Genomic DNA, 144179 nt, shown 5'->3' on the forward strand with positions numbered 1-144179 from the left:
GATTCCATGCATGCCAAATAACCTTAGTCACAACCAATGGCAGGTGCATGGCCTGCTATTTACAGTAGTTTGATTGTTTTTCTGATTTGGCTTTTGATTGGCCAGTTCTTGATGCCTTCTTCACAGAATATGGACAAAAATAACAGCCGGAGCCAGCTCAGTCAATGGCTGGCTGAATGTTGATATGAAACACTGACTAACAATAACATTTTAAAATGGCACTTCATATCAAAAGGGTTGCTGACCCCTGGTCTACAGTGATAAATGACATGGTTGTGTGAAACATATTCTGACCATCAGTACTGTATACACAGTAATGTATGAATGCATTATATATCATTTGTCACTCTTCAATAGGTCGCCGTGGTAGCCCTGGTATCCCCGGGTTACCTGGTATGCCAGGCCGCAGCGTCAGTGTGGGTTATCTGCTGGTGAAACACAGTCAATCCGAGCAGACGCCCATGTGTCCTGTGGGCATGTCTAAACTTTGGGAGGGCTACAGTCTGCTGTACCTCGAGGGCCAGGAGAAGGCCCACAACCAGGACCTTGGTAAGTCAGGGTGAAGTATAAAATTGTATGTTAATCCGGTCCATCTCAAGTTCTGAAGGGTACAAATATGTTCTAGGAATTTATCCAATACATCAGGCTGGTCCTCAAAATACACATTTTTCTCATACTGTCTGTCTGAAGAAACCTGTATATACCATTTGTCACCCCCTACCAAAAAAGCTAAGTCTGCTCTGATTGGTCAGCGTTTCTGTCTTCCACATCTGCGCTCTTGACATCTCATTGCAGTCGGGGAATGACTTCTTTATATATATATATATATATATATATATATATATATATATATATATATATATATATTAGTATATTTGTGACATTACAACTCTGCAGAAGTCCTGGCCTTGCTTAAAGGCACAGTTTCTGAATACGAACTGTTTTTTGTTTTTTTTTTGCGAATTGAGTGTTTTGATACTTTCACTCAACCTGCTTTGTAAAACATGATATGAAAATCTGGCTTTTGATATATGGGACCTTTTATTAGGGCCCAAGCACCGACCAAGTCATCGTCGAGGGACCTATTGTAACCCAAGTGATTATTATTGTTATTATTATTATTATTATTATTATTATTATTATTATTATTATTTTACCAAATGAATTGCCTTTTTGAGGCCCTCATCATATGCAATATGCAATATGCCAGTTCCCCAGACGTGCACCGGATGCGAGGGCCCGTCCATTGCTGCTAGCAGCTTTAATTTGAGTTTGTATCTGAAATGTGTGCCTTTTTTAAAGCGTATTTTGGTTGTTGGTTCTTTTCAGGTTTGGCTGGTTCCTGCCTCCCACGGTTCAACAGCATGCCCTTCCTGTACTGCAACCCTGGAGACATTTGTTACTATGCCAGCAGAAATGATAAGTCCTACTGGTTGTCGACAACTGCTCCTCTTCCCATGATGCCCGTAGAAGAGGGAGAAATCAAACCCTATATCAGCCGCTGCTCAGTATGTGAAGCTCCATCAGTTGCCATTGCAGTCCACAGTCAGGACATCACCATCCCTCAGTGTCCTGCAGGCTGGCGCAGCCTGTGGATCGGCTACTCCTTCCTCATGGTGAGTTCTTCTATAAATATATTGATCTTTCCCAGACTGGATGTTATAGGCGAGACTTGTTTTACTTTTTTTCAACACTTTACTATGACTTTTATAACTCTTCTCAACATACTATACTATGATTATTTCGACATACTATACTATGACTTTTTTTTGACATACTATGACTTTTTTCTACATACTATACAGTGACTTTTTATGACTTGTTTTGATATACCATACTTTGACTTTTTCTAACTTTTTTGACGAACTTCCTTTGACATTTTATGATTTTTTAGATACTATACTATAACTTTTTTTGTGACTTTTATGACATATTTAATGATTTTTTATGATTTTTTACATACTATACTATGACTTTTTTATGACTTTTTCAACATACTATACTATGATTTTTCAGAATTTTTTTCAACATACTATGACTTTTTCCCCCCTTTTTTTCAACATACTGATGTTTGACTTTTTATGACATTTTCCAATTACTATACTATGAATTTTTATGATTTTTTTACATACTATACTATGACTTTTTTGACATATTATACAATGACTGCTTATGACATTTTTCGACATACTATACTATGACTTTTTCTTATTTTGTTTTCATACTATACTATGACTTTCTTTTCTTCTTTTTTTTAATGAGGTCTGCGTTACACACTGGGAATGTGCAGACTGAGAGATGTGAGTGTTTACTGGACAGGGAGGGTCTCATGAAAAGGCCCAGTCAAGCTGCAGTGTAAGAAGTGCAAGATGCAGCCAGCAGGATTACATAATAACTACAGGCCCAAATTTGAATGAAATCTGATGGAAGGTTGTAGCATGAGCCATCGAAGAACTCATTACATTTGGAAGTGAAAATAGATCACAGGGTGAAAGATGCATACATTTTTTTTCAATTTCATTAACATTGTGAGATGAGGACATTTGCGCTGCGTTCATGTGGTGTCGGAACATTATAAGAAAAATTAGTTCCCAAGTGGGAAAATTCACACTGCATTGCCATTGTGAGATGCCTTGGGGATGCTTTGGCAGAGGTCTGTGCTGTCCGAGTGCCCTTCTAGTTAGATGATTAGTATTAATTATTGATTTTGGTCTTTACATGGGATTTGTGTGTAACCACATACTTTAGTGTACATTGAACTTCACACCAGCCTCTTTTCATCCTCTCGCCTTTGTCTCCACAGCACACAGCAGCAGGAAATGAAGGCGGAGGTCAGTCCTTGTCATCACCTGGCTCCTGCCTGGAGGACTTCCGCACAACACCATTCATTGAGTGCAACGGAGCCAAAGGCACATGCCACTACTTCGCTAACAAGCAGAGCTTCTGGTTAACCTCCGTAGATCAGTCGTTCCACACTGAGCCGTCGTCAGAGACACTAAAAGCAGGCCAGCTCCTGTCACGCATCAGCCGCTGCCAGGTCTGCATGAAGAACTTGTGAGAGACTCTGCAGTAACGCTGACACAAGGAAGTTATTGCATTGAAAGTGTTGCCTCTGTGTCCATGTACTAAACCAAACAAAGGAGGTTCTGAAATTAGATTTAGATCAATATAAAACTTTCTCCCCGAGCCAAAGCTCAGATACGCAACGACTGTGATGCATGAGCTTTAGGTTAAATGTCCCACTGTAGATAAAAACCTGAGAAGCCCCACAATGAAGTCAACAGCAATATGGGGACAAGTATTTTTGTATTAAATGTGGATTGGTGCTTACTGTTTAACTTATTACCTCAGCTACGATGACACATTGTTAACGACCAAGAGGCCGTTCACTACAGCTGAACCAAAGACGCCCATGTGTATGCACTGCTTCAGTTAATCTAGATGTTTTTATTGTTTATGGGCGAACAGCCCGCCATAAAGCCACTAACACTGCTTCTCAGCCAACTGAAGAGTGTGTCTGGAACAATCGTTGGTTGATAATATTCACAGTATTATTCTGCTTTTATTCAATTGCTCTTACAAAACCTTTTTTTATGATACGTCTTTTTTAAGCTGTTCATCCGTTTCAATTGCAAAATCCTCTTAACTCTTAATTTTTTTCATACACCTGTGTTCACTCAATGCACTGATTATCTTTGTATTTATACCAGCTGAATGAACTTGACCCCCTCCCTAAGAGTTTAAACATATATCTTTTCTAATACTACTCATGTCACACTCATTTTCCTTTACAAATCTACTTATTATTGAACTGCCAACAGGACAGAATGTAAACCGCTCGGATCAAAGGTCTGACTGCAGCAAACCCACGCTGTGGACACTGATCCGGGGTCTGATTCAAGTATTTTACACAGTTTAGAAAGTAGGTCAAAAGTTTGACTTCACATACATTCTCTCATTTGGAAATAAACTGTTTGATTAAACCAGGAATATACTGACAATTAACTTTATTGTAACATTGGTATTTTTCATAACAAGATTATTTCATCTGATTGTAAAGATTAAATGTTGTTTGTTATATACTTCTGATTGCGTCCTTTTACTCTCACAAACTTAACCTGCAAAATAAAAAATCTTTATTTCCACAGCATAATTTGACAGGTTTATTAACTTATTGAAAAGTTCCAAATGTGCCAATAAAAATCTAAAGATCAGTTATCAATACTTTAAACAGAACACAAAAGAGGTGATTCGTGGAAACCTTATAATAAACACAGTGCAGTGTGCCACCCAACCAAATATTTATATTTATAATTTTTGTCAGAAACATTCAAACAGAACAGCACAATCTTTACCAGGCAATATGACATTCACAGTATCCAGATAGCAGACATCCTGTACACGTCATAATAAGTATAATTTCAAACAAACAAATATACTACCCATTTTTAACATAATTTTTCTATCTCAGTGGGAAAGCCAATTTCTCCACCTCATGAATCTCTTTGATAATTGCAAGGCAATTTTCTCTGTAGTTGGGTCAGCTTGTAACCACTCACAAATAATTGCTTTTTTTTGCTGCTACTGTAAATATTTTCAGGACGGATCTGTCATTTCCTGTTATTCCTTCTGGCAGATCAAACCAAAATATACTGTTATGTGTCTTATATGTCATGTCAGTGGGATTTGTAGGCCAAGAATCTGCAGCACAAATATTTCCCAGGTTTTGTCATTAATAAACTTCCATTTAAATGTATATATGTATATACATATAGGCCTACTCTGATTTTCCCAATGGCATGTAATAGCACATACTATAACCTATAACCTACTATAACCCTTTTAAGGCATTTCATATGATATACTGTGAATACTACACTAGGACTATTTTAGGATTTCTTATTGTCTTTATTATAGCAGCTGGATATTGACAGGAAAGGTGGTAGAGAGAAGGGATGATATGCAGCAAAATTGTTATTGAAGAAGTCAAAGTATATAGTGTGTCAAACAAAAGGCCCAAAAAAGTCAGTCGATAAAACTGTGAACATCAATCATAGGCTAGGGTGTTTAAAACAGTCACAGCATAGTATGTTGAAAAAAGTCATAGTATAGGGAACCTCCAGCTCACTGACTAGAGGTTTGCGATGGGATACCACCAGCCACAATGCCAAATCAGGCCAGGGGCATGAAGAGGTAGGGCAATGGGCGTTGCTGTTGTGGCTGGTAATGAGGATCCTCTAGGAGTCAAGAACCCTCTTTTGTAGATCTCTAGGCTAAATTAAATATTATTCTGCGTACTTTAAAAAGCACACAGTCTATTATTGCTCGGGCTTATTGGTGGAAATCACTTGTATGTTATCCTGTTCGGCCATTTTGTTTATTATTGGTGGGAATGCCTTAAGCTTTAAACGATTCAAAAGACTTTTATCTATAAGAATTATCAGGGGTTTTTTTTTAATATCTTTTATAGTTTTTAAATAACTGTTTATGTTTTATGGTTTGCTCGCAGTACTTTTAAGCAGAAAACAGATTAAAGGTTTAAATGGGTCAAAAGCTTTGCTACTTCTTCGGTCTGAATGGGCAGTTTTAAATCAAGCACAGTTTTCACAAAATCAGAGTATTGGTTTCGTTAAATTTTCAGGATGTTTAAGATTTTATAATGGTTGTGTATGCGGTCGAATGTTCAGACCTAGAGTGCATGACATCCCAGCTAGAGTGTGGAGGAGCTGTAAAATATTCTGAGAAAATTCTTAACAACTTGCTCTAACTCCCACACTTTTCACCCTTCTTACATCAATTTAAGTCAAAACAGGCAAAGTTGACCTGCTCTGGTTCTCACATATTTGACCCCAACATCAAAATGATATCGATGTGTTCAGCAGAGTCACTTCTCTCTGGTAAGAATCATAATTTGGACATTGGACTCTAATAAAAAGATGTTCTTTGAGAGGGGTAATCTCCATTAAATTAACTTTCTGACCTGTGTACATAAGTGGCTGTCTACCGGTCATCATGGAAACCAGGGCTGCAACAGGTGACTTTGATTGATGGACACAGTGAACCAATGACTTAACAATTGCTGGGAAAACAGAAGACAGTACAAATCTAATTTGACATTTCCAATTGATCTCCAGGTCATTCATCTGATCCGTTTCCAGCGGAGTAAAGCCCTGATCACTTATCATTTAGCTTTGATACATCATCTGCAGGAGCAGATGATGTATCAGCCTGTTAAAGCTGCATCACACAGTCCATGGTAATAGCCAAGGTGTGTCCTTGTTGTTACAGTTCTCTCTTAAAAATATTGTAACGGACTGTGGAACCTGTTCATTTCAATGTTCAAATGTTTAGAGAGTCACTGTTCAGAGTTGAACATTGAGATTTGCTACAGGCCAGAGAAGTAAACATGTTGTAGTTTGAGAGGCTCTTGCGACAGTCCTACCGTTACTGTAGTAGTTAAAATAACAAAGTGGTCCTGAATCAGCAGATTAGCTGTCATCACTAATTGAGCAGCGTTTGTCCCGACCGTGTGTTGATGAACTTTACCAACAACAGATCTGGGGTGGCCTCTGAGATTTCAGCCGTAGCCTGAGAAGAGTGTTCGTTTGTGCATCAGTCACGATTAAACCTCCATCTGCCTCAGCTTTGAGCTGCCAACAGTCAGGATGTCACATCTCTACAGGGTGTGTGTGTCCAATGAAACACCTCAGCAGTAATGTGCTTTATCTTCTTTATCTGACAAGAATTACCTCTTGGATGAAGAAGTTCTGCTGTTCTTGGGCCAAACCTCATTTACAGAAGGAAATCCGCCTGTTACAGCAAAAATAACACAGGTAACAATATTTGTCATTTTATTCTTATATATTTGGCTGAAAAAAATATATTGAACAACAGAAAATATATATATCTTGTAAAACTGCCACTGAAATATGGGCTGCAGAAGCTTCTGTACCTTCAATGTCCACACGATGGCAGTATTGGGCTTCATGCTTTGTCATATGTTTAACATCCTTAGTGAGACTGTGAGAGATATCAAGAAAAAAAAGAAGCACAGCATCATTTAATTTGGTTACCAGAGAATTCAATTTCCTGAAGGACAGCTAGGATTTGTTATTTTAAATACAAACTTGCAAATTTAATTTTAGTGTGACTTGAATTTGCACGTTTTACAATTGAAAGTTTTTATTCATAACAGGATTTTGTGAAGTTGTGAACACACGAGTAGTAACTTTACTGGATTGTTTCGTGCTATTAAAAGAAAAACACTTACTGAAAACAAACTAAAGTTACAAAACCCAATAGAGTGGTGGCCGAGAGAGAGAGAGAGAGAGAAAGAAAGACAGAGAGAGAGAGAGAGAGAGAAAGAGAGAGAAAGAGAGAAAGACAGAGAGAGAAAGAGAGAGAGAGAACATAAGCTGCTCTACATCCAGTTATTTTATTATGCTTTATATTATTATTATTACTTAAGATTAATAAATTAAATCAAATCCAAAGGAGTATATGTTTTTGCCTTGCGCTATGTACCCCACAAACAGAGGACACATCCGATGGATAACCATAAAAAACCTAAAAATAACAGGAGCTGACCCATGGTGCTTTCCCTTCGAGGCATGTGGGTAAGGATCGGCCTCCATACACAATTAAAGAAATAGCAGCTGCATAAAAACCAAGACCTTGACAATCCGATTCTACAATACTTTTAAACCTGTGAATGTTCTCATTTGTCCAGGTCATCATTGTACCCGAAGCCATTTCAGTCAAAAGAGAGCTGGACTTTGTTATTTGTCTAGGCAACTATGTCTAGACATAAACCAAGTCCAGTTGCTTTTGACTGAAATTGCTTTAGGGAATACTTTTAAATTGTGTATTGCAAAAAAAGTCAGAGGAAAAATAAATGCAGAAAATTAACATTACCAAAACAAAACACTCCACACAAACAAACTAGAATCGAAGCCAACTAATTAAACTCAACCCACACACTTTTGGCACACGCTGATGTTGATTCACTGGAAACTTTGTGGCTCTGCAGAGCACCAGTTACAATATGTAGTTCCCTCCAGTGAGCTGTGATGGATGGGATTCCAAGCCAACAGCTCGAAGGACTTCACTGCCATTTATACATTTTACCATCAACAACAAAAGTCCAGCAGCCAAAGTCAGCATATAATGTATGGATGAGTGACAGTGTGGTGTAACAAGACATAGAAGGCAGTTTGAGGAGATTGCCAGGAGAAAAAATAAAGAGACAGACCAGAAATCAGAAACACAAATGATGGACAGATTACACTAAGTGGATGTAGAATGTAATAGGAAGCGCAATACAGCAAAATGACTGCAAACAGGTTGTTAGAAAACATTGCATTGAAAAGATAATGGCTTCTCCGCCTCGCTCTGTACAGTTCGTCTCTTCATGTTATTCATTCCCTATTTCCTTCTCATCTTACTGGGCCTTTAGCTGCAACAACACATTCACATGAGGTGCTCCTCCTGTCTACACTTTACACTAATGGAAAAGCTTTTATCTTGACTTTACATTTATATACTAAATCTTCTCTCGAGACCAAGGCTGCTTCTTTCTTGTGGGATAAGCCTGAAGATGTTCTGGGTTTTTAAGTAAATCTCAAAATAACCCCACCAAAACCATCAACTAATTTATCACAAAAACTGTATATAAAAGATGGAGGACGTGGTTCACACACACCCCTGCAGGCATCATATACACTTTAGGTAGGTATACGCTGCCTGCAGGCATCATGATCATGTCATCCATCAACATGAATTAAGCAGCCATGTGAAACTTGCAATCTCTTCACTATATGATTCCATCAGACCACACCTATAGCTACACTGTTTAAACTAAGTCGGCACCTATGCACAGTCCCATTATGTTTTACAGATATTAGTCGTTAACTAATAAGGGAAAACATTTTGTTTATGCTGCATTTTGTATCGTGCTACAGGCACTTTATTCAGCACGCTTTCTTGCCCTCAAAACAGCAGCTCCTAAATAGGATATATGTTTACTAGATAGTAGGAGATAAACTTAGGTTTTGGCCAACAATGCCTGCAAAAAAAATTCACCTTGCCTTTAAGGGCTTCCGTTTGAACATACGTATATTCTGCAGAACATCTCTTAACATCTCTTTACATTCCTTTAGTACTCCCTTTTATAAATATATAAATATATATATTATATATTATATATTCCCAACAGTTCTGTACTGGACTATGTCATATAACATGTATGTATGCTGCTTCCTATGCATGCAACCTTCAACCTACAGATCTATTCTAATCTAAATTACAAAGTACTGTCTCTCTGCGTGAATTCAGATTGATGCTGTGGGAAGTGTGTGTTCTCTCTTCTGGCTGTAGCCTATTTTGTAATTCATCAAACTAATGTTTATGAAGTGTCAGGAATCGTATGTTTGTAACATACTGCCAATCATACTCAGCACTACATTAAAAAAAGGAGAGTTTTAGATTTAATTGAGACTTTCCTGGTTGAATAAAGGTGAAGTAAACTGTATTAATATGAATGCGCAGTATACTCCTAACCAGCTGTTTTCGGAATGTATCTACATTTTTTCGGAGACATTTTTAATCATTTATTTCTTCAGTAAGTTAACAATAAGAAAATATGGAATAATACCAACTTACATCAAAAAATGGCTTCTTAACTGGTCAAATTCACAAGAACGCCCCCCTCACTTGGCGTCATATTACACAAAAACACGTTAAGGGAAAGCAAATGTTGGGTTGATGGAGAAACTTTATCATAATTCATGTACAGTACTGCATTTTCTCATAGGTAATTTGTAATATGGTATTGCGTTGAAACTTTTGACTGAAGAGTAACCTAGATTAAAGGTTAAAAAAAAGTTATTTATAAGCCCTGATAGCAAGTCAGGTAAAGCAGGGAATGTATCAATGTAAAAAGCCGCTAAAAGGGTCAGCGTGCTCTTAACTGCGACACGGTCGTAGAAATACATTCTGGACTCCAGTTACGCTTTAAAGTGTTTATTGAAGAAATTGATAGAACATGTAATGACCAAGCCCCACCATAGCGACTTCCTGGTTGCTTCAATAAGAAAGTGCCAAAAATTGCAGTTCGCCAAATGTCCACTAGGGCAGGTTTCATAATAGAGCAATTTCTTATTGACAACCATGTTAAATAGGGTGTTTTCACAGCATAGTTAAACCTATTTAAGGCCTGGTACAAAAAAAATCATATCTCCATGACAACACAGAGGGAGGTGAATTTTGTATACCAGCTAGTTTTTATTTTATATGAGGTTAAAGTTTATGAATAATTAGGGGCGCTGCATCATGAGTGACGGCTTCACACTAGAAATACATACTGGAAACATCAGCGTGTTGTTTAAACACTGAGCAATAAAATAAAACACACATTAGTGCCCATGTGGTTTCCACAATATGACTTAAAGCTCATGAACACATTGAAGTCAAAAGGGAAATAGTATCATCCGATGAGAACATGAACGCGCCACAAGTCTGTGAGGTCACCAGAAAGTCGAGACAGCACATGGATTCAGTCCTCACCACTCGTCTTCTGTCCTCAGATAGAAACAAACATCCACGGAACAGAAAAAAAAACAACCTGTCAACTAACTTTATACCCTGTGGCTGAGTGTTGGTACAGTCTGTCTGGATCCTAGGTGTGAAAACTGTCTCACACTGTCTCCTTCTTTTCATCAGCTTTGTCCACGTTTTCACTCTTCCCCTCTGGTTTTCTCTTCTCTTTTCAATTAAAATGATCTAATTTATTCCCAGCAGCCCAAAGCAAAAAAGAGAATATCACACTCAGCTCCTGACGGTTGTGACATAGTTATTTATATATATATCATAAAGGTAATTAGGAGGTTTTAGGGCCAGTGACTGGATCCAGATGTGTCCTCTCATTTCCTCAAGAACAAATTAGGACATTATTACATTTTGTGGCTATACAATGTTATGTTATATTCCTCTATAAGGTCTACAAAGCAAATGGATATGAGAGGTGTGAAAGAGTTTCTCTGGCGTGATTTAGAGACGCGGGAGTGTAAAGACGCAATATGTGAAAAACAAACATGTCTCCCTGTCTACTTATGATCTAGTTGAAGTCGTCATACTGAGATCAGTCTGAGACGGAAGGACGAGAGACAGGACGGCAAGAGTAATCTCCTACTGATCCGGTAAGACAAGACAGAAGATGATATTTGATGAAGCAAAGATGCTCTTGAAACAAGGATTTTCTTCTTTATAGATATGTGCAGTGGTGCTGTTCTCATAAGAATATTTACAGGATGTTTTACACTTCCTGGCAATGCCATGATTTTCTGTATATCTGAATTGTCATATTTCTCTTGCAGACTGCAGAAAAAGTTTTTCGTTTCCCTATTTCCCCCATTTTGTTTTGCTTTTAGTTCTTGAAAGCATGAACACTCTGTATGTGTCTGTGCTGCTCTTTTTTCTTCACTTCTGCCTCCTGCCTCCTACAGGTATGTCAGCTGCTCATACACTCCATTACACATGAATGGACTTGACATTGTGAAGTACAGGAATTCTGACGGACCAGGTGTGAAATAATGTTCACACCTGCTTCTGTCACTGTCTTCTTTGACAGGAGCAGAGGAGAGCGAAACGGTTGGCAGGAGGGGGGAGAGGGAGAAGAGAAGCCTACCCTACTGGGGCCTGTGGTCGTCAGACTTTTTTGGGTGGTTGGAGGAGCTGCGAGCCCAGGCAGCTCACGAAAGGATGCAGGACCTGTCTCGTACCTTCTGGGCACACTTCCCCATCGCCAGCGAGCTAGGCTACGATAATCCTGAGTCTTACCCTCAACCTGAGGAGTGAGGCAGAGCACAGACAGGGAGGACATCCCCTTTAAGTGTTGAGATGGTTCCAGTTAAAATAATCTTATGTACTTATGTGATGTGATATTTTAACCTTTGTGTTTTAATATTGGCTTTTGTAAGTATAAAACTGTTTTCCCTCTGGTCTTATTCAAACCAAATATGGAGAAAAGTACTGAAGGGTTAACCCCTTTACTTTAAAACTTTAAAACTGACACTACATTTGAAATGATAGATGAAAGGAAAGATTTACATGTTTTACATGTTGTGCATAAACAATTATATATTTATTTTGTTTGACAGGTACAATATTAAATTAGTCAAACTCCTTGTCAACCCAGTTATGCTCGCAACAGAACATTTTAATTTCATTTGGTGAAAAACATTTGGCTGAGTCTTTCTTATATTATATTATTTAGTCCTTGGGTAAATGGGACTACTACACTGTTGTAATAATTTTCTGTTCAGACACATTCCAGTTTTAATTTTTTATATGTGTTTTCATTTTCACTGTGATATGTTCAGAAGAGATTGATCCATAAAGTTTTGAGAATATAATTATTATCTTAATCTATAAAGAAACACACACATCACACACGTCACAATAATTTAATGAGAAGATGTAACGCCTATTTTATTCCAACGTTATGGACAACAGTGTATTTCATTATATTTTAGGGGGAAAAGGCCTAAAACTTGTATCTTATTATAAGAACATGGCTGTATCTCAGAAACTACAAGGATCACAAGCAAAGTATTTGGTATCTATGAACTCTTAACAAGTTGAATATCAAAGGTATGCACATGTATGCAGTGTAAAACAAATATTTCATATGGAAGACATTAAATAAACACGGTATTTGAGTTTTCTCTCATATTTCAAATATCCTGACCGAATTTTTCTTGTAATCTCAAAATGTAAAAGTTGCACCGTTAGATACTTGAATGAAGTCCATACGTACCAATACTTGACCAATCAACCAATCTCCTTATCAACAACATCAAAATCCTTTTATTTTGGCCATCCCATTTAAATCTGTGAAGGCAAGCTAAATAACAGAAACACCTGTCTGCATGGACAGAAGTTATTGTTGTAACGGAGTATTTTTACATTGTTGTATTGGCACTTTTCCATAATAAAGAATCTGAATACTTCTTTCACCGCTGGAAGTCTCTGGGACTATAAGCAAAAATATTTTATTATTCTTATGTTCAAAAATTCTGTTTTCTAAGCAATTGGCATACATTTAAAAGGAGTCTCATGTAGAACATTATGAAAATTGGAAAGTGGAAGTTAAAAATGTCATCTGCAAAACTTTTAACTAATAAAATGCTTTCATTGAAGTCTGACTGGGATTTGTGTTTGTGAGTGAGGAGGAGAGTTTGTGTGAACCTTGAGGGGCATCTGGGATGTCTGTGTGCAAAAGTAACATAATCGGGGTAAACACTCAGATTGTCAAGTCAAGTGTGAGAAAAAGGATGAAAGCAGTAGAGTTAGTCACGAGTGAAGGAACAAAAAAAAAAAAAAAGAAACGTGTTTTGGAGCAAAGTTCAATGTGTATCTGGGCTCTTGCAGTGTTTCACTTTCTACTACTCTGGACATAAACACATATGAGAGTTACATTCTGCTTTAACTTTGTCCAAAAATTCTCTCAATGCTCATTTCACGGTTTTGTAGGCAAACGGAAAAAGCTTTGCATCTGATGGGAATGGTTGTACATGACAAGGCTTTGCTCTACTTTCCAGCTCAGTGTGTGTGGAGCTGTACATGTGGATGGATCAAACTGGATGTGGAACGATGCATAATGTTTTTAGGCTTTAAATTAATATTTTTCAACTCCGCTCATGGATCCACAGGTATCTGTTCCCCTTCAGTAGTTTTGTTTTCCATTTGAAATGAAAATGTGAGCCTCTGATGAGACTCACTGTCAGTAGACTGCTCCATCTCATACGCAACGTCTGAGTAAATACACAGGGGAAATCATATCTAATATACAGGCATGCCAGCACTGAGAGCGGAGGCCTTCTTCTAAGCTTGACAGCACACAGGCCATGTCTCAAGACTGTTAAGTTCAATCCACTTAGAATGAGCTGACCTTTAGTTTCCTTTTCTCTTTAGTGGGTGTACAGCTGTATTCTGCTTGCGTGTGAAAGCTGGCAAAATATGCCATAAAGAGGATGTAGCCACTTTTGTCAGGGCCTGATCGATGAAATGAGAAGAGCAAGAGTTCACAAATATATTAGTCTTCATCATAATTCTTTTGCCCTACATCTCTTTCCACATTCTGTCGTTTGACTTGCTGCTCACTTCACCTTTTTTTCCACATCCATCATGAAAGTAGTGCAATCGTCTGCCAGCTTCTGGGTTTCCTGCATTCCAGCTCGGCCTGTGAGAGACAGAGACCGTTTGTAGTTCCAAACCAAACCCTTTCCCCCTCTCTGACACACACACACACACACACACACACACACACACACACACACACACACACACACACACACACACACACACACACACACACACACACACACACACACACACACACACACACACACACACACACACACACACACACACACACACACACACACACACACACACACACACACACACACACACACACACACACACACACACACACACACACACACACACACACACACACACACACACACACACACACACACACACACACACACACACACAGAGAGAGAGATCGTGACACCAGCATCAGAATCCATTTAAACAACTATTTTCTTATAAATAATATAACACAATCTTGAATGAAAGTTGAATTCATAAGAAATAAAAGGCACTCTGTCTGTTATGACAAGTAGTTTAGGTGAAGCACTGGGGGAAGTGGATAACAGTATCTTAACATCAAGGGGGAGGGTTTAGCTGGCAAATTAAATTGTAAAACAATTTGATTTAAATATTTTAAACCAATGCTTAATTCAGCTACTTTCATCTGCAGCATCACATTTTAATCTCAGTGCACTAGTTAACTGGAAAAAAGCCTTTTTAACATGCTTGGTATGGATGCTCACGGTGCTTATACACAGTCGGCTGAATGATTGATGTTTTCCACAGAGCACAGAGCAAAGAGATCCTCATGTCCCTGTTGGTCACTGATTTAATGTTGATATGAATTTTATAGCTCTTGACACTGCAACATGCATTAAATTCTAGAGTTTGAGTTTGAATTTGTCTGCACATTTGGTTGCCAGATATTCACCTCAGGCTGTGCAGTCATTTCTTTTTAGAAACAGAAGCCACATTGCATATTTGTACCGAAGCATTTCACCATTTCTTCAGGAATTGCAATTCTTTGAAATCCTGAAGGTTTACAGTCCAAACCTGTATGTCAAACCACATTCAGGTACACTGGAACTTCGCTTTTCCTCACTGTTGCTAATGTACTGAACTGTATGTACAGGAGATGGAAAAGTACCCGAGACACCCATGAAAATAAATTTAAGAGCGGAAAATCTCCCAGATGCAGTCTTTTTTTTTTCTGTAGGCGAGGAGGTAAACGACATTCCTCCCCCATAGGCCAGTTTCCACTTGGAAAGTCTGGGTTGCCGCCCACTCTTCCCTCTGGTTGTGCAGCATTTTTATGCACAGTTGTTGCTGTAAAGACTCGGGTACAAGATGGCATCCCAGCAGCTCTGTTTGAGGTTAATGGGGTTGGCTGTATTGCTGACACTCTTTGCTCTCAGAGGTGAGCTCAATCTTCTTCTTCTGCTATGCTTTCAAGATGTCTAAGCTTTAAGTCCACACAAATTAAATGCAACAGGACCAAGGACTGAATACCATCAACATCTGGCCTTGTACTATTGTGGTAGTTCTAACAGCAGAGGCCGTTTAGAGTATCAGTATGTGCATGTCAGAGTTTGTGGTGTATTATTTAAAAGTATGTCTGTTCTTACATCATGTCCTAATACTGTAGCACGCAAGAGTCCATGAAAAGAAAAAGGGAGCAACACTTATGTTACCTTGATAAGGAAAAGGAAAATACAGTAAATAGAAAATATGGACTCAGACAAGAAAGAAAGGCCATGGCAATAGTTTTGTCAATGTTACTCTCACTCAGTATCGTTTCAATTACTGCTACCCACTTTTCAAAGCATGACATATATCTTTCTGAATGTACTGCCAAATCGTGGATGTAGACATCCAAATTACTACAATTTGATGGGAAATTCATCCTACAAAGACCTAAAACTTAATTGATATAGAAAAGCCATCACCTCTGATTTTATTATTGGCTTAATTGCATTGTTGTTATGTGATAATGTAGTTAAAATGAAGGGTTTATTTGTTGTTGTTTTTTCCTATGCACCAGAACTAATGTTGGTTTATTCATTTTAAGAATGGCTTGTATCCGTTTTTGGAAATTAACTGATCAAATGTAGATTCATTCACAACACATGCACATTTAGAACCTTGTGTCTACTGTATAGGAAAAATAAAAGCAGGCTGTATGATATTCACAATAATTCAGATTATTAGAACGAGTCTGCATGTTTGAAAACTAAAAGCTACATTACCATGAAGGTACGACAAACACACAGACATCTACAAAAGACATAAATGCTAGGCTTTGAGAAGCAGCTGTCATGTAAAGTACACCGGGTATACATGGGATAAGACATGCAATAACACCAGATTGGACATTTACTGAGAAAATTATTATTGCCATTAGACATGCTTTTATCCTGTCACTCTTTAGACAGCTGAGGTTATACTCCTAAAGGTAGATCATTTGAATCTTTCTCTTCTCAACATTAACTTAATGTCCAATTGTGTGATATTAATTGTGTGTGTCAATACACAGTCTGCCAATCCTCCGATACTGTACCTTCAGCCTCAGTGGTGTGCCACAGGGCTCGACTTTAGGACCACTGCTTTGATCTGAGTAGGCTAAAACTTTACTGTGTCAATACAGTTACATCATTGTATAGAAGATATCCTGTTATTTAACTGCTCTATGTCCTCCAGTGATTATAAACAAATTGTTGCTCTGACCTCTAAATGCACCAAGTCTCTTTCTTTCTAATTTTTTTTTACAAACTGAACAGATAATGGCTTCAGAAGGTGCCGGTACTACATTTTTGGTCATATTTTAATAAGATTAATAGACTACAGCCATGCTACTGTAGCAGTTCTGTAAAGCTACTTTGAGCATGCTAACATGCTTATAAGCACTGAACACAAAGTTCAGTTGAAGCTGATGGGGATGTAGTTACTTCTGAATGCATTTAGTTATAAAGCAATGGACAAACTGGAGCTTTGACCTGATGATGGTGCTACATTAAAAGGTCAATCAAGATACATTTCAATCTAAAGGGGACACAGTCTATACCAAATTTCATGTCCATCAAATACCTGTTGAGGATGTCCTCTACTCAAAACTGCAAATGTCAACTTTGTGGTGGCGCTAGAGGATAAATCAGGGGATTACCAGAGTCAGTAAGAAAAATCATCTGGGGGGCGATAAATCTCTGTACATCATTGATAATCCATTCAACAGTTGGTGAGATTTTTTTTTTCTCTGACTGACTGACCAACAGTACATGCACGCAAATACATATTATATAAGATGATTAATACAGCATTACAGATGTCACTGTTATAGATATGGAGAAATGTAAAAGCTCTGGAAAGAATGCACATGTCGTAGTCTGACTGCTAAATCATTTTGCAGGAATGTTATTATTCATTGCTCATTTTCAACACAAACTGGGGAAAAAAACACATGCAAGCTATTTTCTCCAACTGTGTCCTTCCACTTTTTAAAGCACATTCTTAGGGGTCAAGTTTCAAGTTTTAACTTTCCAGAAAAACATATTGATTAACCCTTCTGTAAACTGAATGAACTGGGTAGCAAGCTACAACTCATTCGTGCACACTTTACCTCTATGAACATTGGCAGTACACAGTGTAGAGAAGAGCAGCAGGAAGAAGGTCACTGATATATTTACATGCAAACTGGCATGTGCAACACTGGATGTGTGTTGGCAACTTTTTTTAAACACATTCAGTGCCATGTATTTGCATTTACATAAGCATTAACTGTAAATGTTTAGAAATAAAGGACAGCTGATTCAGTTATGTATTACTTTACATAGGTAAAAAACGTACTTGCCATAAAGAACGATGTTTAAAACTGCAGCTCAAATAGCTCTCTGTCTCCTTAACAGACGCATCCAGTGACAGCAGCTTGCACAAGATCTTAAGGAAAAGAGACGGTAACATTTTACTTAACAGGATTACCATACTGCTGATACAAAGATCAATTCTAGTGAACGATGCTTTAAATATACCCTTAAATTATTTTGCCCAATTGTGCTTCCATCCAGTGGCAGGAGCTGGTGCTGCTCCCTTAAAGTCCTCCGTTGCTGTCCCCTCTTCAAAGGCTCAAGAGTTCCTGGCAAAACTGAGCAGAACCAAAAGGAACCTTTGGGATCGCAGCAGACCAGACGTACAGCAGTGGATTATGCAGTTTATGTACATGGGATATGATGAGCAGGTGGGTTTTGTCTGTTTCAGGAGAGTTCAAATGTCCTCTGAACTCCTGAAGTCTTTCACACACACACACACACGATAAAAACGAAAATAAATATCTCCAGTGTCTTATATTACATTGTCTTTTGTTGGACTATGTCAAGAATTTGAAATGTGTCTGTGGTCATTTGGTGATGCAAGTGCAACATTGTGTATCATTTTAAAATGAATAATGGCCCAAAAAATATATATATATAGTAAGAGGTGTACTAAGTAACTGTTCCACACTCAACTAAAACTTGAACATAGGTCTAGTTATTTTTTAGTTTTATACTTCTTATACTATCCTAAATGTTTTCAACCATTTTCAAACCCAGAGGAATCCATAATTTTATTCAGGGGAACAGTTCCTCATCATTACATTTGGTCACCACTAAATTCAGTGAATTAATTCAGTTGAATTCACCTGGTCCGTTTGTTATGGAGAAAAGGAGACCTCTGCAGATAATTGCAGTCCCCAGTAAAAACCTACTGATCGATGAACACCGAAGAAATCCTAACGGAGAGACACTAACTGCAATGACGGCAATGGTTGTAGAAAATACAGTATAATATTATGCCTTTAAACTTGAATAAAAGACCATGCAAACAAACGCACAGATAAAACAGACAGAAAAAACTTTAGTAATCTGGATCTTTATATTTCTTAGATATGTGGATGACAAAAACATGGAGTGACAAAGCTGGTGTAAACTGTACATGTAGTCTAAAAGAATCTTTTCAAAAGGCACAGTTATCCTCACAATGTTGCCGTCTGACTGAATAAATAAATACAAACGGAATACATGGCAATACATTAATCCCTCTCTCACACTCAAATTATAATTCCACTTGTAGTTTCTGTTTCCTTTCAGGTCAGTGACTGTCAAGTTGAATTCACCAAGGACACGAAGAACGGACGAAACAGATAACAAGAGTAGAAAAAAGGGAGAGGAGTGCACACAATGACCCCCTTACTGCCACCTTATTTGACAGCTGACAGCATTTGTGCCTGCCGTTTCAGCCAGTGGAGCAGTCATTCTCACACAGCCCCATTCAGAATGCCTTGTGTCATTTTCTTAAAAGGCCAATGCTTTCACAGCTTTGGCCTTTTCAGTGTTTGCCTTTCATCTATATCTACGGTATTTGCCACAGCTGTGCCTGCTGACAGTCTCAGTGGATACCTTATCAGCTGCCTCTGTGTCAATTAGCTTGAGATTTGTTGAGGCTGAGTTTCCTAATGAGTCACGTCTGTCTGTGCTGCTTTTTCCTCTCCAGAGGCTGGAGACTGATCTGTCGTACTGGATGGACCAAGCTCGCTCCAATGACCAAGGGCGTCAGCACCACTACGATGAAAATGCCGCCATCGGCCCGCGTGACCCTGGTTCTTACAGACACGGAGCTAATGTCAACTACGACTACTATTAACTGTAATAGTTGTTTTTACACACTTGACATGTAGTTGCAAACATCCAGAGCTGCCTGGCTTCTTTGTTTAGATTGGTTGTATCAAACAGTATAACCCACTCTTATCTTTCTACCCATCCCCACATATTAGTTATAGTGCGATGTTTATTGACAGCAAAATCACAATTACTGTATGTGTGCCATTTACATTTTTACAAATAACTTTTTGAGGCAGCAGATTTGTATGAAATACTGTTAAAACCTGATGTCTGGCTCTTTTCTCATCCCTAGATTATTGTAAATAAATATGTGGCTTCGTATGGGAGTCGCCTGCTTTTTCACTAAAGAACGACTGTGACACACACACACACACTCACGCGCACAAGCACAAGCGCACACGCACACACACACAAAATATTGGAAATATTTTATTAAAATATCTTCATCTGAAATTTATAATTTCCTGGCATGAGATTTCACAAGGTTGAACATGATGTTCTAATAAACACATACTAAAGCTGTAACAGCCTTTCTAAAAGATTTGCCCAGTCCTGCAGTGCCCTGCATAAACAGACAACAGGGTGTCAACACGTCACTGGTAAAGAGGACAAAACATCCAGTGAAAATAAAAAGTCAGGGAGCTAGTCTCTGGAGACAAAACACCATGAAACTGATAAAATAAACACGAAGCAATGATGCACAGTACGAGTTGTGTGCAAGATTCTCATGTCTGCAATTTAAATACCAAAAAGCACAAAGTTCTCCCGAAACGAAGGCTGGGTTTCCGATTTCTTGCCTCGAATTTCTGTTTTTGATTCAACTTGTCCATCCAACACGCAAAGTCCGGTATAAAAAGCCCTTATCCAGCAGTGCAACTCCAGCTTCAATTCAAGGCAACGCAACACTTTCTTAAAGAGAAAGATATCTCAGCTTCTCTAAAAAATAACTTATCCCAGAGCACTTCACTCAACAGTATATTTCCAAGAGTTGTTCATCAAGTGTCCTCTGAGAAGCCTGAACATCCCTCTGTATTTTGGGAGAGTCTGTGGTGAGAAACCCAACCTCAGTTGTGTCTGGGTCTTCCTTTCTTCATGCGGGCAGCTTTAGGTTTGGGGATGTACTGGTTGTTGGCCTGGTGCTCGAGTTCCCTACTGAAGTACTGGATCGTTTTGTTCAGGCCTTCTTCCAGGGGCACCTATCCACACAAGGCACAACATATACAATATAAAAATACTGAAACTGAGTATAAACAAACCAAAAAAATGACCTTTCCTATAGCAGCGCTGATACATAAATATATACAATATATACAATAAATATTTAAGGCAGTCATGTAGTCCACAGCTAATGAGATACTTGCTAGATACTGGAGGCTGCTCCCCAAACACATCTTTAAAAAATATTTAATATATAATCAGCCAATATAAATTGTGTATTATTTGTCTTTCTAAAGACCTCATGTATGTCAGAGTTTGCCCTGAAATTTAGCTAATAGTCAATCTGTTAACAAGCTGGACTAGCCTTAAAATACATAAAAAGAGTAATTAATATAGATTTCAGTGTATCAGAGTTTTACTGATTACTTGTCATCTTCTGCATAGAAGTTTAAATTCAAAACATTCAATATGTATTCTTATAAATATATATATATAAATATATATACATACATGCATACATATATATACATACACACACATATATATACATACATATGTATATATATATAAATATATATATACATTTATATATATACATACATATGTATGTATATATATATGAATATATATATACATTTATATATATACACATACATACATATGTATATATATATATATATAAATATATATATACATTTATATATATACATACATATGTATATATATAAATATATATATACATTTATATATATATACATACATATGTATATATATATATAAATATATATATACATTTATATATATATATATATATATATATATATATATATATATATATATATATATATATATATAAACACACACACACACACACACACACACACACACAGGGTTTATAATTATGCATTCATTAATATAACAATTTAAATATTTTAACACCATTCATATACAACAAAGCAGCGTAAACAGATGTCAGCTTATCACAGATACATATTGTATATGTCGGGCAGGAGTGTGTGTGTTATGCCTCAAAAAGTTATTTGTAAAAGTGTAAATGGCACACGACAGACACACACACACACACGCACACACACACACACACACACACACACACACGCACAGACGCATGCACGCACGTACCACTGGCTCCCAGCCGAGCATCATCTTGGCTTTCCGGATGTCAGGTCTTCTTCTCTGTGGGTCGTCCTGCGCCTCTGGGAGGAACTGGATCTGACTTCGGCTCACTGTGTGTGTGTGTGTGTGTGTTTGTGGCCATGTAGAAGCGTACAGAAAGAAGGACATTATTGTTATTTCTTTTCCAACATAAGTGCGGTAACTCAGCCGGGAGCTGCACCTCTTCAAAATTGTAACTACATATTCTGGCAGTAGAGATACCACAATATATGATCACAGCATTGATTGATCAGCTTGATTTTGCTCCTTCATGTTTCTGATGGTAGAGATGATTCATTAAAAAAAAATAATAATAAAAAAACATACTGCAAATTGGAAAAATTCTCGTTGTTTAGTGCCACTAGACACATTTATTTTCCTGTTTCCAGTGCACAACGATTGATAGAAAGTAAATATGATTACTTTGTGTATACAGCATAATGACTGCAAGATACGGCTTGATAATATAAGACACATCCTTTGCTAAAAAAATTAGGGGTTGAATGCAAAACTGAGACATAGATCAGTTTCCATGCCAAAACTACTGTGACACAGGAGTGCAGACCTGCACCGTAAAAAGAATGGGTAAAACAGAACAGACAATAGCAAGAGTTAAGTGGGAGAAGAACATAAAGAGATGAGCAGGCAAGTAAACAAAGAGTGACTAGACAGGGACTAAGATAGCGAGGGACCGAGAGAAACACAGCATGACAACCATTTCAAACGAACAGACGCCTTACCGACAAGACTTTTGATGAGACGAGCAAACTCCAATATAGTGTGTTCCTCTGGGTTCCCCTGCAAACAGATTCCATAATCCTTCATCAAAACAGTGTGATCATGAGACTCACCAGTAAATTGTCTTCCTTTGCAGAATTAGTTTTCAATTAAAATTTATAAAACAGGTTTGATGAACTCACCAGATTGACTGGACTGCTGATGTTACTGTTCATCAACAAAACCAGGCCGTTAACCAGATCGCTGAGGGAAAAATCAGACACAAAAGCTTTCATGACCATGGAATGTCCATAGAAACATCTGATTATGATTCATAGTTGCATATAGTATACAATAATACATTATCCATAGTTTCGCCACTGCCCTACACCCACAATTGTTTCAATTGCTTTTCTGTTGAGCAAATCATCAGGGTGGAACAAATCATTCCAAGGCCAGGTGAGACAGGCAACAAAACTTCCACATAATACTAGGGGTGGGCGATATGACAATAAAAGATTGTGAAGGATTAGAATGTGTTGATGATCTGCCAAAGCAGAGGGATCATGGTATTGTCTATAGGGCACATTCTATCCATTGCAGAGGCATCAGGTTTTTTATTCCTCAGCCAAATCCCACTATTTGCTAGTTTGCCTCATGCCCGTCCTAACGCCATGCTGTTCAACCAATCACAGAAAACTACAGGCAGTAACAAGGATGTCTCATCCCCCATGATTCAGAGAGTAGCGGGAAGAAAATTAAAACAAAACTATGGTGCCCTAAAAGCCCACGAGTCAGACTATCGCGTCAAATTGACGCTGTGTGTGTCTGAGAACGTGTGGAACAAGCTGTAAAATATGCACCCAAAATACAGGTATATGTCCAGTGAACCAGCAGACAAATGTGTTTAACAAGGAGGCAGCGCAGTCACTTCACCGAGGCCACCTTCTGCCCAAACATGTCACACACACACAGTCACACAAGGTGCACATGCACACATCGGATGGTAATACAGCGAACATTTTCAACCACCTAAAGAGATAGCATCCTAAACAGTATGCTTAGAGTCAAATGGCAAGGAGACCAGCCACACCGCAGCCAGCAGAGGAAACGGGTAGCTTTAGGTAGCTTTTTGTTAAATGTTGACACACTGATAAAAATCTTTACAGAAAGGTTATTTGGTCTAAATGCTCTGTTAAATATTTTTTCTTTTCATTTTCCTTTGTTTTTACATATAAAATACAAATATACAAATAATTTGGTTGCACGTTTCATTAACTTGCAAATGGTTAAAAATCAATGTAAAACACCTTGACAAAATCGTGATCGTGATTTTACTGTAAAAAAAATCGAAATATGATATTTTTGCCATATCGTCCACTCCTACATAATATTCTCATTTCTTATTTCCTTCATACACAACAAAAATTAGCTTTCAGTGTTGCTTATTAGAAAACATAGTCTGTAAAGAAGTTTTTTTTCTTAAATATAACTATATCCAGTCAGCCTGGGCTTACATGACACAACAAGCAAATATAAACCATAACCAGCCAACCAACTATGGGAATGAATCACAGTAACTCACAAAATGTTGCCAACGATAACGATGGTATCACGATAGATCGATTCTGTGTTTCTTGATACATTGCAACAGTAACCTACGATACATCATGAAATCTGTGTAACTGAAGAATAAATGCCCTAAAAAGGCAAAATGCGGGAATTAGTCATTTATTCACTACATTGTGGTGTCAGTTTCACAAAATTGGACAACAAAAACCAAGTGCATATAGTCTTAGTTTAACTCATTGATGCAAAAAAATAGATATTTATCTCTTGTACTAAATATTTGGCGCCAGAGTAACAAAGTATCGCAAAGGAGATACGATTATATATTGCTATATCAATATTTTGCCCAACCCTTACAACAATGACAAATCCCCAAAGCAATTTCAGTCAAAAGCAACTGGACTTGGGTATTTGTCTAGGAAGACGTTTCACCTCTCATCCAAGAGGCTTCATCAGTTCATGTACGCAACTAACCAGGCTGGGACCGGTCGAACTAACTGGTGTGGAGATCCAGGTATTTAACCTCTCACAAGGCCGATGATGTCACTGGAACCCTTTGTGCTCGAAGTGGCAACGGTTAGTGCTCTATTGAGTCTTAACGACAGTCGTTGGAGTCACAGGAGGCACTGTATGAAACAGTTGTTCTTTGAGGTTAGATTGTTGAATCTCCTGGGAAGGGATGAAAGGGCAGCATTGTAAATTGGAGATATGTGGTGTCTCAGACCTCCTCCTCTGGTTAGCGATGGTTTCTCTACTTTTGCATAGATGGTTTCTTTTACTCCTCTTTCAAACCATCTGTCCTCTCTGTCCAGGATGTGGACATTGTTGTCATCAAATGAGTGGGCTTTCTCCTTGAGATGTAAGTGGACAGCAGGGTCCAGGCCTGAGGAGTTAGCTCCCCTGTGTTAGGCCATGCGTTTATGCAGTGGTTGTTTTGATTCTCCAATGTAGAGATCTTTGCATTCCTTGTTGCATTGAACAGCATGAACCAGATTGCTTATTGCATAAACCCGATACAGAGGGATGCAGTATTTGTTGAAGGTTTCTCTGATACCCAAGCCACATACTTCTTCTCTGGTTACAATGATGTTTCTGTCCACTGAGTTTATATGTTCGGTGCAAACTTTTACGGAACATATAAACACAGTGGACAGAAACATCAAGTTCACCAGAGAAGAAGTCAAGGACAACAGTTTGCCTTTCTAAGACTGTGACGTCCATATGGAACAGGACAGGAGTCTCCACATTGGGGTATACAGAAAACCCACTCACACAGATCAATATCTACTGTTTGACTCTCACCACCCCCTGGAACACAAGCTAGGAGTTATCAGAACACTGCAGCATAGAGCTGATAACGTACCCACCAGCTCACAGGCCCAAGGGGAAGAACGCAAGCACCTGAGAGGTGCCCTCACAACTTGTGGTTACCCCAGCTGGACCTTTGTGAAAACGGCAGCTGCCTCCAGAAGGAAAACCAAAGTGGTTGAGAAAGAAAAAAGCAAACAAGAGAAACAACATAGTCATCCCATATGTTGCTGGGGTATCAGAGAAACTCAGGAGGATCTTCAACAAACACTGCATCCCTGTGTATTTCAAACCCAGTAACACACTCAGACAGAGACTAGTACATCCCAAGGACAGAACACCACACACCCACTAAAGCAATCTGGTTTATGCTGTTCAATGCAACAAGGAATGCAACGATCTCTACACTGGAGAAACAAAACAACCACTGCATAAGCCTCTGAATGTTCTCATTTGTCCAGGTCATCATATCCCCAAAGCAATTTCAGCCAAAAGCAACTGGACATGGTTATTTGTCCAAAGAGACGTCTCACCTCTCTTCCAAGAGGCTTCATCAGTTCATGTACGCAACTGACCAGGCTGGGACTGGTCCAACTAACTGGTGTGGAGATCCAGGTATTTAACCTTTCACAAGGCCGATGATGTCACAGGAACCCTTTGTGCTCCAAGTGTCAACGACCGTCGTTAGAGGGACAGTCATTGGTGGGAAGTAGGTTTCGACTGTCGTTAAGACTCAACAGAGCAGTAACAAAGTTGAAACCTACTTCCCACCAACGACTGTCACTCTTGGATAAGAGGTGAAACGTCTTCCTAGACAAATAACCAAGTCCAGTTGCTTTTGACTGAAATTGCTTTGGGGATAACGATGACCTGGACAAATGAGAACATTCACAGACTTAAATGATCACAAAATTCATAAATTACTGATGATACATTTATGGTCTAATTAAAATCTGGTTGAGAAAAATAAACAAAGAATATTCCTCCTCACCTTTTCCCAGCTTTTGTACCACATATTTTGTACAGATACACAGACACAATTCAGTAGTACAATTCTTCCGACCTGAACTGGACTTTGACATTAAAAGGCAAAATAAAAATATCAATGGCCATCTCACCTACCACAGGTCAGGGAGTAGGTTTTCTATAAAAATTGAATCCCCAACACTGCACCATATCAGTAAGCTCTACTTTCTCTCAAATGTCAAATTTGCATTCTTGCATGTATAAATTATACACAGAGTACTTTTCCCATCCCATTAACATCAGTGAGGTTGTCTAAACATTCTAAACACATCAGTATAATGCAATACACTTCTACAAACTACAGCTTCTGAAATGACCATAACATTGAACCAACAGCTTTCTATAAAACACTTTAATAACGACCTTCATAAAAGGTAGATTTTATTGCAGGACAAGTATTAGACTGGATATATGGAAATGTGTAAAAGTGATTTTAATGAAGTATAAAATGCTTTAAATAAAAATCATACATAGGGGATAGTAAGAAATGGAATTATTTTCATAAAAATTGTCGCACATGATCAGATCTGTAACTTCACATGCATGCCCTCTAGGGATTTCACAATATGAGGTTTTGTTTTGGTCCATGGCTCAGTACATTTGCCAGTAAATGTTTTACCTTGACTTCAGCATAAAGGTGAATTTCTTAAGATATCCTATTTTGTTATAATATTTTCAGTGTGCACAGTGAAACATGTGGGTGAAGCTCTGACAAGATTGACTAAATTAGTGGCACAATGAAAGGCCATATAAGGATGTTCAGTTAAGCCAAGGACCATATAGGGCCTTGAGGGTATTCTCCTCTTAGCCTAGGCTACAGAGTTTAAGGCAGTGTTTCCTACGTAGACTAATGTGTGCCGCCACTGAATCAACACTGAGCACCACACATTGATTCTGTTCTTTCTCATCTCTGCATAGCACTTTTCCTTCCTGTCATTTACTTCACACACAGAGAGAGAGAGAGAGAGAGAGAGAGAGAGAGAGAGAGAGAGAGAGAGAGAGAGAGAGAGAGAGAGAGAGAGAGAGAGAGAGAGAGAGAGAGAGAGAGAGAGAGAGAGAGAGAGAGAGAGAGAGAGAGAGAGAGAGAGAGAGAGAGAGAGAGAGAGAGAGAGAGAGAGAGAGAGAGAGAGAGAGAGAACATATTCTGGTTTGTTTCTGTAAACAGAGCCTCTGCTAAGAGAATGGTATTCATCATGGGCACTCATTTGTGAATGTGCAGAGATCTCAGCTTCTGAAAATATAGATATGCTGATGTGGAACAACGGACCAGCTCTTCACTCTCGCAAAGATCCTGGAGGGGGCCTCGGAGTATGCCCATCCAGTCTACATGTGCTTTGTGGATCTGGAGAAGGCATATGACCGGGTCTTTCGGGAGATACTGTTGGAGGTGCTGCGGGAGTATGGGGTGAGGGGGTCACTTCTGTGGGCCATCCAATCTCCGTACACCCAGAGCAAGAGCTGTGTCCGGATCCTCGGCAGTAAGTCGGATTCGTTCCCGGTAGGGGTTGGCCTCCGCCAGGGGTGCCCTTTGACACCAATCCTGTTCATGATTTTCACGGACAGGATATCGAGGCGTAGTTGTGTGGGGAGGGGTTGCAGTTCGGTGGGCTGAGGATCTTGTCTCTGCTTTTTGCGGATGATGTGGTCCCGATGGCATCGTCGGTCAGTGACCTTCAGCACTCACTCGATCGGTTCACAGCAGAGTGTGAAACGGCTGGGATGAGGATCAGCACCTCTTAATCTGAGGCCATTGCTCTTAGCAGGAAACCGGTGGATTGCTTACTCCAGGTAGGGAATGAGTCCTTACCCCAAGTGAAGGAGTTCAAGTACTCAGGATCATGTTCACGAGTGAGGGGACGATGGAGCGTGAGTTTGGCCGGAGAATCGGAGCAGCGGGGGCGGTGTTGCAGTCGCTCTACCGCACCGTTGTGACGAAAAGAGAGCTGAGCCGGAAGGCAAAGCTCTCGATCTACCGGTCAATCTTCGTTCCTACCCTCACCTATGGTCATGAAAGCTGGGTCATGACAGAAAGAACGAGTGTTCAAGCGGCCGAACTGGGTTTTCTGAGGAGGGTGGCTGGAGTCTCCCTTAGAGATAGGGTGAGAATTTCAGCCATCCTGAGGAACTCGGAGTAGAGCCGCTGCTCCTTTGCGTTGAAAGGAGCCAGTTGAGGTGGTTCGGGCATCTAGTAAGGATGCCCCCTGGGCGCCTCCCTAGGGAGGTGTTCCAGGCACGTTCAGCTTGGAGGAGGCCTCGGGGAAGACCCAGGACCAGTTGGAGAGATTATATCTCCACACTGGCCTGGGAACGCCTCGGGATCCCCCAGTTAGAGCTGGTTAATGCGGCCCGGGAAAGGGAAGTTTGGGGTGCTAGAGCTGCTGCCCCCACGACCCAACCTCAGATAAGCGGTTGAAGATGAGATGAGATGAGATGATATTCTTTAAAAAACATGTAAAAACTACTGTAGGAACACAGGCAAAGCCTGATTCATTGTTTTTAATTAAATTATTGCTTTTGGTATTTGAAAAAAATATACATGTTCACTCTAACTTTTACAAAGAAAAGGAATTGTGCACTGTTTTGCAGTTTATACCTCAGAAATGAAAAGCCTTTATATTTTGTAAATTTCATTTTGTGGGAAACATCGTATTGTGAACTCAGTATCGTGAATCGAATCCGTATTGTGAGTTGAGTCAGCTGTTAATATAATTGACCAATTACAGTAGACCCATCAATAATTAAATTCCTGACAGTGTGCTTCCTGACGCAACAAATATTCTGAATTGGTCAAAGTATGTCACAGAGTTAACAACCATGAGGTTTTAACATGTCCACAACATAAGGTTCATTACGCTTTAAAGAGAGGTATTGGTTGTAGCAGAATAGGAAGCCAAGTGTTTAAGGCTTTACAGAAGAACAATAAAAAGCATCCTGAATGGAAGAATTCAGCAGCTCCTGGTTAGGAAATGTAAGAGCTTACGAGAATGCGCCCTCCATTTCCTTTTATTACTCTGGCCTTCATACGTATCTTTTCAAGCAAGATAAGCTAACGGGGGAAATTAAACCAAGTCAGTTTCTGAACTGAACAGGCAAAATGCACGTCTCAAAGAAGGCCTTGGTTCAGGCCTTCAGAACCTGATTGCCGTTCTTGTAGATTGGTCTACTGCAATTGGTCAACGATATTGAAAGCTGAAGGTTGTTCAGAAAGAGGAGCTCATTCAGACTTTATCTACAAGTCATTGGACGCCTGGATCTTATTTTATCAGAGAAACAAGCTAAACAAACGCTAGCCGCAGCTCGGCCTGCAGACCCATCAGGATGTTCTTTGTCCGCCAAACAGCATTGGAGAAAATGTGTATATTTGACTCACGGTAAAAAAACTACTGTACAATTAACACTGAAAGAATCCTAACCAGCAGAAGCTGACTGCAACAACAGCAATGGTGGTGAAGTCAATAACTCCCATGTTATTAGTTAATTTCTGCTAACAAAAAAGCCATTTAGTTAGTGTAAAATATGTTACACAAACATCCATTTATGTCCTGTTGATCAGTCAGAGGAAAATACAATTTGTGTGTTATGGGCTCTGTATGTGGTCAAATTAAATGTAAGTTAAACAGTAATGTGAAACAGAATGCTTGTGAATTTCATTAAACATCATTACAAATCGATGGATAAAAGGGCAAATATGACTGTGGGAAGAGGATGATTTTGTATCTTTAACAAATTGTTAGTAATAAAGTTATTTCAGCTTTACTGTTGGACCTTGGCTTTTCACTGTTTACACAAATTGAAAGTCATACAGGGTGGCAGGTGAATGCTTCGAAGAGATAGGAGAACATCAAACTGATGAAATTAGACCTATTATCACCTACACACAAACCGTGAATACTAAATTAACCTGCCACATACATATACTGTACTGCTTCCAGGCAAATGGACATTGGTATTTAATGATAACCTTCAAAGTCCAATTTAATTCACTCCTCCACCTTAATCAAAATTTAGAGTCACATAAGCATCAGAATCAATACACATCATTGATATTCTTTGAATGCCAGAAGAAAAATTCACTCAGAGCCGCTAACTTAATTAATAAAAAAAAATAACGACCACTATCTTGTATAGTGGCACAGTACTTTTAATTAATATAATTTATGTAATATAATTGACATTACTGATTAGACTTAGACTTAGAGAAAGACTTAGACATGACATGATCATAAATGTGTGCATATACCATACATTATAAAAGTTATTTATTGATGAGTAGAACACAAGAGTTAAAGAACCTTAGAATCTTACCTTACATACTGAAAGGCTCTTGTTTGCGAACCAGTACCATACACCTAGAAACAACAACAGAAAACTGATTACCATTTCTGCATGATGTACATACTGAAAGATATGAATATGTGTTACCATGCATAAAACAATACATTTCTATTCAGGAGACACAGTAAACATGTTTCTGTCATTTATTATGCGGAAGTCTATTGGGTTGTTTTTGTCATAATCATACTCAAATGATTAGAACTCAATAGTTCACTGCAATTAATTTTTACTTCTATCCCAATCTAAATACAAAAATAGAATATTGTACCCTAACCCTGGAAGCATACGCTTTATAAATGGTAAATAGATTTGTACTTATATTGTGCCTTCTTAGCCTTTCTCATTCAGATCACATTGATACATCACACTGAATGGAGCTGGGGACTGAACCCCCGATCTTAAGCCACAACCGCCGTCGTAAACTGGTAATGTATTAATTAACTGTAACAACAGGATCATGACACCACACATTGATTTAATCTAATTATGTTTTATGTGAAATATAAAAACACCCTCAAGGTTGCTCTGCTGCCTCACATTGTCCGCCCTCTGGTTCAAGGATGGATGCATCTATCATATTCAAACAGAATGTACTCGTTTCTTACACAGTTATATCTAGTTTGTACCTGTAAGAGGGTTGCATTGCTGCATGTTGAAAGAGAAAAATACGAGCCACGTAAAAAATAGTTGAGCATTTGGTGCCTGTACTCAATGGATATAACGGACATGAAGCAGCTGTGTCGAGTAATGTCTTGTATTTTGGCCTTAATTGAGGCTGGTCTCAAGCACCAAATAAATAAATAGAAATCTTAAAATGCGTACAGTGAGAGGTTCTCCTTGTAGAGCCTGCAGGATGAAGTTGCTGACAACTCGTCCATCATTCATGTGCATTCGGGAGCCAAACGTGTTGAAGATTCTCGCCACCCTCACCTCTACTCCTTCCTGTGAGCAAAGAAACAAGAAAGTATATGACTGATTAGTAATTCATGAACTTTGTTTCTTGGTTTTAATGTTCATCTTTATTTTGAGTACTTGTTTTATTATACTTTTTCATTATCCATCTTTGTAGTTCATGTACTCTTTAAGGGAATATAAAGCTTGGCGGGTACTAGTTTAAGTATTAAATATTAAGTATTTCAGTGCAAAAATGACTGCCGTGGAAGAAAACATCTATGAATGAATTTATAATTCATGCGCACAGAAATGGCAGCCAGTAGTGGTATAATGCTAATCTAAGACCAATGAATTAGCTATTGAAAGTAACTTGCACTGTCCCACACAGCATACAGCATGGATTAAATATTAGCAAAATGTATGAAATACCTCTGTTTGCCATCAGAACATACCAGACACATGCTCCATTTGTTTAGATGCATATGTCACATTATATCAGATGCTTATAATGCAAAGCTGCAGAAATGTAATTCAATACAGGATTTATTTATCACCAGCAGGGGAACATAAGAACTAAACTCTGAGCACTTGCCAATGACTTGTCTGCGATATTTTTTAAATTAATTGAACATGTTCAACTTTTTTATATTTTTAGTATGATGTATTATCCAGCCAAAGTCATCAGTCAGCCTCCTCTTTCAAAGTCTGAATAAAAGTAGTAGCAGTCGTCACTCCAAATGGCTGACAAAACATATCTTAAATGGCAAAGCATCTATTATAGTCTGACAAATGTTTGCACAATTCCGTAAGTACTAGGTAACAGAGAGAGCCCCTTAAATCAAATTATTTTTAACCACTTAATTTAAATCTGTTCTAAGACGTGGTCACTAACTTTAAACAGCCGAGGAGCACACACACACACAACATTAACAAAAAAAGATTTTTCATTGTAATACAGTATATAGCTTATCTTTAGCCTAAAAGATGTACGTAGTGATTTACATATGGAGCAGAGAAGTGGAATCTGATCACAAGTGGTCACTGAAGACACATTTGGACAGTCAACTTGCTGCCAGGTGAGAAGAGACAGACTGAGAACTGTCCACTTGTGATCGGATTACCCAGATCGGATGTCCCTACCAAATGGAAACTGGGCCTATAAGTCATTCTGGTTTAATTTCTGCATGTGCATGTCAAAATGGTGTCACTTCAAAATGTTGTCTATGTAACTCTTTGCCACAAATGTTTTTTTACGGTGCCTTTTAAAAATTTGGCGTGCAACAACAGATACAAATAAGCCCTTTAGGCTTACTATGGCCTTTTACAGTTTTGTCACGTTCGATCGATAGAAATTGTCCCTACAGTATCCTATTCTATAGTGTCACATGTAAAAAGTGATACTAATTTGTGTCTGACGCACCCTTATCTATGAGCCAAGGCTCATAATTATATTCTTTATCAGTATTATGAGTGCAAGGTAAGTATGACACTAGGCTCTCCTTGCACACACTCCAACAGGAAGAAGTCTAGTTCGTTTAACCAGTGTGAGTCCAACTGTTCTGCGGTACAGTTCAGCTGTAAGGCACAGCACGCTTGCCGGTCGCGGCACGGTTGAGAGAGGTAGGCTTATGTAAAGCACAGATGCACATGTACAGGCACGGGCATTGACGGCGGTCCTGATGTCTATTTATATACGTCAGTCTGCAACGATGCCGCCGAACGGTTCATGGTGGTCTGATGCGGACTTGGAGTGTTTACTGCAGATTTGATCAGATTAAATATTCAAAAACAGTCAGACAAAACTAAATGTCAGAGGGGTGAGGATTTACATTTCAAGTAATGTGAGTGCAAACAGGCCTGGGCAGTGGGTGAAGAGGGAGAGGGGACAATCACACTAAAGCACTGAACATAGCATCTGGGCAAAGTGTAAGTGTGCCCTAACTGAGGCCAAGTACATCACAGTACATCATGGATACACACACGGATTCCACATATGAAGAAAACTCTACTTTAAAACTGATGGCCTCCAAAAGTGAGACTCATGCATCAATACGTGCTACTTCAAATGGGATGTGGATCCGTTTTAGGTCACAGGACATGAATATAAACATGAAAATTATGTAGATTGTTCTCTTTAAAGTGTGTAACACGAAAACTTGTGGTCACAACCTACAAATATATTCAGTATGATACAGAACAAGGACACAATGGGGACAACATGATGAGCTGGTCTTGGAATGTGTGTGTAAATGTTAAAGATGGTGTGTGCACAGGCAGACTGATATACATACATGAAAAGGTTGTTTAGTCTTAAAACACATCACATTATACAAACCTTCTTTAGCAGGTCAAGACCAATACTCTGATTACCTCATGGAATCAGCTTAAATCAGTACGTCAAAGGTAACAGTTTGAATTTTCATTTTCCAGTATCACGCAATCATATTGGAATAAGCCTATGAATGTTCTCATTTGTCCAGGTCCGTGTTATCCCTAAAAGCAATTTCAGTCAAAAGAACCTGGACTTGGTTGTTTGTCTAGGAAGACGTTTCACCTCTCATCCAAGAGGCTTCATAAGTTCATGTACGCATGTGACCAGGCTGGGAATGGTCCAACTAACTGGTGGGGAGATCCAGGTATTTAACCTCTCACAAGGCCGATGATGTCACTGGAAACCTTTGTGCTCCAAGTGCCAACGACCGTCGTTAGAGTGGCAGTCGTTGGTAGGAAGTAGGTTTTGACCTTGTTAGTGCTCTTGACTGAAATTGCTTTGGGGACATATTGGAATAATCAATAAATAATCTATATTTTCAGTTTGTTGGAGCGACCCCTTGGCTCAAACCAACTGTGAACCACAATTTCCCTGGTGTGAATCTGGAGAGATATATGTTGCACATCTCCCCGTCATTTCCCATTATCTCTCCACTATTGCAATCGAATAAAATGTTGTTTGTATTTCTTTGTATTTTATTCCCTAGTCCTTACAGAGACAGCAAACTGTGTGCTTGAAGTGGTTGCAGTACTTGTATTTCCCTGTGCTGTGAGGCTGTAATGAAATACAAGTGATCACTGACCTGCAAGCCAAAGGTGTGTATTAAGTAGGCAATACTAAATGAGCCTGTAGGAAAGTACATTAGTGCATGATTGAGGAGGTGTCAGCATACAACCAAGGTCATGCTGAGTCAGAGCTCTCCAGTGCAAGAAAAATGATTGTGAGAATGTGAAAGATGATTTGAGCGTACTAGTGGGAGACACTACAGCTCTGTTTCCATCAAACATTTCGGTATAGTACCTTTAGAACTGTATGCAACTCACACAGACATGTACTTAGCCATTAAATCGGTTTTGCATCTCGCCAAAAGACAGTACTTTTAAATGTACACATGTAGCGTGTTGATTCACATGTACTGCATTGCATGGACATGATGGAAGCCGTGGCCAGCCTTGCGCTGAGAAATGAGCTAAAATCCTTTGTAATTCCTCACTATTCCATCCAGCTTCTCACTGTATTTCCCCATTATAGACAATGCAGAGGAATGTCTTCACCAATCCATGTTTGCTGTGTTTCTAGCTCCACCCTTAAGCATCGCAGCAGGGTGCTACCTAGAAACGAGATGAAATGGAACAGATCTGTTGCTACTGTCCACAACATGATAATGGAAATGCAAAAATGACTGTTCTAGTATGCAATAAACTGAACCGAACCAAACCAAACTTGAGTTATGAGTTGTGGAAATATTCAGACAAATTCAAAGATCGGCAAGAGAATTGGTTGTTTATGACCGAGTTACGAATGCTGTTTATAATCTGCGTCATGCCCTGCTTCCTGCATGCTCTACCCGGGCACCACCCCTCACTTAAACTGAAAATTAACATTAATGTATTTGAGATCAAAGGACGAATTCAAAGATGGGTGTGGTTTGAGCAAGGTATAGTGGGGGGTTAGAGGGTAGGAAGTAGTCAGGAAGGGGCCACTGCCTCACCACTTTACACCCCTGGCCCGACTGGTGCGATCCTATTAAAAGATAGTCTGTAGTTTATTTAATAGTACTCAATCAAGACCTTGTGTACAGTATGTGGCTTGTGAAGCTTATGATGCACAGTGTGCAAAATTATGTAAGCTACACCTGCTATTGCAATGTCTCAGATCCATATTTCATGTTTTTTTTTTTTTATGTAAGAGCCTGACTTCCATTCTAACATACAGTATTTGCTAGATACAGTGGTAATTTGCAAGAGAGGGCCAACTAACTTTTCAATACAGAACACATTGGTGAGTATTATATTTATCACTACTGATAAATCTTAGACCTGAATGATAGACTAAATCTAGACATTTCAGAATTGAGGCGGCAGCATGTCTATAGATGATATCACCATAATCCATGACATAAACACTGCTTCAATTATTACTCTTCTTGCGAGCACTGGAAAGCAAGATTTGTTTCTGTACAGAAAGCCAATTTTTTTGTATCAACTTTAAGATAAGTTCATTAATATGATATTTGAATGAGAAAACCTTGTAAACTCGACAACATTGAAAATGAGGGCAACCGCAGTGTCTCTCAAGAATAAATAAAGGTTAGAATAATGTCCAAGCTACATCTAAAGAATGTGGACAATTATTAGCCTGTCACTCAAAGCAGATATGAGTTTCTTCTTTAGCCAGATGATTTTTACAGAACCTTTGACTTTCACTTTTTTATAACAATAGTGACTTTCAAAGGTGAGATTTAACCGAAGCCAATTCAATAAGGGATTTGAATGGTTTCGTAATGATAAGAAGATTTGGCACTGAACTCAGATTTAATAAATTGCTATCAAACATCAACCCTAATTGTAAATCCTAAAAACAATTAACAGATTCTAAGCTGCCTGAGGTAAGAAATCCACAAGTGAAAACAGAATTTACTAAAGCATGATGCAAGCTTGTCCTTCACTGGTTCCCAATGATTAAATACATATTAAAAAAGGTCATCAAACTGTTTGCTCCTGCGCTATGTGGATACTGTAGATTGAATGTAAAGTGGCCCTTTAAAAAAAAAAACATTTTTGTGCTATTAAGTGTTCATCATTTACCACCCTTGTGGAGCAGATTGCCCAGGATCTGTTCACCTGGTGTAGACTGTAGGTATGAGATGCTTGGAAGAGTGGCCTAATTTATGTGGCACAGTGAAAGAATATATGAGCATAACACAAGTACAAGTACCCTAAAGTCCGGGTCGCGGTCCGGGAGGACAGTGTGAGCACGCTCTAACAGTAAGACTGGCAAACGAATGAAAACACGTGTAGCCTGTTTAAGTCCCCTGAACTGATGTTGAATGTAGCGTTGTTGTAGGGTTGTTGATCTGACACAAAACAACATAATGGTTCAAACTCAAGTCTAGGTAATACTTATCATTACATAAAACATTTTGTCACTATTAATGTCAGAATGCAACCAATATAAACATAATGCTTACAATCATAAGTCAACTAATAAAGCTTTACATTTTTATAGTGTTTGCCTTCTCTTTGAGGAGCAGGTAAGACATGCTTTTTCGACTGCATAACCTACACTCATCAGTTTTTAAATGTTAATGAATTTCAATTACATGACTGGGCAATAGATGTAATGACTGATATTCTCATTTTTGTGCAACGACTGACATTTGGATATTGAAAGCTGTCCATTTCCAAGAATGTCCCCAGTAAGTGTGAAAAAAATAATGAGCCGTTGAGGAGAAGCAAGAGACGAGGCAGATAAATAAATATCACCTGCCTGGAGGAAAGGCAAGAGAAGTCAATCATATCTGATCATCAAAGGCTGGCATCAATCAAGTCACATCGGGAAAAAAATAGCAAAAAGTCTCAACATCATCATTATGAGAGACCTTTTATAATTAACACCTAATTAATTGATGTATCTTTACTGATACCTAACTAACTTCTCAGCCTGTTCACGTAATAAGCTTCAAAGCTTTAACATTCTATTTTATTATGCTGATAAAATAAAAAAAGACACATTGTCAATCAGCGATGTTGTGACAGGTACAATTACAAGACATAAAAAAAAATTAAATCATTTTCTTTTCTAGAAGTAAATTATTTAACTGATTAGTTTTTATTGTATTTTAATTATTTTTGAGTTTTAGCTAATGGCTACATTTGCACAATTCAATGTAGAGATGCTCCAAAGTACTGATGAAAGTCAAACAGGGACTAATGTGACCGTCAATCAAATAAAGATATATCATACATCGCTCAAACCTGTTATTTTGTTTAAATGCATACAGTCATGGTACCTGTTTCATGTAGGCATAACACATGGTTTCTGCTACACGTTTCCCCTCATCGTAGCATGCACGAGGACCAATTGGATTCACGTGCCCCCAGTACTCCTCATTTTGTGGATGTACCTCTGGATCTGGAACACAAATATTAAATACAATTATTTCAGACACATTTTGCAGAGCACGTGTTCCCATCTTACAGATTGACACAAGCGTATGAACATATTCACTGAGTGTCTGTGCAGAAATGTATGCTGTGTTTTAGCCTCAACTGATTGGGTCAGAATGAATGACTAACCTACTGTACAATTGGTTTTCATGATAAAGCTAATGACATTGTGATTGCCTACTAAAAATATATCAGTTAGTGTTTCAGATGAGTACGAGCACAGATTCTAATCTGTGGCCATAAATGCTGCTCTAACGGCTGACCATAATCGTTGTGCTGCTGAATTGAGTCCTTTGATCACATCATCAGTTCATACTTGTGCAGCTGTCTTTGGCCAACTACAATAAAACAAATATTAAAAGCGATCACCACCAGAATCATATTTGGCAGACAGATGGCCTTCTACAATTATTAACAAATATAGTGGAAACAAAAACAAAGTCGAAACAAAAAAAGAATCCATGGGGTCGTAATAATAAAAAATATTTTGAGATGTGGTTGTTGCAGTTACTACACATTCAGCAAGCGTGTTGCCTAAAGATGTCCATAAAGTAACTGGAAAGCAAAACCGGCACCAGAATATTGAAATATGTGGGGGAGGCATTGTCTTTACCTCCATAAACCTCAGATGTAGAAGCCAGGAGAAGTCTGGCGCCCACACGTTTGGCCAAACCTTGGAGACAACAACACAAAGAGAACAGCTGAAACAGGGTGCTCCGTACATCTTCCAGGAGCAAGCAGCTGAATCATGTTCCTCTCAGCTTAAGGATAGCTAAGAGAAAAAAGGAACTGGAACACACTGATTGATTTGTAGCGTTTTAAGTCAATGTATTTGCCTTGAACACAGTGAGAACAGTCTTTTAAGTCTAAAAAGTTCATGTTTATATGCATACAGTGCTTTGACAATACTTAATCTGAAGTAAGTGATTCACAGGAGACGTCTAAAATGCCACAAAAATACACCATTGTTAGAGAAAGGAACGATTATCTGCCCTTCTCCCGAATAATCTTCTCATCAGTCTCATTTTATTATTAAACAAAGGATTCTGCTGCCTAGTTTTGAACGGTCTGAGAGCTCCCAGACAACATAATAATAACTAGATGCAAGGCTTTTGACTCTCATTTAAAGTGTTAAGTGTTTTGGTGGCTAGACTGTAAGCAGTGGCCATGGAGTTGAAAATGTAATGAGGGAGAATATTCATATCCGAGTTTTGTTTGCTTCTTTTGCTCCAGACTAAAAGGGGAAGAATAACGATTAACAAAAAAAACACATTTTCGAAGGCCTAAATAAAAAAAATTGAAGGATATCCTCAAGTATGAAGTGAAGATTTTCGGGCCGTACTGAATAGTTTGAGGCTCTGACGCTTCCTTCATAACGTTGACATTCAAATTCTAAATCAAAATTCAAATACTGCACAGCTTTTCATTCTGTTTAAACCCAGTATATCTGCAAAGCTGCAGATAAAGATCAGGCTACATGATATCATTAGTATTCTACTTTTGTAGAAATAGACCTTAGCACTTGCTACCTGGGATTGTTTCCAACTTGTATGATCAAAACATTTTTAAATAACTCCATGGTGGTGTGTTCTTTAGAAGAAGAAGAAGAAGAAGAAGAAGCAAAAGAAGAAGAAGAAGAATTCCTTTATTTGTCCCGCAATGGGGAAATTAAATTTTCACTCTATTACTCATTTTCATGTTACACACACACAGGCCCAAAATACATACACATTCACAGACAGGACCTATATATATGCAATTAATGGAGAGATGTTAGAGCGAGGGGGCTGCCAGTGACCGGCGCCCCGAGCAGTTGGGGGTTCGGTGCCTTGCTCAACAGCACCTCGGCAGTGCCCAGGAGATGAACTGGCACCTCTCCAGCCACCAGTCCACGCTCCATTCATGGTCCTGAGCTACTGCCGCCCCAATATATTATAAGATAGCTAGCTATCTTAAAATTATATTAAAATAAATCAAATCGCCTTGCTTATAGTATGGCAATAAAAAAGTGTAATATATTTAATCATAGCCCCTCTATTGTAATCATAAAAACTCTTGCCCATACACAGCCCTAACTTCAATCAACATTTACTGTGTTTAGGCTTGAAAAAATAACATTTTCGCTGCAGCCAAAAATAGTATTTGCTCTCCCTCTCGCGTGCACAAAAAAGGCACGCACCTGTATAAATGGGACATTCTGTATGTCCCTACAGAAGGTTGCATTATAAATGATAAATGACAAGTGTATTACAGTGCTCTTAAGGGAATGTAACAGGAAGCACATTTAATATGATGGTACAGACTATACAGACTTTGAAGTATTAAGAAAATGTCACTCGAAAAAGTATAGAAGCCTTGTTTTTGACAGGCTTATATGAAGGCATATAAAAGGAAGGGTGCACTTAAGGTACTCACCAAGCATGTTGAGAGTGCCAATGGTGTTGGTCTTAAGTGTTTTGATGGGATTGTACATGTAGTTCGGAGGAGATGCTGGCGACGCCAGGTGATAGATCTGGTCCACTGTAAAGAGTAGGAGAAACATAAAACATCTCACCTTAAAGATGCACGACTGCTTCAGCAAAATGTAAAATCTTTTTTTTTCGGAGCAAAATAAATTGTATCTAAACATGAATGCATTCCATAGAACAGAAATTACAACCATTTCCCCTGGTAGACATGTGACTAACACAGAAAATGTGTACACTTGCTACTTTATAGTTAGTGAGCAAATCCAAATTTCAGACCACATTTCGCTCACATAAAACTAATCATATACAGTATTTGAAAGAATGTTATGTGCAAATGGCTTAGGTCTGGCAATATTGACCAAGGAAATGAATTTTGTGCTCTACAAAGAGGTCCAATTGCCTTATACGTCTTAAATAAGTCTTTCTTACACATTTATCTCTGTCCCATTCTGTGGCACTCTTCATCATCTTCCCATTTTCTAAAACACCCCTTTCCTTTCTTCTCTTTTCAAAGTGAATGTCGTCATTTGTTGATGGCTTAACCTCTTGATCCATAACTCAAAGCATTTTTTCGCTTCCAGTTTGTTCCATTTTCTCTTTCCGCATGTCTGTATTCATTGGAATACTTAATTCCCTTACAATACACATTGGTGCCAGAATTTCACACAATAGCCAGCAGCAGGAAGTCTCCCTTTCGGGTTGTTTTGAAGTGAATTCTATTTTATTTTTAACCAAATCCAAGGACATAACACTGAGGACAGTAATGAAACATCATGCGGTGGCAGAGTTGGCGAGACTTCTTCTACTTCTTCAATTAATCAAACTGAAAACCTCACAAAATATAATCTTTCTGTTCTTTAACATTTACAAAATAACATCAATGACTGCCATATGGCACTCTTTTATGATAGTAGGGAGGAACATTATTAACAACCACAGGGTTTAGCGGTATATTATGCTGTTCTGTTAACTTTATTCATGGACTTTTAGAGCTTTTCTTGTGCTGCCTGAATAACTATGACATAAAGCTGTTCTTGTCTTGCCTTCAGCTAGTCTGTAAGTTGTTATGCTGAATGCAGTATTTCATAACTAATGAATAAAATATAAATAAATGTTTGTATTTATTTATTCTTTTAATTTATTTATTTATTTATTTGCAGTGTTTCCGACAGACCAGGTAGCAATGTGCCGTGCAGGGCTGTTTGGAGACCTTTATGGGGCAAGGGCTCTGACCTCTCCCCTGTGCAGACCGACAACAGACTACGATAGATAGCATGGTGACATTCAGCCAAAAGAAGAAGTAACTTCTTTCACTTTCAAAAGACAAAACTGAGTTGGAATCTCCGATAAAACAGGCCATCTTTGCACCGCTGTCTAATGAGAATGTCAACAGGGTCAAAAGTAGATAGCGGCATTTAATAATTATCGTGCTGAAAATAACAAATACCTCGGAACTAATCTGTGGAGCTCGGTTCTAGTCAACCTCTAGTCTAGTCAGTACAAACTCATGGAAAATAAATTCAGCAGTACTCTGCTCTGACTCTGCATTCTTTGTTTTCAGAATTGTTTTGTAGGGCTGTCATTACAAACACTATACAAATCTACACATGATCATATATTGAGCTATATTCATACAAATGAAGATGTGACCCACTAGTACAGAAAGACAATAAGATACACACATGGGTAATCTATAATGGGAAAGATAGTCTCACCGAATGTACAGTTGGGCTAAACCGCCAGATGTCAGGACCCATTCCACTATCGGTTCAGTTTAGCAGTTTAAAGAAATACAAACAAGCCAGAGCATTTTTCCCCTACCCCAGAATGATCAGCCGATGTACCCAGACCATACTCCTGCAGTGAGACAGCACTGTGGATAAAGGTCTCTGGCTATGCAAGACTATGGGAGAGACATCTACAACATGCTCTCTTCACCAAAGCAATATAAGAAATACTGAAGACTTTGAGGGTATGTCTTCACGATCAAAACCAATTTATAATTCCCCCATCGTTCTTAAAAGATATTTCATTCACACAGCCTGGTCTTAAGAATGAAACTGACTCAAAAAACTGCAGTACACATGCCAGGCTTATACGTGGTGCTGTAAGAAGAAGAGACACTGTATGCAGTGTTGCCAATTAGGCGACTTTCTCACTAAATCTGGAAACTTTCTAAGCGACTAGGGACAAATCTAACAACTGCACGTATCACTCTGCAGTAAGGGCACACTCAAACTTAGCCCAGATGATCCGTGATTTGGCGGGATTGTGCCCCCTTCCTCTTCCCCCGCAGCCCAGGCCCATTTGCACCAACATTACTTGAAATGATCCGAGCCCCGGGCTGATTCCTTCTTGCTTATAGACGTCATCACCCTTTTTTTGTTGTCCAACTGCTTTTGAATATTTTCATCTAATCAAATCTGCAAACCCTTCTGCGGCATCTTTTTAAGTGTCCGTCGCTGGGAACAGTATATAGTATATAAATAGACATCAGGAGCTTGTGCTCGAGCAAGTGCACATGCTTGTGCTCGTAAGAGTGTGTATCCTTGCTTTACTTAACATTAGCAGATTAGCTGTCCAGATGATAACACAAAGGCCGCATTTTGAAACTGAAAAAGACATCTGCAAAAGGGATGAGGATTTCCAAACAAAAGCTCACAAACTCTTTGATCAGTTTCTTAAAAGAGGGTATCCACAAGATGCTTAACTAACGTTGTTTCACACTCTCACTCACCCCGAATATAGAGAGGTTCTACAACATGATGACTGACGTTCAATCAAGCCCTAGATAATTCCCTAGGTGCATCTACAATATAGAGTAATGCACATTTAGGGTGATTCTTCATACATGCCTCATTTTGCACTGAGGAAAGTCAAACATGGTCTGATGCATCTGCACTTTTGCCCAATTTTTCACTCTCAGTACAGTCCAGAAACATTTGAAATCCAGAATCAAGTCTCTCGTCTTTTTTGTTCTGTGTGCAAGTCCTCCATTGCTTCGCTCTTTTCCCTGACTACCACACCAGAAAAGAAGTCAAACAAAACACATTTTAAAGTTTTAAGGTGCTGCTCAACCCTTGCAAACCACAGATATGTGACGTGTGTTTTGTGAAAACACGAACATGCTGATACACATTTGATAGCACTGCCCAGATGTGCCGATAAGTGGGACGGCAACTGGAGCTAAACTCCTTATCACTGCTGCTTTCAAGCAGCCTTTAGATGCAAAAGCAGAATGGGATAAAAACAATCACTGAAGCAATTTACTTTGGCATATAGCACTGTACTGAACTTGCATTGAGCTGTGACTCCTGTGTGCTGTCAGACCACTAAAGTTTTCTGTTGCTCATCTTTATTATGTTAATACAGTAAGCAACACATTTCATGACCTGTGTGACCTGAGCGGCATTTACTGAATTACTTTTAATGACTGCATTAGAAAACATTGTTCAAAAGCAGAGGAGGTGCATTTGCCTGTCAAAGGGAGAGTAAAGGTGAATTTTTTTTTGCTGAAGTAGGATGATGAGGAAACACTATGGAATCAATGGAGAGATAATTGAGATGAAGATAAACGATAGCTGAATGGAGTCTAAGGGTAATCATGGACTTTAATGAGTGGAATACTAAAGGCTTTGTGCAGTAATTTGATTTCTCTAGCATACTGTATGTGAGAAAGGCTACTTAGACCTTGGGGTCTGACAAAAACACTATACTAAACTTGATAATAAGTAGTAGTAGAAGTAGTGTGTAATATAATGAAATCTAATAACACAACTACAAGGCCAAATCAACATCTCTGTGAGACAATCTCAACAAATGCTGAAAATTGTATCTTTTTTAAAATCTTTTTTAAAGTAGGATTTATTGTGGTACCGTTGTATAGTACTGTACAGTGTTGTGCTCCACTAGTGTGCCTACACTATGCTACCTCAATAAACCAAAGTGACGTGAGAGGCACACTGAGGCAAACCTAAAAAAAAGAGCTCTTTGTTTTGATAGGGCACTGTAAGCTTAGCTCAGCCCAAGACTATTGCGATTGGTCTAAAGCAGGGCTGCCCAACCCCGCTCCTGGAGAGCCACTGTCCTGCATGTTTTAGGTTTCTCTTTGCTCCAACACACCTGAATCTAATGATGTGCTCGTTATCAAGCAGCTGAAGTGTGTCACAGGTTTGAAAATCGTTAGACTCAAGTGTGTTAGAGCAGGGAGAAACCTAAAACACGCTGGACGGCAGCCCTCCAGGAGCAGGATTGGGCAGCCTTGGTCTAAAGAAATACAAAAAAGCCAGAGCTTTTTTTTCTTTTTCCTACCATCACATAATGACAAGCCGGTGTAGCCAGACCATACTAGCTTTCACTACTTAATTTCTGAGAAAGGCTGAAATTTCACAAGAGGGTTTTCAGTCCAAATTATAAGATAAATGGATAAATACCACTGTGATAATAAGTAACAAAACTTGAACATCAACATTTTGTGTTATTTGGGTGTTTTGTGGTTAGCAGCAACCATTACTGGCATAGATCTGTAATATTTGGTGCTTAACTAACATTGTTTTACACTCTCACTCACCCTCAATATAGAGAGGTTCCACAACATCATGATTGATGAGCTCAAAGTTTTCGTGGCCAATCCAGTGCTCCACATTCCGTTTCCTTCCTGTGAAGAAGTTGTCTACAACAGTAACCTCATGGCCATCCATCATCAGCTTATCAGTCAGGTGGGAACCCACGAAACCAGCCCCACCAGTGATCTAATGGAAGATACACACACACAATAGTATCAGTAAAGTACAGTAAGTTCTTACATGGGTTAAAAGAGCAATGAAACACTGACTTGTAGCCTATTCCACAGACAATGGAATAAGTGGGGTGGGGACAGGACACTACACTTCACTGGACTAATTCAATTCAATAAATTTGCTCCCCAGCAGGGTTCCAGACTGGAAATTTTAGGGGCACAACCAGAAACTTTAGAAGCTCAACCAGAAATTTTAGGGGCACACAGAGTAAATCAATAATAGATGCAGAAATTACGATGTGCTGTTTCAAATTCAGTGTCTGTATTTTTATTGTGCAATTTTTAAGATGTAACAAAGAAGGTAAAACAACTGCACCAATAATAATAAAAAATCTATAACGAGTCTGGTCATCGGACAGTTTCTAGGTTCTTCTAACTTCTGTTTAGCAATATTGTGTTCACAGATCAGAGCTTAACTTGGTGCGTACATTATCATTATTCCTGATAGGAATGATAGCCAAAACTACAAAAAGGCAAGGAGTCGACAGCGATTGTAGTGGCTCTGTGAGGCTGTACTGAGACACAGTGGTGCTTTGTGCTATAATGCTAATGTCTACATGCTAACATGATTTCAGCAGGTAACGTTTATAATGCTCACCATCTAACACGCTAGTGTGATAACATTTGCTAAATAAAAACGGATTTTAAGATGTAGGACACAAGAACACAGTTTACATTTTCATTTTAAGAAACACCAAACAAATACAATAAACGTTTTTCCAGCAAAATAAATAAACACAAAAACACCCCCTCCCACCCTCAGTCCACAGATTATTGAATAGGACAATAAAGGTTTCCAGTATTTGCTGATTAGCACTAAACACAAAGCACAGCTGAGGTGGATGGGAATATCAATAGCAGCAGTATATTTAGCCATAAATTAAAGGTGAAAATAAAAATAATAACCTGCACTTGGTAGAAGAAGGAAAGTCTGGTGATCACCCTGACTAACTATTAACATGTATCTAAATAGGGAGCATATCCATACCATATTTCCCGGCAATCCATCTAATAGTTATTGATACATTTTTCTCAAACCAAAAAAGGAAAGTCAGGGGTTCACCAAAGTCAGTAGGATTCATCATCCTGGAAGTATGAATGTCTGTGCAAACATTTGTACAGATCCATCGAGTAAATGCCACGATATTTAAATCCGGCATCCATATAGCCACATTGCTAAAACATAAGTTTACCAGATTTACCTTTTAAATTTCCTTTTTAAACAGCTCAAAGACCCCTTGAGGACTTTCTTTCCCGCAAATCAAATTCATATTTAAAAGGTTTAATTTAGAGTTTAGGGGGGATGAGAGCTAAGGTTGGAGTTCCAATCTGCATTTGCCTGGGACCAAATTGCTGCCAATGTGGCTCAACTTACAGATGTCCTTAGTATAATAATTATTTTTGAAAAAATTATAAATAATCATAAACTTTATTTATATAGCACTTTTCTTAAGATAATATGCAGAAACCACAAGAAATCATTGAAAATTACAATAAAAGCATTCAATTGTCGTTTGATAAAAAAATCACATACCAAAATTCTCTTCCGATCCTTTTCTGACAGGAATTTCACAGGTGGATATTTCTGAGAAAAACTAGAGTGAATGCAGAGAAAGAAAACTCCATGAGAAGGAAGCAGAATAATATCTATTAGCTAATAATAATAATTGCATGGGCTTTCAATAGATTTCTCTGAAAGCTCTGCTCTCGGCACGTTCTACATATCCTATAATCCTGTGGTAAATTGCAGGCTTACAACAAGCAGCACACATTAGCGACAAGGGCAATGTAAGCCACCTACACGTGTTGCTTTATACATCATATCTTTCTAATTAGCATTTAAGGCATGAATAGTGACACAAATAGAATGTATGTGCTATCAGTAGCTGGAAAATGCAACAGTCAAAGGCTTCATCTACAGATGTAAAGCAATATGCAATATCTGGTAAGTGTCAATGGACAGCTGTGCAAATCAGCACAGCTTACTGCTCTCCCATGGACTTCAAACTGGAACCTAGCTCTGATGTAGGTTTAAAGACTCATTCCATGGCATTTAGATCTTGTAGGCACACTCAGGGTGTTCTAGTTTAGCTTTGAATGAAAATTATATTTTTGGGATAATAATTATAATTAATAATTGAGCACTGAGTTGTTATGGCAATAAAGAAAATGTGCTTATATTGACAGCGGCTCAGTAGCTCATTCCTTGGGAATCGCAGGGTTGCCAGTTCAACACACCACTTACTTCCTTTGAGTGGGTGTAAGTGTGAAAATGTTTTTTTTTTAATAAGGAAACACACCTTTGTTCCAGATCACGAATCTTCTCTCTCAGCGGAGCAACGGCCTAAAGTGAGTTGAGAAGTGAGAGATATATGAGGTGAGAGTACAAGTCATTGCTTAGTTAAGATTAAATTGATTCTACAGTGTGCCTCAAAGGCCATGTTAGCACAGGCACATGTTAATGTAAATGTAAGGCCGAGTTCATGTCATAGTGGTGTTAATTTATTAATGTGCCCCTTCCTTGTGTCCTTGTGCTTAAACTTCGGGGAATCTATAACAAAGCCCAGTGTGCATCAGGAACCAAAACACACACACACACACATTTCAACATTTTTCTCAGGACTATTGTGTGCAACTTTCAGTTCATCTAATAGTCATTAGCATGCAAACAGACTATCACTGAACTCATAAAGTAAAAATTTCAGGGATAATTCACTAAGAATGTATAACTGAAGGGTGTACTTAATATACCCTGTGTGTGTTCATTTGTATATAAATGAGAATATATGTCTTTTTTATTTCTAACCTTAAATTAAGTTGCAAATCTCTTTTCGATGAAGTGGTGCAGTTTTTTTCAATATTAAGTTGTTCCAAAAATCCCAATTCAGGAGCATTTATTTTGTTCTCACCAAAGATTAAAAAAAAGACAAACTGTGACATTGTGCCTTGTCAATTTTGGGTTAGCAGTGTGAAGATCAAATATCTAAAAAGATGAGATAGTTAGACTACAAAACACACAGGGGCTAGATAGATAGGATAAAATGTCAGAAAATGGTGAAAAATGTCAATCTGCCCAAGATGATGTTATCAAATGTCTTGTTTTGTCCACAAAAACCAGAAAATATAATAGAAACTAGAATAAGAGAATTTTGACTTTTTTGTCGTTAAAAAATAATCAAACCGATGAATCGATTTTCAAAGTGGTTATCACAGCAGAGCTCCCTGGACCTGTAAAGGAAAATGTGACTATGACAAGAAAGGACAAACTCACTTCATCAATTCTCTGCTCAATCTTCATTTCTCCATGTTCTTGTATTGATCTACGATGAGAGAAATTAAAACGACAAGGCGAGGGTGGATAAGATGATGGCAGCAATCATCACAAAATCACTTGGTTATGCATTATTCGCTTGATTCTCTGGACCTTTCTTTTCCATTTCTGTGTGTGGCTGCTGGCACACCGCCCTGATTGGCAGGGTGTTTACCTATGCTAATTGGGATAATCTAGCATGCACTTTGAATTTTACGAGGAAATTGTGATTCATCGTTATAACAGAGGTACGAACAATTCAGCGGTTTAAGAACACGTCATGAATCCGATGTAGACTTGTAGGACTTTTCTTAAGAAAGAATTTAAGAAAACACTTAGGAAATTAATAGGTGAATGACACAACGCAACACATCCATGCATCCATTAACAGTGAGATATATAATGGAAATATACTCACAGGACATATAACATCATCACAATATCTATATATGTATATCTTAATGTAATGATTCTGATCTTAATGATTCATGATCTTAATGATTTTTGGATTCGTTTTTACTGTTGGCAATAAAACACACTGTTTGCAGATAAAACACACCAGGAATGCGTCATTTTTGGCTGATTAAATACCTGGGCACGTGTTTGCATAACGGTGCTGACGTAAGGTATATGTATGGAACAGTTTAATTACTGTAAACTGTAAGTCCACTATGAAAATCAAGCGCTCAGGAGAGGATGGGTTTGGTTCAACTGTAAAATGATGACAACAATGCTCTCAATAGATGAGCATCAAATGGCTCTTTAATGTTGGAGAATATCCATAACTGTAAAATCCTGATTGTCCACAGGAAGCATTTGTCATGAGGAAGAATAATTGTCATGCACCACACGCTCTTGTCAGGAATGATCAATAAAACGGGTCAAACTGCACAACATAAAAGGAGTAGAATGGCTCATGGTGATAAAGATCAAATCACACTCATCATGTTCAGTCAATAATATCATTCGACTGCCAACTCACAAAATATGACTTGAGAGGACAGAGTTGGACACAATTTCAAAATTTCCATAACCTTTCATACCATGCAACACAAACAGAACTTATACTGTAATCTAAATATTATATCGAAATATACAGCAACCATTTTTAATCTCAAATAGTTGGTTATGTTCAAATTCACAAGCATGCACATCTGGTTTCAAGCATGAAGGGAAATAGAATGAAGTAGGACACTTTCCAGGGATACTAACAGGAATCTATGGAAATTAATTGGAATAAAATGGAAATATAGTCCTAATCCACTATATCAAATACACTGACCAATCACATTTTAGGTGGGTTTGGTTGCATGCAGGTAAACAGCCCGTGTGGAGAATGTAATTAAATCAATCAATGTGCATACTACCATAAGATCTTGTTTTGTTTTTTTGACAATATATTCACAATTGAAAAGGCATGCTTGTAATATTGAAATTGTGCAAAAAAACTCTACCTTTTGCAACCCAGATCATTCAGACTGTCACATGATATATAGAGAGAAATTAATGACTGTACCTCATGTTGGTATAGGTTCCCCAGACAGCTGGAAGAGAGAAAGAGGGAAAAAAATGGCAGCATACTGAATGCAAATGGAATATATAATGCAGTGTCACATTCAACAATACCAGTTTGTCTAACAAAGCCAAAGAGCAAGACTGCCAAAGAGAGACATGTGAGGAAAAGAGGAACCAGCAGTTTTCTTTTATTATTTCAGCTTCTGCAAATTATTGATCTGTTAATAATACATTTTTCCAGAATGATCCATTAAAAAAAAATTGAATTACTATTAAAATCCAAATTATTAACAGACATCATGTCCCTCATATCTATTGCCTCTAACCTTCCAAGTTTATTCAATTTGATCTGCACAATAAACATCAGATCAATAAAACTGGAGCATTCATTGGTCTTACCTTCATGTGGTCTTTTTTCTTGATTAATCGATTATCAAAATAGTTGGGGATTAATTTAATAGTATCCATCTTTAGGCTAATCGTTGCAGCTCTAGTTTATGACTTGACAGAATCACTTAGTTCTCCAAGTCTTGCAAGGTACATTGTGTGTATTTCTACTCCACTACATTTGAGAGGAAATAATGAAATGCAACCATTGAGAACAGTTGTGACTCCATGAAATGTACTTGGTAACTTCAGTTACTAACTTACTAGAAAAAAGTCAGGAAATTAAAAACCATATTGTTTAGATTAAGCTACACATGAGTGTAGTAGTAGTAGTAGTAGTGTTTTTCTTCTTTCAGTACATTTTGATGCTAATACTTTTACTTAAGTAACATTCTGAATGCAGGACTCTCACTTGTATTTCTACAGTGTGGTATTACTACTGCTACCTAAGTAAAGCCTCTGAGTACTTCTTCTTTAACCAGTGGTGTACTTACAGGCAATGTAGGCGATCAAAGCGAAGGCAAAAAGCAGCTTCATCATTCTTCTGTTTAATCCTGATATCAGCCAGATGACCCGCTTCATCATCCGCTCAATTCAACGGGACCAGGAACCCAAACACGTTTAGGTCCAGCTATAGCATTTTGTATTACAATTGTGACATTTGTGTCCTCGCAGATTGGTCGCCGGGGTGCTCCTTGTTAACTGGGCAGCCTGTCAATGACTTTGGTGCTCCTAATTAATATGGAAATGGAAATTATAGCTTGACAGGAAAAGGACGCTAGCTGCTCCTGCTACGTCAACACCAAGCAGGAGCAGTTTACGTGGCTAGCGGAGTTAAGTGTTACACACAGGTAGCAAACAGTACCAGGTGGCAAAGCTACTGTGTAGTGTCAACACTCACTGCTACATATGCACTTATTTACCAGCGGCATTTGTCCCTCGGCTAAACAAACTGTTAGAATATCTGCAACAAATCATTTCTTGCGCAAATATACGTTTACAAACAGCGCTAACGATAACAAAACAACACTGTGACGCCAAAGGGTTAGTTAGCCGTTAGCACCGCATTAGCAATTCGAGCTAAACTGACAGCGTATTTTTCTTCCGTTCATAGCCACCGCCACTTAAACAAACAACAGAGCCTGCCTCACATCTGTATATTATAAGTAACGTTACCGGGGAAATGAGAAGCGGCTCATTTTTAACGGCGCACACATGCCGGAGTTTGGTCCTTTCAGTTGGGCCGAAGAGCAGTTCAGCGATTATTCATTGCTCGATTAGGCAGCCTGACTGACCGACTGCGCGTGACGCTTATTTGACTTTCCCTTTAATAAATATAGTTGTTTTATTCAATAAAAACGAATAATAGATGTAGAGAATTAATACAAAGATGCACAATAAGTATACCTGCTTCTATATTTTTCCGGAATAATCAGTACTTTGATATAGTACAGGAACAAACGTGGTTATTACCCAGGAAGTCTTTTTTTTTTAATCTCAAATAAGGTGAGAGAGGTGTCTCTGAAATTATTGCACAGATGTTATACTGTTAATTCTGTTATTGTAAGATGTAAATGTTGGTCCGCTCTGCTCCCTTTGTCACATCACAGATGAAACAACACAACATCTTTTTGGGGAACGCTCAGTCCAAAGGTGACTGGGTTGGGAACCGGAGGGTTGCTGGTTCGAGTCCCTGTGTGGACCATGAATGGAGTGTGGACTGGTGGCTGGAGAGGTGCCAGTTCATCTCCTGGACACTGCCGAGGTGCTGTTGAGCAAGGCACCGAACCCCCAACTGCTCGAGGCACCGGTCACTGGCAGCCCCCTCGCTCTAACATCTCTCCATTGGTTGCATGTATAAAGGTCCTGTATGTGCGTGTGTGTGTATTTCGGGCCTGTGTGTGTGTGTAAAATGAAAAATAATAGAGTTAAAATTGAATTTCCCCATTCGCGGGACTAATAAAGGAATTCTTCTACTTCTTCTTCTCTTTTAGTCAAACACTGTGGCCTGAAATCAACCTCTTTTTAAACAGAAAGTTAGGTATGTATGTTGTTAATATGTTCTAATTATTATCTAAATTCTATGTTTACACCACCAAATTTGCAAAGCAGAAACCTAATTTTATTGTTTTCATTTCTTACTTTAACTCCTACCTGGACACATTAGAGTATTGCACAAACTGCAAAGCCGTGAAAACCACAATCATTTGTAATGAATTTGATCTGTAATGATCTATGTTCTTCAATGTTTTGTTATATGTATGATATATGCACTACCTTGAGCAATATTGTTATTGTTACTATTGTTATATTGTTTCAAGATTGAACAGTAATCACTTTTGCAAGTCTATTTGTGTAAATAGAAAATGAATATGACTAATAAAATAGTCGCATTGTCAGTATACTTTGGAGTTCTGGGTTAAACATTTGAGAACTATTTCAACAGTCTAAGCCATTAATTCAAATTAGAATTCTGTACTATGAAAAACAAAAACAAACCAATACATTTGATTGTAAATGTATTAATTCTACAGGGAAAATGTCACATCCATAAAGCTACATTTTGAAAATCTCGTCCAACCTTTAATCCCTTCAAAATTGAATATTGGAATTATTGTCTATCCAAATAATTAATCATAAGAAAAGTATTTATACAGATGATTACATTTTTTTGTATTATTGTTTTATTTTGTTCTTCATTTTTAATTGTGGATAAAGTACTCTTTCTTCTTAAATTTACTAATGTTATGTCAGCAAAATGTAATATGTTCATTGACATGAAAAATGACTTACCATATTTATATATTTATATATATATATATATATATATATATATTAAGTATGAGCTGAACTGTTATACAAATGTTTGTGTAATATGATGTTTGTGAGAATTTGCCAATAAAGTTGTGAAAAAAATACATAAAAGAATAAATTAAAAATAGTGGGATTGTTTTATTTGTATGAGCTTACTAAGGTTGATGGGATTTATAGGCTATAATAATAATAGATAATAGAACAGTATAATATTGTTTCAAATATTAATCATTCATTTTTTTGAGGCGTAGCCCCCAGGTTGCAGGAGCAATTATTTTTAACACCAACATGATGGCTCATTCATTAATTCACATGAAACTTTCCACTTCATCCTTAAATTTATCTCAAAAATTCAACATCAACACATCCTGAGATACATGGCATTCACTGGACAAGAAGGGGATGAAAAACTAATCTGAAAAGTTTCTATAGCTGTCAGATGTATGAAGTGCAGTAAAAAGTACAATATTTATATCTGAGATGAACTATACTGCTTCATAAAAGGGAAAACAAATACCTTGAATCAGTACCTAATTACAGTACTCAGTACAGTTCAATTCTACCACTTTAAATTAATACACCACATTAATGGTCCTCCACTGTCTATTTGTGCACCTGTCTATATAGTGCAGGAAATGACAAATAAATAAAGACTGACAACAGCCTGTGTAAACATTCTGCCAGTTAACTCCCACTTGGGTACTGATGCATCAGTTGGTGACTTGGCCAAAACAAACAAGTATGTAGCCCTTAGATTTACTGTATTGAGATTGACATGATGTCCAAACATGGCTATAATCTAGCCTACAAAGCACACATGGTGTAAACAGCCAAGTAAATGAACAGATCATTTCATCATTTTCCTCTCTTCAGATCTATTACAGACTCCAGTGCAGGTGAGAATAGTTAAAGATACACCATCCAGAAAAATATGTATGCCCCCTCTTATCTGTAGTTCTGTTTATCAAAGATAACGGATGGCCCTGGGCTTTTGGTGTTTAAAGCAACAAAATAACATTCTGAAAAACTGCAACAGCAACGTGTCTTTCCAGAAATCACGGCCTGGTCATTATAACACCTACAGTAGTTTTAAAGCTCTTTTTCTTTTAGGTTGTCAAAAGAACAGATACTTCAGTACTTTCCAGTACCACATTTCAAAACGATACAAAATCCACATTTATCATTTATCATTGATAGAATCGAAAGTATAGAAGCTGCGTGGCTTTTCTCCGGGTTCTCCGGTTTCCTTCCACAGTCCAAAGACGTGCACGTGTTAGGTTAATTGATGACTCTAAAATTGCCCGTAGGTGTGAATGGTTGTCTGTCTCTGTTCGTCTCTATGTGCCCTGTGATAGACTGGCGTCCTGTCCAGGGTGTATCCCACCTCACGCCCGATGTCAGCTGGGATCGGCTCCAGCCCCCCGCGACACCGACAGGGACAAGCGGTTGAAGATGAATGAATGAATGAATATTCGACCCTGAGGCTGCACAGAGGAAACAAGAGGGAAGAAAATCCACAGTGTTGGTATCAAAGAATGTAGTGTCTCCACTTCTTCTCACTGTACATCCATGGAAAATATACATACACCAGCGTGATAAAACTAGCTAAAATTATGGGATTTTAGATTTTTTTTAAATTTTTGCCCATGTCCTTTCAGCCAAAACATAGGGAGAGGGATTCATGACCTAATACTGTAGCAGCCACCAAGGGGATATCGGGATGATTGCTTCACTTTCAGGGAGCTGTCAAGCTATCCATCTTGGTTTAGGGACTTTTTCTGTACCAGCACTGTGTGCGGTATGTTAATGAAAACCATCCTATTTCGTGTGTCTTGGGCTTTTTTTTCTCTTTTTGATGTGGTATCGAAGGAGGTATCGAGTGTCGCTTAATTGTATTGTATCAAAGTTTAAAATTTGGGTAATGAAACAATATTAATTTGATGTTACCAACACATTTTGCAAAGCACAATAAATCGAGCACCCGGTTGCATCACCTCGGTGCTCAGAGACTAAGATGAGTTTTCTGCTTGCTTAGCCTCTAATTTCTTCACAGCCAATAAGCAGAAAGAGAATGAGAGGCAATTACTCAACCAAGTGACCTATTGCGATGACTGGGTTAAGTATACTGTATATTTATAACATGCAGGCACTTACAGGGGCTATTAGGAGGAGATTTTGATCAACATAGGCTGAAGACAGTCAACAGTTCCACAATCCATTATCTCGCTGTCTCTGAACTACAAGACGTGGCAGATAGTGATATGAGCTCTCACCTGGGGATAATCCATTGATTCATTGAGATGACAGAAAACACAATTATTTTAGTAAACAACTCTGTGATGAAACACAATTTTCCTTTACGTTTTTTAAATTTATTCTAAGACCATGAAACATGCTAGCAAATTGACATCCACTGTAAGACAAAGTCGAATTAAAATTAGACCAAAGCATCAGAGGTTAGATGATCACAGTGTGATTATTACCAGCTGTGACAGCACCACTGGTGTTGTTTTCACATTGGGTGTGCATGTGTGTGCGTGTGTGTGTGTGTGTGTGTGTGTGTGTGTGTGTGTGTGTGTGTGTGTGTGTGTATGTGTGTGTGTGTGTGTGTGTGTGTGTGTGTGTGTGTGTGTGTGTGTGTGTGTGTGTGTGTGTGTATGTGTGTGTGTGTGTGTGTGTGTGTGTGTGTGTGTGTGTGTGTGTGTGTCATCAAGGCAAGATGTGGTTCTGAAGAAACCTACTGTAGTAGAAAGTACCAAAGACGGTTTTAAGTATTTTTCTTGTATGTTTCTGTATGTTTGCCCGTGGACAGATTTTGTAGTAGGTAAAAATATGCAGCTATGCCAGATACAGTCACAAAATGTCACACGTGTGTGATTCGAGCAAGGGGGCTGGAATTAGGGGGTAGGAAATTGAGTTGACGTGTAATGAAATGTGCTATATAAATAAAATTGTCGTTACCATATCAGAACTACAAATTTAAAATTAAATAACACGGGTAAGGGACACATTTAAATTGTTTTATCAAAGATGAGAAAGCATTACATTTTATCTGCCTGTATCTGTTTGTTTTTGACATGCTATGATGGTTGTAATATTGGTTTATAAAATCCTCAGAGATAATTTTACAGAACAACCCATCTGTCAGGGGAGGTGTTTGGTAATGGGCCATCTGACAGCTGTTAATAGTGGGGATTTGCATGAAACAGCCAACACAGAGCGTCTGTTTAGTAATTTGCGTAAGAATGGAAACTGGCAACTAAATACCAGAGCTGTGGGGGACGATGTAGAGGGAAAACACGTTATGACCAAACTAAAAGGCTTTCACGCACCCACTTGGATCTCAGGTACTCAACTGAATGTAATGAAATATCTAAACAATTATTGGATGAATTGCCATGAAGTTTTGCGCCGAAATTTGTTCCCCAGATGACGGATCCTACTAACTTTAGTGATTCTCTCACTTTTCCAGTTATACCACTATGAGGTTGATGTTTTTTGGTTTTAAGTGAAGTGGTTAGCACTGTCGCCTCACAGCGAGAAGGTTCCAGGTTCGCATCCCGGCCCGGGCCTTTCTGTGTGGAGTTTGCATGTTCTCCCCGTGTCTGCGTGGGTTTTCTCCGGGTACTCCGGTTTCCTCCCACAATCCAAAGACGTGCACGTTTGCCCTTAGGTGTGAATGGTTGTCTGTCTCTGTTTGTCTCTATGTGCCCTGCGATAGACTGGCGTCCTGTCCAGGGTGTACCCCGCCTCACGCCCGATGACAGCTGGGATCGGCTCCAACCCCCCCGCGACCCCGACCCCGGGATAAGCGGTTGAAGATGAATGAATGAATGAATGAATGAAATGTCAAAACAACTTTATGATGGATTGTCACTAGATTTTGCAGACATTTATGGTCCCCTCAGGTAAAATTGTAGAAACGTGATCTAGCACCACCATCAGGAAAATGACCAAATATTTACCACAAAATGATCTTTCCATCAGCTCCAGCTGTACTTTTTCATTTATAGTGCTAATTATCAAATCTTAGAATACTGATGCGCCAAACTAAGATGGTGAACGTGGTTTATTTTTATACCTATTAAACATCAACATGTTAGCTTTGTCTTTGTGAGCTTTTTAGCATGCTGATGTTAGCATTTAGCTCAAACCGCTGATGTGTCTACAACAGCTTTACAGAACAGTGTTGCTGAAAAATCTTCGAGTTAAACACATGTAAACATAAATGCAAATGTATTTCACATAAAAACCAAATGTATCTTGTGTATGGAGCTTTGCACAGAGCCTGAATATTAAGAGTATTTTTTTGTTGTTCATGGATCCCAGTGTATATCCTTATTTGTTGCTATTCTATTTATAAAGGCAGATCATTTTTTTCTTAAGGCAGGCGGATGAAAGCTGGCAATTTAACATTTTTCTTTTGATCTTTTGCTCTATATGGCCAAGAGACTGGGTTGCATATGAGACTAAAGTACAGATATACTTTAGTCATATAAGCTCGCTGAAAATCCCCAGTGTATCAGTTGAGTTTTCATGAGGTATGGGTACCTTATTGCATGATATGTTGACATTTACCAACTTTGCATAACCAAGAAAAAAAATCCTATAACTACACCATGCATACTGTATGTCTAAATCATAAATTAGCATAACATAATACAAGATATGTATAATAGGAAAAATCTTGGAAGGTAAAAATAACTTCCTAATCATTTTTGAAACAAAAACGTTTATTTTTTTCAATTTAAATAACCAAATGCATACATAACCTTTACCATAATGGTTTCACTCCTCATCCGTTTGCACAGGAGACATTTTGTCACAGTAGGAGAAGCAGCACAGGTGTACAATAAAATGAATAATGGCTGAATGTATTTAGCCTCTTCAGTTTCAGGGTTCTTTCAGGGTTAAATACACTAATAAACTGTGCTGACCTGCTTAGTATATTATTAATCTTAACAAGGCACCAGCAACACTCATGTTTAGACTCTGCTTTTCAGACCATCACAGATTAAAAACGACCTTACAGTGACACTAAAGAACAACAGCATACGTACCAGAGGTGTGACGTGTAACATGCACAGACAGGCTTAAAGATACAAAGATCCCATTTTGCTAATTTCTACAAATAACCATTACATGCCAAATATGTGTAATAAAATATATGATATTCCCCCATGCAGTACACAATGGAGCCACCTGCTGACTTTGGTGCATTGAGATGAATGTATCAGTAATTTGGAACAATTTTATTTCACCACAACGGCCCTTGTGACAACACAAGGGCGCTAAGAATGAAAGCTCATCATCATGTCAGTTTATCTCAAGGCCTCAGGCTCAGTGATTGCAGCAGCCATTAGTTTAATGGTAGCATTTGGTTTTGCTCTGCTAAACACATTGCACATTTCAAGTCCTCCAAAAAGCGATCAAAGGATACTAACTGTAAGAAAAGCGACACTTGCTACTGCGGATCAATCTACTGCTTTAAATTGCCTTTGAATGCCAAACTTCAAAGTTAGAAAACATTCCTATGCTTAAAGTTATCAGGAAGCTGGACTTATCAGCAGTGGACACATTTTTCAGCATAATCTCTCGAATAAACTTCAGGTTATGGCAGCATTTATTGCACGATAGCCTTATTTATTTGGCAGTTGCAAAGTGCTTGCTGTTCCTCAGAACCAATAAAAAGAGTGAATGGACTGAGAGGATCAGAAGTCAAGTAATTCACCTACAGTATATTGCTTAAAATCTAAAGCTTTAAATATCTTGTAATATTCACACATTACCTTTCCATTTTTGGCCTAATGTGTTTTTGACCCATAATGTCATTATTACAAAACCTAAACTGTAATATTGTCAATGACAAGAAATAATCATTAAATACCACATTGTTGGCTTCTATTATGAATGCCTTGGCAATGTTACCTGTTGTTTGCCTGTGGGTTATTCAATTTTTAATGAAAGAGTCGTGTATATGAGGTTATACTAAAATGTTGAGCTGATATCAAGTGCTCTGATTGGTTAGCCATGATATAAGAAGCACATAGAGTGCTGTGAAAAAGTATTTGCCCCCTGTCACTTTTTCCAAACGTTGCTGCATTATAGACTCAGAATAGATAAAAGCCAACTTATTCCTCATCAGTCTACACACAAAAACAGAGTTTTAGAAATTTCAGTAAATACATAAAAAAATATAAGAAACTGAAATATCACATGTGCAAAACTCTATGCCCCCTTTACTTGGTACGCTGTTGAAGCACCTTTTGAGGTTCCTTTACAAGAGATACTAAAAACCTCTCTGCATTTGAATGGGCGGGACTAGATTCAGATGTAAATGACACTGATACATGCCTCAAAGCATCACTCTGCTGCCATATGTGCAGCAGAGGTGGATGGATCACTGTAAGGGCTGAATGTCTGGATTTATTTTCCTATTGAACTCTATATGTAAGAATTATTCAGGAGAAGAAATCTGTAAAGTAACACATCCAACTCTGCTGCACATCTGGCAGCTACATGGTTAGGTTTAGGAAAGGATCGTGGTTTAAGGTTGACTAGCCTACGTCCAGGGGTGCAGCACCAATTTCTGGGACCTGCAGTCTCTGATGGCCCATTTTTATTTACGTTATGACACTTATTACTTAGAAAATGAATCACAAAAAAATACAACGACAAAAAGTAGCTTGGTGGTGGTGATGTTTTGTATCCTGTAAAAGCGAACACACTTTTCCCCCCTCAGGAGTGGATGTAATCTATTGATCTGTTTGAGGATATATTAATGTCTGTCATCGCGATGTCTCGTGACGTAAGAGTCGCCTTTAAAAGATGCTGGGTAGAGGAGGAGCGCGCGCTTTACGCAACCCTGTTCATCCTGCGGGAGTCTTCACTGTGAACCCGGATTACAATTCATCTAAAAGTGATGACTTGGAGATGACAGACCTCTCCAAGCATACAGCAGCGATAGGAACGGGTTGTGATAGTCTTGTGATGATCTGTGATGAATACCGACAGCTTTGAGCTTTGAAAAAATACTAAAGAAGCTGCTGCGCTCACGGAAATCAATAAGGAGGAGAAGGGGGCGCGCAATGCGTTAAGGTAACAGGTGGCACTTTATGGTTACAATGTGTGTTTTAGACTCTGTGTCCGTTTCAGTGTTATAGTATCGAGTTGCTCTCACACGTAGTGGAGGAATGTGCTTTCTGAAACCATGAAGCGCTCGGGTCTTAGTGTCCCAAAGGAAAAACAGCATGGAGAAAGTCTTAAGAAGGGAGCTGCTATTCATAAACTGTCCACGTGTGCAAAGCGACCATTCCTAACGACCAAAACTGCTTCAGAGTGAAGACAAGCTCTGATGAATGGATGGCAAGATGTTTTCTGGTCAGGCTGGTTTGAATTACAGCTTCAACCTGAGCGATGACCGGGAACTGATGGACGCGCCCGCGGGCAGGGGGAAGCTCTCCCCAACGGGCTTCGTAGTGCTGTCAGTGGTGCTGGGCTTCATCATGACTTTTGGCTTCCTCAACAACTTCATTGTGCTCCTTTTGTTTTGCAAATTCAAGAAGCTGCGAACACCGGTGAACATGATGCTGCTGAACATCAGCGTCAGTGACATGCTGGTGTGTTTGTTCGGCACCACTCTCAGTTTCGCCTCCAGTATTCGGGGGAGGTGGCTGCTGGGGCGCAGCGGCTGCAGCTGGTACGGATTCATCAACTCCTGCTTTGGTAAGTGCCTTATATTTCCTCATGCTTTGCAGATGCCTGAGCAAAAACACCGTTTCAGTTGTTTTGAGAAACTAACTGCGGTTTGGGCCTAGCATTTCTAAAAGTCAGATGCATGAATTCAGAACTTACATTAATAAAGAAGACTTTTGATGTGTGTCTGCATTTATTTTGTATTTATTTATCAGTTGGCTTTAAAGACATCACTTTATATTGTGATATAGTACATCATGAGGGCTAATGGAGATTGAATGCGTTACTGTTTTCACTAGAACATCACAATGCACCTCTTCACCATCTGTTACCTCACTGATGCAATTCAGAAGGATTCAAGTTGTAAATGCTCCTCTGCGGAAACAATGTGATTTCTGATCGATGCTTTTTTTCTTTGTTGGAAGGGTACAAAACGTACTCTGTGGTGACAGAGCAGCAGTGATTACTGTAATTACAGCTCCTTGAAGGGAGCAGGCTCTTATGGCTCTGGTCCTCTGGCTTATTCTTTATTTATTTATTTTCAGGGGGGTTTACAAGGTTTAGCTGCAAAAAAGGAAATCACCATCACAATCATAATGATAGGGTAACATGGATCGGCTTACTATTTAGACATCCCACCAGTATAATTATAATTTCATTTTGCATGGAAAACCTTAATGTAAAAACATTATATTGTGTCTGCCCAAGTCACAGGTGCAACATATACAAGTCCTATAGTGCTTGGCTCCTAATCGTATTAGTCTTGTATTTCTTGAGTGTATTTAACTAAATACCTTATAGGATCATCCTGTTATTCTGGTAGCCGGTCCATCAGAGCATCACACATCACTAGAGCAGTAAAACTAAAGTTTGTATTAGTTTGAGTATGTACAAGATAAATTCTCTTGATTTGGACAATGTTTTATGTTCTGACCCTTGCACGTTATGTTATTTAATCGTCATTAAATGAGAAAATACTCAGTATTTTCTCATTTATCAAGTATTTAATTCACACAGGTGTATACAAAAAATAGGCTTTACCATGTGGTTGTTTCATATAGACTATTAATTTATTGAAGTACCAGAAAACATGCTATTTTGTGATATATACCATTATAAAATCGGATAAAACTGGATTTTAGCCCAGCTGATGGGGCTCACATGCCTCTTTTCAAAAGAAACATTACATTTGCAATAACTGTACATTCTGGGCAAAATTACATTTTACGACTAATAATATTTTACACCTGACATATTTTTAATGTTCGTGACACAAAGAAAAATCTGCCTCCTTTACACAGTCAACTCAGGGTTTTTCAGGGGTGTTTATTGTTCAATCCGTCCACCAGGAGGTGGTGTGATGATGTAAGAAATTGGATGTACTAACCTTTATGCTCGACCTTTGAAGTATAAGATAAGAAAAAAAAGACTGATTGATTCATGTGGATGTGTTTATGTGCTTCCATGGATGTTAATCTTATCTCCAACTCAAATGAGTATATTATAGTAATTGCTACACACTGTACAGAGGTTACATGTCTTCATGGGAGGTGAACATGTTTTTTATCTTGCATTAAACTTCACTTTGATCAAACTATATCTTTATGTGAATGTGGAGTTGGCAGTAACCAAAGTTATTGTAGTTATTGAGAATTTTAACTTAGATTTGTTTGCCAAAGGATAAAGCTAAGGAATATATTTATTTTCTTACTATAAACAAATCCCTGAGAAATTTCTTACTCACTTTGAATTGCCAGTCAAGCCGAAGGTTGATATAGTTTAATTTCGTGTTCCATAGAGCTACATTGTTGTCCATGAAAACACATAACTTGTTTTAAAATATGTACATTTTCAGAAGAAACCAATGGGCAGGGAAATTGGCAAGCGAGAGGGACTAAAACAGGGTTTCAGTGACATCATCGGCCTTGTGAGAGGTTAAATACCTGGATCTCACACCAGTTAGTTGGACCAGTCCCAGCCTGGTTAGATGTGTACATGAACTGATGAAGCCTCTTGGATGAGAGGTGAAACATCTTCCTAGACAAATAACCATGTCCAGTTGCTTTTGACTGAAATTGCTTTGAGGATAACGATGACCTGGATAAATGAGAACATTCACAGGCCTATGTTTACTTTGTCTTTTCATGGGATTTCTTAGAGAGTAATATAAAATAGCCTTATCTTCTATCCCATTTGTAACCAAGACATTTGTAGCAATGCATTTTTTAAGCTTAATCCATGCTGGCCTGGTCTTCAGTTGGATAGCAGCAGTAAACTGGGATTTTTACGGCAGCAGATAGTTCTCAATTTTATCTGTCTCATAAACCTTCACTGATATATTTTGAATACATCTTGCTCAAGGAATGCGAATGCACCACTCTCATGCTTGTTTATGTTTTCGTCCTGTTTTTTTTTTAAATTGTCATTTTTTCCTGTTTCCTCTATCCTCCCAAACATCCTCTGACTTCTTTTCCTCAGTGGTTTGTTAAGTTTGTTTCTGTTTATTCACCTGCTGTGCTTTGTTATGCATATATATTAAACAATTTTGATTCAAATGAAATTCCATTTTATTGGGAAAAAAACAAATATATTTCGTACTGCGTTCTTTTAAATCATTATTTATTTATTTTGACTCTTTCTCCCTCTGGGCTCCTCGGCGCTTAGTGTTTACCTTGAGGCTACTTGACTCAGTATGGTGCTTAATGCTGGAGATACCGCTAATCTTATGTGCTGCTGTTCAGTGATTCAGTCAGCAGACCCCAGTAAACATGCTTGTTTGTCTGCTGACTTCCAGGCCAGGACTCACTTGCATTAGACTTCAGTGTTTATTGTTGTTATAGATAAATTATATTGTTAATAAATGCTGTATTTAAACAGACAGTATTCATCTTGCCAGGTTTTTTTCAGTAGAGTTATCCCTCTAATAAATATTCTACATACCTAATATTTTTTTTCAATATGGATAAGAAGCTGCCCTTTATATAGGGTATCTTTTTCCGAATATACTTTATATACACATTTGTGGCTAGTGAGAGTGCTGAGTGGCTAGTAACTTTTGAAAACCATTAGCCAAAGTGGCTGGTGAGCAAAAAAGTTAGTGTCAAGCCCTGATTGCATCCCCCTGTTCACAGTTCTCCAAGAATGAAAGAAAGGGGTTCCAGATCTCATGAAATCTGACTGATTTCTTTTTCATTGTGTATGTGAATTTTTCCAGGACAAGGGCTGCTGATAGCTCTTTCAGACAACGACTAACTAAATGGCTTTTAATATCCTTCCAGAAAAGACGTATCAAGCGTCTAGCCTGTACTAGACATAAGTCAGTCGGTTTCTTCTCTTTGCTGCTTTATGTACAGTCCTCTGGGTACAAATTAAGAACGCAAAGTTCAGGGTAATCAGGGACTGGGTTCAAGGTCATATGAGAAATACGTTTCATGACTTTATTCCAGAACTTTTGTCTCTCTCAGTTCCACAAGCAGTGAAGTAAGGGGGCTTCTTCTGTAATGCATTTGACACAGGTATCAGGAATATTTGGATTCATCTTATTGAGTCCAACTAGAGTAACATATGTCCTCATAATCCAGTTGTACTTGATACGTTTGAGATGGGTATTTATTGTTGGTGTAAGAGCTTGTAAGCATGTAGCACTCCCATGTTTCTCCAAGATAACTTTTTGAAGGTCTTATCTATCAGGTTCTCTTATGCTCAGTAGAGTCTTTGTGATTTTTGTATTGCAATTCTGTTGAGAATGCCGCTGAACATTGACCAGACAATGATTTTACAAATACACCAGGAATACTTCTGCTGTATACTAGTTCTTCTGCTTCAACTTCTGCAATGACATGAATTCCCTCCCTGGAATAAAAAAAAACTATTTCAAAGCTGACTAAATTAAGAAGATATAAAAGGATTGGACTTCGAAAAACTGGCATTAAGAATGTAAAGAGCATCCATTTTGTGGACGCAAGCAGGTAGGAGTGCAGAGGGGGGGGGAAGTCTTACTGTACTTTGTTCTGGCATTTCTTTATATCTCCTACTTATTTTTCCAACATTGTGAACAAACTGCATCAAGATTCTTCACCATGGCATTCTTACCTGCGTGATTTGTTGTGCACATTTGTCTGTCATGTAAACGTTCTATCTAAACTCTATGTGTCTTTGTTGTATTGAAGTTATATTATATGGTTAGTTGTAAAAATTAAGTGCCCCGAGAGGGATTAGTAAAGTTTACATTATGATTATATAATTATGATGACTAAGACTAGACTCTAATGTTACTCACTCGTTCTCACGCCCCACTCTCTGTGCCACATTTCATTTTGTGAAAACTGAGTTTTCTCACCAGAATTACAATTCTTTGTTCCATAGCTTCACTCCCTTTGGTTACTTATCCGTAACCAAACCTTCAACTATCCTCCCTTCAGCTGGTGCTCCATTTTTATCGATCTATTCTCACTTCATAGAAATCAACCGAACCTCTGTATATACTTGTTGTTTTTTAATAAACCCTCAGAACACTGATGAAGTGAATCCTGGCTTCATGTCACTTTGTGACATCAGATTCAAACCTCACTCCCTCTTGTCCTGCTCCCTCTTATCAGCTGATTAGAGGGCCTTTAAAAAAACTAAAACAAAAAAAAGCAGGAAAAGCCCACTCCTCTGCTCGTCCACTCAGATCTCAGCGTACTGTTGAGCCATCACTGTCATCACCAGTGTCTACACTCCATTCGGAGGGATCCTTCACTACTCTTGGCTTCTCTTACGCCTTTAATAGATGCTGTCACAATGGGGTTTAATCGCCAAAGACTTTTCTCATTATCGTCTTCATTGTGCACGTTTCAATACATAATTTTTCTCCATTGAAGTCACTCCGGACTCACATATTATCATCTTGATTTGATACGTGATGGCTCAGGGTCTATTGTGTACCCAAATGTAAACGCACAAACAAAAGCATTCATGATCAATCCCGCATCGTCAATCACAATAAGCAGCCTATATTTGGGTGAATACAATATATTAATGTGTTTACATGTTCACCAGCGTTCAGCACACTAGGATTGTCTCATCTTGATCTCCCCCAGCTATATCAATGTTAAGAGAACAGTACACCGTCTGTTTTACAAGTCCTTTGATGCATGGCGGCACTTTAGCATGTGTGAAGATGACAGAAGGCTTTGGTTAAACTGCAAACATCCATATTAATGCCTGGCTTGAATTATTCGTACCATCCCCGCCCTGTTGTCTTTCCTTCAGATAAGATCGCAGAGGAGCTGCTTCTATATGGCACTGCCGGAGAACACGTCATATGTAATATCATGATGGATCATCACTTGTTCTTATGCTGTCCAAAGAAAGTTTCAAGCAAACATTGAATTTTTAAAAAGACTTCAAGGATGGCATTCATATTACAAAGAGCGCTGAAGACAATCAATCCCCCCTGTGTCTTCCAAAGGTCTGTTTACCTATGATTTTCTGGAAGAAAGCAGAATGTCAGAAACCAGCATGACACAAGATGATTCACCCCTGTTCATTCAATCGATTTATTACCGAGTGTTACCTTTGACGCACAACTCTTATATTCGCCAAAAGACATTGACAAGGTGAGACATTGTTTTCTTTAAATGTTATCTATAACATGAAGTGGGAGCAATTTTCTAATTTCATCAGTTTTCATGTCATCTTTATACATGCTAACAGCACAGTTCACCGGGAGTGAGCTATCTTGAGCAGCAAAAAACGCCAGTTGCAGATGGTGTCAGTAAAAACGAACACATTTTTTTGTCTCTAAATTGGTTTGGTCTGCTGGGTACATTTGGCCAAAGTGAGAGTGACAGAACATCTATCATGTTTGGGTTTTTCATCAGGAGGTGATGTGGTGGTTTGCCAGAGAAGAACACCTGACCTCGAACATGTCAATCATGTTGCTGCAAATGATAAAGTCTCATCTTTTGCAGACATTTACAGATAACTTAATATGATACATACAAGATGATACAAGAATCAAAAGTTGATCAGTGGAAGTACTTACATTATACTTCCTAGAAACAGATGGTATCCCAATGAGCAAACTGACCACACTTTTTTAGGATAGCAATAAAGAATGAGGAGTGATTTAATCTGCACTGTGTCAAAATATTACCTTTTTCAAATTACATGGTTAGGGACTGGAAGAGAATCTGCAAACTATATTTTTTCAAAGTTAACAGCATTATTTGTATTTGTTTTGTTTTTTTAAAAGGTTAATTAACATCCGAATGGAATCCATACAAACTGATTACATGATTCATTTTGCCTGTCACTGGAGAGGATAATCCCCATTGTGTAACAGCGTTAACAGGTGTGTTAAAGCATGATTTGGCACTGCATCACATAACAAAAAACGTTATCATAGCGCTATAATAATTATATTAAATGAGACTACAGATGTTTCTTCAGTCTGAGAATAATAGCTCTAGGAGGGGAGGGGGCATGTTTTCACAATTTTTCAATTTGGAAATAACAATATGTGTCCTTGCAATCAGAAAGTATTGTGTTTGGCCTTACACACAAGCATTATTTGATCTGCCACTCCTACGTCTTAAGTATAAGTTTGGCTTTATTTTTTTTTCATATTTTCAACAAATCCCCCAAAATGCATTAGTCTGTCTTGTTATACTTTCAAGATCCCCCACTCTGTTTGTTCTATGTGCCCGCTGAAGACATAAGTCATTAAAAACAGATCACAAATACATAGTTTTCATTTTATTAAACGATTAAGTCATTTCCTGCAAGACCTGGACACTGAAGTCTAAGTGAGCTTACAGACAATAAGAATGCTGTAAGACGGAGTAATAGGCTTTACCCCCTCAGACAAGCAATATAGGTTCAAATGTCGTGAAAAAAATTGAAAAATACTACACAGCCTATTTTGCTAATCACTACACAAACAGTGTACATATTCAAGCCTTTGGCCCTTTGACTGCACATTTTTATGGACCTGATGAAGCGCATAGTGAGATGGGCCAAAGAGCCAGTGGGCCCAGACTGAACAGCAGTCCAATTCCTGGCTAAGCTACACCTTTTGTTTCCTAAACTTAACCTTTACGGTGCACTTCTGGTTAGCGTCTAGCGTTAACTAGAACGTTAGGAACATAGGCTATAATGCAAATTTTTGTGCACAACTTTTTGTAAGACATCATACAAACCTGTCGATGAGAATACATGGGCACTACAGCACATGGGATTGTTAAGCTGTTTAAATTAATAAATGTTGTTGTTTTTTTGTCTTTGCCGAAGGGCAGGGACAAAGATCGGATGTCAGATATGATCCGTCATTTAAAAGTTCATCACAGTGGGATACTATCAAATGCATTATCTGCATTAGCACACACACACCCTTATTTTCAGATAGGAACAATTCCACCACAGATAAATAGACTGTCTTGTTAGTGAGCTGCACGTAGAGTACAAACCACTATGAACTACAAAAAGAGATGTGCCTTTTTCTGAACGGAAACACAGCACACAAATTGTGATCGATGAAAAAAAAAACATTTTCCAAGTGCTGATAAAAATCATAGAGGAAACATTGACATGTGAAATGTATTGTGGTTTTAGCTGGCTAATGTTAGCTTGCTTGCTAATGTGGAGGAATATGCTAGCAAGCTGACAGCCAAAAACTATTATTAAAAACTGATTAAACAGTGGATATCATCAGCTAATTCATCCAGACTCCTTGTGATGATCTGGTTGGCTTGTTTTTTGCAAATTACTTTATCAGCTAGCCAGATCCATGCAGCATAGCTAAGTTACAGTTAGCTGGCTAACCTAAGCCTGCTTGAGGGGTCATCCCTATTGTCACCTGGTCCTATGTTACTCGGTCGCATAAGCCTATGCCTCCGCTGATTTAATTTAGCATTTAGTTAGGACCTGGGGAACGTAGGTACGCTCCCCTGCTTGATGTGATAGTTGGCTGTGGCTCTGTATGGCATGAATCCGCTGTTGGTTGTCTGGGTGGCGTTGGCTGATGAAGCAATTTGCAAGCAGCAAGCTAGTGTTATTCCAGATATGATTGTAGTCCAATTTAAAGCATTCTATCAACATGATGCCAGGCATGTCAGTCTTACTGTTTTGATACTTCAAACAACAACATGCTGACTGCAGCCCACTTAACAACAGTCACCGGTGTCCTAATAACAAGAGTTTCTGAATGTTACACGTAGAACCTTTATATTGTATTATTTATTTGACAGAGACATTTAGGCATTGTTACCTTTGGATAAAGTGCATCTGGTGCTGTGTGTATGACTTCTAGCCGTAATGTGCAGACCCTGTCCCTAGTTAGGCTTTTAAGAAATAAATCATATAATACAACAGTCTAATACAAGTATAGAAACTAACAATAAAACAGACTGACAAATGCGACAAACAACCACTAGACCAACAACCAGTAATTGAAACAATAGTGACAAATAAAGAAGGCAATTGAGAACAATGATTGAAAACGTTGATTAAGAAACATACATTATTTTAAAATATCTTTTATGTACCCCACCTCATTAGCCTTGCAAGACCATCCTGATCTCGCAAGCTCTATTGTATTTCACTCGCAGATCAGTCTGGTAACCTGCGGCAGAGAAAATTTGTGTGACTCAACGACGAGTGGCTGTTCAGTGTAAACAATGGCGGCTCCCGTTGATGAGATGAGTGCAGCTATCGAGCAAGCCGCTCGCTAATGCTTTTTTCTCTTGGATCCTTCTGTTGGAATATGGACCGGGCGCCTGAAATTGTGCCTTTTATCCGTAAATTCACATTAAACAAACGGCAAATATCCTTTACCGACATGTTGTTAACTTAACCTCATATCAAACTCAGTATGATATTTGAAGTTATTTTATTTTAAATGCTTCAGGTGTTTCTTTCTGTCTGGTTTCAGTGCTGCATATTTTTCTTCTCAAGACATAGCCTACATAATTGCCTGCCATCTACCTCCCATTCCATAAATGCCACATGGTAATACAGTGTATTTTGAACCATGAGGTATTACAATAAGACTACTGTCTGTGTCCCATACATGTCCTCCTTGTTTCACTGAGCTATAACAACGATTGCTAGTAACATCATTATGCCATGAAATATGAAAAAACGAGAAAGGTCAAGAGCTTTAGAGAGGAAGCCAGAGCAGCAGATGGGTCACAGGGTTGCATTTGAAAAGATCACACAGTGAAATGGCCATTTCATGGAGCATTAGTCCTCTATAAAATTTAATAAAGCAGTTCTAAATAAGCAATTCTATCTTTCCTGACTGATTTATTATGCACAACAACAAAGCAAATCCCACAGAATCAGTGGACACATGCTGGTGTTGGATCCCGCTGTGACTGCTGCTCCATCACAGTGTGTGTGCACCGTGTCAAACCAGTGGCATGTAGCGCATATCAGCTACAAGTAAAGAAGGCAGAGAACCTACAAATAAACTAGAGTAAATATATTTCAAACGCATCACCATCACAAGCAGCCTAAATTGTAAATTAGCTGCACAGTTCTAAATCAATCTCAATCAATCTAAATCAATCTAGGTTAAAACTGGGGTGGGCTTAAAAAGACAGGGGCTTAAACGGAGTGAACGAAGGGTGAATACAGGTATATTCAGTATGAGAGTTTTAGGAAATGATGTTTTTTTTTTTACATCATAGGATAAACGACCATTATATAGGACCTTTAAGAGCTGGAGAGGTTGGCCAGTGTAAGAGATTATTTATTACTTTGCATTTGAGGTGGCACATGTGGCAACACATTTACATGATGAACAAAGGGAAAGGTTTCACTGACTTTTCATCATTTTGCCATAGAACAAACGGCCTCAGGCAGACCATCAGCAGCAAAGCCTGTTTCAAGGGAGCACTAATTTCAGTATGCATCTAAACATATCACAGGTCAGCACATCTTTGGTACTGTACCATGACAACCTATTCTGGCTAATTTATGAGTTTAGTTGTGCACTACATGCATTAGACATGCCAATAAAAGCACATGAAATGATGCAACACACATATTTCACAAAGGTTTGATGACCAGTGCGAATTAATTGCTGGCATTAAATGACCTGACATTGAAATTAGTTTTGCCCTCTAGCAAGCACAGTTGTGAAAGCACTGAATGTGAGTGTAGGGCAGAGAAAGCACTTACATAAAGTATCAGTATACAGTCCTTCCCCAAGGCTATACTTCCATCTTTGGAGCTTCCTTACAAGAAAATTGAAGCTGCAAGTCAGATAGAGTTGCACAGAATTAGAGATTTTAGAAAGAAGGCTTTTCCTTATAGTCAGAATCATACTCCATGGACCTAGTACATGGTCATACTTTGTTATTGTCAGTGAGTTTAAGAATCATTTTGTTATTGTAGTTGTCCTTGATGATTTACACCACTACATGACAGGGACTGTCACCGAAAAATTATTTTTGGCCGCTTGTCCTGCCACCCTGCTTTAAGGGGTTCAAAGCGAATTCAGTACAAAATGGCACATAAGTGATGTTTTCTGAAATAGATATTGTGTGAATGTGTATAAAAAATGAGATAAAGGAAACAGAAAACAAAGGACTTGTTGTATAGTTGTATCTACAGCCCAGGATAGAGTTGAAAAGAATGCTACAGACAATAAGTGTGTGTATTTGACACAAGCATAATTTGATGAATTATTCAATGAGAACAACAACAACATCTGGCTTTTGTCTTAAGGGGGAAACGTTAAAATCAGCATTCATTCCTGGGACAATTGACTCTGCAGGAGTCCCTGATCCAGCTTCAGTTGGCCATGATGGAAACATGACACCCAGATGGACACGCTAATTTGCCATGTTTTTGTGGCGCAAAGCTTAGACTCCGTCATCTCAGCTGCCTTGCGAGCAGTACTTACACATCATACCTAATTAGTCAGCACCAAGACATCAAATAAATAACAGATAAAAAAGAAGTAACCACCCTAAGATTTTCACTGTCCTCCATGCTGCTTTCTTTCTTTCCAACAACAAAAATAACATTTAAAAAACATATATGTGCTAAATTTGGTAGAAGAGACACTTAAGGACACTGATTGACATCCATTGTCACAGATCTCTAACTGTGGATTTAAGTGACCTGGTATGAGGAGCATAATAGTCGGGAAACCTCAAACGAAGCTGAGCAATTTATGAAGCAAAGCAATTCAATTACAGTCAAGAAAAATATGTAAAAAGTATTTCTTCCAAGTGTAATCAGAAAGTTAACCTTTGAAAACAGAGTCACAAGAGCAACTTTAGTATATTTTGAGTAAATTACAGTTTTTCATAATGTTTTTGGTATTTTGTAATGTTCTGTTTCTACTCGTGGTGAGTGGCTTCAGGGACATCCATCAATCCTCTACTTCAGTCCCGACTTTTTTGGTCAACTACTGGATGGATTGCCCAGAAATTGTTGTACAGACATTCATGGCACCCGGAGGATTAACTCTAATGACTTTGGTGATCCCCAGACTTTTCCTCCAGCATGACCAGCAGGTCTAAGGTTTTATTTAGCCAGTGAAATAGCCGAACAACTATTGGATAGATTGATGGATCCCAACAGGATATCAACAAGATCTGCTGTATAATTTTCTTGATGACTTACAGCTGCCCGCTCTCACTCCTCCCCCTCTCTGTCTTCCTCAGGTATTGTGTCACTCATCTCTCTAGTGATCCTCTCCTACGACCGCTACAGCACTCTGACTGTGTACAACAAGCGTGGGCCAGACTATCGCAAGCCCCTGCTGGCTGTCGGTGGCTCTTGGTTGTACGCCTTGTTCTGGACAGTGCCGCCTCTGCTGGGCTGGAGCAGCTATGGCATTGAGGGGGCAGGAACCAGCTGCTCAGTGTCCTGGACGGTTCAGACAGCCCAGTCGCACGCTTACATCATCTGCCTGTTTATTTTCTGCCTGGTGCTACCCATCCTGGTGATGATCTACTGCTATAGCAGGCTGTTATGGGCAGTCAAACAGGTAGAGAGACATCAACAACAGTGTGTGTGTCTGTGTGAATGTTTATGTTATATTGTCCTGTCCAGTGTTGAAGGCTAAACCACAAAATGCTTAAACTGATCCTCAACCAAAATCTACCTGAGTAGATAATTGAATTATCGATTTGTAAGAATGCTATTGATAGTTTGTAGTTTGCATTTTTTCTTTTTTTTTCTTTTACAAAGAATAGCAGGTGGTTGGCCTGAATTCATGTAACTTACAACTGGCTTCAATGGAATCCAGTTTTTTAGTGGAAAAGAGTTTCAGAAATACATGGAAACCATTCAAACCAAAGACACATGCAAAATACATGCTCTATCAGCAGCCCCATAAACACAGGGTGAATTAAAAAAACAACACCATACAGTGGGTCATTTGCACAAGCAGCTTTATATTTTTAAAGGTGGCGACCCCTAGTGGCCATAGTAATTACGAAAGCAGGAGTAGTATAAAGAGTGACAAAGTCTACTTAGGGAGGAGGCTGTGTCCCATGAGAAACAGAAATCCACGTGGACTTTTTCATTACCTATGTAATGTGTAACATCAAATTCTTCTTCACATATGTAACCTTGTCATGTACTTATGTACGTAAATGAAGTTAACTAACAAACATACCTTTTTTAACCCAAACTGCGACCGTTTTCACAACGCTAACTATGTGTTTAAAATTGCGACCCTTATGTTTAGGTATGAGGACGTTTTGATCTCCTGACACCGGGGTTGCTAATTTAGAAAATGCACGTTAATGAGTAGGAACCATGTGTCGTTGTGGCCGTCTCGGTTGGAGGACTTGGGAATTTCAGTGCCTAGGAAAGTGTAGTGGAGGTAGAAGACCTTACTTTTGTTCATCGAAGTAGAAATATTAAACCTAATCTTCACCCTTTAAAAGAGCTCTATGCTTCCTTGTTTCTATCGGTGCAAAGTACAAGTCGAGGAAGAGACATTTTGAGTAATGTTTCTGGTCTTCACAGGGATCCGGGAATATCGAGAAAAAGCTCCCTGTCCTCTGCTGGGACCATAGAAATAGCTCCTTTCTGGACACAATGTATTTTGCCACAGGGAGACTCTACTCTCTAGCGATGGCATGTGTGTCTCAGTCTCACACACCAGTAAACGAAGGTGATATATTCCAAAATAGAAACATACCCCTGGCATACACTAAGGTTTGTTCCATCCTTTCAGCATAACACCAAGGACGGTAAGAGATTCCTTAGAGATAAGTGACTCTAATATATTAGCGTTACTTAGAGTAATGCTAATATATTAGAGTCACTTATGCACATTTTAAGTATATGTAGCAGCGACTGGTGCATTGAGTTTTGGGGAGGGATTTTACTTGCTGTAAGTAAGTTAAATCCATCACACTCTTAGAGATATAGACTGTTTATTTTTGAGAACACAGGGGTCATGTCAGCAGGGCAGGGGATTATCACAGCATTACACCTTATAAAGCTCCGCAGCAGTGACAAATCCTAAAGCCACTCACATATTGTTTCTTTAGTTGATTTAATCGGATACTTTTGTAAAGCACTTTGGAAATCAGTTTTTAAACTGCTATACAAATAATGATTATTAGAAGGGGAATGGAAAGTACACAAACACAGGATGACAACAATCTCTGACCCCTACAGTAAGAAGGAGGACGGACTGTTGCAGGACTCTGTCTGACTCTAGTTCTTTCCTAAATAAAAATCATATTCTCTGTTTGTAACGAACTTCTGGTTATAATAAGCGGCCTTCACCTATAAATACAGTACAGTTGTGTGGGTCACATTAGTTTAACTGGTTTTACTTCTGTTTGTTCAGTCATTCTGTGAACCACCTGTGCAATCCTATTTTTCTTTTTAGGTTGTAGCCCAAAAGACCTACGCAGGTTATAATTAAATTCCAGCATATTTAATACTATTTTTCATTCCCTATACAGTGAACGTTACATACTTGTGAATGGATTACTGAACGTGCTTACCTGGCACAGGCCCGGGTCCCCGAAGGGTCAGGGGTACCGACTCACAAAATATTGCTGAAAGAAACACAAGACAGTCTCAAAGAGATGCTAAATGGCCACAAAGAAACACAAAATGACTAAAGAGAGGCGCTAAATGACTAGCATACACATAATGACCACAAACAACACATTACAACTACAAACGACACAAAATGAACACAAAGAGACGCAAAACAACAACATAGAAAATTCAAAGACTAAAAATAGATGCAAAACGACTACAAGTGGACTGCATATGACCGCAAAGAGACTCAAAATTACTACACAAAGACTCAAATTTACCAAAAAATTGTTAAGTTTAGTGAATAATGACCACAAGAAGATACAAAATGACTAAAAATGATGCAAAATGACTACAAGGAGAGCCAAAAGGACCAAAAATAACTGCAAAATGACTACAAACAGAAACAAAATGACTAAAATAGACTCTTTGAGTTTGGGTTCTTTGTTCCTGTAGACAGTGTTGGGGCCCTTTACATGTCGGTCCCCAGGAGCCCATTATCTCATAATCCGTATACACGGTACATTCCTTTTTAATATTATAAGTATCATAGAGATGTATTTGTTAGTAGGATCCAGTCCAGCCCTGTCTGCTAAAGTTGGCCCTCAGCTTATTGTGTTTTCATAATGGAGGCATACCTGTTCTAATAAAGAGATTTAGATCTTTGTGAAAGATAAATTCACATTATTTCAAGTCCGTCTGAAAATAATACTCACATGCAACTTGTAGACTCACAGCATTCTTTCGCCTGTCTATACTGGCCACAAAGAGAGCTCTTTCTTTGAGCAATGTTATGTGATTATGTAAGTGACGGGCAGCAAAATGTGCTCAGTGCTTAAAGTCTCAGTTTTTTAAGTACAAAGGAAGATATAATTTATTTTACTTTATTAGGTGAAAGTTTATTTCTTCACTCTGTTATCATGCTACAAACACACAGGCCTGAAATACACATATGCACAAACAGGAACTATAATGTATATACAGTCTGTACAGGGACTTAAACTGTAACCCTTCGGTTTCCAAGCAAAGTCTCTATGGACTGAGTTACTAATAGCTAATAGTGTGTGACAGTTTTGCAGCAGCAACAATTAAAGAATGTTGTGCCAGTCTGCTTCATCACCCAACTGTGAAATTTGGCCATAATGTGCTGCAGTCTGTCAAAGAATTTATAACAAAGGTTATACAGTTTGATTTGGCCAAGAAGGCTTGCTTTTTGAAGCTCTCAAGGAATCCAAGCAGAAACAACTGCTGTGAGACCTAATCTCCCCTTTAGCAAGGGTTACATGAACATTAGATTTTAGTAGTCAATGCCTGCAGCTCAGCACATACAGAGGAGTTTGGGGTTGTGAAGGGTGCAGCAAACAGCCTGAGCATATCAGCGGAGTCAAAGTGAGACATGGTTATAAAGGCTGTTCTGTGTATGAATATGATTGAGTGTTATTTACCATCTGGTAGCCAGGCAACTGGTCAATTGGTCACTAATTGTGAAGCTTGAATGTAAAAGCAATCTGGAACCCTGCCTGAACTGACCATGAATGTATTCAGATAGATGTAAAAATGCTTTTGGTTTAAGTATGTGACCTAATCCCAAAGCTTAGTGTATGGGCTGACAGACAGGAGGTGGGGGGAGTGTGCAACGTGAGAAACTTGTTCATGTGCAGTGGGCTGCGCAATTCACAAGGAAACCAAGGCTATTAAATCAAGGCTGGGACACAGCCTCTGACCCCACGGGAGCTAGGACATTATATAACTGAAGTTGTCCAATTGGAGTTTACAGAAGACGGCACTAGACATAAAGGGATGGTGTCTGCTTGGTTCCTCTTTTGGTGCAGACCAGATTTTACTGATCATTGTTCACCAATGACGCTGTGACTTGTGTTCAATTTAGCCTACTTGAAGTTAACCAGGAAGCTAGAAAACTCTTTTGGCTTATGCACTTGGGGAGTAATTATAATTCAAGTGCATGGGTCAGGTATCTAGTTCATATAACGCATCCATTAAGCTGACATAATGCTCCGACCATTTCTGTGCAAAGGCATGCAGCAACAGGCTCCTTAAACTACCGACTCCTCCGAACTCAATGCTGATCATCAGATGTAGAAGTGAACAAGAGTTACAGTTAAATTAACCCTAACATTCATGTTTTAAGGGGACAGGGTGGAATTATGTTCAGCTTCCTGTTTAAAGTAAATTAGATGTCTACTACATGAGTAACTATCTCGTGCTGTTAGAGAAATCCCATCCATGAGCAGCTCCAACTGGCACTGGGCCAAAAAAACTCCCCCAAATTGTTTCCAGCTTGTTCAGCCACATAACTGTAGGCTGAAAGAAGAAAGGGCTCAGAATAAAGAAAAGCCATCTGTGTGTGAAGAGATCCAGAGAGTAATGTAGGGGTCACTTTAATTGGATTAGGATACAGCAAGATGAATAGTCTTAAAACCAAATATCATGGGACATGGTGAAAGTAGATGTGTTCAAATTGTTCACTGATGAATTAGTAGATATAAAGAACATATTTTTTAATCCGCCTTTTTATTGCACACCAAGGGGGTCTTGGGGCCTCAAAAGCTCCAGGGTTCACCGCCTGTGTGTTGGTTAGTTGATTAATTGCAAATTTGTTATGGAATTTGCACAATGGAAGTACAATATCAACACATGTGGCTCCTGCATTATTAGGAAGTCGTTCTCCATAAGATTTTCATCTCTTTAATTGCCTTTTAAGTTAATATCTATCAAAAAGTGAGTTAAAACAATGGTGATTGATCATATGACCCACAAATGAAAACACTTCTACTTGCCAATATGTGTCTATGGTGGCATTCGCGTACTAGATGTATGCCGCAATGTTAGTGACAACGCTGACAGTGGTTTGTCGTCCATGGTTGGCCCAGATCGCCCGTAACGGTTATGCTGCATTCACTTGATATTAGAAATCGGAAATTCCTACTTCTGAGTCAGGCTTGTATTAAGGGTATAAGCATAATATAGTGTGTATAATAATGTGGGGCTGTATGTATTTAAGAGGGTAACATATAGGGGACTGACTGGAAGTAGAGAGGTGAATGTGTTTCAATAAAGTTTACAACAGAGCAAAAAAAAATAATACGTCATATGGTCAACACACATAGTGACCATGAACCTGACAAGATGGAGGCTCTGAAAGAACAGGCTGGTCTGCAATTACATCTTACCGCCACAGGTGTCTTAAATCTTATGGAGTACAAAGCTGCCACGCTTTGAGGGAGCACTGCAAGATCTCAGCTTGATCGTTTTGCTCTTGCTTCATTAACTATCTGACTCTTATACACAGGTGGGTAGGATCCGAAAGACTGCAGCTCGGAGAAGAGAGTACCACATACTGTTTATGGTTCTGATGACAGCGGCCTGCTACATTTTGTGCTGGATGCCCTACGGTGTCGTGGCCATAATGGCAACATTCGGCCCGCCCAACATCATTAGTCCTGTGGCCAGCGTGGTGCCCTCACTACTGGCCAAGAGCAGCACCGTCATCAACCCTCTCATCTACATACTCATGAACAAACAGGTGAGTCAACAATGGCCCAATTTGACACGTACAACCGCTTTATTTACACAGTAAAAAAAGACAAATTACAACAGCTGAAACCATACAAATTGTCTATTTAAATATCAATTCAAGTGTAAGAAGAGAATTCACTGACAAATCAAAGTCAAGAAGAACACCCTAAGGCTGCTGGGAGTGAAACAGGACCTTCACTCTTCTTATGTTCAGTCATGGATGCTTTTCTCTTCCTCTTTTCAGGAGTACTGCAGGAAGCTGCAAGAGGGAAATATACATACATACATATATATATATATATATATATATATATATATATATATATAAAACTTAAATGTTGAACAATCCTTTAGAGGCAGTGTGGTGCAGAAACTCCCACAGTACTGAGTAAAAACATGACATGAAAAATAGGCTTCAAGGCTAAAGAGGGGGAGAGAGAGAGGCTGAGACAAAAAACGTAATAAACAGCAAATATGTTTCTCATCTCACCACTTCCACGTTTCAGCACAATGTCCAGTATTTAATCCTGGTAATAAAATTGTTTTCTTTAAGAGGATTAAAAATTCAATTAAACCCCGACACCTTTAGCATCCCATAGAGAAGCAATAGCACCTAAGAAGTGCTGCTATTACTCCTCGATCCACTTTGCTAAGACATAATTAAAAAATTGAATTTGGCACAATATTAAAATGCAAAGATGAAGTTGCCAGAATGCATTGCACCAAATCAAGTGCTCCCAGGGAACAATTAATAGCTGCATCGCAGCTGGATGTGATTTCCCTCTACACAAGCATGCACTAAAATCTGCAAAACACCACTTAAAAAAAAAGAATGATTAATGGTGTCTACTTGCAGCACGGTACAGCACAGACAGTTTAAGACTGTTAGCCCTGATCCTGATTTGCATGCTCTGTGCATTGGAAAATAATCAGTTATTAGAAATATACACATACAATATGTTCAGGGTTTTTGCACCTTCAGTGTGTTACAATCACAAGCAATAAAACATTTGATCAGTAATCTCAACAGAGAAAGGAAACCTACAGAAGAGCTGAAAATCTGCATGATTCAAAATAAATGATAAATCTCTATAAGCTTCAAACGGTTTCTTCTGTCTGTGGTTTAAACCTGTTACAGTCCTCTGACACTACCTGCTTCCTTGTTCCAAGAATCTTCTAATGACATGCCGGACAATCCACCTGAAACTGGGGCTGGGTATCAAACCTCACTACTTTTTTGCATTCTAAGCAAAATGTGTCAAAAACTTTACAATAGCACTCCCCGGAAGAAGAAATAATGTATCTCAATGGGCCTTTTCATGGTTAAATAGAAAGTAGGAGTAAGGCTGGGCGTCATGACCATATATTTAACTTGAGAATGTTTGTCAACTGTGAGAGATATTTCAACACAATTTCTACTGAGGCAGCCGAAAAAGAGTGAAGACAACTGCTTTGTGGCAATGTTAGATTTACAGATTTTGCATCAATGTGATGAAATACCTTTGTCACGTATTTACAGTAATTCACTGAATTAGTCATTGCATTTGGGTAATTTATCTATTTATCTAGTGTTCACCTAGTAATGTGTTCTAATGCAACAGCACTGCAATAAATCCTAATGTATATTCATGAAGGTTAGAATAATTTTAGAGGCTGTATTGCAGTTTGTGGTGCTTTTGAGTGGGGATCCACCAGCATGGATTTTTTTAGAGCTGATGCTGATACTTTTTTTTCCCCCATCAGCTTTAGCCGATGACCGATACGGACCGCTGATTTTTTTCAGCTGTAGTTGACACCAATAGTACTTTTGCTCCCTCAATTTACATCATAAAAAGTAAACGATAACAAATGTTATGAGTCGAAAGAAGAAATTACTTTTTTTTAGGGAAGTAGGATGCCGAAATGTTCTACAAATGTCTTATAATATTTGTAAAAATATGCAAATGAAGTAAAAAAAAAAAAAAAAAAAAAGTTAAGAGTCTCAAATTTAAAAAAAGGAACATTAATGAAGTTAAAAAGGTGTCGCCAGCAACACAAAGCTGCCTGTGGACGCCAATCTGTAAAGCGGCCGCACCTAAAAAAACACAAATATCGGCCAGCAGATGCATCGGTCTATCACTTCTTTTGAGTTGTACCTCATACTAGTGATATATCTGTGTTTCTTTTTTTTTGTCCACTGACATTTATTTTAATGAATTTACTTATTTACTAGAAATAGTTTTAGCCAGATGTAGCTCATAAACTGGAACCTGAGTGATGATTCTCAACAGAACTTCCAGAAAATTTTATATATCACGATACACAGTATATCAGTTTTGCAACATAAAGTAGCGGAGAGGTTTTATCTATCTTGCCCACCCCGACTGTCAAGCATTGGAAATCGGCACCAAATAGGCAGGTTTACTTTGATCAGGTGCTGCCTAAGATATATATATTTTTTGTAAATAAAAAAGCAATTTTTAATTGGAATCAGCACAGCACGTGTTTGCAGTACTCACACAGTTTGGATGATACCCAGCCCTACTAAACAACAAGTAACGTTAAGCCCCAGAATCATCTACATACGACTACTACAAAGCCATCTAATTCAACATACATCAGACTATTCAAAGCAACATTTCTGAGACACATTTTCACATCTTATATCGAACCACAACCAATGGCACAACAACATTTTGTATAATAGCACACCTACAGTAGTAGTAGAAATCTCTGTTATAGGCAAGTTTTTCTGCCTGTCTGCAGAAAAAGAAATCAAAACCAATCCTCCTGTCCACACTAAACTAATTCCTTTAGAGCTTGAGAGATGTCACACTGACTGACTGGAAAAAATAAAAATCCTCCTAGCTGTGGAAAAAGCAGATCTGCTGATAATACCAGTACAAATTAAAAAAAAAAATACCAGTACTCTTTTATAATTGTCTCCATTCTGAGCTGGGGATGGGTACAGACCAATATCAGAGGATTCAGGAAATATGAGACATTTCTAGCTGTAGGAAATGAGCTTTGTGCCGTTACATGACAAATACATAACTCTGCAGTACGGAGGCCATACTGAACTGCAGTGGATGTGTTCCAGGGAGGGCTTGGCCATTACATGGAGGTGTGGCAAAATTACATTCAGTTAACTGACCATCAAAGACAGGGGCAGACGGAGAATCCCCTGATACGGCTCACTTCAACAAGGTCAACTGCTCCTCTCAGCAACTTAACTCCATGTTACTGCAGTCCTGTCACAGTACAGTATGTACTGCATGTACACGAACAGTCACAAGGCAACCCGGGGAAAGTGTTTAGTCGACCACTAGGCACAGGGTTACGGCTGTCCTAAGCACCGGTTTGTTCTTAAGATCCATTTTGGCCCTATTAACTAAAGATAAAAATACTATACCGTAGATCTGGTGAATCCACAGAAGGACTACCGGTGCCATCCCTCCTGTGGGAGACAGGCTTCTCAATAATGAAAGATGAATCATCCCCCAGTGTGAAAATGGAGCGACAGAGTGGGAGAAGTGAGCTGGCAAGTTGACATGCACAGGAGAGTAATTTAAGTGTGAAATGAACCCCCTAGTGACAACACGAAACACAACTTGTGATTTCACAAAAAGTTATTAGAGGAATGTTGGACAGGAACACTTGCTGAAGCAGAGTGATGAAATGCGCAGTAATATGACTGCTGTGACAGCTTGACTTTGTCTCGCTGGAGACACCAACACTGTCTGTATCACTGCATTCTTCTGCAAGAGTTGCTGAACTATGCAAGTGTGAATGCGTGTGTATTTCTTTTGAGTGTATGTTGCATTTATAACATTCAGCGTGGGTGACTTGTCTGGTTATTCACAACCCTTTGGACCAGTTAAAAAAAACAAAAACAATAATAAATCACAAAGATTCACTGTTATAAACAGGCATAACCATCAAGTGGAGAACCACCCATACGATTGTTAAACAGAGTTTACACCATTGTAACACACCAAGTTATTGAAAATTCTCAATCTAAAAACACTGATCCGTTGCTACCCTAGTCAGCTCCACTGCTAACGTGGCTCAGCTAAAGCAGAGTGAAACGTCTTTTTCAGCTCCTTCTTGGAGACACTTGCTGCCATTTTCTGATCCAGTAAACCATCGTAATGAAGACAAGTTTGTTCAGAAGCCTCCATGTTGATCCCTCCCTCGAGGGCTATGGCTTATGTTCTTCATGGGTCTTATTTAAAACTTGTAAGCTCTAGCCTCTGTGTCTCCAGTGGCTTTATTGCACCTCTCCCTTAGTCAGCCAGAAAAAAGGCCGGAGTGTGGGTATGTTCGGGCTCAGAGGGTCAGATTTCATATCTCAGATATTGTTCAAATCTCACAGTTGATGGCACTGAAACCTGGAAGAGTGACCCGGCCCTTCCTCCTGAGGTCACTCTCAGGGCCCGTGTTGATCCGCTGGATCAGGCTCTTCTCATACAGCAGTGGATGGTAGGCACCCAGTGTACAGGCAGCGTCATAATAGCGCTCATGGTAGTGGCACAGGTCAGTCTGCCTCATGGAGGGAATGTACTCGTACACATGCACCTGCTCGCACAGCGCCATCATCAGGAGGATGCCTGCAATTGCAACAGACAGAGAGAGAGAGAGAAAGTTCAGAGATAAGTTATTTCATGACTTACTTCAAAACCTGTTGAGATGCACAACTTCCAGCGCTGAACCTTTTGTCATCAGTAAATCAAATCTCTCTGTAAACATTCACACCTGAAAGCTGCCCTGTAAAACCATACTCTGATCTGCTGGCCAGTGAATAAGGGTTAAAAGAATAGTTTGGCGTTTGATTAGCATAGCTTAGCATAAAGACCAAATGTACAGGAAAACAGCAAGCTAGTTTCCAGTCCTCATGCAGAATGAAAGGAAACCTGTCATGCTCATTTGCAGGTTCACAATTGTATTAATTGTATTTTAGGTTTCTAGTAGAACAGTTTACATGCTTTAATGTTTAAAAAACACAATATTAATTAGACTGTCTGTCTAAATATACCTGTATTCGCCCTCTGCCTGAGACGCTCAAGCGCTCCGCATCTTTTTACCTTCTGTTGCAGCCACAAAATAACGGAGTAGAACAACACTTTCTAACATGAAAAGTCACCAATAAAGGCTTCTAAACCAAAAGCCACACAATTTAACTGAAATTGGATAGAAATGTACAAAATCTGCAACCCTGTTTACAGCTTTTCCTGATGTTAGCATGTAGCTATATGTAGCAGTGTATTTTATGTAAACACTACAGTCATGTGCTTGGAGCAGGCTAAAGTCACCTCGAGCTGTGGATGGGAAAAAATGGTTGGAAATAGAGCATTCAGGGCGGTCTGCAATCTGTTTTTGCTCACAGGGATTACTTTTCCAAACCGCATCATTTCAAACTGGCCACTTGGCCATTTGTAAAATGAACAGCCATCAGTTTAACACTGTATATATGACATGAAATAAGGAGAAGCCGCTGTATTATTTTATTTACCAGACAGATATAGGTATTGCTGTTTTAATTTATCTCTTGATCTCATCCAACAAAAAATCTAAGCAAAATCAAATAGGCAAAGGCTATGTACACTTTGATATACTGATACATTTGGTACAATATCAATGTACCAAAGTAGTTTTGTTGCCTAAACCTAACCAAAGTGCAAAAATAAGTCAACATAATTTTAAATTGCATCCCAGACTAGGACACCATGATCTGCTGGGTGAAGGTCTACTGCTTAACCCACCCACAGTGAGCTACCACAATACCAGACTTTGTCGATCTGTCAGGTGGTGGGGTCGGGTGTAAATAGCCAAACCATGCAGCAAAGGCTATTTCCCCCCGGGTGTAAATGGACACTCTGCATAAAATATTTCCATATGTAATTTGTTTTCAGCTTACTGTACACGTAGTGTACATACCTTACCAGTCCTCATAGAGGCTAGTATTAATCTGCACTGACGATAAAATGCATCTCTGAAAAGTGCATTAGGCTTATTCAGCATCTGCTACATGCAGTCCCCTGGGGAAAACAATCATCATAAAATCCCCACTAGATCTGCACAGAGCCCATTAGACTGGGCAGTTCATATGTGCAAATGTGAAAATGTGAAAGTCAGTTGTGCTGAAAAAGAGCATGCACGCTCAGCAAAACCCTTCTTGAGATCAAAAAAAAAAATAGAACTGAATACATAATATAGGAAGACAGTGAGTTTGCCTGCCTCAGCAGGCTTCGCATGGTATCTTTCATACACTGTGACATTCTGCCAACACACAGAACAGTCAGATCCCACATTTGTTGTTTTTCATTCCACCTCGCTTTGAAATTTGCTGCAGATTTCTTTTTATCATGCAACTGATTCATGCAACTATTCTCCTCCATTAATGCTTTCCAGCATGATAAGTATCCCTACAAACAGGTCCTTCCTACAGAATGTATAAGCATGTCATGTGCATTGCTCTAGGCTTTTCTTTATAGCCTGTTTGGACCGGTATTTTCTGTAAATAAAATCTCATGATCTGAAATTTGCCTTAGAGACACATTTACAGTAAATCTCATCGGCCTTTACATCGCGGTCCAATGAAAAAACAATGAAAAAAAATGTTTCCAGGAATATCACACACTATTTAGACATGTCGGTACTTTTATCAAGATTGAAGGGTTACGAAAAAAAACTGCTGGCACTATTTTCATGAAACTTGGTGGAAGGGTTCAGCATTGGCCAAGGAAGATGCTCTGCTGAGATGGACAGCACAGTGCTGCATTGTTTCAGTGTTTACTGCCTAGTACTGAGGCTAGTGGACTTTTTTTAGCATTGTTGAAACAGAGCAGCTAATATTGGTGGCGAGAGCAACAAGTTTGCATACTGCTGAGTTGCTCCTCCAGCTCCCTTCTGCGCATCCAACGTGAGGAAAGGAGAGAAACAATGTAAAGACTCTGCCACAAAATTGAAACACTGTGCATCAACACGTCTTTCGGTTAAATCCTAAAAAAAACTAAGTTTATATATACAGTATATATCTGAAACCTAAAAATGAATACATAATACCTACCCACATTTCATAGTTTATATCTATGTGTCACATTTGTCTTCAGCAATGTATCTTATGTATCTTGACTTCTGAAGAAAAGGAATGACGACAATATTCAGGAAACAGAGCAGCAGCTCTCAGACCTTTCTTATACTGTGTTGAAAGACGGTTGAATTAGCGAGACAACATACTCCACCAGTCAAACACGACATTAGGGAATCGTTTTCATCTCTGAAGTGGCCTGTTGACTCTGGGGACAATGAAAGTGCACTAAGACAGAATTTCAACCTACCCAAACTCTGAATAGACCTTGAGTCTCTCTGAGAGCATGAAACTAAGGTGAACTCATCTCTGATGATTCTAAGCACTCTCAGTTTGAGCTGACAGGTTGTGTTCACATTAGTAGTCTTTTCTCCTCTCTTTCTCAGTTCTACAGGTGTTTCCTGACTCTGTTTCGGTGCGCTCACTGGTCAGCGGAGAACAACACCTCGATGCCCTCCAAGACCACGGTGATCCAGCTGAACCGCAGAGTGTACAGCAACACGGTTGCCTGCACCGCCCAGATCTCCACTGAGACCATCAACCACTGTGGGAGCTGGGCCACCAAGCCACCAAGCACGCATACCCCCCCGAGGTCACACCCTGAGCCTGACTATTCTCAACAACTGGAAACACAGTCAAGATCAACACTTATGACGTGAACGGCGCTTTTAACACATGCACATGCATGATGCATTTAGAAAGTACATGTAATTTATGTGTGAGCTTGTGTTTGTCCTTGGTTTTTCATATGTACAAGTCAACAAGAACAACAGAAGTATTAAATGTCTGCTGACATACATGTTTTTATAAAACACTATACGTTAAGGGTATGAACATCTCATTCCTAGACAAGGAACATTAGTATGTTGCAGTAAAAGTCTCCACTTTTCCAGTAAAGCTTTCCACAAGATTCTGCACCAGATCAGCCACAATGCGAGGTCTGACACTGATGTGATAAGGTTACAGTCGGCCTCAAATTCACCCCTAAAAAGACGTTTGAAGTGTTTATGTCATGTTTTTCTGCGCCAAACTCTGAAAACCATTTCTGTATTGGTTTTCTTTTGTGCACAGGGAAATGTTGAAACAAAATAGGATCTTCCTTAAACCGCACAATATTGTCTTAAATATTATTATATATACTATTATAGTAGCTGGATTCTCTTTAATTGTAACTAAAGAGCGTCGCACAAATAACTAAAGGTACATAACAATATGCATCTATATTTGGCCATATAGAGTGCTTAACCCTTGTTTTATATGTCTACAAGTCCTTTCAATATTCATTGTTTGATCAATTCCAAATAGTAACAGTTGATATTAAAAGGCTTAAAAGGAATTCACCTGTCAATGTTATAATCTACGAAGCACATTTTCTCTTAATTACACTGGAATGAGGGTGAAAAGGATTTCTAATGAGTTGAAAATGTTATGTTTCATATGGTTCAACCAAATCCAGAGCAGACCACTGGGACCATCTTTTCTACAAAACAAAAGCCTGTTTCCAACTGTATTCTCTGTTGCTGTAAGGTCAATTTGTCATTGTGCTGCTGTAAATTTCAGTGTCAGAGTTGTGCGTCTTCAATGAATGTCTTTGCTGGATTGCTGTACTTTTTATTTAAGTGTCGTCTTTAACTCGTCTTTAATCCGGCCTCTGCTGTGCTCTGCCTGAAAATGTTCCAGACTCCTAGAAATTCTCACACAAAGCTCCTTAATATACCATTCAACCTGTACATACTTAAGCCTTGGGAAAAGAAAATCCTTATCTCTGCTTTTTCTCAGATCCAAAATGTATTGGATCATAATAATGTTTCTTCCCTGTGGACCTTTAACCATTGTCACTTGACGTGACAGAACCCTTCATTGGAAACTGTTTGCAACAGGGCGGGAACTTTCAAAAACTACTTGGCAGGGGATTGGATGAACCATCTGTCTATCACTGGCTAACTTCAACCAATTAGATCATTTTCTTCACTACCAGCGGAGCCAGTGTGTGAATCAAACGCTTGCCTTCAGTGCAGTTCTTTGCTCTTCTTTATAACTGACATATAACTGATGCTATTGCAGCAACTATGCTAACCTCTTTAACGAAACGCTGAATCTTCTTTTCTCAAGACTCAAGTGATACTTCCCAACACACATGCACCTGGGATAACTGGATGTGTGGCTATCTACTTTGAAACAGCAGGAAACTGTATATATTTTAAATGTTATCATTTTGATCTGTATTGTAGGCATTAATTATGTTTATTTTTATTTCTGTGTTAGTGATCCCTCTTTTGATATTGTCTCTTTGTGTTATTGCATGTTTCTTTGTACATTAAATTATTCAGAAATCATGGAAACCGTTACTTGCACCTGTATTGAATTAAAGAGCTCCACCCTCTCTTGGATTCACTGGTTACAGGTTGAGGCCTTAGGAGGATTCTATCACAGAGCTTACACTTGTGAGATGATGATTACGATTACAGCTGCGACAGGTTAAAGCAATGAGAAGGTCGGTGGGAAGACGGATAAAAGATGCCAAATGGCTCATATTTCATCTGCTTTGGATTTCTCACGCCAGGAGGGGAGAGGACAGTCTGAGACTGTATGACCAGTAAGAGTAATGGTGTGTTGAAAAGACACTCTTTTGGCCGATAGGAACCCATTCCACAACTGGGCACATAGCTGTGATGTAACACACCTCAACCTCAATAGACAGAATGCAACATGGGGGAAGTGGAAAACACTAACTGCTTGAATGAAATGTGAAGCAGATACCAAGCATGCTCGATATGGACTTGAGTTGCTTTGCTCTGGCCTTCTCACTGAGGCCCTACAGCATGAGTATTCTGAGTTAGTTAACGGGTAACCCTAAGTGACACAAAGTGACGGGTAGTCATTTTTGTTGTATTTTATTGTTGGTTTTAATTAATCTAATAAATATCATTGCTGTGAAAGAGTATGAATGTTCAATTCCTTCACGGGTCCTGCTCATGTACTGTATTGTGTAAAGAGCCTACTCCTCTTAGCTGAAATGATGCCTGACAGGAGGTTTCATGCTGTGCAGAAGCAAGTTATTGGCCGGTTAGTTGGAAAGAATAGCTCCCTTCGGTTGGTCCTTCATGATCGGGACTGTCAGGCTTTGGATTAACCACTGTAATTGAAACTCATTCAGCACAACAAACTTGTCACCTCTTAATCAGGAAAAAGATATAGAAAATATATCCTAATGTACATCTTCTAAATTTTTATAAAGTTATAACTGTAATATTTTGTTATTAACTGTTTTTTAATTTATTATCTATTAAAGAGTTATTTAAAACAATGGTGATTGAATATATCACCCACTATAGCACTTCTACTGTGTGGCCACATTCCCTCGCTACAGTCAAATGCGCTGCAAGGTTAGTGACGCTCTTTATGTCAGCCTGCAGCAGTAGTCTGCACAGGTGGAGCACGTCACTGAGGCGTATGCTGCGTTTCGTTGTAAAGGAGACCGGGAACTTCCACCGTCTGAGTCAGGATTGTGGTAAGGGCAGAGGTATAAAATGAACATCTGTGTGTATAGATTTAAGAGGGTATTATATAGGGGACTGGAAGTAGAGAGGTGAATGTGTTTCAATAAAGTTTAAAAAAGAGAAGAAAAAAAAACTTGACAAGATAGAAGGCTCTGAAAGAACAGGCTTGCCTACAATTACATCTTAACGCCAAATAGGCAGCTAGAAACAAAGTATCTCAAATCTTGCGGATTACAAGTAAATCTTGTTTACTCTAATTTAAAAAATGTTTGATTTAGCCTTTGACAATTAAAATTAAATCAAAGCAACCTTGACTCTGGTTCTAGCTATCTCAAACACCTGAGTGACACAATCCTAGATCAGAAAACAGCACAACAAAACGCATAAGTTAACCTAAGACAGCAGATACAGTAACAGTCAAGCAAAGAGGCCTAGTTAGTTAAAATACTTAAATTCAAGCAATTTAGCCGTAAGATACTCAGGGAGTTCAATGCACAGTGGAGTGGATCATATCAAGCCCAGGTGCCTTCCAGCTCTTCATGCGAGACACTTTTTCCCGGACGTCTGAGTCTTGTTCTGCTCTTAGATCCACTAAGCATTGGTGTTGTGTGTTGCCTCCTTCTCCCATATAGGAGGGCGGCAGTGACTAATCTTTTGGGGGCGTCACACTGCTGTGAAATGACTTTCTTCACTATCAAAATTTGATCCATTCAGTATGATAACGTTTTGAAAGTCTAGGTGAGCCGCACATTTAAATCACTTTAAAGAGCAAAATTATAAGCTAGCCGACTCAGACGGCGTCTCTGATGTGCAGGGAAGATAGATAGAAACTAAAACACGATCGCTTACTTTACTCTATTGTTAAACTTGGCAATACATAATCTGTATTATGTTGTTGTGTCTTCAACGTTAAAAATCATAGTAACAACCTTACATTACACTGCATTGCTCCAAGACAATGACAAATCATTTCCTGTCAAATACATTCAATTGTCACTGAAAGTGTCATACAATTCTGAGGATCAACCATATTATTTGAATAATGGACTATTGCTTTTGAGGTAAACAAATGTTCATCGTACACTAAAGTACATGGAAATGTCTGAAAATCATAGGGGAAGAGAACAACACAAAGTGGATATTGACATGCTAGAGAGTTTCTAAGATGAACCTATTTCTGCCAACCCCTGCAAGGATGCGCTGCTTTAGAGTGCATTGCATAGCCACACTGCATGCTGATAATGTCACTGTGCATACTGAAGATTAAAATTTCATCATGTCTCAGCCTGTGTGTGTGTGTGTGTGTGTGTGTGTGTGTGTGTGTGTGTGTGTGTGTGTGTGTGTGTGTGTGTGTGTGTGTGTGTGTGTGTGTGTGTGTGTGTGTGTGTGTGTGTGTGTGTGTGTATGTGTGTGTGTGTGTGTGTGTTTGTTTGTGTGCTTCAGGAGCAGGCACGGAAATGGAGAGATAAGTGTACAGAGGGAACCGAAAGAGATCAGACATACGCAGCATGCTGTATGTATGCAGTGTATGTTTGTGTACTCACCTATGAAGCCAGATGAGGGAGGATTGGGCTGGATATTCTCCTGAGTGTTGCCCTGAATCACATCCCAGAGTCGCCACACGTAGCTGGGGTGAAGGATGTAGAAGGGCTGGCCAGGATGGAGCTTGCGGTGCTCCATGTACGGACCAAACAGGTTGTAGTCCGGACTGGCATACCACTGACGAAGAAAGACAGGAACAAACGCCTCAGTTTAGACTACAGGGAATAGTGATGGAAATAACAGCTCTTTGAAGAGAGCCTGATCTCATTGCTCCATTCCATTCGGAATTTCTTTTTTTATATATATATATATATGGTATCATGAAGTAACAGTTTTCAAGGTTTTCAGTCTCCCTCCATATCACCATTGCCCAGAGCCTCTGAGTCAATGGAGTCACCTTTCACTCAAATGTATGCTTTTCTTATCGTTACTTCACTTGGATGCTTGAACGAATGCTGAATGATAAACTTTGACAAATATTTGCTTAGTTGTAGCTTTGGATTTTTCAAAAGATTACTAAGTAATTCATTTATGGAAAAAACATATCCAAGACAAATTATTATTCATGCAGAGTAGGTTCATGTCTTCAAACATGTCCAGAGGAAATCTGAAAAATGGTGTTTAGTGGTAGTAAATATGTGACGGAAGTATGGAAGTGTGCCTACATATAATAATAATAATAATAATAACAATAACAACAATAATAATAATAATGATAATGCTAATAACTTTACTTTACAATAAAGTAAGAACATTTCCTATAGACATTTTTGTGCTGTACCAGGCTCTGTAGCTAGCTGTAACTCTGCACTACATGTTATTTGTTTATTCTTTCACAGCTAGTGGGCGGATGTTTTATTCACAGTATTCAATTGTGGTTTTTGTTGTTACCCTTGAAAGATGAATAATGTACTGTAAAAACACGTGCATTGTGTGCAATGAACATTGCACTGCACTAGTGGACAATGAAGTCGATCACCAACTATAATGGATCAAGGAAAAAACAAAATCATATAATAACTCCTTCTTATTTATTGCAGGCATTTGACTGTATTTTCAATAAATTGTAAAACCTTGAATCATTGTCTAACATGGGCTGTTTTTCATAAAGGAAAGAGAGCCTGAGAAAATACAGGGCTGTTATGAATGACTTTGACTGCCTTTATATAACGCACCAATCACACTCAATTTTGTTGTATAATACTCAAATCTGTACACTTTGATTATTTGTGTATGTATGCAATGATTATTAAAAAGGGAAAACTTTTCTTTGAAAGTTGTTAGGTCTATAAAATATCAGTAAAAAGTGAAAAATAGCCATTACAATTTCTCATAGCGCAAGTTGATGGTTTACAATTGCTTGTTTTATCTAAACAACAACAGCCCTATATCAAAATATATTCAGATTACTATCATAAAAGCTATCTGCTTGAAAAATGACAAAGTGAATGCCCCTGATATGCACAGAATATATTGTTGTGTATTGTATATTATGCTGTACATTGTCAAAGACAACAACATCATCATTAAATATGCAATTGACACAACCAGCCTTTCCCTCAGAAGGAGAACAAAATCATTGTCTATGTTCTTAACACAAACAAAACCCAATAACCGATTCTGGAAATGCTTTACTACGTCAGGTTACTGAAGAATGATCAATGGCGCATGCCATGTCCTTCAAATCCAATCTCTCTCCAAGTATCCTTACCTTTACCTTTCACTCTCGGCTTTGTTGAGTCAAGTGTTGTTAAGTAACAATAAACGTGTTGCTGTTACATACAATGTGCATAACATGTGTTTGTACTCTTGTATAACCATCTGGGATTACAGTGTCTATAGAAAGTTCTGATACCCTTGTGCAATAGTCACTTGTTTTGTTTTCCAGCCTGAAATGATAATACATAAAAACAAATAAATTCTTCCAGTGTGATTTACACATTTTGCCTTAAAACATTCAAGTTAATTTTTTTTTTTTAATTTTTGAAAATTTTTAAAAAGTGAAAACCTAGAATAGCAGTGTTGGAAAAGTGACGAGTCCCTTTAGAGCAGGGGTGTCAAACTGATCCATGAAAGGGCCGCTGTGGCTGCATTCCAACCAAGCAAGACCACACCTCTGTGTAACCAATCACCTTCCAAATTACATACCAAGTTAATTGGCCTCCACCTGACATCAACTGTGGTGGTTTTGATTTTACTTTAGAATAAAATCAGCTGTTCCTTGAGGATTCCACCCCTAGTAGTGCATGGTAACACAAAGAATTCACCATAGTTGGAAAGATGCTTTAAAAAGAGCTCTGGGATTTAGTTGTGGATTGGCACAAGTTGGGAGAAGGATATAAACAGATTTCAAAAGCTTTAACTTTCCCTCTGAGTACCGTTCAGAGTATTGTCCAGAAGTGGAAGGCATATGGCACCACTCAGACCTCTCCTAGATTGGGCCGCCCCTTCAAACCGGATGACTGAGCCAGGAAAAGATTGATCAGGGAAGCTACAAAGAGGCCCATGGTGACTTTGGCAGAGGTTGGTCGATTTGTGCATGTGACAACAATTTCACAAGACAATTTGGGGAAAACCTGCGGCCCTCTGTTAGACACTTGAAAATGGGCAGGTGGTTCACCTTCCAGCATGACAATGACCCAAAACACACCTCCATAAAAACAACTAAAGGAGCTAAAGGACAGGAAGGTGAATGTCCTAGAGTGGCCCAGTCAGAGCCCTGACCTGAATCGTACAGAACATCTGTGGAAGACTTGAATCTGACTGAACTCAAACAGTTCAGCAGAAAGAATAGGGAAATATTTCCCATCTAGGTGCACAGAGCTGGTAGAGACAGATCCAAATAGACTGATGGCTGTTATTAAAGCAAAAGGTGCCTCCACAATCTATTAAATATTGGGACTCATCACTTTTCCCAGCCTGCTATTCTAGTTTTTCATTTTTTACTCATTTTCACAAATTTTGAAAAAAAACTATATCACTTGAATGTGAAGGTGTAAATCACGCTGGAAAAATATAGTTTTTATGTATTATCATTCCAGGCTGTAACACAAAATAGTGACTATTTCAAAAGGGTATCAGGACTTTCTGTAGGCACATTTTCAAGAATATAAAAACATACATAAAAACGTATCAAGTTTTCTATGATAATCTTTCCTTGAGTTAGTCGTTTCAGTGATGGGTTTTTCAAACAAGACCTTCAACTCCATCTAGCAGCATTGTACTGTGTGATATGCCTGAAATACTAGTGACAGGGTGCATATAACTACTCCTGCAGAGAACTAAAAGATAAAAGCCTGTAAACTCATCGCTGTTCATTAGGAAGGACAAGTTGTTCTATTATAAGCTTGTAAAAAAATAAATAATAATAATGTCAAACAAAAATTAATACAAACAGACAAGCGCATTTTAATATTCCTAGATAACAGAAATTGTTGACATAATGGAAATCATTCAGGGAGAAGGCTACATGTGGCGCAAATCAATTTTTAATTGCAAAGTGTGGTTTTTAGGTTATTAACCTGAATGCTAGTCATGAATCGTATCGATTGTGCCAGCAGAGCATTCCCTGAATAACAATTACAAGAAAGCATGAAGAAAAGGAAGGAGAGGAAAGGGTGAAAAAGAATTACAGAGGGAGTCACGATAAAATCATGCTGTGGGAAACGTGCTAACATGAATCAGAGCCATGTTAAGGGCAGGTTGAAGTCAGGTGTAGGGGCCAGAGATGGATGAAAGCAGGCAACAAGAAAGAGAGGGGGGGGGGGGTATGTTTATGTGGACAGTTGTGGTCCCTGTGGTAGAATGACAAACTACGTATAGTCCTGGCTACATATACTGTACGTTAACATCACCATCATCATCATCACCATCATCATCGCCTTTGCCATAACATTAACACATCTTCTGTTAAAAAGGATTTACTGTGGCCATTGACACAGTAATGAACTGGCGACATGGTTTGTGTGAACAACAAAGAAAACATACCTTGTGTAAGTTGACAGTGTACGGTGCAGGATCCCAGGCCACCAGAGTCACATTCTTATAGATTGAGCTCGTATTGAATCGATGTTTAGGATTGGCCAAAATCTGTAGAGGGAAATAAGCATTTTTGTAAAATTGAAGAATATTTAATTCACTTAATGAACTGTGTGATAACTGTGTATAAGCAATTATTTTACCAGACTTAAATCAGCATCAATTCGCTTAAACCTCCTTAAGCCAATGGTTCAAAATAATATAATATAAATAAATATGCGTATTCGCAGCAGCCGATGACTTAGTTTAGGAAAAAGACTGGAAACAGCTAAGAAGAACTAGAGCTGATTGTTACCTCTGGACAGCGCCAGGCGGTTTCCCCTCGCAAGAGTCGACTGATAATTATTTCTGGGTTTGTCATGACACACATTTTATCCATTGTGAATGTAAAAGCAGTATGTGAACTATACATGACTTTCAAAACCATCTTCCAATCCACAACCACACATCATAAATTAACAAAATTGTGATGGTAATAATATGCATGCCGGTATCTTCATTAAAGTGAATAAATGATGAATCACTCTCATGCATGAATCATTCACCAGTGATAGCATATGCATGATAACCCGAAATAATTATAGCTTGTTAAAGTTAATTTTCAAGCTCTGATTTTAGTACTTGATTTTGTTTGGATTCAAAAAACATAGAAGTTAAAAAAACATTTCATAACAAACATGAACTATCCTCTAATAAAAATATATGTATTCTTAATGATTCAATCATACATTAAGAATGTGAAAAATGTATTATTGATGGGTAATCATTTCATCCACAAATAACTGAATATAAATAACTTGAAATAGAATCACATAAAGCAAATCAGACATCAATAAAACATTAACTGTATGTCAAAATATATAATTGACTGAAGTAATTTATCATTTATATTTTCACATTGGCCACTCCGCATATGTTCCAGTGAGAGACGCATCCTCTGAGTTATACATCTATCAATGATTCATGCAAGGCCAGACGCTCACCTGTGAGTTGATGATGCGGATGGTGGTTTTGTTCCCCACGTCTCTCTCGTATCCCTCCGTAGGTGCAGCGTTGAACCGTAACACTGCATCATGGGTATCTGAAGGAAGAAACACAGACCAGATGGAATACCTGGGGTTATACATGTTGTTGCGTCAATTCACAGGAAAATATGAAAACTGGCTAGCGGGCATCTTTATTTTTTTCTCTTAGGTTCTATTTTTGCCCATTTAAGTTTAAGTACAGCTGAAGGTCGACAGGAAAGGGGGGAGAGAGAGGGGATTACATGCATAAAGGACAAAAAGGAACTCAGTGTCAGTATATGGGGCAGCCGCTCTACTAGGTGAGCTACTGAGGACTCTGGGGCATCTTCTATATACTCGCCGGCCACTTTATTAGGCATACCCGGTGCTTAATAAAGTGTCATTCTGGTTTTCTGCTGCTGTCGCCCATCCACCTCAAGATTTGACGTGTTGTGCATTCAGAGATGCTCACCTGCATTCCTCTGTTGTAGCCAGTGGTTTATTTTGTTATATATAAATGCAGTGATAATAACAATAATATTTGGAATGACAGCGAAGAGTAGAGTAAGCCCTAAAGCTTACTATTGTTATTAATAATAATAACAATAGTAAGCTTTTTATGCACTTATTATGGTACAAGGTGGTTATTACTGCATTTTAATTGGGATTAACTTCACACACAAAAAATAGCAACTTTTTTTTACAGTTATCACAATTCTTTATGCCCTGAAAATTGTGTAAATGCCCCAATTTATAGGACAGTGGGGGCAAAAGTTGAGCTCACCAAAGGTTTTAACGTGAGCAAAAGCAATGTGGCATCTCATGGGAACACGCACACACACACACACACACACACACACACACGCACACACACACACACACACACACACACACGCACACACGCACACACATGCACGCACATGCACGCACGCACACGTTTTGGCAGAAGTCACTATGAAAAACTGTGATGAGAATTTTGATCACACCAACCGTGACATTAACAACGATGCCTGTCACAGACATAACCAAAGTGCTCTCTAGTGGTTAGCTCCTGTAACTGATGATGAGACACACCACTAATATGAAAACAACATTTCAACAGTTTCAGCCCTAATTCTGGTTTGTTTTGTTCATACAGTGTCGTTCACAGTTCACATACCAACATGAAATTCTCTGCTTGATGGATGGTTGTAGTAATAATTAGAAACTTGTAACGTCAGCCTGTCTGTCTGTTGATCGATCAGTCAGTCACACGGATCCTCCTCGTGCGTCGATCCGACACCAGAATGGATGATCCTCCTGTTTTTTATCTAATACTCCTTCATCACTGCCGCCAGTCGACTGTTACAACAGCGATTGGCATTCACAACAACACGACCTACTGCAAACACTCAAAAAACGTGCTCACTTGCTTGACATTATGTTTGCCCTCCTGCTCCAATATAGTACTGTAAACATGTCAATTCCCAAGGGCTACACCACATTTTTGCCCCGAGCATGTGAGGTATTTTTAGTGAAGAGGAAACTCACATTATCAATGTTTCACAAAACCTTCAGACTAAACAAATAGTGATAAAAGAACACTTTATTTTGTATATTTGTCATTTCCATTACTTAAGGTTATTTTCTTATCTCTTTATTTGTTCATTTAAAAATGTTTATTTTTTAATATTTAGTTTAATTTTCACAAATAATATTTATTTTTATTATGTTTGTTTTGATCCAGGGTATTTAGTTTTTTGATTGTCTGGAGACAATTAAAATATTATATATTATATATTATTTATACATTATACACACTAGTGTTGCTTTTATCAGCGTTGTTTCTTTTAAATGCATGTAAAAAGCATGGACTGGTGGCTGGAGAGGTGTCAGTTCATCTCCTGGGCATTGCCGAGGTGCTGTTGAGCAGGGCACCGAACCCCAAACTACTCGGGGCGCTGGTCACTGGCAGCCCCCTCGCTCTGACATCTCTCCATTAATTGCATGTATATAGGTCCTGTCTGTGCATGTGTGTGTATTTCAGGCCTGTGTGTGTAACATGAATAACAATAATAGAGTGAAAAAATCGAATTTCCCCGTTGCGGGACTAATAAAAGGAATTCTTCTTCTTCTCTTGTGCTACATAAATAAATGATTATATACCTATATCTCATCATCTGAGAGTGTGGTCACTATTACATATACTTGAAGCTGTTATTAAAGAGCATAGTGAGTTATGGTACTGCTACTACCTTTACAGAATATAATGAGACAAATAATGGGTCTCTACTGTAAGCTAACTCATAAATGCTACAGTAAATCGAAAGGTCCCTTCATGATGGAAAACCCACTTAAACTGCTTGATTGACATAATTGGGTATTTTCCCCACAGCCAGCATTTCTCTATCTTGTCCAACTGTGACCCCTTAAGATTCACAATGTATATGATTATGTTGACAGTTTGTGCGCTCGTAGGGCTGACCTTTGATCTGATCAGGAGTCTTTCTGTTTCGGACTCTCTGACCAGTGATATTTTTAAACATGACTTCTTACGATCTATAAAAGTTAGTAACATGTAACACTTGCTTTTCGAACATGGTCACAACTCCTAATTGTTTTAATCTCAACCTAACCAGGATCAATATTCAACCTTCCCCTCATTTTCACAATTATCCTCTTCTTATTTCTGTGTCACACTACAGGTTCCCTCTGTTAACACTGAATTTGGAAAGTCCTGTTTTTCTTACTGTGCACCTGGACCTGAAACTCACCACACTCATTCATTAGGACCATTTAAATCCATTACGGCATCTTATTTTGCTTCCTGCTCCTGTTTTTAACTTGATTTCTCTGTTTTCATTATTCTGTTTCACTTTACTTCTATGATATTTCCGATTTGCGTAGGTATTTTCAAACGTTTTGTGTTTTTATCTCGGCTTTATTGCGAATGAGGTTGCGCCTCAATATATTTCCGGGTTTAAATAAAGGTTCTAATAAATAAATAAGGTCTCATTCTTTTGACAACAGTACAATAGTAAACAGAGTATAGTTGACCACACTATGTTAGAAGAAATGCCTCAAGTTTTTATATGGATGGATTTAAATATTGTTTTTTATAGAAGAATAAAGTGAGTAGTGGTGATGTCATCTGGCAATATACTGAAGTACAGGGTTATTATGTATCCAATACATGAGGATCTCAAGACAAGAGTGCACTTCTATCTTTTAGCACTCATGACAAGGACAGGTGGTTCTATATTTCCGGTGACCTTGTGTATACTGCACTGAAGATGAATGCTTAAAAGCTGAGAGTTGTTAATATTAACAGCATAAAGATAACCTCTTTCTCCTCTAACCGTTATCGGACTGGGAAAATCAGAAGGAGTTGGGTCAGACCGCGTTTTACAGAATGGTTTGTGCTTTCTACATCAGCAGCTTTTTCTGCGAAGTATGTGCAGCTTGTGACATATATAGTGATTAAACTCCGGTAACACAACACCATTATTTATCCTCCGTCATAGAGAGTTTGACAAATGCACTCGAGCTTAAAATGAATCAGTGTCTTTGAGCTTAAACTTGAGCCCTCTGCTCCTCTGTTGACGCAGTTTGTTCATGTCTGACATGTTATTTTCTTCTCGTTACATGATGGATGAATGTTACAGTTTGAGATCCACTTACAACTGAGTCAATGATGTCTCTTTGAGACTGTTAGGGGCCTGTTGTTGCTTTGCAAACTCAAATATAGATATGTTAATTGTTAGGCCTCCTGTACAGCTGCGACTGTCGGCTTTCAACTTAATATAACTGACCCTGTGAAGCTGCTTCTGCAATTATGATTTAGTGACTTCAAAATTAGGCATCTTTTTAGGTCTTAACTTTGATGCCTGAAAAAACTCGGGAGAGAGGCTGAGAATGTCATAAGCAGACTGCTGGATGTGCAGCAGTTTATCAAATGTGTTTTACACAAAACAATCATAATGCACTAATCAGGTATCAGTCACTGCTCAAGTTATTACTGTAACATGTTTCCTCTGTGCTGACCACCTTGAATAAGCATCATATTATAGAATGGCATGACTGCTGACATTTCAAAAGGGTATTAAATGGCCTTGTTGCAATTACATTACTAACCTGTTAACCCATTATGTGCCTGAGAGCCCAGCAGGTCCTATGTTGCTCTGTTCTGAGCATGATGAAGAGTTTTAGAGGTCCCATTTTATGCCCATTTGAAGCTTCATATTTGTATTTTGGGTTTCTATCAGAACATGTTGACATGCTTTAATGTTAAAAAATTCCCATACTGTCTTGTCTGAATATACTCTTTTTCAGCCTCTGTCTGAAACTCTCAGTTTTAGCACCTGTCTCTTTAAGCCCCCCTCCTGAAAAAGTCCAGTCTGCTCTGATTGGTCAGCACTGTAGCGACACTTCGTACCTGGGTTATAAATAGTATAATTGTGACATCACAAATGTACAGCAGTTCTGACGGCTTATTTAAAGGCACAGTTACTGAATACAGGTTGTGCATTTCTCTGTGGATTGAACATTTTTTTCAATCAATCAATTTCAAGATTTTTTATTGGCAGTTTTCAAGCCTTATATTAGATATTATAGATAGGAAATGGGGTGAGCGAGAGAGGGGCAGACATGCAGCAAGGGGCCGCAGGTCAGAGTCGAAACCGCGGCTGCTGCCTCGAGGACCTTCAGCCTCTTTACATGGAGTGACTGCTCTAACCACTGTTCCACCGGCCGCCCCTGGAATTGAATTCTTTGATAATTTCACAGCATTTTTATAGCATTTTAAACTGCTTTATAATAATAATAATAATGAAAAGGACATAGAAAATCTCACCTTTTACAAATGGGGCCTTTAAGGCTTTTGACTTCATCATGCTTCAACAAATCTTTTCTTTTTAGAACTCTCTTATGAAAACGTTCTTGTAATATTTGTACATTGCATTTGTCAGTTTTCCACATGTTCTGGTTTCACAGTTTCATCTTTTCTATTTTTTTTAATGATACAATCTTCCTTTTTCTTTGGTTCTGTCTCATTTTTTGATATGACTATTTCTTGAATTTCTTCCCCGTGAGGCCCTATGTTACTTTGTTAAAACCAATGCTGTGTCGATTCTTGGGTTATCACTGGGGCCATTGGTTCTTGGACTAAACACACAGTAAAAACACAGCCGCAATTGGATCCTGCTTTTCATTTCAATAATTGATGTTAAAAGCTTATTTCAGATGATTTTATATTTAAAATCAAAATCATGACACCTCTGGCTGATAAAGATAATGATTAGTTGCAGCATGTATGTATATTTCATCAAGTTCTATAACGATATGACAATATCTCACAAATAGAAAAGTGGTTATTCAGTTTTTACGGTTTGAAATGTATTAGACTTCTTTTGTCTTCATGCAATCAGAGTATGAGGACTACAGGTAGAGCAGCACAATACTGTGGACACATACAGGAAGCGGACAACATAACAGGAAAGCAACACAAAAAGAGAATACATTTGGTCAATGCCTTTTGAAGATGCACCAGATGCATTTCTAAATCAAATGACTGATGGCCTCATTTCGTGTTTGTAGAAGGACAACCGCAGTTTAGTCGTATTTACTTGTCGAGAAAAATCAAAAATCATGAGCTGAAATTTGCAGAAAAAAAAATTAAGAAAGAGTGACATTAGGCTGAAGGTATTTAATCCATCAAATGACCATAAAAACATATACGTGTCAAAAACAACAATCACTAGAAAAGAGAATAATTGTCACAGGGCATTTCACTGAATAAGGCCTTGTTCCTGTTATTTTCTCCAGCCCATATTTCACTGAGGATGCAGTTTATCTTGTTCACCTCATGATGGCAGCCACACATCACAAACACAGCCACACAACACTGAACTAAACCAAGACATCAACTCCAACGCTCTCACAAGATGAACTCTGTGCTGCAGAGAAACCCTTATAACCTTAATGACAGCCAATCGGCAAGCGGCACAGAAAGAGAGTATGATTCATCTATCGGATATTTGTCACAATGCACAGTTGCATAATGTAAGTTTTGATGCAGTGCAGCCTTTCGAGAAGGACAGCAGGGTGAGAAAAAGTAGAGTGGGATCAATACAGTTCGATTTACTGTTGAAGCTGAGCAGGAGAATTAATGTAACAAAGTCAAGCTTTTCCAACACTGTTCAGTAATTATTCAGCTTTCTAACATTTATCTTATCCTTCAAGTCATTCAGTCCCCAGTCACGCAAAATCGCTTTTCTTAAGAACTGATACGATGATGATGACACACTGAACCAATACCCTGAAATAGAGATGTATGTGTTTGCCTTCAGAGAACAAACCGTCATGAATTACAATTTTTTTATTTGAAAAATTTCCTATATTCTCAGAATGGCTCTCAGATGGTATATGCAAGGCTTAGAGTTGCTCTTTAATAGGTATGCATGCTCAAAACAGAGAAAAACAACAATGCAAATGTGTTGCTTAAATACACATTCCCATCCTTTGGTTATGAGCATGTGCATATGGGTCACATTATTGGACAGAAACCAAAAACAAACATGGGTGGATGATGATACATCAACAGAGATTTAGAAGCACCTGCCGAGTTTAAATCCAAGGCCTGGTGCCCAAAACTGAACACTTTGCTTCGCTTCTAAAAATAAGGAACACCACTCAGTCAAACGTTCCTCATCCTCCATCAGGAAAACAGTAAAGCGGAAATACAAAAAACACCTCGATATTCATCAATAATCCAAACAACAACACTCACTTGGATGTATGCCTGAATGTATCTTTAGTTTTTATTTCTGTACCTTCCAGCTAACCTGTTTGCACCTACAGCTTTATAAATAAATCAGACCTTATCATGCTCAGATTTATTTTTCAGAGGAACTGTTCTTGCAGCGAGTGGAAGCATCAGCTTTGAAAGACTGTAGCGCTGATATTTCCACTGACACAGCATCACAAGTTTATCCTACTGTGACCACAAGGTCAAGTGCAGAAGTAGGTTTGCATCTGATTTTCAGTGATAGTTGTCTGCGCTGCTTCTCTTTCTGAGACAATGTTATCTGGGCAGCTAGTGTCTACAGAACACCGTCAGTATATAATATATTATGTAAATATAGAAACATTAATGCATAAAAACAAAGCTCTTAATATTAAAGCTTTTACTTGCCTTGAGCAGCTGAAATCACAAAGAAATGCAAGGAAGCCATACATAATGTGAAGGAGCTTGATTGGTTACCAGAGGGGGTTCTGCTTTTTTCTAGTGAGCCATCTGTCATTGAGTTCACACTCTCCCCACTTACCAAATAGCTGCCAAAGTCTCTAAAACCAAGAACACACACATTCAAACACAACCACATATACGCTTGTAGGCACACATTCAAGCATGTTCACGATCAGCTTGACAAGTTAATCAGCAAATGGCACACACGAAAAAAATGGAGCAAATGCAAACCATTACAGGTGGAAGTAGATATTTGTTGACCTTTAAAATGCAGCATCTTACCAGGCCATTATGCCCAAAGCATTGGAGATCCAGCCACAGTAAATAGGCTTGGGCCAGTGTAAAAAAAAATGTCAAACAGGTTTCATAGTAAGTGTGTTCATAAATCATAAGTTCCCCTGATTAAAAAGTCATAGGAGATTAACCTTTTTGATTTCAACGACCATACTGCATTTCCCTGTAGTGACATCAGTCAAGTTTCCAATACAATTTAGTACAAGATTTAAACTGGTTGTTTTCATTTGATTCTCTTTTATTTTCCATCTCTCTGGTGAAGTAAAACATTAGTGGCCATTTATGTGCATCATGTATCTCATGATTAATTCACCAAGCTACATTTTGCCTATATCGATATTCCAACCTCTCCACCTCAGTAGGCACAAAAAACTGCTATCTTCAACTATTTATTTTTATTTCTAAAAAAGACATTATTCATGACAGAAACACCTGAATTTCACATAATAGAAATATAATTTAATTGTCTGGTAATTTTTAGATTTCCAAGGGGTGTTATAAACGGTAAACAATGGCTGCAGACCTGGACAGTGATGTGTCAGTCGTTGTCTTAAACGCCGCCCCACATGAATTCAAAGGTTGCAATTGGTGCGTCAGATCTAAAGCTACTAGAAATCTGTCTATATGGGAGAGGGGCAGTAGTGCCAGAGCCTGGTTCCCATGTGTAACACATGCCAGTGCCTGAGCACAAACGGCTAAATCAGAAATCCCTCTTTCAGCTTTAATCTTCAGTTATGATGTGTCATACCTTATCTTTTATTTTGTCATTTTGTCAGCTGGGTATGATTTGGTACTGATACATATATTTTCCAATATTTTTGCCATACATGCTTTGACATGTTTTTTCTACAAACACCATTTTTCATTTAACAAAAGATGCTCTGTTGCACTCACTCAAAATCTTTATTTCTCTATACTCACCGATCTCTTTGCCCAGTCCTGAGCGCAGTATGGCACCAGCTGAGGTGACCACCGCACAGGTCTTGAAGCCGCTCTGGTCCTGCCGCCTGTGCAGTCGCTCCAGGGGAAGAGACGGCACGAGACGAGCCCAACCAAGCGAGGAGAAGGGCTGTTCCGACCCGTCCACTGTCCTGAGCCGGGCCTGGGCTTTCATTTGACACAGCAGCTCTTTAGCACTCTGGGCGGCCTTGCGATGCCCCTCGTAGGAAACATGATGCTTGTTGGCACTAACATAGTCCTTCATGGCGCGCTGCAGCCGAGGACTAAGCATACCTGCGGACACGCGACCCCGCCACAACCGCTGCACCACAGAGGCTGACTTAGAGAAGTAATATTCCTCCAAATCAGAGGAGTCACCACCACCCCTCCTGCCCGCTGTAATCCTCATTCTGTTTCCAACTTCTTCTTCTTCATTGTCTCTCTCATCTTCTTCTTCTTCCTCCCCACCTTGGTAGCGTGTGGTGCTAATGTGGTTCTGGTATTCTGCCTTGAAGGTTCTCTCACGACTGTGGACTGAAGGGTCAGAGTGAGAACCCACATTTTCCGTACCAAAGGAGGACCAGGCAGCCAGGCTCTGTGGGTCCAGGTAGTCTTGGTGGCTGGTCTCCCGGCTACCATAGATGCCGTAGGGAGCACTGTTGGGACTGTGGCTCACCTCTAGGCTGAGCTCTGGGGTCGTGGAGCTGGCAGAAGGCTCTGGCTCATCTCTGGGATAAGTTGTAGTTAAGGTGGAAGCCAGCTCAGGTCGGGAGCCCAGGTTGGTATGCTGATGATGAGAGGCCTGTATAGAGGCTAAGCGACGGGTGTCAGGGTGCTGGGAGAGTAAAGAGCCAACAGAGGTCAGAGGCTCATTCACACGAGCATCCAGGAAATAAGAGAGGAGTGCGAGGAAGAGGAGAACCCAGGCCAGCATTAGCACCAGCACAAGCCTTCGCCACTGCCTCATACTGGACTTCATTACCTCTCACTCACATACAAGTCTGTTCAGCTGGCCCACCAACAACAAAGCCCCACAGCCGGGACTTAGCCCAGAGGTCAGCTGGAGGGCCTGTAAAAGGAGAAAGCTCAGAATGAAACTGCTCAGGGGAGAAAGGATATATGGGGACGAGAAAAGCAGAAGTTTGAGACACTCACCTCGACCGATGCTTCTATTTCTTCATGACCATTTGTCCTCCAGGATATAACAGGACCCTAAGAAAAGGGGTGGTATAAATTAGTCGAGTCAAGAGTGCACATGCATACTTGAGACACTTGTGTGTTCATGAAAAACACATCGCTCACACAGACACACCACAGGAAAACACCTCCTGCAGGGCAAACTTGGTCGCTTTCCACTCTTAACAAAAAAGTAGAGTTTCATTTAGGACACCTAGAATCCAATTTAGAACTTCCCTCATTAAATCTTCAGCACTTGTGTCCCAACAACTTGTCAGACAACAAAGATCACACCAAACAGGAATCATTTAAACAACTATTGATAAACAAATATACTCCAGGGTTTCCCCAAGGGAAATGTTTTAGTGTTAAGGTCAGTGCAAACTTAACTAACTTGCAGAGCCTGCTTGATAATCACCTTTTGGAAACAGTGTTGGTAGTTTTACCAAACTGAGGCTGTCCTGCGGTGTAGAAGCCTTTTCTCACACATCAGAACTAAATTATGGCTAATTGGGCTGTTTGCCTCATTTTTTTTTTAAAACTCAGAGGCTGACTTGAAGCAGTTGGTAGATTCTGTAACACTTTTCTTTAACATCATGTTGTAAATGTTTAAATCGTCTCCTATGAGGACATATTTTATATTAGAACTGTGTTTTACTGTATTGTCATTAGTACTAGATGACATTTAAAAAAATCACCTCTCTAATAAATAAGTCATCTATTTAATGATGACCTTTGCTGCGTGATGGTGTACCAAGTGCTTATTTCCCCTGAGGCTTAACAAGCCTTATACTGTATTTCATAAAAATTTCTTATGACAGTGAGACCAGGGCTGCAATTTAAGATTATTTTCATTATCGATTAATCATGTCAATTTTTTAGTTGACATCTTAAAATAAGCAGTCCAAAACCCGAATACATAAAATGTAGGATATAACAAAAAAAGCCTTTTTTTTCTTGAAAAGAAACCCCACATACTTTTTATTGGAAAATTGGAAATGCTCCCTGTTTTCAAACACATATTAATTATCTCATTAAAAAGAAACATCTGCTCTGTTTTTTTATTTTGTTTGGCTCCCCATTAGCTGTCAGCATTGTAACAACCATTGTGCACTACGATTATGATACTACCTCAAAAACTTGGACTTGATACCTTTGCTTATTTCATTCCCTATAAAATCACAGTCATTAAATATGACGCCATTATTATCAGCCTTACTGTAATATTACAGTGAAACTAAGGTGTTGTACACCAGAGTGAAACACACAGCTATGAAGGTGAATAAACGAAGCATTAAATTGGAATAGGAATTATAATCCCCTCAACCAACCGTAATTATGATTTTTGCTCTCTAAAGTGGGAGACAAAAAGAGAGAGTGGGAGGGTGAGGCAAAAGAAAAAAAGCTCCTTAAGCCTTCTCTAGTCCTAATTACAGCTTCCTGTCTCTGTAGCTGCCGGGTCCTGCAGAATGCAGCCAAAGTGATCTCAGGCGTGCCTGCGGTCACCCCCCTCCTCATATACCCACACATCCAGGCCTCCTGCCCCGCAGCCACACAGGAGGCCAAAGCTCATCCACTGACCCTGGTCAAACAGCGGGGAGCAACTGGGCCAGAGGGAGAAGAGACAGTATGGGAGAAAGAAAATAATGGCAAAGAAACTGATGTGAATCCCTCAGACAAACGTGCACATTTGCACAAACATAATAATCTGATTACTGAAAACTTGCAATGTGTTCTGCCTGAGGCTTTCAAGCCATTGACAGGTGGGTTGGTGTCAGGCAGTAATCCCCTGTGTAGCAGTTTCAACATGTCTACCAGGCAAGGGTCAAATGTTACTCCGAGGGAAATATGCCATTTAACACCTGGAAATAACAGCAGCTGGCCTGACACACACACAAAAAACAAATAAGAAAAATCCGGAAAACACATAGCTGCCCAATGACGATGTCAACAAACAAATGTTATCTATATGCATTACTGATCAACAGAAGCCAGCTGTATGCGTGTATGCGTGCGTGTGTGCGTGCGTGTGTGCGTGCGTGCGTGCCCCAAGGCATGTCATGCATGCATGTGGGTGCGCAGCTAGTTTGCCTCACCTGGCAGCAATCAGGATGTGTGTTTCAGTAACTGCTGTGAAACTACATAAATGTGTGGCACAGATGGAGAGGAGGGGGTGGAAGACAGAGCTAGTCTTGTGAGGGCGACACAAAGAAACAGTACAAAACGGGAAACATGGAAACGAGCCACTGCCAGGCAAAGGACGACTAAATGACTTAGTGAGTTAGAGAGAATATTAAGCATAGATCTCGTAGAGAGCAAAAATCAAGATCCATTGTTGATATATGTCACAGGGGAGGAGAGCGAGAAAGCTTTTGTAAGAGGGAAGAGGAGCTTGGTTAAATGTTTGCATGCCATTTGACCTCAGGAAGATAATTATGGGGTTTACCTGCATGAAAGTAAAAAAAGGAAAAGTGGGAAAAGGAGCATTGAACTGAGAGGAAACATAGGGTCATAGTTGAATCTGCTGATTATTTTGTTTAAATTCATTGATTACCGGTAGTTGTTTTGTCTATGGAATAAAGAAATTAATGAAAAAATGTGACATAACAGCTTCAGAGCCCAAGGTCATGTCTTTAAATATCTTGTTATGTTCAACAAACTGCCCAAACCCCAAAGATAGTCAGTTTACTACAATACATGCCAACTATCAGAAGCAAATCCTCACTTTTAAAAAGCTGGAACTACATTAGCATTTCTTTCATTGGCTAAGCTCACAGCTGTTGACGATTATACCAGTCAATTAAAAAGGTAATGCATTTTGTCTGGATTGTGTGACAAAAGCTAACTGTTTTTACTATTGTAAAATTGATGTATTGTTTGTTGTATAAATAAAACGCAGAAAATAGAGAACAGATGACCATTGCATATTTTTTTAAAGCCCAAAGCGACACATTAAAATTACTTGTTTCATCTGACCAACAGTCAAAAAGTGACTTAAAAGATTTTAGGAAGAATGTGCATTTGACTTCTTGCCGAGAGTTAGATAAGAAAACACCCTTCTCATGTCTGTGCGGTAAATAAAAAGATAGAGCCAGCAGCTGGTTAGCTTAGAATAAAGACTGGAAACAGGAAGTTTAAAAAAATCTGCCTACCAGCATTTTTAAAGTTCTTATTAACACCTTATAAATTTGGTATTAACATAAATCTGTACAAAAAACAAGCTCTGGAACCAACGTGTAGTATTACAGGGGGTTATGTGCATGAATCTTTCTTGGCGTGGAATCTATGCTGATTACTTGGCAACCCAACAGTGATGACAGGAAGTCACTGATCTAGGCCAAGAAGTAGAACATCAAGTTTCAATTAAATAAATAAAAAAATACTTCATCTGCAAACTGCTCCATTTACACCTTATTATTAGGCATTATTAGCTAATAATTAACTAAAGCTACTAAGCCACAACTAAGCCACAACCTGCCAGCCCCAACTTTTCGTTCACAGTGGTCTACAGTATAATCTTGACTGTGTTTGTACAGTTGTTTAAGAGGAAGTTCTCTGGAGAGACTTTCCATCCCTAGTTGGAGTGTTTGACGTATGCCTTGATATTAATCGTGTCCTGCAGGACTTTGTCACCTTACATGACATACTTAACCGTGAAATCTTCTCAACTGTCAGTTGGATGAAATCAGGGCATCAACGTTGACACACTGGTTGAATCAAAATGAACCAAATGGACTACAGACTTGTGCACTATACTGACATGTGCCCTGCAAGGCCACGAGTGCCTTGGGCAGTCCAGATCCACAATTTATCAACTTTGGTTTGGGGCCTAAGGCGCAATTTAGGCAGACTTCCAGACAGTTTCAATGGGGTGCAGACTTCACCACACTTTGCTTGGAAGATTTCCCATAGTTCATAGCAATATGGATGGGATGATGTAAAATTAATATGATAATGCAGAATTTTAGCCTTTAAAAGAAATTTGCATATCCCATGTATACATTAAATGTATTCATAAAGTGAGGTTTGGTGTATACATTGTTTTACTTGGGCAATGGTTGAGTTCAGAGTTTGATGTGAGTATAATATTAGCAAATCAAGTAAAAAGACAAAATTCTAATTCTGTTATACAATGTAACGCAGCATAATTTTGACAATGTCAGTACTGTACCATAAATAAAGTGTCTTGTTTTATCCAACTAATAAAACCCATAGTGATCCGTTTTAAAAGAAGACTTTGAAATGGTTACACAGTCAGAAATCATGGCTACGGAGGTTTAATCATTCCTCCTCTCTCCTTGAAACAGAAATGATTCAATCATTTGAAGTAAAGTAATGATGGCTTGATGGGCGCAGCTGGATTTAATGCTAATTTTTTTGCTAATCTGATAGAAAAAGCGAGTACAGACACTGGATGGAGGTTTCTGTTCTTGCTGGGTTGCTGTGCCAGGCTGTTCCGCTGCTGGTACATCCAGTAGGGATGTTGATTGGTTTTACTGCTTGTCTTCTTTATGTATGATTTAACACTGCTGTGTTTGTGTGTTCGCGTGTGTGTGTGTGTGCATGTGTGTGTGTGTGTGTGTGTGTGTATGTGTGTATGTGTGTGTGCAATTCAATGCTAATTTCCACCAGATGCGGTCGGTCAGCGTCTCTGGGGGTCTATGGGACAGTGGGCTAGCCCGTATGCTCGGCTTTTGCACGATAATTGGATGAGCTGTCTGAGGCGGAATCCTTTTTTGATTGACAGATAAATGGGCGAATCAGCGATCTTGAAGAATAAACATCCAGCGGAGCATTTTCCAAGTTTTTCATTCCGTTGTTCTGAACTGATCCGGAGACTTTACTGATCCCCAGAGACTTTGTCTTTGTTAAAAATGACTAGCATTGTGTTTGGCGACTGTGTTCTGTCACTCTGCGGTTTCTTTGCCCAATGAGCAATGGCAGCTGCGGAGCTTCTCCCCCCGTCACGATCACTCACATTCCCAGTAGCCTGGTGCAGCAGCTCCAGCTGGGCCGAGGCGGTTTAAGCAGCCTAGCTCTGCTGCCATTGAGAGAACACTGGTCAAGTCCCTGGAAAAGACGCCTAGTTGGTACGACAAGGTCACAGATAATTTTCTTGAAAAGGAAGGGTGGAATTTACATATGGAGAAACAAACACATTACTTTTTATATTGCATTGTTGAAGGAGCCTAAGACTAAAAGATTCCATTGCCAGAGACTGCCATTGTATTGGTTGTGCATATGAAATAAACAATCTTAATTTTTATTTAAATTTCATTGACAAAACCAAAATGAACTAATGAACTGAAATACTACACAAACTATATCAAAATGTAATATAAATATATGCCATGAAGGCCTTCTCTTAATGGCAGCAAAATTTTGCAAAAAAAACACAATAAAGCAGAAGAGTAAAATATACAGCATATTTTTATAGGTACATTTTTTTATATAACCACATTTCTTGAGTCCCAGCATGCCCTGCTGGTGCCTGCTGTAATGTTCTCAATGTGTCAAGAGTCCAGGCATCGCCAGAGGTGACTGGATTGAACTCTATTATTTGACTGCCAGGTAAGTCTGGGCAGTCCTTACAGCCACACAGCATCTCACTGAAATTGTTCAGTCACTTTACTACACCCTGCTGAGCAGAGATACCATGTTGTGAATGCTTTATTCAAGGCCAACTTGAAAAAAAAATCTAAAATAAGTTGAAAGCAGCTTCTTTAGGAATTATATGTTTTGACCTAGGCATTTAGGAAAATAAAGGCCACACGTAAGGCTGGTAAAAGGAAGTAAAAGGCTGTGATGTTGGCTCACAGGAATATGTTCTCAATGTCTGTATGTGAGCACAGAAAATGTATAAATTCACAATGAGTGGGCAGAGTCTGATTAATCTAATATAAAATAATCTGTGGTGTTTAATACACCAAAAGACAAAGAGGCAACAATAATGTCTGACAAAGGCAGTGGATGACACATATTCAGTTCTGCAAGAGAACTGGCTGTTCTTCCCCATTTTGCACGGTGCACATCAATAAGATGCGTGCACGTTCTCTCAAATAATACACTGACCAAGAGGCTTGTTGCTTATAAAATATTGAACCCACAAGAGTGGGCTGTTCTCCATCTAGCCGTTTTACTTTAATATTCACCTTGCAGCAGTTCAAGCAGCTCCAAACGGATACATCACTGTGAGGTTAAAAAAAGGCAACACTATGAGGTCTGCTGAGCATTTGTGGACAGAGACAGAAGCTTGTAAGCACTGTGAGGTTAAGCAAGAGATATTTTAGATTTTATTAATTCATTTGTAAACTTGTCTGACATTCCCCCAGGATTATGTGAACCGAAAGTCCCCCAGGATTATGTGAACAGAACATGAAATAAACACAGTACATGCTCCATGTATGAAATGGGAAAAAAACGATTTTCCAGTAAGGTCATACATGAGGGAGACACATTTAGAAACAGGCTGTAGTTTGAAATAGAAGTGGATGCTGGGTAGGTGTATGCACCTGCGCTACTTGGTACCAGAGTTGAGCTTTACGTGGAGTGTTATTGGGTTAACACCAACAAATCGTACTCTAAGAGTGGAAGGCCACGTTCAGACCTGCAGTAGCATGAATCCCTCTCATACAGTTGAATTGACCTGCACGTGAGAGACATGCTGGATGTGAAGCCTTATCCTGAACATCTGAAAAACCAGGCTACATTGGAGCTAACAGATTAGCTGCAAACTGTGCTTCTGTTTTAGGGAAGCAGTGTGATACAGTCAGGAGGACGCCAGCACACTGAACTCTCGGGATAGGAATTGAAATTGTCCAATCCATCAGAATCGCATCCCTCCAAGCATGAATTCATGAATGCCGGCATGTTTTGTGAGCAGCAACTGTTGAAACACCTTTCTTTGCAAACATGGGCTTAAATTCCAGAAATGCCATGTATTTGACACTCTATGCATGAAAGCCACTGCTTCCAAACCAAGCAGGACATCAGTTACAGAGGGTAAACATCCTGTTATAACATTAACGCCACACAGGATTCGCATATTTTTTTTCTTTGACTAAGAAAATTGAAATGAAAACACATGCTATACCAATATTCTCTCATTTCATCTGCAGTGTTTAGATTATAAAACAGTTGCGTTGCCGTTGGAGACCTGGGTAGATTTTACTTTTTCCCCACACAGAATATTAATCAGGTATAAGATGATCTACCTGTCTTAACTCATTGCCTAAATCCTTATTGTGTTTTACTTGCCTGAACCAAACCGTAAAGAAGTGAACACTGACAATTCAACACAGTCCACAACTGTCATCTGCATTTCAGAGTTCATCCATTCCAGGAATTTTGCAAAACGCTTTGAATGAGCAAACTCCAATTCGAACTTTGCTGAACAGAGTTAGAATAAATTATCGTTCTAACAGGAAGTATGTACAGCTGCTGTATTCACAGAAGAAATTCCAAATGAATCCCAAAGCAAGACTACAAGGTGGAAACGTGTGAAGCAGCTAAAAGGTGCTTAACATCATCACCCCAGTGTAGGCCACTGAGATCACACTAATGTAAATTAATTTGATCAACACCCTTCTTATACACTCACGTTCTCACGTTTGACTCAGAGCGGGGGAAAATGTTATTTGCCTCAGACTTTTGGGCTGCATCAGTTAAAGGAAATTGCCGTCTGCAATTTAATCCTAGAAAGATTTTTGCTCAAATGAAATTCCAGTTACAAAACTGTCATTAACGCAGAGGCACTTATACAGGTATTGATCTTGTACCATTTTTAGGGACTGCGGTAATATGAACTGCCCAATCTCAGCCAGTACAAGGCATAATATTTCATTGTACCTCAAACACTGCGGTGCTTTCTCATGTTGTTGAGATGAAAATGTTTGTGGTTGCAGATCAGATAAGTTTGACTCTGCAGATATGAGCAAAGACAGACTGAAACAGAGACATCAGAAGCTGCTTAAAGCCTTGAACTGAAATGAGAAAATTGAGCTAGAAAGAAGTAGCATATGCACAGACTAAATTAACAGCCTATCTCTCTCTCTCTTTCTTTCTCCTAACCTAATGAACACCCTGCCACAGGTTCAGCCTGCTTTAGCCTCAGGAGGCAATGAGGTTATTACCGGCGAGGAGGACATCAGACTTCACCCTGTGTAATTATACAGCCAGTGTCCGAGCACTCCGAAGGGTCCGCTGCACTTCATCACATCTTGAAGCCACAAAGTGCAGCTGTTAAGAATAGACTAAATAGACTGAATGGCTTTCTACCTCAGCCTTTAAATGAGCAACTAAAGAAAGGACAGTATTGAAGCTAAAGCGTTGCCTTGCTTTGCAAAACATTCAAGTAGACCCGTTTTGTCCAACTTTCTCTGTTTTACGTGTTTGCGTGCGTGTCGTGATGTCATGATGCTAATTCTGTAGCACAGTTTCCAGGCCAAAGAAAAAGAGAAGGCAGAACAAGATATGGCTGGTGATACACAGTATCTTTGTTTACATAAAGTATCTTTCTTTTCCCTGATGGAAGGAAGAATTATTACTTTTCACTTCAAAGAAAAAGCTCAAATTTCAGGAGTTAAACTCTCCCCATATATCCTGCCAAGCACTAATCCTGCCTCTGCTCCAGCATCATGTCTATGAAAGGCTTCCTCCTCCCTTCACTTCCACTTCCACTGCTCACCTTCTTTCCTTCCCCCACATCTGCCTTATTCTGTGACCTACATTTAACTGTGGTGCTGCGCGTGCAGATGTACATTAAGTGCAGACACACTGGCTGTTTGTGTCTATGTGTATTTGCTCTAAAGTCAGTCACTTTTATTATGCTTTACCCACGCAATGAACAGAATGAATATTGCATTCACTGCTGCATCTCTATCCGTGTGGATGTGCGTTGCTACCGTACTGTGGCTCTGCCAGTCTTTATGTGGAAATGTGGATTACTACCAGCAGTAGATCAACCGGCTCCTCACCACTGGCACCTAGCATGTGGAGCTGAGAACACACTGCAGGCGATACAGCTCATTCCAGCCATCCAACTGCCTGCCAATCACATATACCAGAGCATGCAATCGCATGGCTGCACGCACGCATACAGATGCACAGCTAAGTACAGACAAGCTTAAAAACATGAAGCACAAACTTGAGCCACAACTGTAACGAAACAGAAACTTAGATTTCAGTTTCTTCTGCTCATAAGTCAGGAGGCTAAAACGGGATGTAGAGCAGGTCACTTATGTTAAAAAACAAAAGCCAGACATGCCTAGCTTTGTCTGACTACAAATCAACTTGCAGGGACTTGAATGTAATGCAGGAGGTCAACATGAGTGTTACTCCACCAGTATGAAGGTACCCAGGTTAATGTTATCCGGAATAGGTCTGCTTTTTGCCAGTATTACGTGTAGTTGTCCAAAAGATTACATTATAAAACAGCCATAACGTCCAATGGTAAATATGCCAAATAATTTAATTGTTTAAGGCTATGGTCTACGATTTGGAATATTGATCATTATTATTAACATTGTTTATAAGGCGATTATGTTCCTATAGTCCGATCTACACAATATGAAAAATAAGAAGAACCAAAAAAATGTCTCAGAGGCTTGACTGATTTTCAGAATGTGGACCATAGTTTTAATAGCTCTAATAGCAGAACATTACATTTAAGCTACCTTTAAATAACAGCTTCAGGGAAAAAAAAAAAAAGGAATGCACACTGTATTAATATCAGATGGAGACTGGAGACGGTGTTCTGTGCATCTGGCTGTTGCCTTTATTTACATGTCGCAAATCTGTCCAATTAAACAGGCTAAAGCCACAGAACAAACAGTCAAATAAAGTCAAATATTCGAATTGAACAGCCAAATCTGATTTGACTGACAAAGATCTGAGTTGGGTACAGTCCATACCTTCTCAAATGTGCATTGTCATTGTCTTCTATGACACTGAAATTGAATCGGTTTGGGACTGGTTGGTTAAACAAGTCCAAAAGCTGTTTCAAATATGCCAAACTGGGCTCAAAGAAACAGTGGCCTGCATGTTTTTTGCTGTTTTCTGACATTAGATAAATAGATTTTTATCAATGTTTACTCATTTGATAAAGGAAATAATCAGCACATTGTTAGTGGAAATAAGTAGTGAGTTGCAGCCCTACACAAAATTATTAAAGTCAAGTGCAGCTTCCCAGACACCACTGACTTATTTGAATGTAGCTCAGCCAATACTGTAACTGCGTAATGGTAACCTTGTTTCTAACAACACCTACTTTCTTTTCAATGTATACGACACAGCAGCAGGAAGTTGCGGTCCTGGCATCGCGCCCAGCTGCCGTCAATTCAAAATAGAGAACACTGGCTTGCTGGGTGGCAACCTGCTCACTGACTTAAACTACCTTTGGCTTTTCTTTTGGACTATATACACAGAGATACTGATACATGTGTTATAAGTCAATATATTGGCCTGGTCGATTTATGGGTCAATTAGTCCTCCGACAAAATAATATTTTACATAAAATGAACTCAAAAAGTTAGAATTGGTATTTTGAAGCTTTAAAATTAGCTGTAAGCACACTGACATATTATCACCTTATAAAGTTAATATTTTGAACACGTTAGCAATCACAGATTACACATCCAGCAGACATGAAGCAACACTATCATTCACTTGAATACATAAGTCCAATATTCTCCCTCCTTTTACCACTAAAATTACCAACTGTTTAAGGGAATATCCGGCTCTTTCGCTGCTAAATGCTCGACTGTGTTCACCAGATAATAACTTACTGTGTCTGTCTGCTGTTTGGTGCTCAGCAGGTAATGTAGAGTGGATTCAACAAAAGCATTTTCACTGGAAAAAAAAAAGCAGCTGACTAGAAATGAGGCTGATGAGAGTGGCAAGAGTGAATCAAAACATTGAAGTCACAGGCTGTAAAACCAGAACAATGGGTGAAGGACAATAAAACACTGAGAGGGGAACTGCAGAGTTGGTGATAATTCTGTGTGGGCTCATCACAGTAAGTGAGCCCTTTTAGATTACACATAGGAATTTGATCCATTGTAAATATAAAAATGATGATTAGGGCAACTTGCAGTCTGTTCCTTGAAGCCAGGATTTCTTTGGTTAGGTGTATCTGATGTTAGATAGGTTTGTGTCTGTTTCAAGAGTATCCCACTGGTTTTGAACAAGGTGTCAGTCAAAGTACACACCACTGCCTCCATGGTAAAATAGAATATAGTGTATATATACAGTATATACAGACTGTATTATATGCTCCCCTCTATGTGATGTATAGAAGAGCTGCACTATTAATCGTTAAAAGATCTCAGTCTCGATTCGGGCATGTAGGCAATGTCATGTCTGAAGGACAAAGATTTTTTTTTTTTTTTGCTTTGGATAGTTACGTCATCCCGAGCCGTCGTGGAGGATGAACATTCATTTGGGTACGAATTTGGGACCAGATTTGAAATACATGACAGGAGCATCTTGTGCAGCAACAGCAGTTAGCAGGGCCTGTTCTAGCTTTTGGAAACTCTGCGCTAAATCTTATTTTCTGTATTGAAATTCATCTTTTCAGATAATTATAAATAAAAAGGTTGATTCGTTTCTTTGTAGGATAAAGAAATACAAAAAGGTGAAAATAGCAATAGTTTGTTTGGTTTAAGAAGAAAATATACATATTTTTCTGATTGTGGTCTCCTCCCAAAATAATCTTGATTTGCATTTTATCAAGAATCCTCCGGCCCCAATGTACAGGCACAAAAACATGAAAAGATCGAATCATGGTCTTGATTTTGTGAAATGATCAAAAGAAAAACAAGACGTCTTTCATCTGGATTCTCTGTTGGTGGTCAGAATCATGAGGGATGGCTTCATGCTGTTGTAATACCAGGTCCTGCAAGGTCAGAGCAGAAAGTTCTAACTCCATTAAAGACTGATCCCGCTGAGGCCGATTAGGTCTGCCCTGTCCCCTGCTATCCTCATTCAACCACTGCACTGATTATATCAGCAGAGCAAAAACGTCTATTTTTTCAAAGGCGTGCTTGGACACTCATTAATCTTGCTGGAAAGAAGCGACTTCACCAAATAATGGCCAAGCGGTGATGGGAGGCGGAAGTCTCTCTCACACACCTGCCACGGTCCATCTGCTGTATAAAATTCACACCTGATCCACAATGCGGAGAGTAGATGAGTTGGGTGCTGCAGACATCTATAATACTGACCACACACACACACACACACACACACACACACACACACACACACACACACACACACACACACACACACACACACACACACACACACACACACACACACACACACACACACACACACACACACACACACACACACACACACACACACACACACACACACACACACACACACACACACACACACACACACACACACACACACACACACACACACACACACACACACACACACACACACACACACACACACACACACCCCTACCAATTAACCCCTCTCTTTCTATCTGACCACCAAGTGAAGTGTTCATGCGCCTTGTAATTACCACAGCACAGGACGTGTTTCATTTAAAACCAGCACTACTGACACAGCCCTTGAGAGAAAACAAGCCACTGACTCATTCCAAGTGAGTTACGGACAAGAGAAAGTCATCACCCATCAGACATCCACTGGCTGTTCGATGTCTAAACGGGAGGCAGACATGAAAGTCGGAATCTAACAACACTATGCTAAAAGCACTTCACAAGTCACAGTCAAGGAGTAACCTCCACTTTAAGCAGAAAGGACAGCTGACGAAAACACGAGGCTGGGAAGGGTTGAATCTTCATGACCTTCTTCTAAGCACATATTCTGATAAATCACACAGGGCAGCGGTTCTTGATGACAGGGTTTCACGGTGCACAGAGCCCTCTCCAATACAGCCTGCCAACAGCAAGGTCCTATGAAGGAAATGTAGCTCTACACTTCACATTACGGCCCATAAATACAGCTGGGAGTGCTGACGCCCACAGCAGGTAGGTGTTTGATGTGAGAAAGTAGAGAAAGTCCACTTAAAGCCAATTTCACTGTCTGTTACGCTTCTTGTGGAGGCTGAACGGACATAATGTTTGTCCCATCAGATTGTGTGACTAGACACTCTGTAACACTGTGACCCTCACTCCATTTGTGTCTAAACTAAGAAAAGATTAATCAGAGTTTAAATTGCTTACTCCATCGTGTCTGGGAAATGAGGCTGAGGGAGATTTTTATTTCTCTGGCCCACACACAAAATAGAGGCAGATCTTACAGGTTAACACACACACGCTAATGCTTCAAAAAAATATGCTGACAGGATTTGTTCATATCGGAGCTTCACACACTGGCTGTTGTATTTGAAAAGCATGTTTGACTGCCCAGAGAACAAGCCCACTAATCCACAGCTCTACAGCCATTTTCAGCCAGCTTAACCTCTCTATAATCTGTATGAACTCCAGACATTTACTTTGAAACACAGACTAAGATTAGCAGCATATCACAGATTTATAGCTCAACAATGAAAGTTCCGCCACAATTGGTTGCTCAAACCGCCCCATGTTGCTGGTAAAGAAGACTCACAATAACAAGTGAGATACATCAAACACACAGAAAACAGTGCCTATACAACTCCTCTCAGGAAGTTTACAATCGTGTGAAGACAGCTAATAACCCTGGTGGACTGTGTGTTTCTCATGGAGAGTCTTGTCTTTTGGAGCGCTCAAACACTCAGCCAGGAGTGAGGGGCACAGCTGGTCTTGATGACTCCAGCTCTCCTGCTTCTTAAGGCTGAGCTCAGATAACTGCTGCTCTGGTCAGTGTGCGTGCATCTGAAATTACACCTCCACCTTCCTAGAGTGCCCTACCCATGCAATCCTTCCACTCCTCTGTACTTTTATCTCCACATACACAGCCTGACACAGGCAACAGAAGAAAATCTAGCTTCAGCCGAGAGTAAAATTAATAATATAATAATAATTTTAGTAATAACTAAAAAAAAGCTACAATGTCGACCTAAAAGTTTGGCCTTACCTTTTCGTGAGCAGCAGTGGGATGCTGAGCACTGGATTTTGTTAAACAGTTAACTGAGGGAATCATATTTTTTAATTGTAAACCATATTGACCTAAAGTAATTATCCAGGATTTAATCATTGAAGTTCATGTCTGTCACCATCTTTTGCCAAATGAGGTAACAAAATGGTGATTGACCACTGTGTCGGCAGTGACATTCCCTGGAAAAATAACATGCAGTGCACAGTTAGCGACGGGTTTTCCATCACCCGGCAGTGGTTGGTCGGACAGAGGGTAGCTAACACAACATATTCGCTCACAACTCACTTGTGTCTGAAGCGGCGAAGGTGTCCAAAAAACATGCAGTTATTGCCAGTTTAAACATATTTAATGCCAATTTCCCATCAATATTAATCGATTTTAAATAAAAGAGATTTAAAACTGTAGTAATATGAAGTTCACAGTTTCTAACCTCAGTCTTATGACAGGTGATATCATATTATGGTTAAATCTATGAGACCGTTCTGGGCAGCCCCCAAACCGCAGTGGTGCCAAATAAAAAGATGCGTCTCTGTGCTGCTGGTGAGATGATCAATTGTTGCTCATCTGTCTTTCAGAGACAGACAGTATGTACCCCTTTACAGTCCAAGTGCTGCCAATAAAGAAAAGTGTCCTTGAAGCATAACTCCTGCCTTCTCTGATCTGGAATCTGTTTCCCATTCTTTCCTCAACGCTGTAAGGCAAAGCCGTTACACGCTCAACCCCTAAACACAAACACATTCTCAGGAAATACTTGCATATGTCATGTTTTACTTTGTTCAGTATAGATTTAACAAATATGTACAAAGAATTCATTTAATACACATCACTAGGATTTATGTTCAGACTCCATCTGATCGAAAAATGTCTTCTCGCTGCACACTCTTCTACATAGATCGCTTTCCCTCTCAGCCTTCCTGTTGTGTGATGCTAATTAGAGCAGTCAATCTTTGACTAACTGGTTACCTCTGTTACTGGGTCAACTCTGACGGCAATTATGCATTTCATCAATTGGTATTTTTAGAACAGCAGAATTTCAACCCCCAGAAGTAATTTTCCAGCCACTCATTGGTTCACGAAAAAGATTCACACACTACTGCTTATTTATCTTGGTTTACCCGTACTCAGCTGGCTGCAGATGCATGTCCACATGACCCACCGTGTTCATCAATAAATCTGAAAGGTCGTCAGATAATGGATGAACAGAATGAAATATTAACAAACACGTTCTCCTCTCAGTGGGCTATTGTTAGGTCTGGGTATTGATATTGATATTAAAAAATGACCACACCAGCACCAAAAGCGGTATACGGGTCACTTACAGTGATAGATACCAACAGAGTAGTTAATTTGATACTTTCAAACGTATATAGTAGTATAATAGTAATTTTTCTCTTCAACGGGTTACAAAAAGGAATGCAGGCATTGTTTGACTGGATAAGTTTTGATATTTATAACTAGCGTATGTCAGTCCATATCTTAAAAAGGTATCAGGTACCAATACCCAGCCCTATCTACAATCCTTTCTTTTGTATATCATGTGTAATTTATGTAATTTCTGTGGGTAAAATGACTGTAACTTATAGAACTGATAGATTTGGTTGCACGTTGACAAAATAGGGTCTGTGTGGGGGGAAAATGGCAGCAGGTCTACCGTGCGGTGATTCGCCATTGTAGGAGAAAAGTGGCATATTGTTAGTGCATACAAAGAAACTGCTCTCTTACACACCTGTACTCTGTCTGCACATGCAGAGGGAGGCCGCCCCATTTGAGACAATAAATATCCAGCTGCAGAGACAAGGAGGTGCCAGCCAGTGTGTAACAGCAGTTACATAAAGGCAATAATGCAGATGTTCTGTGAGACTCGTAACTCTTTCACACATTGGTGTTTGGTCTATGTATTTATCAGGTAACCATTAGCACATCCATAATGCATCGTAAGAGTGGGAAGCAACATCTATAGTTCACTTACTATAAAAGAAAAAACCTAGCAAAGAAAAGATAAATAATTTAGCTTTAGTTTTATGTAGTGTGTGTCCTATCAGCTGTACTCTGGTGGTTAAAAACTAAATTTCATCCTCATCACAACCTCTCAAAAGCTTTGAAAAACACAGAGCACATAATTATTCAGCAGTTGCATACAAACAAAATGACACTTTTCTGACGCAGTGTCACTATAACCTGGAAACAGGCTTTGTACTTTCTTCCCTGTGCTGTTTTGCTGCACAGGGAGAAATTACAAAGGACAGACTGCTGCCTTTGATTCCATTGGACTATACTAAAGTCTGAATGTATGTGTGTGTGTGTGTGTGTGTGTGTGTGTGTGTGTGTGTGTGTGTGTGTGTGTGTGTGTGTGTGTGTGTGTGTGTGTGTCTGTGCCTGTCTGTTCTTATTGTTATAATTGTTTCAGTGTACTCTCGACCTCCGCCGCTGTTTTTGAAGGTGATGTGATCATGTGTTTTTTCGGTGACATTGAGATAAGTCTCGACAGCTCAGAGTGCTAAACCACCACTTTCCTGTTGCTGATATCAGACAACTTGCATTTCAAAGGAAACACACTCCAACCCCCCGCACAAAGAGGAAAACACTTAATTGCATTCGACACCTGAATGTTTTCCACTGCTTTTAAATGCTGTCACTGTCCTCAATCATGTGTTGTGAAGCTGATTAGGGAGCATAACGCCCTTGTGTTTAATGTAAAGCACTTGGTCCAAAAGCTAAGATCTTATCTGGTTTGTCACTAATTAAATCGCTGCAAACAAAAGCCTGCTACAGTTGAGAGAGCTGCAGCTGTGGATATGAAAGTGCAGCGATGTGAAATACACACGTTTCAACATCGCTCCTAAAATTAACTTTTTTTTAATTAGAAGAGCAGGCTATTACAAAAGAATTGCACAAACCTGTGCGTGCAAGTTCCCATATCAAAAGAAACAGATGTAATGTTATAGGAATTAGTGGGTTGAAAAGGACACATTATGGTGCCATCATTTTAATAACGTGCATGTCAGATGTCTTCCCCTGGAGCTCTTCTCTTGGCCTGGGTTTCCTGATTGTATTGAGCTGTCACTCCATGTGCATGGAACTGTTTTACAAAAACTGAGAGTCAGGGGAACAATACACCTCTACATCTTCTCAAGTTAGAGAACAGCGTGCAGGCCTGCCTTCACTGGGCGCTGTGAGGCTGTGAATGAACTCTTCAATGTGGAGGAACACGATTTATTTAATTTAAAAAATAAAATAAAAAAAGACCCAAAGGTACCATTCAGATGAGCCATCGTTTACTCATACACGATAATCTGCTGCGTGTGTCAATTAGCTCCTAATGTTTATTAAAGCATTTGTTGTGTGTTAACCTTAAAGAGCCGCGCGGAGACTAAATGAGCAGTTGTTAAATGAGCTCCCAGTGATGATCACAGTGATTCGGATAAAGTAACGCAGACAAAGGGCTGTCTACTACTTGTTTCATCGGGCAGGCTTCATCTGAGAGAATCCCTAAATATTGAATCGTTTGAAGCAAACATCGTGCATGCACATCCTCCCCCTGTGCAGATCCGTGTCCTGCACAAAGCGCGCTGAAGCAGCAAATGCAGATCTGTATGGAAATGCTGCGGAAAGCGAACAAAGCCTTACCTTAAAAACTGTGTCGGTCCTCACTGGATGATGCTGCTGCTGCTGCTGCTGCTGCTGTCCGGCGGTCCATTTTTGCGGCTGTTCGCCTTGTTGCACAGCAAGCATGCGGCTCGGTTTGGGCTCGCCTCTGCTCTCCGTTGTCAGAGGAGATATCCACTACTACGCGGAGCGGAGGGGCTGTGTTGTCAGTCAGTCTGTTGCTGGCCTTTCTCTCGCATCCACATCCACTGAGTTTGAGGGGCGGAGTCAGCGAGGGCTGATTTTGTTGCTTGTAGGCCTGGAGGAAAGGAAAGGAGGAAAGGGCGATAGGAAGGAAGGGAGAAAGGTATATTGATATTGAATTTGATACCTTCCTGACAGCAGGGAATGGAAACAGGAAGTGGAGACATGTTTAGCCTATCATAAATCTGATAGGCCAACTTCACAGCTTGTCTGGAGGAGTACGGATATTTTTGGAAACATATGTATGTATTACTAACTTATTGCCAAAAGTTAGTAAAGACACTATTGTCTAATATATAATATCTGTTTGGTCAATATAAGTCTACAGCCAGTTAGCTTAGCTTAGCTCAGCCAGGAGCAGGGACGTCTCTGCAGGTTGCCTGGCAACCCAACACAGCCAAGAAATAGTGCAGTTTAGCTTCCCTTAAAACGCTGAATTGTTGCTTTTACATTTATTTTTTGTATGAATTAAGCTAACTCAATATAAAGTGTTAATTTTGATCATTACAGGTGCTAATAAGTAGCCTGGCTAATGCGGCCAAATCTCAAGAAGATTTGCGCTGTGTCCCAAATCGTGCACTTTCACCGTTAAACTGGCTTTTTTGAGGGTGTAAGTGCATTGACGCCAGAAGTCGGTGAAATGCAGTGTACTGCATTTATCCATTCGGGCACTCAAAAACGGCCAAACCGTTGAGTGTGGATCGCTAAACGGCCTCAATCACGGCCATTCTGTCTACATAGCGGAAGAGGCGGGACTTCACAGCGTTTTTTTTGCGTGTGCTGAGTCAGAAGAGCTTTTGGGAAAATAAACAGAAGAAGAAATACGATCGTCATTTCCGGTACGTGCTCGGCGGCAGTGTGTGATTTCAGACACTTACGGGGGAAATTGCGTGTACTGATCGTGTCAGTACATAGGGCACACAGTGCACGAACGTCAGTAAACTCCCTGCAGTGTGCGATTTAGGACACAGCAATGGTCTGGGAACCACCCCTTCATTTTCTAGTATTTGAGGCGTGGTTTACAAATGCTCAGAGCTGTTTATTGGGCGCTACGAATGTCTACCAAATGTGTCTGGACATAGCTCATAGCCATTGTATCAATTATATCTGATGATGACGGATACTATGTGGAGCGACAGAAATTTGACGAGGAAAAAGAAGCTTCGGTGTGTTGCAAAGACGTCAACATCATATTGCCATCCCTCCCCGCTCTGTGATTAGTTCCCTCGCTGAGTCGAAAATTGGATACATGGAATCCAGGCTGTCGAGCAATTTGAAGGCTAGCTAAAAAGCAGATTGTGTTAACTTTGCAAAGGCAAGCTAGCTTTTCCCTTAAGTGGAGCTTTTGGCCGCATCATTGTTGCGTCTCAAGTCGGATATGGAGCTCAGCAGGCCCACACTTACAGCCAAATTACATGTGTTTTTTGTCAATCCCACACTCTGCTCCTGTGTGGATTACAGTGTGGGGTTGACTTTTTTTATCCTCTCCTCCTCCTGCTATCTCCCCTTTCCTACCCTCTTTTGTGAACTGTGTGCCCCCTACCCCCACCAGTAGGCAAAATGGAGGACATTGAATAAAAAAACACACAAAGAAACATATTAAAGGAGAGCAGTTTTGATTTTTCTTCTTCTTTGTCACACTCATCATCATGCAACCCCCTCAGACTCATCCTGTAACCCCTGAGGGACCACTGCTTAACTGAACAAGAGGGCTTTGCAGGGCTGTGATGAACAAAATAATGAATCTGAATATTTTTAAAGATTCATTCAAACAATACACCCACCGTGACACTCCCAATGTGCACGTTGATAAATCAAGTTAGAACAAGTCAGATACCATTAAAAAATAATGAATAAAAGCGTGTTTAATGTTGTTTCCCACTGTAAGAAGTCAGTGGGTAGATATCATCAAACAGAGGGGGGTAGTTTCATAACTTTGGTGCAGTTACTGAAGAAACGGAAACCTTTGTTACCTTACAGTAGGTCTCAGAGGAATCGAGTTGTCTGGCAGGGTGATATAAGGACAGAAGGCTTTGCTGTTTTCACACCATGTGGTCTACTCCTTTATCAACAAACATCCACGATTTTTCTTCCAACTCTGACAGGGAGCCAGAGAGAGGAGGAAGAAGTGTGGTAATATGGTCCCTTTGGTCTTGTTAAAAACTTTGCTGCAATGTTTTGATACAACTGACCGGAACGTTTGCAGTTACAAGGTAGAAACCAAAGCCACGTGCATAATTTTAAGTTGACTTTTACAATTATGAAAAAGTCAGGGGAGTTTTGGATGAATGCGTTTGTCCAACTGTTCCCAATTGAAAATGTGTTTTAAACCAACGTTCATACTGCAACTAACTGGCTGAATCAACTAGGAGTATTGTCATCACAGTGAGTTTGCCAGGCAACCAGCAGAGACTCCGGTAGGTCACTGCCTCAGACTGACCCAGAAAAAACTTTCATAAGTTTTGTTTTAATTAGTTATTTGATGCCATAAAAACTGGGTGAAACGTCATGATTGACAGCTGTGATCAACACACGAGTGGTGGGGCGTGTGGATGGATGGGACGCTGCTCCACTTCCTGCCACAAAGAAAGTTTGTGACCAAGTGGAGCCAAGACCAAGCTCCACCCACACGCTGACCAATACTTTCTCATTCTGCTGCTTCAACTTTATTTATGAGTGAAAGGACTGTTTCTTAATTGGACGCTTACACCCAGGAGTAACCTATTCAGTATGTGCAGGCGATTAGCCAGTCAACAAACACTTTTTGAAAGATCACATGAATCTGTACTTGTTCATGTGAAGTTTTTGTCGTATCTACCGCTCTAAACACACACACACACACACACACACAGAGATAGAGAGAGTGCTGGCAGACACAACAGCATCATTAAATCATACATAAAAAAGACACATAGTAAAATAAATCAATTTGCCTGCTGGACACACCGGCAGCACAACATGGGCCTGGCACAAATTACAACACACACACACACACACAGCAAAAGCAGAAACATGCATTCAGTGTCTGTACTGTGCAAAAATCTGCATTAAATCCAACCACGCTTTTCATGCCATCATTATTTCACTATTAATAGGGAAATTATTCACTCATTTCTATTTCAAGGAGAGAGGAGTCTAAGTTCAGTATGTGACTGACTAAACCCTTTCAGCCTAAGAAATAGTCTGGCACATATCCCCCTGAAAAACTATCATTGTCTGAGGTCATCCATCCATACTATTTCTTGGCTGGGAGCAGTTGTTGGAAAACAAGCGGTGACACGAAGTCACCGCTCCCAGTCAAGCTAAGCTAAGCTAAGCTAACCAGCTGGCCTACTATTTACCAAACAGATATGAGAGTGGTATCAATATTTTTATCTAACTAATATAACGAAATCTACAAATGTACAGTTCCAAGACAACTGGGCATTTACAATGGTTGTCTGTCTCTGTTCGTCTCTTTGTGCCCTGTGATAGACTGGCGTCTTGTCCAGGGTGTACCCCGCCTCACGCCCGACCCCGGGATAAGGGGTTGAAGATGAATGAATGAATGAATGTAATATGGTCATTAAAGTAGATCCAAAAAAGCTACAAACCATGCGGTGGGATTGTTTTGTCAACTGTTTGTGTCCAAGATCAAGAAATTCATTAACCTAGATTTTATTATCTGCTGTTAGTCCTCTAATTGTTGAAGTTGGTTCCAATCTTGTACTATTCTAAATTTTTGTAACGAGGCTCCCCTTTTGGTTTTTTCTGTGTTCCTTTGTGTATATGTTAAATAGAGAAATAGTTTGCTGTTTGTGTTTCTGTGCTGTGCAAGGATCAACCAGTGTAATGTGGGTCGTGGGTTGTGTGTTTGTGCGCTGCTTCCTTAATTACCTCATCAGTAAATGTCAGATGTTGAAATGGCTTCGCCATCTAGATTTATTTATTCATTTGTGCGCCATCAGATGTAGGCGCTGCTGCTGCATACTGCAATTACTGCTGCACAGCCAAATGTGCCAATGAATAATAAATCACAACACAAAGAGATCTAACCAGTGGTCTGTGAACCATAGGACCAACTGGAAGGTATGCACGTTGTTTACAATGGAGACTTTTCAACCATTGAACCTCTGAAGGATGTTCAGATTGCCTTATACTCTGTTTGATTTAGGCGAGGGGAAGCCCCGGGTAGAGGGTGTAGGAGGGAGGACATGATGTGCCACACTGCACAGACAGAGCCAGTTTGTAATTTGCTCATAAACAAATAAGTCTCTTGCCATTCTTTGAATTTGTCTAATGATTTTGGTGTCCTTACTGACAGAAGTTCCCAAATCCTGTTGTCTCTCCAGTTAGACATTTTTGTTCTTCTTCTCCACTGGATGCTCGTTTTCTTGCGCTGTTTGCCAAAATACAGACGCCATTACCCTTTGTGTCGTGTTAGTTTCTCCCCTCTTACTTTGGTGTTCCCAGTCAAATTTGACCGGCCTGTTTTAACTGCTCTTAAATGAACACAAGAACCATTGATCATCACCAAATTTTATTCAACTCCCTGATAGCTGTGAACAATTCCTCAGACTAGTGGTTTACATTAATAACTGCAGTGAATATACAAAGAATAGACACAAAAGTTGTAAATTGTCTCCCAAATAGGTGCCTTTTGAGAAGATATGATACATTTTAATAAGAGATAAGATAAGATACACTTTATTATCCTGGAAGGGTATTTTTCCTTGGCTGTCACATAAAGCTGATTCACATGAAATAAATAACAATACAAATACAGGAAATTCATACATATAGGCCACAGACCACACACAGCCCTCTGAATTACACCATGGGTCATGGTCAGTAGTACTATTGCACAACTTGTTTGGCTCTGGTGGCATTAAGGATTCTTATTGAGGTGGACAAAATTTAATTCCCAAAGTGGTTCCACCTGCAAGTGGGGACTGTAGTGTCTACCTAATGGTAGAAACCGGTATTCTGTGTGCAGAACATGTGTCTGATCAGATAATATTTTGTATTGGAAAGTGTGGTTCACATGGGGGGATGGCCTCATAAGCCTATGAGAGAGACTTTAATTTTGAAACGTGTAAGAAGTGTTATATGTTTAGTCTGGAAGGTGTGGTTTACGTGAGGTCGATTGGCACATAAGCACGAGAAAGAGGTGGTAAGAGGAAACACCTAACTGTCCAGTCTGAAAGGGGTTCACGTAAGGTTGTGGTGTGTGTGTGTGTGTGCGTGTGCGTGTGCGTGTGCATGTGCGTGTGCGCGTGCGTGCCACTCAAAATTCAATGAAAGGGGTGATCAGCAATTGTATATGTTGAAATGCCTAGTGTGGAGGATAGCATAAGGCCTTGAGACAATCAAATATAAAAACAATATGTGTGATTGATGAAAGTAGAACGTGTTAATTAATGACTCTAAAATGTCCGTAGGTTTGAATGGTTGTCTTTCTCTGTTCGTCTCTATGTGCCCTGTGATAGACTGCTGTCCTGTCCAGGGTGTACCCCGACTCACGCCCAATGTCAGCTGGGATCGCCCCCCACCCCTCCGCGACCCCGACAGGGACAAGCGGTTGAAGATGAATGAATGAACTAAAGTAGAAAATCGGTCGGATTTGGCCCGAACACGACAGAAAGGTTAAGATGCCGCATTCAGTATCGACAGATACACTGGAGAATAAGTGGTTTCATTCACACATGAGCCCACTCTGAGATTAAGAGCATGCTTGGTAAACTCCGTTTGATGCCCGGTTTGACTGAATCGGATATTTGCTCACTTACAGCCCAGCTGGATACTGTCTGGATAATTTCAGGTTTCCAGTGCATGTGTGAAATGGGCTTTAGAGAACAGAGACACATAGTGCTAGAAAATTTGCATGATCCCCACAAATACCCAGATGCACATGGATATGGATCAGGGAGTTGGCATGGATATTCAAACTGTTGCCTCAAAATAATGCAACCAGAGGCATTGGCTCTGTCGCATACATGCTGTTCTCTTCAAAGTGAAGCTCAATAATGGGGCGTTTTGAGGCAGATGACTCACACAAACTCACTGGTGTGCTCAGACACTGTGACTGAAAAATAGAGAGTGTGAGTGGGTTGTGGGAATTGTGTTTCAGGCCCAGAGCAATATGTTAGGACCTGTGTACTGAAATGTCTCCTACCGACCCCCCAGCCCCAGCCAACTCACCCAGCCCCCCACCCCACCCCTCTTCCCGCCCCAGCAACTCTTTGTTGAACACCTCACTCAAGTGCTTATCATCTTTCTCCAGGTGCATGTCAGTCCGCCACTCTTCATTATACAGCTGCCACTGTACTAGACGTCCAAGTAAAGGAATCTCACAATGAGGGAAGAAGGTGTGTAACTAGCTGTTTGAAAGTGTGTTTGTGTGTGTTATGACAGAGGGGTAGCTGAAGTGTTTGTAGTATGTGTGCATGAAAGTCTTGCTCTTTTTGGCCCAGCTGCAAGGCTGTTTCCCTTGGAAATGACTGATGACCATGATCAAAGGGACCAATCAACCCTTCCGTAGGTCATGCTCCCCAGCTGACCTTCTGACAATAAAAGTGATGGCAGATTTCAAAAGTAACAGGTTTTTTTTTTTTTTTAAACAAGGGGTCCTTGATTTTAGACAGGAGACAAAAGCAGACACCCATTTCTAGTCTAAGACTATCAATTTTGCCGTCTGAAATGACAGCTGTCATGATATTGTCAGCTCTAGCTTGTGGAAATCTTCATCTTCAGCTGACTTTTAACACCTGTAAAAGTTTCTTAAGAATACACTTGATGGCTGTATAGTATCATATTAAAAGACAGAGGCTACGCCCCAGGCACAAAGTTAGCATCTTCACCAGATGATGATTTACAGTATGTAGCCTATGTGAGACATGGGAATAAGAAGAAGGGTTGTTTTTGATTGGTAGACTAGCTATACCTTATAGCAGGCCAGTGATTCTCAAACTGAGCAGGATTGGATAAGCAGTACAGGTGTTAGATTAATTCTATATTATTGTTAGCATGGTCAAACAATGGGTTTTACATTTACAAGAGAATAGGCATTGAGGATGACTTTGCCAAACCTAATGCTATCTCATGTAATGAGTTTGGCCAGGGATGCTGTATAACTTCGCCTTAATAAAGAGCAGGACAGAGCCAAAAAGAAAAGGGTACATGAAGCCAGCACTGACATCCCTTCTGCTGTTTTCTGTGTATACTTTTAAGTCAAAACACAGCCACCAGCACTACACTCATCATCACTACCTGCGTAATCCTCATTGAGAGACACATAATTGTGTGATTGAGATGGATCAGAGCAGTCAAAGCTCTCTGCAACTGCTAAAATCATATCCGAACATCTGGCCATCTTTCTGATCTACCCCACTTTGCTGTTCCCCTCAACTAATTGTGGCCATTAGAAACCTGCGACAGCGTGACAGTTTCCATGGCGATACACTGATGTGCTCGGGTGTTTTGAGCCTTAAATATCATGGTCATTTCATGCCATCTGTTTCCCCTGATCGCTATATCTCGACTGATTTGGAGATGATGTAAGTCAACACATCATGAAAGCCTCACTGACTCGTTCATATCAACAAAATGCTGGTGGAGGTGTTTGAGGAAGGGCTGACAGATTGAAGGATGGGGCTTCTAAGAGAATTTTATCAGGTTTTATATTTAATCCTCACACACTACAGAGAGATAAGTAAATAGAAAATGATGTAGTGGAATGACAGCCAGTGTGACTTAGCCCTGAACAGACAAAACAAAGAGTTGTCTGGTGGCCATTTGATGGGTCTGATGAGCTTATTCTTGTGGAGGGGAGAGAAGCCAAATGATCTGCTGGTCCTGGCTGTCAATTGTCTTTAGTTTAAAAGTAGTGTAAACTTTTTTTGTAGGCTTCTATTATTCAGTTGTGTTTTAAGAATCAGCAGGCCCAAGATCATCAAGCCTATAGCAGCTTTGTTAAGAGGCCAAGTTCACATGTACACAGGTATTTTTGTAAAGAAAGAAATTCTCATCCACACAAGTACTGTTTAAAAGAAATCTCTGTTGATGTTGGCCAATCACACAAAGAAGAATATCATATATCATATTGGCCAAGCAGAACTCTGAAAACAAGCTATTACCGGCAGGCTACCAAGCATGGTGGATCGCTCCGTAACATACAGACATCATAGTGAAGGAGTAACTGTACATTTATATGTAAACATATAAACAAAGGTTGGAAGCAGCACTATTTTGGCCAAGTCCACACTGCACAAAATGCTGCCTTATTTACAGTATGATGCCTCACAAAGGAGATACTATGATGTTAAAATCCCCAAACTCAGTGTTCTCTGTCTGCACGACAACACTAATAATGGCGTTTCTGAACATCTTCACCCTGGCCAGAGTTTTCCAACTGAACCATTTTCAGTTACCTAAAATGCAATTTGCGCATGGACAAAAAGACAAAACGAATATAAATGTTACAACCCGTTTACAAAAATACCTGTGTACGTGACTAGGACTAGGCCTTAGACACAGTGTCACTCTGAGCTAAATGTGTTGTCACATTGGCAATGCTAACATACAGCAAGTACTTTTACCATGTTCAAATTCTGACTTTAGCATGTTAGCATGCATTTGCATACGTGCACTAAAGTACAACTGAAAATTTCTTGGAGTTGAAAGATTCAATATCAATATAACTGCTCAATATTCAAACTCAACTAGGTATTACATTATTTAGCTGATACTTATATCCAAAATTGCAAGAATTGTGCATCAAATATGATGATCTGCCTTAAGTGCTATAGTTTGACCATGTCTGGGCATGGTAGCATGGGTCTGAACTATTTGCATGTGCAAGTTGACAAGAGCCTGGACCAAAAGCTTCTCATCCTCCTGGGAACAGACATATACTCCTAATGTTGTGAAAAATGAATCTGCAAGAGCAGGTTGTCGCAGCAATGCGACACCAAGGTCCCTCTCAGTCTGAGCCAGGGACACAGAAGAGTTCTCAATGGAAATGGAGAAGTGATGGACGGAAGACGCCTGGAAGGAAGAGCAGCTCAGTCTTGTCGAGGTTGAGCTTCGGGTGGTGTGCAGACATCCATTGAGAGATGTCAGTGAGACATGCAGAGATTCATGTTGCCGCCTGGGTATTCTGTATCTGTATCAAACTCCTTAGCAATCCATCCAATATTTGTCAAGATATTTAGTCTTCATCAAAGTGGTGGACAGACTTAAACACTGGCATCCCCAGAGCCATGCCCCTAGTGTTAAAACAAAACAGGTACTGTTGTAGTGTAGCAAATAGCATATTCGGAAAAAGACAATGGTAGCCTGATTTGACTGATGTAATAAAGCAAAGCCCCCTCTTCTTGGAGCAACGTTTTTTTTTAATCATTAATGTTTTTATGGTTTTATCTGCTGCATCTGTGAGACCTGTTATACTTGTTCACCTGCCACAAAACGAAGGGAATTTCCCTCCAGAGCATTTTAGATCCCTTTAATCATAATAACATTATTGTGAGTCAGGGCAGACAGGTAAGATTCAACATAAAAGAATGCAAAACATTGTTATTTCATCTGCACACACCTTCGTTTTTAATTTTGTTCCACAACTACCACACACAACTCCCAAAGACACTCAAGGGAGAGGGAAAGCTGAACTTCAGTAGGTATTCAGTCAAAGAATGACATAACAGAAGGAGACAACAGTTTAGTGAGTCCACAGGAGCCATAAACCTCCCCAAACCCCACAAAGACACCCAGGAGACATAGAAAATGTTAAAAGTAAAGCCTTGGGCTGAAGGCTCAAAGAAGAGTCAAACAAGACAGACAGATACCACAATATTGCAATCAAAAGAAAGTCCAAACAAAATATGAATGATTTACTATGAATAAGGTTGTAAACATCGAAACACATAAATCCTTATCTTCAAATGTGATGATACAAGCTATATATATTTATATATATATATATATATATATAAGAATCACTGGGCTCAGTGTAATGCACCACACAAGGATCAACCATGCTTAAGACAAACCAGTTATGTCATCACTGGAACACATTACTGAGATAATGGCCCTGCAACTTATCAAACAGGCAGGATCAGAAAACAGAAATTAGACTTTCTTAGATTGATGCAGTCTAAAGGTAAGGTAGAATTGGTGCTGCCTTTCCTTTCACTTCATTTGTTCTCATATTTCTTTGTTCCACCTAAATATTTCATGTGAATTAAGAAGACCAGTGGATGATGGATGTGATGTGGTATTGGCAACGCATGCTCTTTTCCACATTTCCTCTAGCGCTCAACACCGCTGGATCAACGACCCAAGAGGGGAGCATGTAGGAAATAGGTGTAATCATTACAGGAGCAGATCTCTGCGTGCTCTCTACATGTAACAAAGGCTTCTAGACGAGCCATTATCTCACATTCAGACCCTCAGCTGCAGCTCTCTTGATAATAACCAGCATTAGGATTTAAGAAAAACACTTTTCTTCAGTGTGGCCAGTGGACAAGACAGTCAGCCACCTGATACAATTAAATCACTCAGGTAGCATTTATGACCTTTTATGAAATCCCTATTTATTACTGGTGCAGCTTTTTGTTCAGCCTACCTGGTTGTGACGCACGAGACACACTGTGGGCTCATAAAGGGAAATAAATGTTTGAAAGCAATTTGGATGTAAATGCAGAATCACAATGCTTGTACGAATAAACCTCAGAGTTATGGCCTTGTTTTTCTCCCGCTGCTCCACCAAGTGACTATTTCTCCACCCTCTGGCTGACGCTACAACATAAGTTAAAGTGATGGACGTTTTTATTGCTTATTTGCCCGTTATGAACAGTTTAATGTGTGAAAATATGAACAAATCTATACACATACAACATTTTAGTGAAAGAGTGAGCAGTTGAGACTGAGCCATGGAGACTTGGATTATATGCAAAATATTTGCTTTGTGTAAAAAAAAGAAAACGTTTTCTGCTTTGAAGTTGCTGCTAAAGAAGGGAAGTGATGAGGATGTGGAGCAGGGTCCCCAAAACCAAATCTCACCTGGGGCTCCACTTAACAGCTAAAAGTTTAAAGGGAAAAGTCAGCTGGTCTGAGGGCTTTGTGAAGTAAAGTTTCATACTAAGCTTAAGTGTGATTGTGATAGTGGGTTAAGAGAACAGATGGTGAGATAAAGTGAACATGAGAGGGGTGGGTTATATTTTACTGTAATGTTTTACTGTGCGAGAGACAGTTTTGGTTTTGGTATGAGATATATGGAGTGGGAAAGATGTACCTGATTTAGTGTGAGTTAGAGTGTTTTGGGGGCTAATAGGTGCGTTTCCAATAGGGTGGAATACCAGGAATGAGGCGGGTCTCTCTCGCCGAAACGCCCCTAATTTGCATGTTAGTCCCTCAAGTGGCCGTTTGTTCCCCAAGCTGGAGAGCAAGGCCGTTTTTCTCCCTGCTGCTGATTGGATGTAGCTCTCAGCAGGATGTGACGTGTGGTAGTACAGACACCACAGCAACAAAGCGAAGTAGAGTAGACACTTTTATCCACTGGTGTAGTTGAACGCAGCACAGAAAATGATCTGTGCACGCACATCTTTGCATGGACTCGCAGCCGGGTTGGATTTTGACCTGCGGCCCTTTGCTGCATGCTCCCTCTCTCTCTTCCATTAACACACACACGTGCACACACACACACACACGCCCCCTGTACTACAACAAACACTTTTACAGCACCCAGAATGTTTAAGGTGGAGTGTTTTCTTTCATTCATCCATCCATCTTCTACCGCTTGTCACTGACGGGTCGCAGGGGCCTGACACGATCCCAGCTGACTTCAGGCGTGAGGCGGGGTACACCCTGGACAGGACGCCAGTCTATCACAGGACACATAGAGACAGACAACCATTCACACTCACATTCACACCTACGGGCGATTTAGAGACATCAATTAACCTAACTCACGCATGTCTTCGGACTGTGGGAGGAAGCTGGAGAACCTGGAGAAAACCCACACAGACACGGGGAGAACATGCAAACTCCACACAGAAGGACCCCAGCCAGGATTTGAACCAGGAACCCTCTTGCTGTGAGGCGACAGTGCTAACCACCACGGCACCGTGTCACCTGTGTTTTCTGTCATGTTACTTGTAAATAAGTTGACGTTGTGAATCATACAGGCTACCTTGAATCAAAAAGCAACTATTCTGTAGGAGGAAGCTGTAACACTAATCAGCTGATCACCGGCGATCGAATCCCATTCAGAGTGGTATGTCACCTCCCTAATGGAAACGCACCTAATAAGTGTGGTTGATGTAGTGTGAATGATGTAGGGTTATTTAATTTCTACGTATTGTTGTGGATTTGTTTTTATTTGTGTGGTTGTGTTTAGTTTCTTGTTTTAGCGTTAACTATTTAGTATGGTTTGCGTTGGTACGAATGGGATACGTGTATGTGGCTTTTGAGGTTTTCCTTTTTTTCTTTATTTGTTTAAGACAAGAGCAACTATGCCGAGTATATACTGTACACAGAGAAAGTATCCTGATGGAAGTGAAAATGTATGGAAATGTTTAAGTGTGTTAAAAGGAATGTACTTAAAACTAACAATGTAAAATATGTATTTGAAACAAAGGACTACTTAAAAAATGGAAATGATGAAACAATCAAGTGTAAATATGTAAATAATATGACTATTTTTAAAAATAAAAGGAAAAAATGTGGCTGTGCATAATTTCCACTACTTTAAAACACTCGGCTCGACGTGGACGCAGAGAGGGAAACAAAAGAAGATGGATTTTACTGTGGGACATTTCAAAACAGACTGGAGCGTGACAGTGTGATGGAAACATTTCAAACTGTAAATTTCAGCATATTTCCATGTAGATTTTTACCACAGTGGATCCTCAGTGTGTTTGGATGCTGGCAGATGCTGTCACTTGCAGCTATATTCATATTTTCACAGCAGTATTGAACCCCAAGAGGGTTCCCTGAGATTTCTTCACACTGTACCTGTCACTTCATGGGAGATGACAGCCCCATTCCCACAGCCTCACCATACGACAATGGCAGCTCACCTTTTTTCACTTTTAGTACTGGCTCTCTGTCTGTGTCTCCCGGGCTTCCTGTTGTTATTCTCCTCACAGTATTTCCTTCATAGGCATAACACATTTCAATACAGCAATTAGTTTCTCTCCCACATGTGTGATAGTGTGGGGCTACAATCATCACTATACTGATACGATTTCAGTTTGATGTCACATTTCTAGAAAATTCTTAGACACACTACTGTCATCCCATCACAGCCTTTTGTCATTCTGTCTATTTTATTTTTATATTTAAAGCATCTTTCTCTCTTTACCTCTGTCCTTTTCCTGTTCTCCATTTCTCTTTTGTTTTCTGGTTCTGCTTGCACCCACCCTTATCTGACTGATGTAAGCTGGATGTAATACCTTTAACGATTACGTGTTATTGATAAGATAAGCCTTCTTGAGCTTGTGGAAACTCCTGTATGAACCTCACTAAACCTACGATTTTGTTTCCAGAGAAACGGTGGAAGAGGTGGGTTGTGGCTGAGATCACACCAGCCCTAACGCCCAATCAGACCAGGGGCCCTAAGGGGTGGGGGTGCTACACACCTGTATCTTGCATTGTTGAGATGCTTAACACCCAGCAAAATACGCAAAATCACTTTTGTGTTAGTTCACGCTATACAACACGACTCACGGGATGAAAACGATACCAGCGTCGCTGTTTTGGCTGGTAACAACCACTTATATAGGTGCTGTGTGTTTGTAATTGTGCAGACGTCATCTTGTTTTCTACTTGTGCATATTCTGGGTATTCGGTTGCCAGATACTGTGTCACACTCTCTCTCCCAGTCTCATTTTGTCTGACTGGAAAAGACAAGCATGAGGGTGGTCGCTTTAAAAGCAACATCCCCAGGCAGTCACGGCTCTGTCTGGTCCTCCATTATATCGCTGCACCCGCCTTGTGCTAGCTTGGAACTGGGTTGTTTCCATGGCGACCAAGTATTTGATGGACAGGTCTGTGTATGATGGCCGGTCCTCTGTGAGAGCTTCCACCCTCTGTTGTCATCCAAGCGGGATGCTTGGAAGGATTCAGTGTGTCTGTAACTCTACACATTTTTATGTACATATATACAGTACATGCTGTGTGAGGCATTCACTGGCAAGCTATTGTAGAAATGAAACACACCGCACTCAGCTCGTCTACTTTTAGATACAAACCCCTACGTTATAAATATATTAAAAAAAAAATTTAACAGTCAGTCTACACTACCACCGTACAGACACAAAATACTTTGGGTCTCTGATGAGTGAAATTTGACTTGTGTGCTAAATATTCATCATATGAGACAGCACACAGAAAATAAACAAACACAAAGCTTGCAGATTCAAACATGGCAACCTGTTATCTTTCTCTGTCTTTTCTTGCAGCTTTTGTATATTCATGTACTGTGCTGTGTGAGTCATTAGTGAGAAGTAAATGAAATCCCCTCTAGCATAATCAGAGGAGGAAAACAGCTTTACTCAAGTACTGTACGTAAGTGCAAATTTCAGGTATCTGTACTTTACTTGAGTATTTCCATGTAATGCTACTGATGACTCTTCTTCATTTCATTACAAAGGGAAATATTATAACATTCACTGGGGGAATTTTTATGAATTATGAGTTACTTTAGTGACATTTCAATGCTGGCCTTTTATTAGCAATGGAATACTTTTATATTGTAGAATAACTTTTACTGAACGATCTGAATACTACCTAAAAAGCATATATAGTTCAAGACCTGAAGACCGGAATTCACTCTTTACTTGCCTGAACAGTAAAGCACTTTCAGTACTTCAAGTTTGAAGTTTAGTTTATTTGAAAAAAGGGACAGTGCAAATTAAAAACATTACTGTAAATGCGCCATAATTAGCCAAGAGGCTATTTTTCATCTGTAGTCCCTAGACAGATGTTAAAGTCACCCTAAAAACAGAACAGAATATAGAAAAAATTAGTCACACGAAATGCTGCAAACAAAAAAAGATCATATAACCCCTATTTTAGTCTCCTCATGTTGGTTTCTATTTAATTTCAGGATTGATTTAAAGTTGTAAAAATTTCTTACAAAGCACTACATGATGTAGCCCCAACATCCGTAAACTTGTATGCCCCTATATACCTCCACATAATCTCAGGTCATATAACAATTTTTATGAACTTAGTTGTATTATTAGTAGTAGTAGTACTAGTAGTAGCTGTTGTTGTTTTTGTTGTTGTTGTTGTAGTATTATATTATTTGAAGCAGTGAGAGCTCTTCCTGCAGCTTTTCTTCTCCCCACTCTGTCCTGAGCCAATAGGAACTCTCTCTCTCTCTCTCTCTCTCTCTCCCTCTCTCTCTCTCTCTCTCCCTCTCTCTCTCTCTCTCTCTCTCTCTCTCTCTCTCTCTCTCTCTCTCTCTCTCTCTCTCTCTCTCTCTCCCTCTCTCTCTCTCTCTCTCTCTCTCTCTCTCTCTCTCTCTCTCTCTCTCTCTCTGAAATGACCTTTAATTGGCCAGTCTCCCGTAACATGCTAGATTTTCTAGAGTCTGAAAACAGAGCCAAGAGGAGGTGCAGAAGTCTAGTTTTCTCTCAGCACACTTGAATCACAATATGATGAAAGATTATTATGTTTTGTTTTTTTTGCCCAACAACTTCACAATAAACTGCCTACCCCAGGTTTATTGACCAAATACCACTGAGTAATAGTTTTACTTTAGAATGGTTTACTAACCTTCGGTACCAACATGGAGAAACAAAGACTATCATTAGCAGTTGCTGTGAGAAATGTCATTACCTCTAGACCATTTAGATTTTTTTTTTCATGCTGAAAAGAAAAGGCATGGGAAATCACTTCAAATCTCTCTCTCTCTCTCTCTCTCTCTCTCTCTCTCTCTCTCTCTCTCTCTCTCTCTCTCTCTCTCTCTCTCTCTCTCTCTCTCTCTCTCTCTCTCTCTCTCTCTCTCTCTCTCTCTCTCTCTCTCTCTGGCCCCCAGTCCCTTTAAACTCACTTTTCTCCAGCTTTTTTTCCAGTTATTTTCAAAAGGGTATCAAAGTGTTTGGCAGTGAGATGTGGTAAAGCCCTTTTTAAAGGATTACTTAATAAGTAGGAATAGGTTTTTCCACTTCCTTTCCCTACATCTTCACTCTCTGGTGCACAGTCTTGTTATTATCACCTGTTTTTTTCCACTCAGGTTTTAAGAAACAGCCGATATATTCACTTTTGTAAACAATAATAACAGCTTCCTTTAAAAAAGACTGCAGTTGAACCAACTGTAATTATACAGCATGAGAGCGAGTGTATGCTTGACAGTGTGATTCCCCTCCTGTTGCACTCTCAGCATGCCCGTCACTCAACACCTGCAGGTCACAGCCACCATATGCCTTGGATAGCAATTCACAAGAAGAGCAGGACCTCCTAACCCAAACAGAAGGGAGGAACCTAGTTTTCATGCAACATGATCTACTCACCAACACCTGCATACTTGCTAAATCCAAATGAAACATTGAAGATGGAGAATTTGTAATTTCTTCAGCGTACAACCTGAGTTCAAGGTGTGTTTCTATTTGACATACAAGTATTCCTTTGCATAATGCACGTCCTCTCACAGGCTTATTGTCATAGAGGTAGCCTACTTGGAATAATGTGCTGTAAGCCTCTGTGATAAAGAACCCCTCTAATCCATCAAGAAGTTTCGGGCAATGAGGATTTACATGACAAAGCAAACATTGTGAAATGCTATCAAGATAAATCGAGAGAGTGGGTGAAGTTGCATTATTTTATAGAACTCATTTCGTTATACTGAAGTAAAAAAAAAACACAACAGGTAAGGGGGCAGACATGTGCGATGTGATTGGTAGTCAGCATTGTTAGTATTCATAATTCATTGCCAGTGTGGCTGACTGTTGCTAGAGAGCAATTATTTTTTCGGTGAGACAGCTTGTTTTGCATCCATGTATGCAACATAACACAAGAAACGCTTACACAAGCATCTGAAAACTGTGTGTGTCACCATATTGACCAGTAAAGTCACTATTGTTGCTTTATGAGTTTGGTTTTGAACAGTGCTGTGTAATTTCACTCAGCTCAGCCTTTAAAAGCTTGCTTCCCTTTTCCCAAACTGGCCACACTCCCCATCAGATATAATGAGGGTACATGGAAGCCAAACTGAAGGTTTTGAAATGGTAATGAGTAAGACTCCCCGCTACTAAAAGAGACAGAAGGACCGATTTAGCACAGCAGAATTAGAGATTGGAAGACAGTAACGGGACACATTTAGATGGCAGTCATATATTTAGCTGTGGTGCCCGAAAGAAGGAATGGAGTGAGTAAAGATTTTAGCCCTCAGCATCCATAATTATACCAGAGAGAAATGCTAGCTCAGCTTGTTCATTACTACAGAAAATTACAACTTTGCAAGGTTAGTCTGCAGAATAACAGATTGTTCCAGCAACATGCTCATGGTTCCTATGGTAGAAGAATGAACAGCAAACAAGATAGCACATTGCTTCACAATAACTGATGCTAGTTCGGTCATCATTAGTACAACTAACACTCTGACCACATGATTATGGCACAAAGCCTCACAAGATGCCTTTAAGCCCATGTGAATGTAAAGTTTTCTCCAGCTAATTGTCTCTCCTTCTGTCACTCTAATTAGCAGAGTATGTAACACAGATGGCGCCACAGTGTCTGCTTGCCTCTACCACATTTATTCTAAATGCAAGGAAAATGTATGATGCTCATATGACTGTTGAGAGCTCATCAACATGACCTCACAGACAGACCTCCATGATGCTTTGTGTTCTATCAAGTGGTAATAGCATGCCATTAAAAGCCCATCGTATTCTATTCTTATTCTGACTATGTACTCTGGGCCCTATATTCAGAAAACATCTTAAGGCTAAAAGTAGCACCTAACCATAGACTGTATAATAAATGGATGTAGCCTCTCTGTCGAGGCCCGTCTCAACTTGGTCCAATCGTACTCGCCTGTGGGAGTCCCCATCTTGTCAGATTTTGACTCCGACTCATTTCCCCTTAGCAAAAAAGGGCATTGGTGTGCAGTGGGGGAGGGGGATACATATTGCTGACGTATACCTGACGTACACTGATATTCAACACACTACCATGCCAATAGACTGTAAAACACCGACCCCCACAGCCTGAATCCTCCCGGTGCTCCAGATTAGCATCTAGTGTATGTGCCATTGATAGTGGGCTGTATTGCAAGTCATTGTGCAAGTGCGGCTATTTAATTAGCATAACAGAGCTAACATTTTGTGTTCCTAAACCATCTGTTGGTACAGTCGATCAAAGAGCAAACCACTTTGTCACTTATGGTAACACCATCACACGAATGACCGCAGTCGAGGTCAAGATGACGGAGCTAGCATGCGAATCCTGACAATGTGACGCTCAGCGGCTAACTGTCACCCCTTATTATTCATAAACTTTAACCTCTAATAAAATAAAAACTAGCCTGGTACAAAAAAAGTCACCCCCCTCAGTGTTGTCATGGAGATACTCCCTAAACATACAGACTAGAATAGTATTTTGTACCAGGCCTTAAATAGGTTTAATTATGCTGTGAAAACGGCCTGTTTAACATGGGGGTCAATGAGAAACTGCTCTGTTGTGCAAACTGCTCCTATTGGATACTCACCACCACGCCAGCCACCACCCCAACCTGCCTCCTTACATGGCCGCTCGCTACTACGTCACATGCTTTAACTATGGGAAATACACACACAATAAATATGTGCAATAGGCTACACACAAATTACTGCGCATTACTTTCCGTTGTTATATGTAGAAAAACTGTATGAGAACAGCCTGGTAAAATGATAAGACCAAAGCAAACAATGACTTAGAATTCATCTCCCAGTGTTGTCTGCATTACCAACTGTGTGTGGTGCCGAGCCACAAGCCCATTCATTTTTTACAGAGGGCATAAATCTTTAAAAATGGGTCACAAATATGATGTTTTATTTTTATAAAGGCTCTGTAATGTCTTAAAACAGCTGGACACTGCAGTTTTTAGCGAACGTTAGTCAAACTGATGTAAATAGTGCATATGGTAGGGTCTATCTTCAGCTGCGAGTTAACACACATTTGGTGAGTTAGTGAGTATTAAAAGCAGCAGGATGGTGTATGTGGGATTGACTCATACTAAATAACAGTGCCCATTCTCGCGATAAAGAAGAAACATGTCACCCAGTGCAGCCCTGTGTCTCACTATTGTGTTTTTTTATATTTTATTTTAGGTTCTTGGACAACAGTGAAGCTATATGCCACAGACATACTACTACTCAGTCAGCCTTTTTTTTGTATTTTCACAGGACAATAAAAACTATAAGATGTCAGCAGCCTTATCTTTTAAATTCTTTAGGCATTTTACCAAACCATGTTTATTTCCCTCCTCTAGAGTTCCTTTAACCAATTAATTATTTTTATAAACTGTGGTTCAGCTGTGACAACAAGCTAATAGAAATAAGACAAAATCTACAACCTACTACCAATACAATAAATGTTCTTATTTACCTCACTATTTCAGTCTAATAATATGACTCTATAGCGTACTGATATGCAGGACTAAAGTCATATTTATAAGATTACGCTTTTTTTTTACCTGCAACTCCCTGGATTTCCCATTTTCTCTCCAAGGCTTTGCAGTGACAGACACACACACACACACATGCACTGTGCAGTGTGGAAAACTGACATTTGGAAAGATATTCCTCAAAATCACAGTTACAGTGAAGCTACAGCTTGCTCAGACTCTTTTTTTCTCCACAGCATCTCTGTGACCTCCTTCTTCAGGCTGTCCAAAGGCAGCCATTAGGGACCCAGAATGAGAAGGTCTTTCTGTGCATTCATCCAAGTGTGACGAACCAGTTGGGGTGGGGGGCACATGGGTCATCACAGATCCATTCAGGGCTTTCAGCCAGAGTGTTTGCCTGGCATCGTGCCCCTGAGAGGTCACCAGTCCATGAGATAACATTTATACAACCATTTCATGCATGGCTGGACTACTTTGGATGCGAGAAGAAGGCAGCAACAAAGCAGGGGTTGGTTAGAGAGCCTCAAGGGTAAGAAGAAGTCAACTGAAGGAGTTTACAGACAGAAGTCAGACACTGTCACTGTTTAAATCTGCTGTTGAGCAGTTTTTACAGTGTTGTTTATTCCACCAATACACCGTTTGTTTTGGAGACTGTGTGCAGTTAATTTGAGATGTGTTTGCATGGATTACTCTGGAGATAAGTGTGGTGTTTGGCTAAGATTAGACCTAATTAGAGATGCACCTTTTTGATACAATATTTTCACCCCTTGAGTCGAGGTAGGTCAGTTGAGAATACGAACAAAGGGGTAAGGATTATAGGTTTTGTGTTTGATGATCATGGTGGTAATGACGGTTATTGTTTGCTGTAATGTTTCTCTTTCTTGTAGCACTCCTTATGCAAAGAATGTAGCTCCTGAAGATAAATGGAATC

The 144179-nt window shown here is 39.4% G+C and overlaps 5 protein-coding genes across 7 annotated transcripts in view; 3 read left to right on the top strand and 2 right to left on the bottom strand.

Moving 5' to 3' along the window:
• Positions 1-4082, top strand: part of col4a2 (collagen, type IV, alpha 2) — a 59161-nt gene extending 55079 nt beyond the window's left edge. For both annotated transcript variants that reach the window (XM_083921661.1, XM_083921662.1), the window contains 3 exons: positions 358-549; positions 1330-1616; positions 2804-4082. In XM_083921661.1, the coding sequence (XP_083777787.1) occupies positions 358-549; positions 1330-1616; positions 2804-3058 (734 nt within the window). In that variant the 3' untranslated portion in view covers positions 3059-4082. The remainder of the gene's footprint in view (positions 1-357; positions 550-1329; positions 1617-2803) is intronic.
• Positions 4083-15461: 11379 nt separating this feature from the next.
• Positions 15462-20829, top strand: ecrg4a (ECRG4 augurin precursor a). The gene is made up of 4 exons (XM_083921726.1): positions 15462-15574; positions 18057-18104; positions 18216-18385; positions 19678-20829. Exons 1-4 carry the CDS (start codon positions 15505-15507, stop codon positions 19825-19827), a joined length of 438 nt encoding a protein of 145 aa, XP_083777852.1. The 5' UTR covers positions 15462-15504; the 3' UTR covers positions 19828-20829.
• Positions 20830-20851: 22 nt separating this feature from the next.
• Positions 20852-52158, bottom strand: uxs1 (UDP-glucuronate decarboxylase 1). 2 transcript variants are annotated; one of them, XM_083921725.1, is made up of 16 exons: positions 52081-52158; positions 51399-51636; positions 50519-50546; positions 48964-49012; positions 47993-48036; positions 47227-47287; positions 45465-45645; positions 40842-40946; positions 39040-39099; positions 38270-38391; positions 31914-32033; positions 31062-31105; positions 23057-23117; positions 22877-22934; positions 22104-22207; positions 20852-21001 (listed from the first exon to the last, which is right to left on the bottom strand). In XM_083921725.1, the coding sequence occupies exons 2-16, from the start codon at positions 51487-51489 to the stop codon at positions 20870-20872; spliced, it is 1260 nt and encodes a 419-aa protein (XP_083777851.1). In that variant the 5' UTR covers positions 51490-51636; positions 52081-52158; the 3' UTR covers positions 20852-20869. The 2 variants fall into 2 exon arrangements, with proteins under 2 accessions (XP_083777851.1, XP_083777850.1); XM_083921724.1 differs by having other exon boundaries at positions 51399-52157.
• Positions 52159-61088: 8930 nt separating this feature from the next.
• tmtops2b (teleost multiple tissue opsin 2b) lies at positions 61089-80211 on the top strand (the record flags this gene model as incomplete). Its single annotated transcript, XM_083921060.1, has 4 exons — positions 61089-61443; positions 73077-73402; positions 78737-78970; positions 80134-80211. 4 exons carry the CDS (start codon positions 61089-61091, stop codon positions 80209-80211), a joined length of 993 nt encoding a protein of 330 aa, XP_083777186.1.
• Positions 80212-83304: 3093 nt separating this feature from the next.
• Positions 83305-105553, bottom strand: st6gal2a (ST6 beta-galactosamide alpha-2,6-sialyltranferase 2a; the record flags this gene model as incomplete). The annotated part of the gene is made up of 5 exons (XM_083921163.1): positions 83305-83552; positions 91077-91251; positions 95062-95163; positions 96096-96193; positions 104557-105553. The coding sequence occupies 5 exons, from the start codon at positions 105551-105553 to the stop codon at positions 83305-83307; spliced, it is 1620 nt and encodes a 539-aa protein (XP_083777289.1).
• Between the last annotated feature and the right edge of the window lie 38626 nt (positions 105554-144179).

This window comes from Echiichthys vipera (assembly GCF_963691815.1).
Source record: "Echiichthys vipera genome assembly, chromosome: 10".
Lineage (NCBI taxonomy): Eukaryota > Metazoa > Chordata > Actinopteri > Perciformes > Trachinidae > Echiichthys > Echiichthys vipera.

Bases quoted from the DNA above. Each gene is read 5' to 3' on its own strand.
- ecrg4a (XM_083921726.1), top strand. From the start codon at position 15,505: ATGGCATCCCAGCAGCTCTGTTTGAGGTTAATGGGGTTGGCTGTATTG. The intron at 15,575-18,056 runs GTGAGCTCAATC...TCTCCTTAACAG, and splicing joins GACACTCTTTGCTCTCAGAG to ACGCATCCAGTGACAGCAGC. The intron at 18,386-19,677 runs GTGGGTTTTGTC...TTTCCTCTCCAG, and splicing joins ACATGGGATATGATGAGCAG to AGGCTGGAGACTGATCTGTC.
- uxs1 (XM_083921725.1), bottom strand. From the start codon at position 51,489: ATGATGAAGCGGGTCATCTGGCTGATATCAGGATTAAACAGAAGAATG. The intron at 47,288-47,992 runs GTGTGTTTCCTT...CATTCACTCTAG, and splicing joins ATTCGTGATCTGGAACAAAG to TTTTTCTCAGAAATATCCAC. The intron at 40,947-45,464 runs GTGAGTGAGAGT...TACTCTTTACAG, and splicing joins GGAACCTCTCTATATTGAGG to TGGACCAGATCTATCACCTG.